Source organism: Balaenoptera physalus, assembly GCF_965194825.1.
Source record: "Balaenoptera physalus genome assembly, chromosome: 1".
In the NCBI taxonomy this organism is placed as follows: domain Eukaryota; kingdom Metazoa; phylum Chordata; class Mammalia; order Artiodactyla; family Balaenopteridae; genus Balaenoptera; species Balaenoptera physalus.
In genome coordinates this window covers 163,672,491-163,812,001 of record NC_138882.1, presented here as the reverse complement: position 1 = coordinate 163,812,001, position 139,511 = coordinate 163,672,491, and the positions used below count along the sequence as shown (strand labels likewise).

The 139,511-nt window shown below is 38.7% G+C and overlaps 2 protein-coding genes across 9 annotated transcripts; both read left to right on the top strand.

Annotated features, from left to right (window-relative positions):
• The first annotated feature begins 37,750 nt into the window (after positions 1-37,750).
• RLF (RLF zinc finger) lies at positions 37,751-116,515 on the top strand. Of its 8 annotated transcripts, none has more exons than XR_014257002.1 (8): positions 37,751-38,036; positions 66,914-67,068; positions 68,001-68,082; positions 72,152-72,284; positions 78,918-79,120; positions 90,979-96,011; positions 101,177-101,313; positions 111,637-111,773. XR_014257002.1 is itself a non-coding variant. In XM_082439193.1 (8 exons), the coding sequence occupies exons 1-8, from the start codon at positions 37,800-37,802 to the stop codon at positions 116,284-116,286; spliced, it is 5,739 nt and encodes a 1,912-aa protein (XP_082295319.1). In that variant the 5' UTR covers positions 37,759-37,799; the 3' UTR covers positions 116,287-116,515. The 8 variants fall into 8 exon arrangements, 4 of the variants coding, with proteins under 4 accessions (XP_082295320.1, XP_082295321.1, XP_082295322.1 ...); XR_014257004.1 differs by lacking the exon at positions 90,979-96,011 and adding an exon at positions 78,293-78,381 and having other exon boundaries at positions 37,756-38,036; positions 101,159-101,313; XM_082439193.1 differs by lacking the exon at positions 90,979-96,011 and adding an exon at positions 106,881-107,022 and having other exon boundaries at positions 37,759-38,036; positions 111,637-116,515.
• A 130-nt stretch (positions 116,516-116,645) lies between these two features.
• Positions 116,646-130,283, top strand: TMCO2 (transmembrane and coiled-coil domains 2). Its single transcript, XM_082448216.1, has 2 exons — positions 116,646-123,221; positions 125,220-130,283. Exons 1-2 carry the CDS (start codon positions 122,988-122,990, stop codon positions 125,532-125,534), a joined length of 549 nt encoding a protein of 182 aa, XP_082304342.1. The 5' UTR covers positions 116,646-122,987; the 3' UTR covers positions 125,535-130,283.
• Positions 130,284-139,511: the final 9,228 nt, after the last annotated feature.

The window sequence follows — 139,511 nt, the reverse complement described above, 5'->3', positions numbered from 1 at the left end:
AGGACTCAGCTCTCTATCAGAAATTGAAGGGGAGGGATAATTTCCAGGGCTAATCATGGCAGTGTGGTATTCTCTATCATGAAGGAAAGAAAGGACTTCAACAGGCAAAGATGAAATGCGGGAGAAGGACTGTTATGAGCTAAGGTAGACAGGAAAGCTACCTGTTTTTTAGAAATGGCAGAGCTTCCAGACTGACAAGAGCATCTGATGGATGCAAGAGTGATGGAAAAAGCCACTGCCACTTCCTGGTCTAATCTTAGAGCTGGGTTATTGCAGGAAACTCTCATCCACCATTTTACCCTTTTTCATTTGCCTCCAGATTCATGATCTCAATCCACTTTCACCATTTTAGTTCCCTGCTCAAAAATTTTTTTTTCAGAAAAACATTGAAATTGTTTAAATGGAGAATACGTTAAGTGAATTAAAGTGTATCCACTATACAGTGGAATATTGTGAAGCAGATTTTATAAAGGATAAGGTAAATTTGTATATAGTGACACGAAAAATGTTTTCGATATATTGTAAAGGAAGAGCTAGTAACTGTATTTTTGCAAGAAGTACATGTGTTGTGGTGATGGTTGTACCGCTCTATAGTTACCAAAAATCATTGGGTTGTATACGTGAAAGCAGTGAATTTTTATGGTATGTAAAACCTACAATAAAACAGCTGTTTTTTAATCTATATGTTCACGTGTTTCTAGTGATTTTGACTGAAAGGCCTAAGAACTGACAAGCAAAAAGAAAGAAAATAAATATACAAAAAGATCAGGGAACTGTTAAGAGTGATATTCTTGGCGCTGTATTATGTTGACTGAAAAAAAATGCACAACATGAGAGTTGTGAGTTAAGTTTTATTTGGGGCAAAGTGAGCCCTATAGCCCCGGATGCAGCCTCTCAGATAGCTCTGAGGAACTGCCCCAAAGAGGTAAGGGAGAGGTCAGTATATATGTGATTTAGGTGAAGGGGGATGCATGCAGTCAAACACACATTTTGGTAGAGGGTTGCTGCTAGTGACAAGAAGGTAGCTGCTAGTCAGGAGGAGCAGATGTTTCTGTTAATGATTTCAGTGCTTTCCTGGATATGAGAAGATGCAAGAAATTGGGCTCCTAAAATCTTCTCCTGAAAATATCTAACTATCTGGAGGCCTGTTCTGCCAGTTTTTTCAAGCGGAGAGTGCCTCATTCCTGATCTCCACCCTGAACTCCTTTCAGGGGGTGTTGAAGGTCAAAGACTGCAGTGGTTAGTGACTTCATTCTTGTAGTGTGACATGATGAGCAACAATTTTTAGCTGACAATTATAAGGAACTTTCATTTTTTACTTTATATGCTTCTGTATAGTTTGAATTTTTATAGGAAGGATACATAACTTTTATTTTTCCCAGGTTTTCCCCCCAGTTTTATTGAGATATAATTAAAACATTGTATTAGTTTAAGGTATACAACATGATGAATGATATATGTACTGATACATAAATTTTATAATCAGAAAAAAGGGTATATATATACATTAAAAATTATTGTATTTCTCAGTTAAGATAATGGAATAAAGCTTTCTCATAGACTCTGTTTCCACCAATACCCAAGAAAGTTTTAAAAGTTAAAATTTCATCCACAGCAAGCAAAGGGTTACAGCTCAGTATCTTAAATGTCAATAAGTGGCAGTCAAGGAAAGAAATAGAAGATTCTGGTCTGGAGCAAGCATGTCACAGCTTCCAATCTTGCCTCCATTGCATCAAAACTCATACTGTTAGGTCCACAAAATCCTGGAAAATAACACATACATATGAGCATATATTCCAAGAGAGAAGAAAATTAAGTGGTTTCCTTATCTTTTATCTCTTCTCTCTGGAAAAGTGAAAATAGCTACTGGGGAGATGAAGGTGGAGTGAGAAGTGAAGAATAGACTAAGTCTTTAGTGAAGACTCCAGGAAAGCATACTGAATCGGAGGAGGCTCTTTCCCATAGGAGAGTGAATTCTGGAATAGACACTTAAAACCTCAGAAGTGATTGCAGAAGTTTGTATTCTAACAAAGACTGCACCTCACCTTCCCTGAGTTCTTCCCCCTCCCCTCCTTCAGACAAGCTTATAAGTCATAGAAAAAGTGCATACAGCATAAAATAACAGCCTCAAGTTGCTGTTCATTAGGAAACCCAAATCAGTTTCAGATCAAGTGGGAAGGAATTCAGGAGGCAAGTAGAGAAACAGAAAAAAATTCACCCCAAGTGCTTTGAGCACTAGAATAACCTAAAAAGAAAATGAGCTCAGTAGATGAAATTCAAAAATGAGATAATAAAACAACTGAAAGAGATGAATAGGGAAATTGCACATCTGACAAAGCGAAGACCAAAACAATGTCATTAAAGAACTAAAAAATACATCAAAACAGCAAGGAACAGAATAGACATGGCTGGAGGTTGAATTTTTTTTTTTTAATTTTTAATTTATTATTTATTTATTATTTTAATTTTTGGCTGTGTTGGTTCTTTGTTTCTGTGTGAGGGCTTTGTCCAGTTGCGGCGAGTGGGGGCCACTCTTCATCGCGGTGCGCGGGCCTCTCACTATCGCGGCCTCTCTTGTTGCGGAGCACAGGCTCCAGACGCTCAGGCTCAGCAGTTGTGGCTCACGGGCCCAGCCGCTCTGCAGCATGTGGGATCTTCCCAGACCAGGGCTCGAACCCGTGTCCCCTGCATCGGCAGGCAGACTCCCAACCACTGCGCCACCAGGGAAGCCCGAGGTTGAATTATTGATTTGGAAAAAGGCTTGAAATAATCACAATAAAGGGAAGTGAAAAACACTAAGAGATTAAAACAATCAGAGAGAAGCTACTAGATATGGAAGACAGAGGTTGTTGGTGTCCCTGGAGTTGAGAACTCTTAAATGGAACAGAAAAAGCATTCAAAAATGTAAGTACAGGGCTTCCCTGGTGGCGCAGTGGTTAAGAATCCGCCTGCCAATGCAGGGGACATGGGTTCAAGCCCTGGTCCAGGAAGATCCCACATGCTGCGGAGTAACTAAGCCCGCGAGCCACAACTACTGAGCCCACATGCTACAACTATTGAAGCCCATGTGCCTAGAGCCCATGCTCCACAACAAGAGAAGCCACCGCAATGAGAAGCCTGTGCACCGCAATGAAGAGTGGCCCCCACTGGCCGCAACTAGAGAAAGCCCGTGCACAGCAACAAAGACCCAACACAGCCAAAAATAAATAAATAAAATAAATACATTTACTTAAAATATATATATATATATATATATATATATATATATATATAAGTACAGAAGTTCCTCTAAAATGATGAGTTAATCTGTAGCTTGAAAGGTCAAATATTTCATACAAAATATTTAACCCTGAGACATATTTTAGTTAATTAATTGAAATTCAGACATCCAGGCAGAAAAAGAATCAAATTGCCTACAAGAAAAAAAGTCAGGCTGTTCTCAGATATCTCAACAGCAACATTCAGAGACAGAAGACGTGGAGCATTGTCTACAGAGTTCTGAAAGGACAAAAGTGTGATCCAAGAATAGTATACCCAGCCAAGATGTCATTCAAAAATAAAGGTACTGGACAGTTCCCACAAATATAAAAGAACTCCTAGAAAAGAGAAATACTTGAAAGTGAAATTCAGCCAATTAAGAAATAGGGCAAAATTAAGATTTTAAGAATTGAGAAGTCTTGGTAAAAGGATGTGTGATGATCATTGAATCCATTTAAATACAGAATTAATAATGAACACTTGCATGAGTTATTGTTTTGGAGCATATACATGTTATACAGATTAACAATGTAAAATAGTATGACTAAGAAATATTGACCCCATGGGAAGGGGTTATGAAAGATAGGATGAGTACGCCAATGTCCTGATCTTCCACATCAAGGTCAATTGATTTTAATTTAAAACATGTTTTTTGAAAACAAAAATAAGAATAACATAATAGGGCTTCCCTGGTGGCGCAGTGGTTGAGAATCTGCCTGCCAATGCAGGGGACACGAGTTTGAGCCCTGGTCTGGGAAGATCCCACATGCCGCGGAGCAACTAGGCCCGTGAGCCACAACTACTGAGCCTGCGCGTCTGGAGCCTGTGCTCTGCAACAAGAGAGGCCGCGATAGTGAGAGGCCCGCGCACCGCGATGAAGAGTGGCCCCCGCTTGCCGCAACTAGAGAAAGCCCTCGCACAGAAACGAAGACCCAACACAGCCAAAGATAAAAATAAATTAATTAATTAAAAAAAAAAGAATAACATAATATCAAAACCATTTTTTCTAACCTTAACTTGATATTTTAAAAAATGATAACTCGGGCTTCCCTGGTGGCGCAGTGGTTGAGAATCTGCCTGCCAATGCAGGGGACACGGGTTCGAGCCCTGGTCTGGGAAGATCCCACATGCCACGGAGCAACTGGGCCCGTGAGCCACAATTACTGAGCCTGCGCGTCTGGAGCCTGTGCTCCGCAACAAGAGAGGCCACAACAGTGAGAGGCCCGCGCACCATGATGAAGAGTGGCCCCCGCTTGTCGCAACTAGAGAAAGCCCTCGCACAGAAACGAAGACTCAACACAGTCATAAATAAATAAATAAAAGAACGTGAATTTCTTTAAAAAATAAATAAATAAATAAAAAATGATAACTCTTGTAGTGAATAAACCCTTATTTGATGTCCAGCTTTTCTTTCAGTTTTTTAAAATTCTGTTAAATTTGACTAAGCTTGAATGCAATACTTTTTAACTTTTAAATAACACATATATTATGATACTATTTTTAAAAATTAGGTATATCCATTAACATACCTATTTATCTATCATTCTATCTGTGTAAAAGCATGGAAAGATTTAGAATGATGTTAACCAAATATTAATAATTTTTATTTTAGATGGTGGGTTTTAAGGGGTTTAAAATGTTTTCCGTGTGTGTGTGTGTGTGTGTGTGTGTGTGTGTGTGTTGCATTGCTTAAATTCTTTACAATGAAAATGTTATTTTTTATAAGAACAACAACCAGATTTTTCTTAAAGCAAAACAAATTGAAAAACAAAATTTCCACACTTCTCTCTAGTCTTCAGGATGTGGTTGATGCTTTTGTTTTAAAAAAAAAAACAAACTATCTTTCCAAACCTATCTCCCTTTAGTCTCAAATTAACGGGGCTGATCTATAAGAGATACTCCCTGAAAATCCCTGCTCTGCTCCTTTTCCCAAATAATTTATACCATCTTGAATGGGGTCACCATCCTTATTCCTGGCAAATACAGTCCATCGCACAAAGCTCAACCTCTGGTCTGCCTCTTCCATTGACCTCTTCAGAATTCACCCCCTGCCCAAGCATTTTTTAATCAAATAGTTAAAGGTATCCACGTAGAGAAGTAGCAGTAGAGTTCTTACTTCCTCTGGAATTGGTTTTAAGAGGAACCATTTAGAATGAGACAAAGTTCTTTCAATTTAAGTCAATTTCAGGTTGTTATTTTAATAAGTAGCTTCTGACGCTTATTAATATTATAATAGGAAGTGAGAGCTTGCAAAGTCCAAATTTCAATGTAACTTCAAAGAGTACTGAAAGTTCATAAGATAAGTATACATTCCCTGAGTAGGCAGGGAACAATGAGAACTTAGAGGAGTATCCGAACACTCATAGGTTTCAGTTTTCTTTTTTGCAGAGAAGAAATGAAAATGCTTTTTTGTTGTTGTTGTTAAAATACCCAATTTTTAAAATATAAATTTATTATTTATTTTATTTTTGGCTGCATTGGGTCTTCGTTGCTGTGCGTGGGCTTCTCATTGCAGTGGCTTCTCTTGTTGTGGAGCATGGGCTCTAGGCACACGGGCTTCAGTACTTGTGGTGTGTGGGCTCAGTAGTTGTGGCTCGCGGGCTCTAGAGCACAGGTTCAGTAGTTGTGGTTCACAGGCTTAGTTGCTCCGCAGCATGTGGGACCTTCCCGGACCAGGGCTCGAACACATATCCTCTGCATTGGCAGATGGATTCTTAACCACTGCGCCACCAGGGAAGCCCAAAAATGCTTTTTACAGATTAAAAAAATTTAATAAAGTTGCTTGTTATTTAAAAACCTGATTATTGATAACCAGGATCTAGACACCCACTGACTTTTCAATAAAGTAAACAGAGGTTTCACCAAGTGACAACATATTATAATTCTATAAATATTAACTGTAGAACCAAGTAACGTGATTAGATCCTTAGTGATGGAAATATACTCCTATATCATTAAAACTTTGTAACTCAAAAGGGAGCCTTCCATGTATTAGGATCTTATGGATCTTTAATTTTTTCCAAGCTTTTTTCACTTTGTTTAGTCTTATACCTCTATTATTTATATTCCATATGGTCCTCTTTGTTAGATTCCATTTTCATTTTGCTGAAGTATATCTATGAGTAATTTTTCCACATAGACTATATGGTGTTAAGCATTTTAAATTCTACATGTTTCTTATTTTGCCCTCACATTCAGTTGGCAGTTTGGCTATGTATAGAATTCTGACAAAGACTCTCTTCTTGACCAAACTTTAGACAGGCTACTCTGAGCCCTCTTTTTGACTATTCCTCACCCTTGGGCTCTGTACTCAACTTGCCTAGCCCAGTTTTAGCAAGAATCCTGCTAAGTTAGCTTAGCAAGAATTCCCCCATTCTTAATATCTGATCACCATTGATATCTGATGAAGTTATTCATTCCCCACCCTTGATGTCTAAGTCCTTGTCCTGCCCTTAGCAAGAATCCTGTTAGGCAAGTTTAACAAGAATCCCCCTACCCTTCAGGTCTCTCCTCTTAGTAGTTTCCATCCACTGACTCCCTCACTCTGCTCTTTGCCAGCTGTCTTTGCTATATTTGGAGTTGAGCTCAGTTTTACTGAAGCCTCTCTCCCTTGTTGCAATGGTACTAAATAAAATCTGTCTTTATAGCCTTTAACTAGTGTCTGGCTCTATTTCTTTTTAACAATTCTAGGTTCAAATAATTATTTCCTCACAACTTTGAAGACATTCATTGCTAATGATGACAAGTCTCATTCCTTTATAAGAGAACCTGTTTTGTTTGTTTGCTTTTCTTCCTCTTTGGATGCTTGGTTGTCCACTCATATTCCTACATAGGGAGTTAGCTTGAATTTCCTCTGCATCTGAGATTTTCCAATAGACCTATCCCTTAACTTTGAGCTCTATGTGAGCAGGAGGTGAATATCATATCATCAGGCAGTCTTCATTGTAGCGTGCATGGGGAGTAGGCAGGTAGGCTGGTGACCTCTATAACTGACTCCATCATGATGGTGGAGTGCATTATGTGAATCATTCCTGAGTGAAGCTGCTGTCCCACCCACCCACCCCTTCCTTTTATACAAAATCTACCTTTTGTCAGACGAAATATTCTCTCTAGGAGCCTGCTCCAGTCAAGTCCCCACTGTCTTCAAAGAGCAGGTATGATGTGATTAGCAGACAACCCCTTAAAAGAAAATAGTTAGGTTCTTCCTTTGATGAATGGCTGTGTCAGATTGTCTGTTGGAAATTCACCAGTGGAGTTCAGGTTACTGCCAGTCAATGAAAGGCATTCAGATGAGATTTGGAAAGCAAACAAGAAGCGGAAGCTATATATTATTGCTTCTTGGCCAGCAGCAGGAAGACAAGAGGTTTTACAGTAGCCTCCAAGTAGTTCCCCACAGATTACCCACCTTGGTGCTGCATGCAGGACTAATCATTGCAGTTCCTAAAACTTCTGACTCTTTGAAAGCTAGTGACAAGTCTGAGAGCAAAGGATGACTTACTCTGACCTTCAATCCTCCAGCTCTTCTAATGGTTTGATTAAAAGACTATTTCCCTGAAATAAATTCCTTCCTGCTTGAAATATCTAAAATAGTTTCTGTTTCCCTGACTGATCTCCAACTGACACAGTGACAAAGACAAGGAGAGCTTGGAAGATAAACATGCTTTAAGACAAAATTAGGGGAATTCCCTGGCGGTCCGGTGGTTAGGACTCAGTGCTCTCATTGCCGAGGGCCCAGGTTCAATCCCTGGTTGGGGAACTAAGATCCCACAAGTGACATGGTGCAGCCAAAAAAACAAACAAATTTTTAAAAAAGACGAAATTGGCTAGAGAAGATCCCATGTGGTAAAGGCAGGAGGTGACAGCTCTGAGAAGAGAGAAGATTGAATCCCTGGGGCTCACACAAAGAGTAAATAACTCAAAAGCCCTTCAAGAAGAAAGTGCCTGGGGGGTTGCTTTTAGACTGTGAGGACACATCCTTGTTTACTACTATATCCCTGGAGCATAGCACATGCTTGACACAGAACTGGTGTATGATAAACATGTTTAACAAATGCATACCCCAGTAGAGAACTGTGCCTTTCTTTGTGCTTCAGTTAGGATGCTTTTGGTTGCAATTAATAGAAAGTCCAACTCAAACTGGCTTAAGCAATAAAGGGGATTTATTATTCCACATAACTGAAAAATTTTCAGAACTATGCTGAAACTTACTATCAGAACTTCAGGCAATACTTAGTCCAACAGCTCAACAAGGACGTAATTTATTTTCATCCCTTAACTCTGCCTTCTAAAATGTTGGCTTCATCATAAGACTGACTTCTTTTGTTGATTGATTGATGCCCAGACCTCCAGAATTATGCACTTCCTCTTTTTTTTTTAAAGTAAAATCACTCATTTTATTCATTCATTCCATCAGCTGAGAATTGCTCTGTTGTACAAATACAGTATTGTACAAAAAAATCACAAAACATTACAAAATTAAAAAGTACAAACTGCCTTACTTAATAAATACGACTAAAAGTAGTTAAAGTGGAAATGAGATAGACTTTAGGTTGGAACCATTGTTTGACCCAGCAAACCTTACAAGCTCTGTATAGACATTTTTATTTGTACATAATACAGGGCAATCCTATTTTGCCTTGTGAAAGAATTTAAAAGGAATAGACTATGAAGACAGTATTCTCCTGCTAGAAAATAACTGCAAAGGTTGGTTGGGGGCATTTATGCCATTAGTTTTTAAATCTCTCAGTTGAATCCAAGAAGCTATATATAAAGCAGGAGGCTTATCTTGTCACAAAGTCTTCTATCTCGTTAAAATTTTTTTTCCAGAAAACAACGGATATAAATAAAAACAGTTGAGAGCCCCAGTCAATCTACTCTAAACATCAACCAGAGTACAGAATAATCACTCTGCCATCAGCAAATATCAGACTTTCATGTAAGTAAGAGCTGGTATTATTCTCGCACTTTCTCTTTTATATTTTATAGAAAACAGGGAATCTTTAGCCTAGCATTCCTAAAAAAGATATGATTGGATTGGATTAGATCACATGTCCACCCCTGGATCTATGACTGTGGTCAAGTGTGCACTGATCTGCTCCACCCCTGAATTAGAGTCAGCTTCCTTGGACAAAATGAATACTATGAGGAGAGACACACACAAAAAAGTTTTCTATTCTTAATATCTGACCTACTCAATTTTATTGCTAATTCTTGGGGGGACCCCCATCTCTGTATGGCTGGGACTGGGCTTGCTGTGGGAGTCACTAGATAGATGCAGATTCGACAATGGGTAAGACACATCCAAATGACTCCACTTAGTGAGAGAGGATCCCATCTATCTCAGTGACCAGCCCCAACCATGCTTTGGGCAAAGATACTCATTCCCTGGAACCAGTGCTGATAAAGAAGGGGGTCTGCCTCTACCCTAGGACCTGACCCACAAGAGGCAAGGCCTGCGTCTTCAGAATTTCCTGTAGCTACTGAAATGAGTGATCTACAACCCTAGATCCCACTTCCTCTTAACTACTCCAGGAATTAGCTCACTAATTTATTTCCTCTCACTTCTACAGCATCAGAATTTCCCTCTCTATTTGATTGTTTCCATGAGCATACAAACATGCTGTAATTTCTCCTATCTTAAAAAGTGTACCTCCCTTGAACCTCACACCTTCCTCTGGCAATTACCACATTTCCCAGCTTCTCTTAACAGAAAAAAAGGTCCCTTTTAAAGTTGTATGTATTAGAAGTCTATTGCCTGTCCTCTCATTTTCTCTCTTTTTAAAAAATACTCCAATTTTTATCTTGATTTTTATTTATTTATTTTTTATTTTTGGCTGTGTTGGGTCTTTGTTGCTGCGCGTGGGCTTTCTCTAGTTGCGGCGAGCGGGGGCTACTCTTCGTTGCGGTGCGCGGGCTTCTCATTGCGGTGGCTTCTCTTGTTGCGGAGCACGGGCTCTAGGCACGCGGGCTTCAGTAGTTGTGCTGCGTGGGCTCAGTAGTTGTGGCTCGCGGGCTCTAGGGCTCAGGCTCAGTAGTTGCGGCGCACGGGCTTAGTTGCTCCGCAGCACGTGAGATCTTCTCGGACCAGCGCTTGAACCCATGTCCCCTGCACTGGCAGGCGGATTCTTAACCACTGCGCCACCAGGGAAGCCCTCATTTTCTCTTAAACCCATTTTAATTAAGCTCTTATACTTATAACTCCACTAAACTGCTCTCAGCAAGGTCACCAGTGATTACCACTTTGCTAAATCCAAGGGTTATTTTTCAGCCCTCGCCTTTCTCCAGCTTCTCAACAGCATTTGGCACAAGTGATCATTCCCTCCTTCTTGAAACCCATTTTTCATTTGGCTTCCGAGACCCTACACCCGACACTTTCCCTCCTATCTCACTTGCTGCTCCTCTCAGCCCCCTTAGCTGGTTCCTCCTCCTAGTCCTAACCTCTAAAGGCAGAGTCACAAATCAGTTCTCTGACCTCTTCTCTATTTATACACACTCCCTGGGTAATGTCATTTGTTTAAAAACAATCTACTACATACTGAAGTATTTATGCGGAAAACAATAAATATCCAGAGTTTGCTTTAAAATACTCCAACCCAGGGAGCAGCAGGGGAGGATGGGACAAGACTAACAAAATACTAATAATTGATGAAGCTAGGTGATGGGTACATAGGTGATGGGTATATTATTCTCTCTACTTTTGTATGTGCTTAAAATTTTTTTCCATAATCCGAGCAAATAAATACTATCTATATACTGAACTCTTCTGTATTTATGCTTCAAGCCCTGACTTTTTTTCCCCTAAACTTCAGACGAGAATTTTCAACTGCCTATTCAACATTTCTGCTTGATTGTTTAACAGTCATCTCAAACTCAACATGTCTAAAATGAACGCTGGACCATCCCCCCTCTCTACCGCAACCCTCCCAACCCCTGCAAAACCCTCTTCCTCTCCCAGGGTTTCCTGTCTCTGTAAATGACATTACATGCATCCAGCTGCTCATACCAAAACCTTTTTTTTTGATTTGTGTTTTGAATTTTATTTTATTTATTTTTTTATACAGCAGGTTCTTATTAGTTATCTGTTTTATACATATTAATGTATATATGTCAATCCCAATCTCCCAATTCATCCCACCACCACCCCCCCGCCACTTTCCCCCCTTGGTGTCCATACGTTTGTTCTCTACATCTGTGTCTCTATTTCTGCCCTGCAAACCGGTTCGTCTGTACCATTTTTCTAGGTTCCACATATATGCGTTAATATACGATATTTGTTCTTCTCTTTCTGACTTACTTCACTCTGTATGACAGTCTCTAGGTCCATCCACGTCTCTACAAATGACCCAGTTTCGTTCCTTTTTATGGCTGTGTGATATTCCATTGTATATATGTACCACATCTTCTTTATCCATTCATCTGTCGATGGGCATTTAGGTTGCTTCCATGTCCTGGCTATTGTAAATAGTGCTGCAATGAACACTGAGGTGCATGTGTCTTTTCGAATTATGGTTTTCTCTGGGTATATGCCCAGTAGTGGGATTGCTGGGTCATATGGTAATTCTATTTTTAGCTTTTTAAGGAACCTCCATACTGTTCTCCATAGTGGCTGTATCAATTTACATATCCCTTTACATTCCCAAGAGGGTTCCCTTTTCTCCACACCCTCTCCAGCACTTGTTGTCTGTAGATTTTCTGATGATGCCCGTTCTAACTGGTGTAAGGTGATACCTCATTGTAGTTTTGATTTGCATTTCTCTAATAATTAGTGATGTTGAGCAGCTTTTCATGTGCTTCTTAGCCCTCTGTATGTCTTCTTTGGAGAAATGTCTATTTAGGTCTTCTGCCCATTTTTGGATTTGGTTGTTTGTTTTTATAATATTGAGCTGCTCATACCAAAACCTTCGGAGTCATCCTTCAGTCTTCCCTTTCTCTTATAATCCACATCCAATCCCATCAGCAAAATATATTCAAAACCTGACAACTCCTTACCACCTCCACTGCTACCATCCTTGCCTGTCATTTCTCCCCTGAGCTACTGCAGAGGTCTTGTAACGAGTCCCCTTGCTTCCACTTTGGTCCCTACAGTTTGTTTTCCACAAGCAGCCAGAGTGATTCTTTGAAAATGTGAATCAGATCATGTTAATCCTTCCTCTCAACTTTCCAGTAAGGTCCCATCACACTTAGAATAAAGCCCAACATCCTTACGATGGCCTGCAAGGCCCTACATTATCTGTACCCAGCCTCCAGTCTCATGTCCCTGGCTGCATCTCTCACGGCTCTCACTTTATTCCCTGAGCTCCAGCACACTGGCCTTCTGCTACTCCATGAGCCCACCAAACCTACTCCCACCTCAAGATACCTGCTATTGGGAGTTCCTTGGTGGCTTAGTGGTTCAGATTCCGGGCTTTCACTGCTATGGCCCAGGTTCAGTCCCTGGTCAGAGGACTAATACCCTACAAGCTGCCCAGCGCAGCCAAAAAAAAAAAAAGAGAGCGATACTTGCTATTCCTTCTGCCTGAAATGCTCTTTCCCCCAAGTATTTGCATGGCTGACAACCTCACTTCATTCTCATCTCTGTCCAATGGTCACCTATGTAAAGCTTTCAGCAAATAATACGTGTTGGGGCTTCCGTGGTGGTGCAGTGGTTAAGAATCCACCTGCCAATGCAGGGGACGAGGGCTCGAGCCCTGGTCCGGGAAGATCCCACATGCCACAGAGCAACTAATCCCATGCGCCACAACTACTGAGCCTGTGCTCTAGAGCGCTCAAGCCACAACTACTGAGCCCACGTGCCACAACTACTGAAGCCCGCACGCCTAGAGCCCCTGCTCCGCAACAAGAGAAGCCACCGCAATGAGAAGTCCACACACCACAAGGAAGAGTAGCCCCCGCTTGCCGCAAATAGAGAAAGCTCGCGGGCAGCAACAAAGACCCAACTCAGCCAAAAATAAATAAATAAATAATAAATAAAAATAATATTACGTGTTTATATATATACAATTATCTATCCCCTTTCCTGTTTAATTTCTACCTATTATACATACATTAGTTTATTACTTGCTTTGTAAGATACATAAGAGCAAGAATTTTCTCTTGTTTACTACTATATCCCTAACACCTAAAACAATTCATAGCATAAGTAGATAACCAATATTTGTTGAGGGAAAGGATGATTGAATGACTGGGTCTTAGGTAAGGGTGGAAGATAGCTCTGCTTTTGAACACTCTGGGGTGAGAGGATATAACTCTTCCCTTCCCCACTGCCAGCTTCTCCTGAACCATGGTGTGTCCCTTTAACATCTACAAGGTTTGTTCTTAGGGTAGAGCCAACTAAGTGGGTATAAGTTGGAGCCTTCATAAAGGAGTTGTGAAAGTTCTGCTTGTGATGGTCATGCCCCGAGAGATGAGAAAAGGAGTACAGGGGTTAGTCTGTTCATGTGGGAAAGTGGGAGATAGTTCAGTGGCAGAGAAGACTGGAAACCCTCTAAGAGGACTGAGTGCTCTGGGCGTAGGCCTCCTGCTGGGTGCATCCTGCTCGGTCAGATGATATCCTGAGACCACAGATGACTCAGTGGCTTTCTCCTTCTGAATACACAACTTATTGTTAGCCCAGGAATAGTCTTGGTTCAGGGGGGACCATGAGCAGCACTTCTAGTTACCTCCACCCCGAGGGAGAGCATTGTTGGGAGAAAGATGGGCACTTAGGGAGAATGAGGCCATTGGTGCCATGATTTTTCCTCTGTCTGCTGGTACCCAATAAACAAGCACCTTTCTCCCGTCTATTAATAGCCTCACATTAGGAGGGACCCTTTAAATTGCCTCTTGTGGATGGATTAGGAAGAACTGGAATTTCTTCTATTCTTAATTCTCCTGGCTCACTTGAGAACCATTCAGAACAAAAGAGATCTCAATTTATTAAAAAAATATTCTCTTTGAGGAGTTGCTCTTGTCTGCTGAGAAGCAAAATAAAAGGCAGCAGGTTAGCCCTGAAAAGCACTGGGATGCTTGAAGCTCAGCTTTATTGGATATTAGCCAGAAACACTAAGCCAGCAGGGCAGACGGAGTCTATTCAAGTGGACATGGTCATTTATTTGCTTAAAACAAGTAAAAACTCTTATCTAAATGAAATAATGCACACAAGATAATGCCATCATGGGGCTTCCCTGGTGGCGCAGTGGTTAAGAATCCGCCTGCCAATGCAGGGGACGTGATTTCGAGCCCTGGTCCGGGAAGACCCCACATGCCGCGGAGCAACTAAGCCCGTGCGCCACAACCACTGAGGCTGCGCTCTAGAGCCCGTGAGCCCCAACTACTGACTTCGTGCACCACAACTACTGAGCCCACGTGCTCAGTAGCATGTTAAGGGGGGATCTTAACACCATCTACGGGTCAGATAAAAACCACCTGAAGGCTATGTATTTGTTTGTTAGTATTTGTTAGTAGCCATAGCCTCCCTGGAGGCCCAGAGAAAAGACAAAGACCAGTCATTATCATTGTGAAAATTAATAAAGGGAAACCTCACTAACGTGAAGTCAGAAGGCCAGAAGGGGGAGCTCTCGCTGCAGTAGCACTACAGGACGATTACAAGAGGAGCTGTCAATTACAGACCCCAGGGGAAGAATCCACAGGAAAGAACCATCAATTAAGGGCCCTAACAGGAAAAGATGTGCACTGCATCTCCGGCAAGAAACTGACTACACCAGCAACTCAGTCAATGAGAAACCATCATCACCCTGAACTCTCACTTTTCTCCAATGGACTTTCATTCAGAACAACCCCTTCCAACTTCCTCCTTTTTCTCTGTAAAGTAACATTCCTCTCCTTTAGTTATTGGGTTTGCCTACGGCTTTTGCTATGGCTTGTTTGTCCCAATTGCAATTCCCCTGCTATTCCTGAATAAACCCATTTTTGCTGGTAAAAGAACCGACTGTTTTATTTTTAAGGTCAACAACACTAACATTTATGGAGCACTTGCTATGAGCCATGAACTTTGTAGGAGGTCATAAAGGAAAATCTACACTCCTCCTGTGTCTTTCTCCTTTACTCTCACACTACTATGACACTTTGCTTCTGACACCAGATGTGTGGGCTTTCCACACATCAAGCGATTCTCCAACAGCAGCTGGATGTCTTACAGTTTAATTCAGTTCTGACACTAACTTGTCAGATCCCACAAGTCAAGGGCTCAGCCTCACAAGACTGTCTGCCCCCTTCAGATGTTAATCACAAGTCTGGGTTGTCACTTGTACTTCTGACCAACCGGCTGTAAATCCAGGTTCCCATGACCCTTTCCTTAGGCACAATAATTTGCTAGAATGGTTCACAGAACTCAGGGGTACACTTTCATTTACAGGTTTATTATAAAGGTTTATTGTAAAGGTTATAATAAAGGATGTGAATGAACAGCGAGATGGAAAGATATGTAGGGTCAGGTCCATGGAGCTGGGCTGTGCCACATTCCTGGCATGTAAATGTGTTCACTAATCCAGAAGCTCTCCAAACCCTGTCCCTTTGGGATTCTTATGGAGGCTTCATTGTGTAGGCATGATTGATCTTAACTCAGTTTCCAGCTCCATTCCCCTTCCCACAGGATGGAGGTGGGTGGGGCTGACAGTTCTAAGCATCGAATCATGCCTTGTTCTTTCTGGTGACCAGACCCATCCAGGAGCCCACCAAGAGTTGCTTCATTAGAACAAAAAAACACTCCTATTGCCCGTCAAATTCCAAGGGACTTAGGAGCTCTGTGTCAGGAACCAGAGACAAAGACCAAATATTAGAACAAAAGATGCTCCTAAGTGTTCTTATCACTTGAGAAATTACAAAGGTTTTAGGAGCTGTGTGCCAAGAACTGGGGGGCAGAGAACAATACATATTTTTTCTATTATTTCACAGAAGTTTATGGAGATTATCTAATTAGGCCAACAACAACCTTATGAAGTGAGCCCAATCATCCTCAATTTTCAGATGAAGAACCCAAGATGTGAAGTTGTCAAGGTGAGAGAGCAGGTAAGAAACAGAATTTGAAGCCAACAGTTTTTACTCCAGAGAACCACTGCTACCTATGACTTGCAAGTTCTTATGAGACTTACGAACCCACAGGGCACAATGGCATCCTGGAGTCACAATTCTGAGGAATCAACTTTTATAAAGGATTTTATGTGGTCTAAGCCTGCACATGCTAAACCATTCCCCCCTGGTCCAGTCCCGCCTCGTCCATCCCAATCAAATCCTATATACTAGTAGCATTTAAACCCTGGTGGGTGGAACAGATTTTTAACCAGGACAGCTGGAAAGAGGAAACCATTAGGCCCAGATTAAGAGCTGTTTTTCTGGGGAGTTGTGGGGTTCTTGCTGCCTTATCTTCTTGTGGCATCATGGAGTGTTGTGATATATAGCACTTTCCTATGAACCTTTAAAAGCCCTCAGATGGCCCCCCAAGAAGGCCCGATACTTTCAAAACAAGGCTATTCCTTCCCCATATTATCTAGCAATACACCAAGAGAAGATAAATCCTAAGAACATTTTCCCAACTGTTCTCCACACTCCAAAGGAGATTGTAAAACATACTATTGAAAGAGAATCAAAGAAAAGGAAGAGATATGAGGTCAAGATGTCCAAGGACGGCAGGCCTTTGCACCCAAAGCTGGGTGGGTGCCTGGTTTTCTCACTGGATATGGTGCTCCATTTCAATTTCTAGTTTATTGCATGTGTTCTGGCTGTGAGTTGCTTCAAATATTTTTTATCTTGTATGAGTTTGAACACAAATAAATCTATTTAATAAGTCATATATTGTTGGTACGGAAACTCCTTTTTTACTTATGAGAGGTGGATGTGGTATAAAGAGATCAAGAGAAGGAGCCAGACGATTCTACAACATCTCTTACCAGAGTTTTTTCACTTATAAAACTGGGAGTGGGGTGCAATGGGCTAAGTTACTGTTTAATTCTTTCAGCTCCGAGATTCTGGGGTTCTATGGGGTCAGATTTATCAGTAGACCTTAATTTAGTAGTTTCCTACTTCATTTTTTAAAAAGAAGAGAGCAAAGAAAATTGTACCATATTTAAGAATTTAAAGTTGTAGGCAACAGCTCCATATTTAATATGAAAATAAAATACTCTTAAATTTCAGTTTAAGACAATACAAATTTAGCAAGCTAGTTTATTAACTATAAGACATGTACTGAGCAAAGCATAGAATAAAATAACGTTAAAATATATTAAAATACTCATGCTAGAGATCAACATTTAACACACCTTCTTGTTTTTTGAATCCCTTTCAGTGTAACCTCTACTCTAGTAAAACTTCTTTTAGTTTAGCATATTTCTAAATATGTTATTATTATAAAGTTCATTTTTAACACAGTTTTTAAATTATATTTATGACAGAGAGATAAGTTTAAACTTTTTCCAATTTGACAACTGACACACACTCTTTAACTTATTTCAACTTAATTATTTAAGAAAACTCATAATTTATCAACATATAAGTTTTAAAATGATATGTTTGTTGACCGAATATATTACAAAGTGAAAAATAAGCAAAAGCTGTCTTCCTGACCAATTTTTAAGTTATTATGGGTTAAAAATTAGGAATTATTTGATTCGATATGGTGGGGTTGTTGACTGCCAAATAAGAGCTGCCTGACTCATGGAAATAATTTGGGAGCTTTCCAAATTTTTATGAACAAAAAAAACTGTTGTTTTTAAGGAGAAACTTTTCCTGTAATTTGTGTGCATGTGCATGTATGTTTGTACAGGGGGAGTGTTTTCTGTGTCTGCAGCTATTTGGAAAATTTGGGGGCAAAACCAAAAATGAACAGAGTTTAACTTAATTAATTTTGTTAATATCTAAATGCAATGCATTATCAAAATGTAATAGACAGAGCTGGGATAAGCAGGCTGGCCCACTGCTTTACGAGAATGCAATTTTATCTTGAATCCTTAATATGGAAGCAGTGAGATTCTGGGAACCCAGTTAGAGTTTAACTGGCTGTGCAATTTATCTCCTGGAGACCAGCACAGATAGTCTGATCATTTCCTACTTCAATCCATGGACTTTCAAAAAAGTCTTGTCTGCAGGTGAGAGTGTATTGTTAGGTATAATTTGTAATATGTAATATGGATTTTTTGAAAATTCTTGATTTTTAAAAGTCTTCTGGAAATTTGGAATTGGTAGTGAATAGAGAATACCTATATATTTTTAAAATTTACTTTATTGAAGTATAGTTGATTTACAATGTTGTGTTAATTTCTGCTGTACAGCAAAGTGATTCAGTTATACATATATATATACATTCTTTTCCACATTCTTTTCCATTATGGTTTATCACAGGATACTGAATTCCCTGTGCTATACAGTAGGACCTTGTTGTTTATCCATTTTATATATAAGTTTGCATCTACTAATCCCAAACTCCCAATCCATCCGTTCCTCGCCCCCCTCCCCCTTGGCAACCACAAGTCTGTTCTCTATGTCTGTGAATCTGTTCCTCTTTCGTAGATAAGTTCATTTGTGTCATATTTTAGATTCCACATATAAGTGATCTCATATGGTATTTGTCTTTCTCTTTTGACTTACTTCACTTAGTATGATAATCTCTAGGTCCATCCATGTTGCTGCAAATGGCATTGACAATACCTATATGCTTTAAAAGGCTTTGAAAATGATCAAGTTCACTCATTGAATTCATGCAATTAATATTTATTGACAGCTGCTATATGCCAGGCACTGTTCCAGGCACCTGGGGTAGGTCAGTGAGGAAACTGGACAAAGTTCCTTGTGGTGCTTATCATAGGAAAGACAGACACCAGCAATAAATACAAAAAATAAGTAAATAATGTTAGTAGGCAATAAGTAAAATGAAATTAAAAAAATAATAGAACCGGACAAGGATTGCTAGTGCCTGCAAGGTGTTGTATTTTAAGTAACATGGTCAAGGTAGATCTCATTGAGAAGGGACATTTGTTCAAAACCTGTAGAAGGAGGGGGATTTAGCCATGTGGTTAGTGGGGGAAGAGGCTGCTAACTAAAGGAACTAACACATGCAAAGCCTCCAAGGCAGAAATGTCCCTGGTGAGAAAGAAGAATAGACTAGTGTGACTGAAGGACAGTGGAAGGAGCTGACAATAGAGGCAGCCAGCCCGGGGCAGGTAGAACTGTATCAGCCATGGTAAGGACCTTGCTTTTTACTCTAGATCAATATGGCACTACTGACATTTGGGGCTGGATATTTCTTTGTTATGGAGGACTGTCCTGTGCATTTTAAGATGCTAAGCAGCATCCTTGGCTTCTCCCCACTAGGTGGCAGTAGCACCCTGCCAGTGAGACAACCCAAAATGTCTCCAGCCAATGTCAAATGTCCCCTGGAACAAACCCTCCTCCCCTCTGACCCTTGTCATGAACCTCTACCCTTCAGCATCTTTCCCACTTTCACCCCCCGAACTTCTATCCTCTGTATTTTCCCTTTTACATGATCAAGATTGGAAATACTTACATCCGGTCTTCTGTGCTTTGTGTATAAGTTGATTCCAGAAGTGGAAATCAACGACATAATACTTCTGTTGTTTTGACTATGTAATTATTATTCAGAGCAAAGCCAAATCATAAATTCTAATGTATATAAATGTATATAAATTTCCTTTCTTGTGGGGTTTTTTTTTTTTTTTTTTTTGGCCTCGCCCCACGGCATGCAGGATCTTAGTTTCCTGACCAGGGATCAGACCCCGTGTCCCCTGTGTTGGAAGCGCAGAGTCTTAACCACTGGACCGCCAGGGAAGTTCCTTCTTTCTTGTGGTTTTCAGCCAGAAGGCAGGAGGAATAAAGCAGAGTTAAAGCTGTACTTGGGAAAGAAGCAGTAGTCACTCATATTATCCAGGAAAACGGAATACTTTATTGTGGTTTAGACAACACTCTGGTTTCCATCTGCTCAGCCATGGTTATGGAGTGGTCTTGTTTTGTCTGCCTCTGTCAAAATCAGAGTGGCCTTATCTGACGTTTGTGTTTATGTTCAACAGGAGAACGCTATGGCCAAGCTGTGAGTACCAGGCTAGCTCCTAGCTATGCTAAGGCCCAGATGTGAGTGCCAGGACAGTTCCAGAAAGCATTTAGGTACTGTTTTCACTTTCTCATGATATTAAGAATGTTTGTGATATGAATATACTATGTATTAAAAATTTTAAAGCTGACAATTTTAGGTAAGAAAAGAAATGAAAATTGAGAGAGGTCTGTTGGAAAATATAAGCACCATGGTAAAAATAGAGCAGGAGAGGAGGGATCAGGAAGGTTGGAGAGGGGGAATTGCACTGTTAAATGATTAGAATGAAAATTTTTATTTAGAATTGTTATTTATGTTAGACTAAGATAAAAGTAATGAGGTTGGGGTTAAATTGAACTCATGACTCTGAAAGGCTTCCACTGCCAGTGAAATGGTTAATGTTTATTTTTGGCCAGCTGACACCCAACAGTCACTGAGAATGATACAAATGCAGCCCTAGAGCCTAAATCCTTCTCACTAAAAGGAAACCGTGCTTCTTGGAAGGCAGCTAGTGCCAAATCTCCAGGCAGAGAAACTCCTGGTACATTTTGTTACCGATGGGAAGCAGAAGTTCTTTAGGGATTTCATGTATAGTGTTGGAGGAGGCAAACAGGCCAGTTTGAGAAGAAAGTTTTCACACCCAGGGACAGTCAAGCACGACAAGCTGAATATTGAAAATCAATGACTGTAATCAACTGGAACAAGTTGAAGCTATAAAATTGCCTTGAATCCAGGACAATATGGAAAAAAAGAGATCTTAACATGAAGTATGGTTAAAATATAATGGCATTGTAGAGGTAAATTATTGATAGATCTTTATAAACATTTGGAAATATTACTTATTGATTAAGCGAAATTATGAGAAGTCCAGTTTAAAGCTGTGGTCGTGACTTGAGTAAATGATCACAAATTGTTATCCTATGAGGCAGCACTGTGCAGTAGAAATGACATGTTAACCACATATGTAACTTTATTTTTATGAAAAAAAATTTTTAGTGGACTTTATTTTTTAGAGCAGTTTTAAGGTCATAGCAAAATTGAGGGAAGGTACAGTGATTTCCCATATACCCCCTGTCCCCACACAGGCACAGCCTCCTCCATTATTAACATCCCCCACCAGAGTGGCACATTTACTACAACTGATGACCCTACATTGACATATTATTATCACCCAAAGTTGATAGTTTACATTAAGGTTCACTCTAGGTGTTGTTCACTCTATGGGTTTTGGCAAGTGTATAATGACATGTATCCACCATTATAGTATCATATAAAATAATTTTACTGTCCTAAAAATCTTTCGTGCTCCACTTATCCATCCTTCCTTCTTCCCTCTCGCCTTGGCAACCACTGATCTTTTTACTCTTTTCACAATTTTGCCTTTTTGAGAATGTCATAGAGGAATCTCAGTACGTAGTCTTTTCAGATTGGTTTCTTTCACTTAGAAACATACATTTAAGTTTCCTCCATGTCTTTTCATGGCTTGATAGCTCATTTCTTTTTAGACTTGAATAATATTCTGTTGTCTGGTCATACCAGAGTTTATTTATCCATTCACCCACTGAAGTGCATCTTGGTAGCTTTCAAGTTTTGGCAATTATGAATAAAGCTGCTATCAATGTTCATACATGGGTTTTTTTGTGGACGTAACTTTTCAACTTCTTTGTGTAAATGGTAAATACCAAAGAGCACGTTGCTGGTTTGTATAAGAGTAGGTTTAGTTTTGTAAGAGGCTGCCAAATTGTCCTCTAAGTGGTTCAACCATTTTGTAGTCACAGCAACAATGAATGAGAGTTCCTGTTGCTCCACACCCTCACCAGCATTCAATGTTGTCAGTGTTCTGGATTTGGCCATACCAATAGGTGTATAGTGGTATCTTATAATTGTTTTAACTTGCATTTCTCTAATGACATATGTGGAGCATCTTTTTATATGCTTATTTGCCATCTGAAGTGTCTGTTAAGATGTTTGAGGTGTCTGTTAAGATGTTTGGCCTATTTTCTAATCAGGTTGTTTTTTTTCTTACTGTTGAGTCTGAGAGTTCTTTGTTTATTTTGCATAGCAGTCCTTTATCAGATATATCTTTTGCAAATATTTTCTCCCAGTCTGTGGTGTCTTTTTAATCTCTTGACATTGTCTTTCACAAAGCAAAAACTTTTAATTTTAATTAAGCTCAGCTTATTCTTTATTTCATGGATTGTGTCTTTGGTACTTTATCCAAAAAGACATCACCATACCTAACATCATCTAGGTTTTCTCCTGTTACCTTCTAGGAATTTTACAGTTTTGCATTTTACACTTAGGTCTATGATCCATTTCAAGTTAATTTTTGTGAAGGGTGTAAGGTCTGTGTCTGGATTCTTTTTTTTTTCATGTGGATGTCCAGTTGTTCCAGCACCATTTGTTTGAGACTATGTTTGCTCCATTGTGTTGCCTGTGTTCCTTTGTCAAAGATCAGCGGATTATACTCATGTGGCTCTATTTGTGGGTGTTCTATTCTGTTCCATTGATCTATTTGTTTATTCTTTCACAAATAACACACTGCCTCGATTATTGTAGCTTTATAGTAAGTCTTTATTTTTTTTAAACATCCTCATGACTTATTTTATACCTGGAAATTTGTGCCTTTTGACTCCTTTCACTCATTTTGTCAGTCCCCTCCCCCAACCCTCACGCCTGTCTCTGGCAACCACTAGTCTGTTCTCTCTATTCTCTATATCTATGAGCTCAGTTCATTTGTTATTTGTTTGTTTTAAGATTCCACATATAAGTGAGATCATACAATATTTGTCTTCTCTCTCTGACTTATTTCACTTAGGATAATGACTTCAAAGACCATCAATGTTGTTGCAAATGGCAGGATTGCATTCTTTTTAATGGCCAAGTAATATTCCATTATACATGTATATCACATTTTCTTTATCCTTTTGTCCATCAATGGACACTTAGGGCCACAACTTAGGTTGTTCCTGTGTCTTGACTATTTTAAATAATGCTGCAATGAACATGGAGGTACATATATCTTTTCGAATTAGTGCTTTCATTTTCTTCGGATAAATACCCAGAAGTGGAATTGTTGGATCCACTGGTAGTTCTGTTTCTAATTTTTTGAGGAAACTCTGTATTGTTTTCTATAGTGGTTTTGCCAATTTACATTCCCACCAACAGCGCATAGGGTTCCCTTTTCTCCACATTCTCATATATGTAACTTTATTTTTTAAATTTCTTTTTATAAATTTATTTATTTTATTTATTTATTTTTGGCTGCATTGGGTCTTCGTTGCCCCGCGGGCTTTCTCTAGTTGCGGCGAGCAGGGGCTACTCTTCATTGCGGCGTGCGGGCTGCTCATTGCAATGGCTTCTCTTGTTGTGGAGCACAGGCTCTAGGCGCGTGGGCTTCAGTAGTTGTGGCACGCAGGCTCAGTAGTTGTGGTGCATTGGCCCAGTTGCTCTGTGGCTTGTGGTATCTTCCTGGACCAGGGCTCGAACCCATGTCCCCTGCACTGGCAGGCGATTGTTAACGACTGCGCCACCAGGGAAGTCCCATATATGTAACTTTAAATTTTCTAGTAGTCACATTAAAAAAACAAGGTAAAATTAAAATTAATTTTAATAATATATTTATTTAATCCAATATATTCAAAATATAACAATTTGAACATGTGATCAATATAAAATTATTAATGAGATTTTTCAATTTTTTTTTTCATACTAAGACTTTAAAAACTGATGTGTATTTTACAATCATAGCTCATCTCATTTTGTACAAGCCGCATTTCAAGTGCTCAATTGACATATGTGGCCACAGGCTACCATGTTTGGAAATGCAGACGTAAGGTCTCAAAAATGAGTTGCTTGGCTGAAGAATAACTGTGAAAATAAAATATCAATGCTTACTATGATAACATATTCCTCATATGTCCAAGTTGTGAAGAAAGGCAAGATGTACCTAATAAAGTGGTGGGCTTCATAGGAAATCACAGAAATATCTATTTATAACAATAGCCAACACTTATTTAGCACTTTCTATGTGTCAGGCACTGTACCATGAGCTTCACAAGGGTTATCTCATTTCCTTTAATCTTCACAATACCTGATAAGGCAACAATAATGGTTGACATTTATATAATAATGTTCTAAAAATTTTGCATATATTAATGCATTTGATCCTCAGGCAATCCCATGATGCTATTTCTTTTTTTTTAAAATAAATTTATTTATTTTGTTTATTTATTTTTGGCTGCGTTGGGTCTTCGTTGTTGTGCGCGGGCTTTCTCTAGTTGCGGTGAGCGGGGGCTACTCTTCCTTGCGGTGCGCGGGCTTCTTATTGCGGTGGCTTCTCTTGTTGCAGAGCATGGGCTCTAGGCACGCGGGCTTCAGTAGTTGTGGCACACGGGCTCTAGAGCTTAGACTCAGTAGTTGTGGCGCACGGGCTTAGTTCCTTCGTGGCGTGTGGGATCTTCCCGGACCAGGGCCCGAACCCGTGTCCCTGCATTGGCAGGCGGATTCTTAACCACTGCACCACCACGGAAGCCCCCATGATGCTATTTCTATCATTATTCCATTTTAAAGGTCTGAGACACAAAGAAATTAAGAGCCATCTAAGTGCAGAGCCAGAATTTGTATGCATATTTTAAAAATATATATTACTTATTATTTTTCTTGTCTTAGAGAAGGGTCATGTTGAATGATTTGATTTCAAATGTATTGAGCAAATTAATCAAAGATCATTTTATACAGCTGAGTGATACTGGGTCGTTAAAGATGTTGTGACTGCATAGTATTTGTTGAATTATTTTTTCTCCATGAATAGGATAAAGCAATCCTATCAAGAACCACTAAACTCCTCATAGCTCTGAAAAGGTCTTTGGAACAAACACCAATGACAGATAAGCTCTCTTTTCCGATGTAATAGCCTTGGGGAAAGTGGACCTGGAGGGTTATTGAGCCTGATCTCTTATGGGTAGAAACAGGGATGGGAGATCTCATAAAATACTGTCTTGGGCTTTTCAACATTCTTTGTTACAGGAATCCAGTACCACTAAGGCATGTCTCAAAAGGGTCCCGAATTTCACGTCTGTGGCTAGTCACGAGCTTTCTAAGGAGACTCTTGAATTATAAGAAAGTGTACCAGAGAATACCCTGGCGGTCCAGTGGTTAGGGCTCGGTGCTTTCACTGCCATTGCCCGCCTGGGTTTGATCCCTTGTTGGGGAACTAAGGTCCTGCAAGCTGCGTGGCATGGCAAAAAAAAAAAAAAGGACTCCCCTGGTGGTCCTGTGGCTAAGACTCTGAGCTCCCAATGCAGGGGCCCCGGGTGTGATCCCTGGTCAGGGAACTAGATCCCACATGCCACAACTAAGAGTTTGTGTGCCTCAACTATAGATTCCCGCATGCTACAACTAAAGATCCTGCATGCTGCAGCTAAGACCCAGCACAGCCAAATAAATACATAAATAAATATTAAAAAAAAAAAAGAATGTGTACCATTTCTTTCCATAGAAAAATATTTTTTTGATTTTTTTTTTATGTAAAAAAATCATCCTGGGGACTTCCCTGGTGGCATTGGTTAAGAATCCACCTGCCAGTGCAGGGGACACAGGTTCAAGCCCTGGTCCGGGAAGATCCCAGATGCCGTGAAGCATGCCGCAAAGCAACTAAGCCCGTGTGCCACAACTACTGAGCCTGCAAGCCACAACTACTGAAGCCCATGCACCTAGAGCCCATGCTCCACAACAAGAGAAGCCACCACAATGAGAAGCCTGTGCACTGCAATGAAGAGTAGCCCCAGCTCGCCACAACTAGAGAAAGCCCGTGTGCAGCAACAAAGACCCAACGCAGCCAAAAAAATTTTTTAAAATAATAATTAATTAATTAATTTAAAAAATCATCCTGAAATTCATATAGAATCTCAAGGGATCCCCAATAGCTAAAACAATCTTGAAAAAGAAGAACAAAATTGTAGGTCTCACAGTTCCTGATTTCAAAGCTAATCCAAAGCTACAGTAATCAAAAGAGTGTGGTACTGGCATAAAGACAGACATATGGGCCAATGGACAAGAATAGAGTGCCCAGAAAAAAACCCTTGCATATATGGTCAAATGATTTTTGATAAGAATGGCAAGTCCACTGGATGGGGAGAGGTCATGCTGGAGGCTCTAGGGGAGAATCTGTTCCTTACCTCTTCCAGCTTCTGGTGGCTGCTGATATTCCTTGCCTTGTGGTTACACCCCTCCAGTCTCTCCCTCCTGCCTCGTCATCTTCTTCCATGTTATCCTTCTCCACCTCTTTCTTAAAAGGACACTTGTGATTGCAGTTACAGTCCACCTAGATAACCCAGGATAATCTCCCTATCTCAAGATCCATAACTTAATCACATCTGCAAAGATCTTTTTTCCATATACAGTAACATTTACAGGTTCCAAAGATTAGAACCTGATATCTGTGGGGGCCATTATTTAGCTTACTACCTCCTCATTCTTTGACCACTTCCTTTCTTTAATGAGGAACCAGTAACATGCTTTACTGCCCCAGTCACGGGATCAGCTGTTTCTCCAGAAGTTTTTGTTCCTTTTTAGTGAAGAATGATATTTGAAAGTCAAAATGTAGATGCTAGGTGGGCTTATTGCTACTAGGGTGTCATTCTTGTGCGTCCTTTCACGAGGACTAGGAAATAGGACACCAACTAGGAAATAACGTATGGGTACACACACACACATGCACAAACATACACACATACATATTGTGTGCATTCTGAAGTGTTGGGCTGGAGTCAGCTTGTATAGCCAAAAACCAATAGTTAAATATTCAGGAATTCTGTGAGTGACTGTTAAACTAACGGCAGTTTGAATAAGCTATGGTGGGAATATTTATACCATGGAAATCAGCAAACACTACAAATCAGTGGGTTTTTTTCTTTTTTCTTTAAAATCAATGTTTTTTTTAAATGAGAAAGCCACTTTACCAGCACACTACTACATATGTATCACACACACATACCCTCTCTCTCTCTTTATACATAATATTTGATATTATATATGTAAGTATACACACACACACAGATACACACACACACATACATACACCCATTGGGCTCACACCTCTACCTCTAATTCTAGTCCAACATCACACAGTTTGTTCTAGTCTTTCCTGTTTCTATATTTGTAACTATCTTCTCCAGTAGTGAGAAACCTGACTCCCATTATTTTCAATATATTGACTGACTTACTCACTTTCCTGACTGCACGAACCATCTCCTTGGCCCTGTCTCCGCTGACCCTGACCAAGACAACTGCCTCCTTTGCCCTGAGCATGAGGGCCATTTATCTGGCCCTGGACCTACTGGTCCTGACAGACCTTTCAAGCTATACCTAAGCCCCAGCCCTGCCAGCTCAGACCATCGGAATTGCCTCCTTGGCCTGGGCCCCACCTGCCCTAAACTCACCAGCCAAATCTTGACCTTAGCTCCTCATATTTCCTTCTTTGTCTACTCTTCCCATTAAAAATGTTTATTTCCCTATTGTTTTTAAGTGCATGGTGACAAGCCATCAATTTGACTCAGTCATGTGGGTTGCCATCTGGGACATGCTTATAAATAATAAAACATTATTTATTATTTATCTGAACTGGAAATCTAACTGATGTCCTGCATTGTTATTTGCCAAAATCTGGCAATCCTAGTTAGAGAGAACTACAAATAAGCTTCCTTTAATCCTGAAACACCATCTATAACTCAAGACTTCCCTGCCCACGCTGGGCTCCTGGCTCTTCCTGTACTGAGTTCTTTCCACCTCACACTTCTGCTTCAAAGGCACAAGGTGTGCCCCTTTCTACACTTACTTTCTGTACCACACCTTTTCTCTACGCTTGACCTGCACATATTGCTTTTTCTCCCCTCCAAAGAGCTGTCAGAGTTACAGACAGTTGCACACAGTTTAGTCTACAACTAGAGAGTTTAGTTTACTAATTAGTTCATGTGTTTTTATCTCGGAATACTCATAAAGGAGATGCCATCCTCCAGAAAGCTTTACATAGTTAGCCAGTAATTTGTACACCCACGGCATTCTTTTCATTCCTCTACCAGTATTTTTATCTTCTGTTAACCAAAATTTTAGAAACAAAGACCTGATTGAAATGAAAAGGTGTTTGTTTGTGGTTTGTTAGGACTGCAGCCCAGGAGACACAGATTCAAGAAGCACTTGAATTGTGTTCCACCGAACTACAAAATGAGGGAGGCTTATAAAGGCCAAAACTGCAAGGTTACAGTTAGTTACATGAGTTGTTTATCAAGAATTATAATTGGAGCTGGCAAGCAGTAAGGGTACTTTGTTAAGTAAGGATTGGTTGGGATCAGAAATGGTTGCATAGTTACAAGGGAGACCTTGAGACCATAAGGTTGCAGCTGGCAGGTGTTGTTCCGAATACAGCTGGTAGTGTTCTTGGGTCTAGTATGGTTCAGAGAAAGTTCAAGTTCTCAGTGGTGCAGAGAGGTGTCTGAGACCAGATCCTCAATGGCCACCTGACTTCATTTTTGTATGCCTGAACTGTGATTACCCCCATTATAATTTCAATTTGTCATCACTTCTTATATTGAAGACTATCTATTTTATATGTTTGTTGTGGAATTATCTCCAGAGTAGACTGTTCAGTGAAAAAATAAAATAAAATAAGGAGAAGAACTAGAATAAAGGGAATAAAGCTACTGTATGCAAAGCTGTGAATAAAGTATCTCTGAAGGGATAAAAATAAACTGTTTTGCAGTGGTGACTTTCAAGGAGGGAAACTATGAGACTGAGAGACAGGGATGTGAGGGAGACACTTTTACTATCTATTCTTTTGTACTAATTTTAAAAACTAAGTGCATATTTTAATTATTCAAAAATATTTAATTTGGTGGGGTGGCGGCGGGGGGGATTCCCTGGCCATCCAGTAGTTGGGACTCCTCACTTCCACTGCAGGGGACATGGGTTTGATCCCTGGTTAGGGAACTAAGTTTGCGCATGCCGCGTGGTGAGGCCAAAAAAAAAGAGAAAAATATAATTTTTTAAAGGCGAAATTATCTGCTTATGTAGGTATGCCCCTCCTTAGACAGTAAGCTACTGCTTGAGGTCAGGGACCACGTCCATTTCAATTTGTACTCCCAGAGCCCAGCACTGTGTCTAGGTCAGAGTCATAATTTTGGCTCTTTATACGTATATAAAAATAGCCAAACCCCCACTGATTCATTTCCATTGCTATTACTGATATTACCTCAGTTAAATTAAACTGTATTAAATTATTTAATGTCAAACATAAAAATTAATGAATAATAAAAATGATAAATTTCAAATTCAATTATTAAACTAATTTAAATGACATAACTGTTAAAATATAAAGCCTATAAAAACACTGGAATTTAAAAAAAATTAGCTCTATTGAGGAATAGTACACAAACAATAAAACACCCATTTAAGTGGGTTTGATGAATTCTGACAAAGGTATGTACACATGTAATAACCACAATCAAGAGATAAAAAATTTCTGTTACCCCAAAAAGTTCTGGGTCCCCCTTCTCAATCAATTTTAACCTCCCACCCTTGGCCACTGGCAACCACTGAATAATCACATTACCATCTATTAATAGATTTCAAATATATTTAACTAAACACATTTAATTTATTAACAGGAAGTCTGTATTTTGCTATTAAATCAAAAAGCAAATACTGGCCCCCACACACAAAAAAATGCATAGTTTGACCATGTTCTTGTTTCAATTCATTTTTTTTTCTCATTCTTTATGAGAGAGTAAATTTGTCACGTGGCGTAAGAAGGAAAAGTGGAAAGGCTGCTGTATCTTCAAGAGCAATAATAACAATTGCCGTTTATTGAGCATCTAATATGCACCAGGCACCATACTGACACTTTACATGAATCCATTTTCTCATTCCATCCTCACAGCCACCCTAACAGCTGGGTATTCATCATTAAAATCATTTTGCGTGTGGCTTAGAAGTACTGCTGACCTAAACTAAGTATGGTTAACACAAATGTATCACACATTTAATAATACCCCAAATCTCCAAGCTCTAAACAACCCAACACATACTTAAGTAGCAGTAAATCCAGTTAAACCAGGTGCCCTCCTTAGTTCTCAGAAATAACCAGAACTACCACTGTCACTCTGTGGCTCAAGGATTGCTGATCTTGTCCAAGTCTGTGCTGCCCTTTCCTTGACCAGTGAACGTTTCACCTCTGGCCCACTGTCTACGCTGGAGCCAACTCCCACAGGGCTGTGCTGGAGCCCTCCTACCTCTCCAGGGTGTGAGGGTTGCTCACAAAGATTCTCCAGTAGTCCTGGGATTCTGAATCCACTATCCCAGAAACACAGATCTTCTAGGGGGCAGTGTAGATTTACTCTTTGGGCTGACCTAAGGAGGTAGCTCTGCACAAGTTGAAATTCAAGTTCACATAAAAGATGAAGCTTGAGGCTCAGAGAAGTTAAAAATCTTGGTCAAGATCACCAGCTGGTCAGCAACAGAACTAGGATTCAATCTCAATCTGCCTGACTTTCAGACAATGACTGCTTTTCACTCTGTTGGGCTATCTTCCTGACCATTCTTTAGACTAAAGGGAAAAGGACATAGCAGGTAAGGAGTAATTAAATAAATATATGCGGAGCAACTGCTCTGTGCCAGGCCCCAATCTATGATGTGAACAAAAGAGAAAAGACAGAACTTGTGAGGAGAAATGTTCTTTGGGGAGAACCAGGTCTCAGTTAAAGCAGAGAGGAGACTGATGCGCTAGGGGATTTTGCTGATGAAAAATTACAAGTTCCATGCATTGTGACCCATTCAATCACTCATGAAATATTCAAGCTCACAATGGCCTGGGGCTGTGTTAGGTGCTGAGATGGAGTGGGGAACAAACAGATATGAACACTGTCTGCAAGTTTACAATCTCGTGGAGGGGGAGGGATAAACAAATAAATGAACACTCACATGTATAATTACAGATTGTGGTATGTGCTATGAAGGGAAAAGAACAGGTTGCTAGAAGAGAGAAAAGAAAGGAACCTACTTTAAAAGAAGAACCCCAAAGATTGAGAAGGCACTGGACAGGTGAAGAATGTTTCAGAGAGAACAACAAGTACAAAGGCCCTGAGGTAACAAAAAATGAGGAATTGAGGAGTTGAAGGAAGGCCAGTGTAGCTGGGGCCGCTCAACCATCACTGGATGATACTGTGTCTCAATTCCATTTAGTGCAAGTGGGAGGGAGTTCCAGGAAGAGGTGACAGATTGAGCAAAGACACAAAGGCAGGAAAACTATAAAGTGCGGTGGAGTGGTGACATGTTTGGGGAGCTAACAAGCAACTCCGTGCTCTTAGGAGTAGCAAGCGGTTGAACTTAAAAGCCAGGTTGAGTATTTTTATTCTATTTGAAGCAAGAAGGGGCTAACATGTTTAAGCAATGGAGGTAAATTTAGGAAGATGGTCAGGGAGTAAGTGGATGACCTGGAAACAGCGATATCCCTTGGAGCGCTCTTGCAATAGCCCAAGCAAGAGGAAAGTAAGACTTGCCTAAGGGTAGGTGGTACAATGAAGGAACTGCGCCTTCCTTATATCCAACAGATATAAAATTCCCCAAAAGGAAGAGCAAAGAAGAGTTCTCCAGGGGAAATCTCTGGCAGGAGGGAAAAGGTTGAAACAGTGTCTGTGAGGTTTTCAGAGTTTCCACCTCCTTTGGAGGTTCTCTACCTTTGAGGCCCCTGACTCTTCATCAAAACACAGCAACAAAGCCTCCTAGCAAGGAATACCTAAGTTCCTGGGGTTCCTGTGAGCTGATGAGAGCAAGTCCAAAGGAGAGGGCCTGGGAAGGAGTGGTGACAGGCATGGGGGATAATGACTCAAAAGGAGGTTCTAAGGTATAAATACTGCTACCTCACGTGGCAGCTACTCCCTCCCACCAAGCTCTTAGACCTTTAGAAGATATGTTCTCCTTCCCTGGGCATGGCTAAGTGGAAATAGGTCAGACATGGGTGGAAGAAAATTTCCTATGGACAAATTGGTAGGATTTGGCATCTAACCTGATTAGATTTTGAGGAAAGGAAAGAGAGAATAGAAAATAATTATGAGAGAAGCCTGGGTGTTAGAACAGGGGTGATTTAAGATCTTCTAGCTGCCTTTACACTGATTCTTACCCTCCGTAAGCAACCTTCTGATGCTAATATTTTTCCCAAGCCAACTTTTCTATAAGTATGCCATTATATTTCTTAGGATAAATTAGTAAATTGGGCTCTTGTGATTTAATCACCACCTAGGTGAAATGACAGAATCAAGTTCTTGAATTTGCAAGTCAGAAATTCTAGCCTGGGACTTCCCTGGTGGCACAGTGGTTAAGAGTTCGCCTGCCGGTGTGGGGAACGCGGGTTTGATCCCTGGTCCAGGAAGATCCCACATGCCATGGAGCAACTAAGCCCGTCCGCCACAACTACTGAGCCCGTGCGTCACAACTACTGAAGCCCGCGCACCTAGAGCCTGTGCTCTGCAGCAAGAGAAGCCACCACAATGAGAAGCCTGCGCGCTGCAACGAAGAGTAGCCCCCGCTCGCCGTAACTAGAGAAAGCACACGTGCAGCAACCTCACATCCCCTTATAGCACAACCCCATTTTTATGCCCTTTTTCACAGAAAAATCTTCTCAAAGGGGTTAATTCTCCCCACCCTATCCCTTTGCTTTTCACTTCTTCTTGAATTAATTCTTCAACCCTCTCTAGTCAGGGTCCATACCAGACAGCCACAGAAACTTCTGTAGTCAAGGTTATCAATAATACTCATGATGTCGTATCAAATGATCACTTTCTGTCCTCATCTTACCCAAACTCTTGTTAACGGTCTACACCGCTGACTATTCTCTTCCTGCTACTTTATTCTTTTGTCCTCAGAAATATCACATTCCTCTGGTTTTCCCTCCACCTCTTTGGTTGCTTCTTCTCAACATTCTTTGCTGGCTGGATCCTATTCTTCTGACATGTCAATCTTGGAGTGGTCCAGGACTCTCTTTTTTCTGTTTGAAGTCACAAACTGTCAACTCATCACCCAAACTGAACTCACAGGTGGGTATTATATGTCCTGCAGTTTTTAAAATGAGGAACTGTGTTTTAAAAAAAACAAAACAAGCCCATATTTCCAATTTCTCTTGGAGAATTAGAAGATCTAGCAAAATAGGGTTTGCATTCTCACACTGCTGTAATTTGCTGGAGCTGAGTACCTTCTGCCTGGGTCATTTCTTTTTGTGTGTGTGGTTTAAACAGCAGAAATTTATTTTCTCACAGTTATAGAGTCTTTAAACCCAAGATCAAGATGTCAGCAGGATTGGTTTCTTCTGAGGCCTCTCTCCTTGGCTTCCAGATGGTCACCTTCTCACTGTGTCCTCACATGGTCTTTCATCTGTGCACATGGATCCCTGGTGCCTGTGCATCCAAATTTCCTCTTCTTATAAAGACACTGGTCAGATTGGGTTAATATCATGCTTTGTAACAGTCAGATTGAATTAGTACCCTAACAACCTCACTTTAACTTAATTGTCTCTTTAAAGGCTCTGTCTTCAAAAACAGTAACATTCTGAATTACTGGGGGTTAGGGTTTCAACATTATCAATTTTAGGGGTCAAAATTCAGCCCATCACATCTTTATGATCTTTGTTGATTATAAAAGTAATCCATGCTTTTTTAAAATCAAATTATACAGAAATGTGTAAGTAGAAAGTCAAAGTCTCCTGTCATCTCACTTCTCATGACAATATCTCCCAACAGTTAGGCATAATCAGTGTTTCTTGAAAGAATGAGTGAGTGAGCATGGGGTGGGCTTCATATTACACCTGAAAAAAATGAGGCACCAAAGAGGCTAAGCAACTTTTTCTAGGTTATAAAACTTGTTAATGAAAAGAGAACCAGGACTTCCCTGGTGGTGCAGTGGTTAAGAATCCACCTGCCAATTCAGGGGACAGAGTTCGAGCCCTGGTCCGGGACATCCCACATGCCGCAGAGCAACTAAGCCCGTTCGCCACAACTACTGAGCCTGCGCGCCACAACTACTGAAGGCTGTGCACCTAGAACCCATGCTCCGCAACAAGAGAAGCCACCACAATGAGAAGCTCGCGCACTGCAACAAAGAGTAGCCCTCTCTCGCCACAACTAGAGGAAGCCCACGCACAGCAATGAAGACCCAACGTAGCCAAAAAATAACTAAATAAAATAAATTAAAAAAAAAAGCGAACCATACCCAGTTCTACTAATTTCTCATCCAACGTTCTTTCTACTATCTTATGCTACTCCTTTTTTATATTTGTTGTAATTTTTGAATAAAGACGTGTTCCTCATTTTTAATGTTAAAGTGGGTAAGTTGAAGATTTTATATTTCTCTTTAAAAGTTACCAAACTTGGGAATTCCCTGGCGTGCCTGGGTCATTCCTTAACCAGTTCACTACTTCCAAACATCTGATATCCAGACAGCTTTACTCATTTAGGTCACCTGTCTAAGTCATGTAGGAATATGAGCTTATGATGCCTGATTTACTTTTCCCCAGGTAATCTCATCTAGTCCCACTTAAATACCATAAAATTTTACATTTTCTTCTTTTGTTTAACAAATATTGATTGCCCACATGCCAGGAACTACCTTACCAGACACTAGGGATATAGCATTGAGTAAAATAAGTCATCCTACTTTCAAAGAACTTACCTTCTAGCAGGTGAGGCACACAAAATAGTGATAATGTAAAGCCAATTAATATGAACAAAATGAAAAGAGAGCAAGGGATAGAGAAGGCTATTTTAGACAGGGTCATCTGCCCCTGTGAGGTCATACTTGAACCTGAACGAAATGAAAAAAAGGAAGGATTCCCCAGAGAGAGGAAACAGTAGGTACAAAAGTCATGAAGCTTGTCTGTCTTGTTTAAGAATGGCAAGGTCAGTGTGTGGCTGGAGCCCAATGAGTGAGATGAAGTGGTGGGAAGAGCATTTGGAGAGGTAACAGGGAAAATACAGATAGGACTTTGTAGGCTCTGGTAAGGATGATGGGGAGCCACTAGAATGTTCTGAGCAGGGGGGAGTGATGTGATCTGAACTATGTTTTGTTTTGTTTTTAATTTATTTTGGTTGCACCAGGTCTTAGTTGTGTCCGGCGGGCTCCTTAGTTGTGGTTTACCAGCTCCTTTAGTTGCGGCATGTGTACTCCTTAGTTGCGGCTCATGGGTTCCTTAGTTGTGGCATGCGAACTCTTAGTTGCAGCATGCATATGGGATCTAGTTCCCTGACCGGGGATCGAACCCGTGTCCCGTGTATTGGAAGGTGGATTCTTCACCACTGCACCACCAGGGAAGTCCCTGAACTATGTTTTAAAAGGAGTTATGTGGCTATCCTGTGGAGAACTGACTGGAGGAAGGCAAGAATAGAAATAGCTAGTTCACTGAAAAGGTTATTACCTAAGTTTAGATGGGAGGTATTAGTGGAGGGGTCTAGGGTGCTATATCTTGAGGAGGTGAGAAAGGGTCAGATTTGAGAATATATTTTCAATTTAGAGCTGCGATTAGCTATGGAGTGTGAGAAAATGGAGTTGAGCACGAATCCAATGTCTTTGGCTTAAGCACCTGAATGAATAGAGGGGTCACTTACTGAGAGAGGAGCAGTTTTGACATGTTTTCTTGTGAGATGACTACTAGATTGCCAAAGGAGATAGTTAGGGGGCAGAGGCTGGATTTCAGGGCAGTGGTGATAGCATGTCCACCTTTATTATTTGTAGGGCCCGGAAGCATGAGCATAAATGGAGGCACACACACCATATGTCTAACTATTTAGAGTTAAAACCAAGCTTACAACACACTCTTAGATAAAACACGTTCTATCCCTCTAACTTAATAAATGCACCGTTACAACCATGAAATTATAAAAGATACATTACAAAACTGTAATATTTTTGTGTGTGTGACTGAAAATTGGCAAAATATCAAAGATGACTGAATTTAATTTTTATACATTTCTGGGTGCTCTATTGATGGGCCAGGGATATTTTTTAATATAAATTTATTTATTTTATTTATTTATTTTTGGCTGCATTGGCTTGCTGCAAGCGGGCTTTCTCTAGTTGCAGCGAGCAGGGGCTACTCTTGGTTGTGGTGCGCGGGCTTCGCATTGCGGTGGCTTCTCTTGTTGCGGAGCACGGGCTCTAGGCGCGCGGGCTTCAGTAGTTGTGGCACGTGGGCTCAGTAGTTGTGGCTCACAGACTCTAGAGCACAGGCTCAGTAGTTGTGGCGCACGGGCTTAGCTGCTCCGTGGCATGTGGGATCTTCCCGGACCAGGGCTCGAACCTGTGTCCCCTGCATTGGCAGGTGGATTCTTAACCATGGCGCCACCAGGGAAGTCCATGTGCATCTTTAATTTTACTAAATATTACACATTCTTCTCCTAAATGATGTACCAATTTATACTTCCACCAGCAGTACATAAGTTCCATTTTCCTAACTCCTAACACATGGTACTAATTTAAAATTTCTGCCAATCTGATGGGTATGAAATTATATCTCACTGTTGTTTTAATTTGTACTTTGATAGTTACAGTAAAGTTAAATATCTTGTCATGGGTTTATTGGCCATTTGGGTTTCTTTTTTTGGTGATCTACCTCAATATCCTTTCTCTACTTTTCTATTGGATTGTTTGCTTTTTTCCTTTTGATTTTGGGAACTTCTTGGGATACTAATCCTTTGATGGCTATATATATGGTGAATATTGTCTAGTCTTTGGCTTGTCGTTGTGTGCCATCTTTTAAAACTTCTGTTATTACAGAATTAACAAATTTTAATGCAGTAAAACTAACAATATTTTGCCTTATGGTGTGTGCTTTTTGGATCTTATTTAAGAAATTCTTCTCTATTTTGATATCATAAAGATATTTATATTTTCTTTACTCCATCCAGCATTTATTTTTTGGATATGCTTTGAGGTAAAAATCCAATTTAATTTTTTTTTTTCCCTTTTGGAAAAAAATGTTCCAGCGCCATTTATTGAAAAGTTCACCCTTTACCTACTGACTTGTAATGCCCTCTCTATTATAAACCCATGGGCTAGTCTTCATTTCGGCCTCACAACCTCCACAGGCTTGCTTATTTTTCCTCTACTGGGGATGCTTCCCTTTAACGCTCTTCTCAGGGCTGCATCTCTCTCGTTCTTCAGATCGCAGCTCAAATGTCATTCCCCCATAACTAGATTATATCTACAAGTATGTCCGTCTCGGTGACCCCACGAATCCAAAAGGTCTGGAAGGACTGCAGTGGGCAGGAGCCCCTGGTCAGCTGTTGCCAGGCTGTTGCCCAGGCGGCTGTCGCGGAGGCCGCGGAGGGGAGGAGCACCCCGAGTTCCAGTGACGGAATCCAACGGGCGCCGGCGGCGCCCAGGGGTGCGTCACAGAGCGCGGTCGACCGGGGGCGGGTCCAGGTCTGAGTCACGTGGCTTGGTTGCCTACGCGCTGCTGGGCCGTGGGAAGATGGCGGACGGAAAGGGAGACGCCGCCGCCGCCGCCGGGGCTGGGGCTGAGGCTCCGGCGGGAGTCGGAGCCGGAGACGGAACCGAGACAGAGTCCATGGCTCGGGGTCATAGCCCTGCATCTCCGGCGCCGGGAGTCTCAGGGCTGCGACCGTGTCTGTGGCAGCTGGAGACAGAGCTGCGGGAGCAGGAGGTGTCGGAGGTCTCATCTTTGAACTACTGCCGGAGCTTCTGCCAGGTGAGGGGCGGACTGGCTGGCTGAGGGCGGCGGGGCGGGGAGGCCAGGGGAAGAGGCCCCGGACCCGTTGCTGCAGCCGGGGCCGGACTGAAAGGCGCCACCTCCATGTCTTGCCGCGCCCCCGGGCCGGGAAGGCCCAGTTCGGAAGCCCGACCGCTGGCCCCCCTCAGCCACTGCCCGACTTCGGCCACCGCCAGGGCGGGTTGCGCTGGGTTAGACTGAGAGCCCGAAGGGCGCCGGCAGCTCCCTGGAAGGGCCGTGCCCTGTCGTCGTTGCCTGTCCCCCCGGCTGGTGGTTGGAGCGCCATTGCCTCCTGAGGGATTGATTGCTCGTTCCTTCCCGGAGATGCTTTTTTGAGTAGAGTGCAGATCTCCAGATTGGAAAACCTGGGTTTTCCTAAATAATCCGGAGATATGTGTTGGGGCCAGAGACTTATGTTTGGAGTCAACGTCTTCTGGGCCCCTAAAAGGTATGACAGTTGGCTTTGAAAGGCATCTAGGGCTTTCTGCTTAAGGATTGTGGAGCTGGTTGGTTGTTTGGTTTTTGCTGCCTTTTTTGGGGGGGGGCATCAAAGCTGTTTTATCGCCTCTTCTATATTCCTTTGAGAATTGTGCTGCCAGAAATGAGGCTCGTGATCCTTGTAGTGGTTATTAGGCGCTTTGAGTAGAAGAGGATTGGGAAAGATGAGGAGTGTGGTCTCTTTTGGCAGTTCTGTCACCATTTCTGTGCCGTAGTAGGTCCTAAACCTATGATTACGTATTTCTTGGTATGCTTAGTTTCGTTTCCAGGATCACGCTGAGATTTTTCTTTATAAATTTAAAGATGTGCCATTATTATTTCTACGTCTGCTTGTTTGTTCTAATCAGGTTTTGGAGCCGCCCCTCTGCTTCTCACCTGGTGCACCTTAGAAAATGCAAAATAATCGTTGGCACTTGGGCTCTTAATGAGTAGTTGAGTGTGCTGAATAAATTGCGGTGTTCCAAAGTTATAATTTTGTGGGACAATTTGCTCTGTTGGTCCGGAGAGGAATCAGAAATTGACTTGATTGAATGTTTTTCTCCCTCCTCTCTGCTGAGCCAGAAGCACTTCATCTCTGAATGGATTTTGTCCTTGCTAATCTTTTCCATACATTGTATCACTCCAGTTTTTATGTCTATAATCCTCAGCCGTTCCCTGAACTCTTAAGTACTAAGGTGTTCTTTGCTTCTTCACTAGCAGGGAACATTCTTAGTACACATATTTACTCTACAAACTTTTACTGACTCCATAGGATGGTGCCAAACACTTTACCAAGTGCTGAGGAAACATAAATAAGACTGCACTTACCCTTGATGAGCTTACGGTTGGGAGGCAGTAGTGGAAATAACAGTATTGCCAATGCAGTTTTGGTAATGATGGAAGAGGAGGCGTTGTAGAAATACTGGGAGAGGCCAATTTAGATGGGGTGGCCTGGGAAGGCCCTATGGCTGAAGGGATGAAAATGAGTCTTGAATATCGGGGAAGGGGGTGGTATTCCAGTGTCAAAGGTAGAGATGAGAAGGAAAACAGTGCTGTGGGAGAAGAGGGAGCTAATTGGACCCGGATTAGTGAGGAGGAGAGCAGAAAAACTGTTGGTTTTGGGTAAGCCTCCTAAGCTTGCGTTGTCTTCCTAGAAGAATAGCAAGAATGGATATAACCCATCAAATTGAAGCTTGTCAGAGGATAACATATATATATATTCTGCTTTATGCCTACTGCTGGCAGCTCTGATTTTATTTTAACTGAATTTTAATGTATTGAGTCTTAGTGATACTTAGATATGTGAGGGCACAGAAGAATGTTAAAAAGAAAGTACTTTTGTAATTTGTCTTTTTTATGAAGTTCTTTTTTTTGGCCTGAAATTTTCCCAAAACAATTTTTTGCACTAATAAAATAAAAGGAGTATCTGTGACGGTATGTTGTAATAGAAAGCACATTGGATTGCAAGTTAGTTGGGTCTTAATTGTGACTCTGCCACTTACTAGCTAATAACCTGGGACAAACTATGACTGTGAGATTATGTTTTGTTTTCTGACCTTTATATTGTAGTGCTTTATACAAACAGTAGACAGAAAGTTTATATTCAACTCTTCACAGTATTTATCACAATATTTTTGTCACATTTTCCCCATAGCCCAGATAAAATCAATAGGGTATTCTTTCTTACCAGATACAGAAAAGTTTTTAAAAATTTTATGATGAAGTAGGAATAATTTCACTATCCAAATTTGGTTGAATAGCTTTTGGTTTCACATTTGAAAGGCAGAATAAAATTTATTCATCTACTGATTGTGTGTGTGTGCCTGACATTGCATTAAGTGCTGGAGATAGGAGCCTGTCCTGCAGGAGCACCTAATGAATGTGTAGAGAGATGTAGTTGTATTACATTATCATAAAGGCCTGACCTGTACTCTCTGGGATGCTTAACTGCCACAAAATTATTTCCATCATGTGTTTAGTATAGAGATATTGTCTTAAGGACTTATACTGTGCCAAGTAGATCCCTCCTGCAACAGGCTGGGACCGTATTCTCTCTAGCTCTTGCAGCACTTAAAAGAAATGGCTCTGTCTTTGGAATTGCACCAAATCAAGAAATAAACTAACATATGAAAGGATAGAGAAGCTTGTTTCATTCTGGGCATGTTTTCAATTTTCAGAAGTTTGTGAAGATGATCAAAATGAAACTTCAGAAATAATAGTTACTAAGAAAATGATATTTAGATGAAGTTGTAGTCAGTGAAAATTTGTATTCAGTGATTATGGGATGTGTGTGTGTGTGTGTGTGTGTGTGTGTTTTCTTCCCCTTCCCTCAGTTCCTTTTCTGAAAACATTGTCTGCCAGACAGACAGTGTGGATAAGATTAACTCCAGAAAACAGTCTTTCTTTGTTTTGCTGAAAAATTGATGATATCCTCTCAAATTCTTGCTATATTTTGGGAACCCAGATTCCTGAAGTTTTCCAACTGGTTGTTGTATTTGTAACACAAATTTTGAACACTTTTAAAGCAGACTTCATTAACAACTTGAAATTATACTTTGAGACTATCAAGCAGAGTAGTTTTATGAGTAAACCTTGTTTATGAGACACTTTGAGTTCTGGAACTAACAGTGACTTTGTAGATTTTTAAATGTTAAATTAGGTAAGTACTGAATGTATTTCATTTTTCCCTAGATTAGTGATTGAGTTCAAAGGGCCTAAATCAGATGGGCATACTGGCTTTACATTTAAACTAGCTGTGTGACCTTGGCGCATGTTATTTTCTTTAAACCTTAGTTTTCTCATTTGCAAATGGAATAATAGCAGTACTTACTGTTCTCTATGTAAATACACTGTTGTGTGGACTAAATAAAACAACCTCTGTAAAAAACAGTGACCTCAGAATTATCTGAGTTATCCAGATTTCTTGGAATAAAAAGTCTTAACAGCCTTGCCCCCAGCTTACTTTTCAGCTCTTACCTAGCCTATCCCATCACCCCAGTTCTACTGTTACTTATTCAGGAGTACTTTACTTGGAGTTCATGGATCAAAGTGGGATCTCAGTTACTCCTATGATTAAATTTTGCCTGTGAATTTCCAGGTGCATTATTTTGGAAAAGATAATCTTAATTTTCATTGGATTCTTCAAGATCCAAGACACATGTTAGGTTTTCAGTAAATATTTCCCAAGTGACTGATCTACAAAAGGATGGAATTACTACTTTAACAAAAGCTCAGCTCATTAAGCATTTTTATGTCTTTCCCTTTCGTTGTGCTGTTCTATCCTTTTCTCTCATTTTCTGCATGGCAAGTTTTCCTTCTCTAGGGCCCAGTGCAAATGTCACCTTGTCTGTGAAGCTTTCTTTGATTTTACTAGATAGATTTCCTCTTAGTTGTTTGTGTTCTTTTGACACTTTGCACATACCTATGGTTTTAACTCCTTTCCTTGCTGTCACCGTCTTAGTTCAGGCTTCAAAATGTCTTTTTGCAGCAACTCGTCACTGATCTTTCTTGCCTTCTTACTGGCCTTATCAGCAATGCATTTTGGTGTTCCTTTTAAATTATAAACATAATCTTGTTAGTCACTTTATTCCCTAAAATTCTTCAATGGTTTTTTCCCCAAAGGCAAGATAAAATTCACACTTATCAGCCTGGCATGCAAAGCCTTTTAGGATCTGGACTTGCTCTACCCCTTACACCCAACTTTTTTTTTTTTTGTCTACCTTCATCCCAGTGTTCATCTCTCAGTCCACTTGATTAACCCGAGTCACCCCTTCCTCATCTGCTTATTTATCCTTTAAGACCTGGCTCAAATAATACGTTTTTTAGAGCATTTTCTGATTTCAGCAGACAGAATGAGGTGATTCTTTCACTTAGAATATGTACTCCAGTAGCATCTTGTACATCGGCATGGTACCTGAATGTTTTTGTCCATGTTTATCTCTTGTATTGACTAGTAAGCCAACGAGTCTTTGTTGTATACCTGGTACCTAGCAATTAATACAATGCCTGGCCCACAAAACTAATCTGTTGAATGAATTACATTGTAGGAACTTCATAATATACTCAAGAGATGAGTACTTCAAAAGAAACACCTAATGTAAAATCTAGTATGTTAAAAGGCAGTTTTACCATAAGAAATTCCTGTAAAGGAACAGGATAGGAGATTTTGGTCATTTCTTCGAGACAATACTTGTCAACTTAGCTTACATTCATATAATAAATATAATAAAATACACATTTACATGTGTGGGTTGAGGGCTAGTGTTGATGGAGGGAGAAAATAGGAGGCATTATATAGTATTGAGGAAGAGTTACCAGTCTAATAGGACAACAGTTTGGAGATGTTGAGATAGGGAGGATCAGTCTTCCTAACTCCTTGAGGTTGTTGGCCATGAAGACTCTTGAGCATTACCTCTTTCATTTATTTTTACCTTTTTCAATTATTTATTTTAAAGGGCTTTTATTAAATGCATTAGCTTTTCTTCTTGTGCTGCCTTCTCCTGGGAGAGGTCTAAATAGGAACTAAATGACAGTTATAACAGCAAAAGCCAGCTTTTCAGTGTGTGTAACCAAAACATATTATAAATGTGACCTGTGAAGCAGAACTTTGGGTGCTGTTATTTACTGTGGTACCACCCAGTCTCTTGTACTGCGGCCCCTAGTGACTTCTGTGTCTACCTGTGGATCATGCTCTTCTGAACAATGTTAGTTAAAAAATCTAGATAGAACACACCACTTATTTCAAGACTGCAAAGGCATTGGCAAACTAAAATGTGCTTTGTTTTCATTCAGTTCTAGACATCTGTCATCTCTCCCAGAGGTCTTCTTTGACTATCGTATCTAAAACAGCACTTCCCCATCTTCTTTCGACTCCTTAACACTGCTTTATATTTCTTTTAATCACTGACTCTGTCTGATACGTGTATTTGTCTGTATCCCCACCTGGAATGTAAGCATCACGAGGGTGTTTATTGTTTTGTTTACCCAGTGCCTAGACTAGTCCCTGGCACTTAATGGCTACTCAATCAGTATTTATTGATCTTTCATCTCCTTCCTTCCATAAATCCCTGACTAGACTTCTTAAGAGTAATAAGCAAGACTTTAGCTTATCTTTATCAAGAAATAGGAACGTTTCTTGTCAACAGGTTTATGCTGCTTCCTAGTAGGGATCAGGTCTTATTGTTCTTTGTATCTTGATTAACTAAGAGTAGAACCTCATTTTAATTTTATTTATATTTTCTAAGAACTTCTCCTGGTTGCTTATATTCCACAAATATTTAAAGTAATGAATTTTTCAGCAAGCTTTCTTAGCCAGATTGAAGCATTTATTTTGGATATGATTGACATCATACTCTAAAACCCAAACATAGATTGCAAGATGGTATAAAAAATAGATTCCTCAAACTTTCATTGCTGACATAAGCCAACATAGAAACCATATGAAAAAATAGAAGGATATTTAATTTATTGAGCATCTTTTGTGTGCCAGGCACTTGGGTAGGTGGTGGTATTTTCCTTTTACAGGTAGAAAACTGAGACCCAGGGAAATTACGAAACTTTCCCAGGATTACACAGCTGTGGCGAAGTCTTTGACTCCAGAGCCCATGCTGTTTTTCTTATATCAGCATTTCCTAAATTATGTTTTGTTCCATGAAATATATGTATTCGTAAGCATTTCTTGAAATAAGGATTATTTGTTCATGTAAGTTGGGAAAATGTTGGGATAAACGTTTTTTGTTGTTGTTGTTTTTTAATTTATTTTTGACTGCGTTGGATCCTCGTTGCTGCACACGGTCCCCCTCTAGCTGCGGTGTCTTTGCCGCAGTGCGTGGGCCCCTCAGTGTGGTGGCTTCTCCCGTTACGGAGCACGGGCTCCAGGCAAGCGGGCTCAGTAGTCGTGGCTCGCGGGCTCTGGAGCACAGGCTCAGTAGTTGTGGTGCACGGGCCCAGCTGCTCCACGGCATGTGGGATCTTCCCGGACCAGGGACCGAACCCATGTCCCCTGCATTAGCAGGCGGACTCTCAACCACTGCGCCACCAGGGCAGTCCCTAAAGGTTTTTTTAATATGACACATTGTGACTCTTCTAGAGAGACATTTAAATATTGTACAACATTTGCCAAAATTAAGGTGTCTAAAACATTTAACATTTGGGAGATTGGGATTGACACATATACACTATTTATACCATGTATAAAATAGATAACTAATGAGAACATACTGTATAGCCCAGGGAACTCTACTTAATGCACTGTGGTGACCTAAATGGGAAGGAAATCCAAAAAAGAGGGGATATGTGTATATGTATAGCTGATTCATTTTGCTCTACAGTGGAAACTAACACAACATTGTAAAGCAACTATACTCTAATAAAAATTAATTAAAAAAAATAAATGAAACATTTTGCCATGTTCTAACCCTTATATCAGCCGCCAAATCACATGCTTTACTTTCATTATAGTAAAGCAAATTACTGTGGTGAAGAGTTGATGGCTTTATGTTTCTGCACACCACTGAGTTTTGATTTCCTGGTTTTAGCCTAAACATGACTGAGGTGTTTTTTTTTTTTCCTTTTTGGCTGCATTGGGTCTTTGATGCTGTGCATGGGCTTTCTCTAGTTGTGGCGAGCAGAGGCTACTCTTTGTTGCAGTGTGCGAGCTTCTCATTGCGGTGGCTTCTCTTGTTGTGGAGCACGGGCTCTAGGCGCATGGGCTTCAGTAGTTGTGGCATGTGGGCTCAGTAGTTGTGGCATGCGGGCTCAGTAGTTGCGGCTCGTGGGCTCTAGAGTGCAGGCTCAGTAGTTGTGGCACACGGGCTTAGTTGCTCCATGGCATGTGGGATCTTCCCGGACCAGGGATCAAACCCGTGTCTCCTGCATTGGCAGGCGGATTCTTAACCACTGTGCCACCAGGGAAGTCCTGACTGTGAGCTTTTTATAAAAAAAATTTCCCTCCGAAGTTTTCGCAGGTGTAAGATTATACTTATTGTCCCAAATGAAAAATATTTTAATGTATTATAATTTTTTGGAAGTTGAGAATGAATTACATTTCAGACATATTTTGAGTTCAAGTTTATTAATCTAGGTTTACCTATATTTCTGCACATAGCAAGCTTGGGAACTACTGATGTATTTGTTTCTCCTCACTTTTGTGCTGTGCCTGATTTCTCTAATGTGTTTTTTAGAGGACTTTTCGTATCCTTTTTGGGGGGATATAGTAGCTTATTGTGCTGACATTTATCTCATAGTATTTTTACTACCAAAGAAATAACCTGAGTGTGTCACATTAGCCAGCACAGTAATGCCTTTTAATATGGACACTTATAAGAATTATTACCAGATATGATAGAATGAATGACTTAGCTTGGGAATTGTATTTTTATGATATGCGGTTGTATAAAATAGGCATATTTTAATTTGGGATTTCATTTTCTTTTTTCCATATGTATGTTTAAAATATATAAGGTATCTTAAAGAAATAAAACTAATTATATATATTTTTTGTTTTTTGTGACTCCAAACTGATACATGCTCATTCTAGAAGCTTAAGGCAAGATGTGTAAATGCGTAAAGTAAAAAGTGAAAGTACCATGTAGTCTCACTGTTAATAAATTGATGTATTATTCTGATTTTTGGAAAAGCACATATAGTATATGTGTGTATATAAATATTAAAAATTTTAGTTGCCCAAGCAACTCATGAACACATTCTAATTGTAAAAACTTAGAAGAACGTAAAAGAAGAGAAAGTAAAGATGAAAACTACCATATACTCCCTATACTTCAGTACTACGTTTTCTTAGGCTAACAGTTTGGGAATGTATACTTACAGAATTTTTCCATATGATATGTATTATTTTTAGAAAAATAGTGTCAAGTTTATATACTAAAACTTGCTTATTTTATTTAATATATTGTAGATATCTTTTCATATGGAACACACACATATTAACTATGTTAAAAAAAACTGCATAGTATTCCATTGAAAACTGCATTGATTTTATTTTTATTTTTTAATTAATTTATTTATTTTTGGCTGCGTTGGGTCTTCATTGCTGTGCACGGGTCTTTCTCTAGTTGCGGGCTCTAGTTTCTCTAGAGCGGGGGCTGAGCGGGGGCTACTCTTCATCGCTGTGCGTGGGCTTCTCATTGCGGTAGCTTCTCTTGTTGTGGAGCGCGGGCTCTAGGTGCGTGGGCTTCAGTAGTTGTGGCTCGCGGGCTCTAGAGCGCAGGCTCAGTAGTTGTGGCGCACGAGCTTAGTTTCTCCACGGCATGTGGGATCTTCCTGGATCAGGGCTTGAACCCGTGTCCCCTGCATTGGCAGACGGATTCTTAACCACTGTGCCATCAGGGAAGTCCAAAACTGCATTGATTTTAAATTATGCAGGTAGCAAAACCTTCAACACTCTTTTTTTTTTTTTCTAATATTTATTTATTTATTTATTTGGCTGCGTTGGGTCTTCGCTGCTGCGTGCAGGCTTTCTCTAGTTGCAGCGACCGGGGGCTACTCTTCATTGCGGTGCGCGGGCTTCTCATTGTGGTGGCTTCTCTTGTTGTGGAGCATGGGCTCTAGGTGTGCAAGCTTCAGTAGTTGTGGCTCATGGGCTCTAGGGAGCAGGCTCAGTAGTTGTGGCACACGTGCTTAGTTGTTCCGCGGCATGTGGGATCTTCCCGGACCAGGGCTCGAACCTATGTCCTGGGCACTGGCAGGCGGATTCTTAACCAGGGGGCCATCAGGGAAGTCCCAAAACCTTCAACACTCGTAATTTAAAAATTTTTTAAACTGTAAAGCTATGCTCAAAGCAGAGTATATGAAGCTACAGAAAGGTTTAAGGGAAAAGTAGAAGCCCTTTTTTGCCTTCAGTTTCTCCAGGCACTCCCCAGAGCAGTTAATGGTGTCTTGTGTGTTCTTAAAAATTAAAATGCGGGGCTTCCTTGGTGGTGCAGTGGTTGAGAATCTGCCTGCCAATTCAGGGGACACGGGTTCGAGCCCTGGTCTGGGAAGATCCCACATGCCACGGAGCAACTAGGCCCGTGAGCCACAATTACTGAGCCTGCGCGTCTGGAGCCTGTGCTCCGCAACAAGAGAGGCCGCGATGGTGAGAGGCCTGCGCACCGCGATGAAGAGTGGCCCCCGCTTGCCGCAACTAGGGAAAGCCCTCGCACAGAAACGAAGACCCAACACAGCCATAAATAAATAAATAAATAATTTAAAAAAAAAAATTAAAATGCACACTCTTCCGCAATTTACATTTTAATTAATTTTTGAAAAGATTTATTTATTGTTTTTTTATTTAATTTATTTTTGGCTGCGTCGGGTCATAGTTGTAGCACTTGGGATCTTCCTTGAGGCATGCAGGGGCTTTTGTTGTGGCACGTGGGCTCTTCGTTGTGGTGCACAAGCTTCTCTCTAGTTGTGGTGTGCGGGTTTTGTCTTCTCTCGTTGTGGCACGCAGTCTCCAGGGCGCATGGGCTCTGTAGTTTGCAGCACGCAGGCTCTAGTTGAGGCCCACGAGCTCGGTAGTTGTGGCGCACAGGCTTAGTTGCCCCATGGCATGTGGGATCTTAGCTCCCTGACTAGGGATAGAATTCGCATTCCCTGCATTGATTGTAAGGTGGATTCTTTATCACTGGACCACCAGGGAAGTCCCTACATTTTGATTTAATATACCGAGGGCAACTTTCTGTATCAGTACATGTTGAACATTACCATAGTTAAATAATTTGTATTTTTTGTTGTTACCACAAATAATGTTGAAGTGAACAACCTTAAACATTAAGCATTATTTATATCCATAGCATAAATTCCTGGCATTGACATTACAGTACTGGACTAAAGAGAGTGTTTTTTTAAAATTTTGATAGATACTGGCCTACGAGAAGTTGAGTATGTACTTCCACCAATAGTGTTATGGAGTCCCTGTTTCACTATATCCTTGCCAACCCTGGTATTACTAAACTTTTAAATATTTGCCCATCTGATAGTGGCAGATAATTGCTATCACACTATTAATTTGTATTTTAACAGCATTTAAAAAAAATTTATATATTTATTTATTTTGGCTGCGCCAGGTCTTAGTTGTGGCACACAGGATCTTCGTTGTGGCATGTGGGATCTTTAGTTGTGGCACGTTGGCTTCGTAGTTGTGGCATACGTGCTTTTTAGTTGGCGGCATGTGAACACTTAGTTGCGGCATGCATGCGGGATCTAGTTCCCCAACCAGGGATTGAACCTGGACCCCTGCATTGGGAGCACAGAGTCTTACCCACTGGACCACGAGGGAAGTCCCTGTTACTTTTTCATGTGTATTAGATTTTTACTTTTTTTTTCCTGTGAGGTTTGTCTTTCCCTTTTTTTTTTTTAACATACTTCTGTTTTAAAATGTTATTATTTAAAAGTCATTAAAATTTGGTTGTGTCTAATCATCCAGTGTGACCTTGTAATCTTAAGATTCCATGCTGCTTTGAGGTTCTCAAGAAGCAGAACATACTACAGAGAGTTAGTTGCAGCCTAACCTGAGGCCATCAGAATGTATGATACAATTTAGTGATTGATTGTTGCTGTGAGAGATTTGTCAGTGTACTCATTTCCAACAAACATTTATTGATCGTTACTGCTTTGGGGAGATTTGGGAATCTTTGGGAAGACTGAGTCATAGCTGAATAAATGGAAAGACCCTAGTGCTTTACATTAGCTAACTTTTTCTTATGTTGTTATCTTTATATGTTTTCAAATAAAGTGTCACTGAATGGATGTATTACCTTGCACCAAATCAGTTTGTTATGGGGCCTCAAATTACTGCTTAAATGAGATGACCTTTTAGGTGTGATTCTCCTCCAAAACTACATAAGTCTATTGGGAAACATTTGCTAAGGATTATTTTCTAAGTCATCTCCAAACATTTGCCTTGTGTATCCTTATTGAAATAAATAAATTTTAAATGTTTTATTTATGCAGTACCAGTATATAAATTACAAGCAAACACAGAAGTATAAAAGGGATGAGACTTTTAAAACTAATTTAAATAAAAGTTTCAATATTATATTTCTGCCCCTTGGTGGGTTATCATTTACACCTTTAGGGTAAATGCCCATCCCAGTGGAAACCACTCTACTAATTTGAGCTGAAATTATTTGTTTACATTAGTTGTTATGCTCACTATCCTTATTTGGCTCTTTCCTTCATAATGAAAGCTTGATTTTGGTAAATGAAAATGTTAAACCTAGAGCAAATTATCCCATGAAGTTCTAACAGTAAATGTGGGTAAAACATCATGTTTCGCCAGTATTATGTTTTATTGTCTTATGAAATGGAGAACATATACAATAGAAAGTACATTTGAAGTCAAGAGGTTTCACTTTAAATCCTCATTCCAACACTTCTGTGATCTTAAACCTTGCCGTGGGTCTATATTCTTGTCTATAAAATTGGGGGTAATAGAAAGCTACCCCGTAGGTGGTTGTGAGGATCAAATGGGACAATATTACAGTACCCTTAGCATAGTTTTTGGTAGCAGCAGATAGGTACCCAGCGTGTCCATTTCTTTATTTCCTTTCTATACTGAATATTGTTTTAAAGAAGTATTTCATGTAGCGTGGTTTTCCTCCATTTTCCTGTCAATGTAGAGCTCACTGAAAGAAAAAAGTTTCCTAAATGCTTTCAGAGCATTTGCTAACATAGTTTTAGATTCAGAGAGCCTATGATGAGTTTTGTAGACTGGAAGTGTAATTTACAGAAAATTTCTATTACATTGAAGCAATATGGATGCCTTTTGGGGTTTATAGTAGGTATAATGCGTTTGACCTGTTGCAACTAATAGATCATTCTATATGAAATATTTTTTATTCATTTGGCTGTTGGCTTTAACTTGGTTTATTGTTTGGCATTTAAATTACGTGTTTCATTTTATTGAAATGTGCATATATCAAAAGTGATTTGAATTTGTAACATGTTGGATTTGAGTTCTTGGGAAAAAGTTGGCCATGTTTTCATGAAATTGTAGAATCTTATGTTTGGGGGAAGAACTTTGGAGGTTATCTGCCCCATTCCCTTTCCAGCTTAAAACTTGTAAGTTAGAAACTCCCTCTCAGTCGAGGATGTTAGCTGAGGATCAGAATAATTATATCAATATTGTGTGATATTATATGACAGTTGTAATATTAATAAAGTTCTGAACTTTGACATATCTACTTACTATCAAGCAAAATTTAGGATTATCATTGTAATCGGATGTGAGCACCTTTCTAAAAAATACTGTGATCTTAAGCATTTTCTTTTTAAAATTCCCACAAGTGCAGTTTGGTCAACATTATGCTGCTTTCCTCCTTTACAAGGTTTGAAGGAAGCAGTGAGAATTTGGAGTGCAATCTACTTAGTTGAATTTGTCTTAGTATACAGGCATATTTCATGCTAATCGAAGATATGTATCAGAAAAATTGTCTTAATGAAACTTCAAAAATAAGTTAGCATATCCTTTAATAATTGGGCAAAGAATTAAAAGCAAATAATTACAGAATACCTGTTATGTGCTACTTGGGGTTCTGGTCTGCAGTGAGCCTATTGTCTAGTGGAGAAGATAAATATTAAGCAGTTTTTCCTGTTATATATGCTTATTGGTACAATAGAGCAGTAGTCAGTGTTTGACGGTTATATGTATTTATCTGCCTTCCAACTAGTTTGTCCTTAGGTAACACGAACATAAGTAAAACAGTTCCCTTGACTAACTATTGCATAATAATTTTGAGGTCTAACATAAATGGTTTTGAGTAAGCAACATTATTGCTCTTTCCAATTGTTATAGATTATAAAGAAATGATTTTCCATGCCACTTTTCTATAATCAGCTTCATTAGTGTTTGTTGCCAAACTGAAAATTTGAAGCAAGTGTATGGTTAAGAAGGGAAGACCCTACTAATTTAAGGGAGAGAAGGAATGCCAGGAATCCGTCTTGGACTAGATGAGGGCTTTTATAAGATATTTTAGATTTGGAAATGCCAAAAAATAAGTACCCTTTGAACATCCCAGAGCCATAAAACATTTGAGCCCAGGAGATTATTACAAAGAATTAGAAAGCTTCTGTTTATGTATATAAGGCATATGTACCAAATTGTATTTATTGGGGTTATTTGGCGATAGAGAGTAGGGGTAGAATTAGATGGAACACAGGTGTGATCTTTCACTTCTTTGTTGCATAGAAAATTTTAAAGTGGTAGAATTATGAGTGGATTTTCCCTTTTCGGTGTTTTTCAGTATTTTTTCAGATAAAATTTAAACAGGCAAAAAGGTAGTACTATATGTATTGGTATGAAAGGATATCCAAGATCTGTTGTTTTAGAAACAGTTAGAAAACTATATAGTATCCCATTTTATAAAGCAATGATGTATAGAAAAAGTTTTGAAAGACAGTTACTAAAGTGTTATCATTTGTTGCATTTCAGTGAAGAATAAGTGGGACATTCACTTTATGTTTCTTGTGTTTTTGTACGGTTTGTACTTATATATTACCCTTTTAAATTAATTTTCATTTTATCAACTATTGTTTCAGTACTTGTCTTTGCTTCTTTCCTTTGTTAGATACTATTTCCTGGTCCTCCTGTCTTTGTCTTGTTTTACTCCCCTACTTGGGGTGTGAGGAGTTACCCTCCAGTAGCTTCCTGAGGAGGTTTCCCCTCTCTTTTGTGTTAGTTAGGCTGGGTATAGGAATCTAGGTTGAAAATCCGTTTTGCTCAGAACTTTGAAGGGTATGTTACTTTTCAAAAAAATCAAATATTTCCAACATACAGGTAGTAAAGTGCACGCTAAAATGAACACAACCTAAAAAACAAAATAATTGAAGCTACCTGTGTACCCTGTTACAGACATCATCTACCTCCCACCATCATCCTGATTTTGATATTTAATCTCTCCTCCATCTCTTTACTTTGTATTTGTGTATTTTAATATAATGTATAATATTATTTCTTATGTTTTCCAGCTTTGCTTAAATGATGTACTGTATGTATTCTTCTGAAGCTTTTTGAATTCAACATAATGTTTCTAAGGTGTATCTAGTATGTATGTATACTTTTTGATATGTATAGTCTTTTTTTTTTAAAGTATTTATTTATTTATTTATGGCTGTGTTGGGTCTTCATTTCTGTGCGAGGGCTTTCTCTAGCTGTGGCAAGTGGGGGCCACTCTTCATCACGGTGCGCGGGCCTCTCACCATCGTGGCCTCCCTTGTTGTGGAGCACAGGCTCCAGACGTGCAGGCTCAGTAATTGTGGCTCATGGGCCCAGCTGCTCTGCGGCACGTGGGATCTTCCCAGACCAGGGCTCGAACCCGTGTCCCCTGCATTGGCAGGCAGATTCTCAACCACTGTGCCACCAGGGAAGCCCCGGTATGTATAGTCTTGATACATTCATTTTTCACTGGTGTGTAGTATTTCATTATGTAAATATATCACAGTTCATTTGTCCATTCTTTTACTGATCGATTTAGAGGCATTTACATTAACTGCTGGGGTAGATATCTTTTCCTTATATGTTTATACATGGGTGCAAGAATTTCTTTTAGGGTATATGCTTACAGTGGAATTGCTAGCTTCATATATAAGCCTATCTTCAACTATAATACTGCCAAGTTACTCTCCAAAGTGTGTGTAGCAGTTTCTGCAGTTATCAGTGTATGAAAGTTACCATTGCCCTTCATTCTTGCCAATACTTGGTATAGTCGACAGTTTAATTGTAGCTGTTCTGGCGGATAGACTGTGGTATCTCATTGTGGTTTTAATTTTTTTTTCTGGTTACTTGTGAGGAGTTGCTTATCTTTTTGGTTATATTTATTGCTATTCAGATTTCCTCTTTTCTGAATTACTTTTTCCCAGTGTTTGCTCATTTTTCATTTGGGTTTTCTTTTTCTTAACAGTTTTTATGAAATTATATTCTAGACATGAATTCTTTGTTGGTCATTACTTTGGAATTATCTTTTCTTCTGTTTATCTTTTCATTTTTTATATTGTTATTTTTAATGTAATTTTTAAACTATTTTTAAAATTTTATTTATTTTTGGCTGCACGGGTCTTCGTTGCTGCACGCGGGCTTTCTCTGGTTGCGGCGAGCGGGGGCTATTCGTTGTGATGCAGTGGCTTCCCTTGTTGTGGAGCACGGGCTCTAGGCATGCGGGCTTCAGTTGTTGTGGCACGCAGGCTCAGTAGTTGTGGCTCGCGGGCTTAGTTGCTCCGCAGCATGTGGGATCCTCCCAGACCAGGGCTTGAACCCGTGTCCCCTGCATTGGCAGGAGGATTCTTAACCACTGTGCCACCAGGGAAGTCCCTTATGTTATTTTTATGCACAGAATTTTTACACTTTATTGCAGTAAAAATAGTAAATCTGACAATTGAAATGTAAAATTTATTTTAATTCCTTTTATGATTTTGTGCATTTTGTGGAGCATTGTGTTTTTTTAAAAAAAGCTTTATTGAGGTATAATTGACATACAGTAAACTGCTCATATTTAAAATGAACAATTTGATAAGCTTTGGCATATCTGTGTACCCATGAAACCATAATCAAGATAACAAATACATCCATCACTCCTAGAACTTTCTTTCTACTCCCATTGTATTTCCTCTTTCTTACTTTCCTCCCGTACATAACCTTCCATCCTCACTCAGCTATGCTGCTTTCTTTCTATATAGATTATATTGCATTTTTAGAATTTTACATAAATAAATCTATAAGTCTCTTTTTGGTTTCTTTCAGTATAATTGTTTTGAAATTCTTCTGTGTTGTTGTATATATTAATAATTAATTTCTTTCATTGCTGAGTATCCATTGTATGGCTTTATCATGATTTGTTTATTCACCTGTTGGTATATTTGGCTTGTTTCCAGTTTTTAGCTAATACAGACAAAGCTGCTATGAACATCCATGTGTAAGTCTTTGTGAGAACAAACGCCTTCTCTTTCTCTTGGGTAAATATCTGGAATGGCTGGGTCACATGTCAGGTTTTTGAGAGTAGTTGTATCATTTTACATTCCTACCAACAATGTATGAGAGTTCTAGTTTTCCACCTCCTGATCAACACTTGGTGTGGCCAGTCTTTTTAGTTTTAGCCATTCTAAAATTAGTGGCAGCTCATTGTGGTTCTCATTTGCCTTTCCCTAATGACTTCTGTTGAGTATCTTTTCATGTGCGTAGTTACCAACCATATATCTTTTTTGAGAATGTATCTTTTCAACTCTTGCTCATTTGAAAAAATTGGATTGTTTGTTTTCTTACTGTTGAGTTTTGAGGGGTGTGTATGTGTGTGTTTCTGGACCCAAGTCCTTTATGCAATATATTCTTCTTCTTTTTTTCCTTTTTTACATGTTGTGACTTAGATGGCAAAGGGTAGACAGATTGGGGATGGTGATTTGTATCACTTTTAAGTTACACACATTCTGCCTCTGGTTCACTTGGGATCTCTGGAGGGAACACCCTTGGCTGTGACACAGATTCCATTGTGTTGATGTGGGCATGGAGAAAGCCTGAGGTGCTCTCCACCAGCTTAGAAGGAGCAGATCATGACAAGGATGAACTGAGGCAGAACAACATGGTGGCAGACACACATGTGGACAGAACTGTTCTAAACTCATGAGAGACACTATCAAGAACTTCAAGGAAAAACTGGGTGAGACATTAACAGGAACAAAAAGTCCTGCATTACTAGATGGGCATAAGAGCAGCCAAGCCATGGCTTGTTGGCATGTATTCTCCTAGGCTGTGGTTTGTCTTTTTATTCTCTTAACAGTGTCTTTTGAAGGACACAAGTCCTTAATTTTGATAAAGTTCAGTTTATTAGCTTGTTCTTTTTTTTTTTATTAATTAATTAATTTTATTTATTTCTAACTGTGTTGGGTCTTCATTGCTGCGCGCGGGCTTTCTCTAGTTGTGGTGAGCAGGGGCTACTCTTTGTTGTGGTGCACAGGCTTCTCATTGAGGTGGCTTCTCTTGTTGCAGAGCACGGGCTCTAGGGCGCGCGGGCTTCAGTAGTTGTGGCACACAGGCTCAGTAGTTGTGGCTCGCGGGCCCTAGCGCACTGGCTCAGTAGTTGTGGCGCACGGACTTAGTTGCTCTGCGGCATGTGGGATCTTCCCGGACCAGGGCTCGAACCCGTGTCTCCTGCATCGGCAGGTGGATTCTTAACCACTGAGCTACCAGGGAAGCCCAACTTGTTCTTTTATTGATTGTATTTTTCATGTTATATCTGGGAAATCTGCCTAACCCAAGAGCACAAAGGCTATGTTCTCTTCTATAAATGTTACTGTTTTAGGTTTTACATTTAGATCTGTGATCCATTTGGAGTTAATTTTTGTGTATTGTGTGAGTGATGGGTGGAAGTTCTTTTTCTAAAAATATGAACATCTGAATGTTCCAGAATCATTTGTTGAAAAGACTGCTTTCCCATTGAATTGAGAAATTGCCTTTGCGCTTTGCTGAAAATCAGTTAGCCATATGTATGTAGGTCTGTTTCTGGACTTTATTCTGTTCTGTTGATCTATTTGTATACCCTGATGCCATTACCACACTCTTGTGTTGCTTTTTTCAAACAGAAAATACAATGTTATGAAAGCTATATTACACATAGAGACAGGAAGTAGAATGGTGGTTGCCAGGGGCTGGAGGGAAGGGGAAATGGGGAGTTATTGTTTAATGGGTCAGTTTCAGTTTTGCAAGATGAAACAAGTTCTGCGGATGGATGTTGGTGATGGTAGCACGGCAGTGTAAATATACTTAATGTCACAGAACTGTACATTTAAAAAAACGGTTAAGATAGTAAGTTTTGTTACGTGTATTTTGCCACAGTTTAAGGTATATTGCACAATGTCTGGTGCAAAATAAGTACTCAGTCATTTCAGTTAAGTGATTTTTAAAAATCAAGACCCAGAGAGGTTAGCTGGCAAATGATGGGGGTAGAGGTTTGAATCCACAGCCGAAAGGTATGTTATTTCACTCTGTTTATTACACAGCCGCCTCAGAATTGTGATCCTTTTCCCCAGTGTGATAAAGCTTGGATTTAAAAATCTCAAGACTTAAGAGGTATTCTAGATCAATCTCTTTAGTACTAGTGACTTACTAAAACAGAAATGTGGGGTATTTGAATTTATCCTCCTCTTTCCCCAGTCTTCCTAATCATGCTCACGCACTTCTGTTTCTTGAAAATTGCTCTTCTTAAATCTCAAGACATAAAGTTAACTTTTTTGGGTATTTTTTTATATTGTGGTAAAGTATGCATAATATAAAATTTGCCACTTCAGCTGTTTTTAAGCATACAGTTCAGTGGCATTAAGTATATTATGTTGTTATGCAACTGTCACCACCATTCATCCTCAGAACATTTTCATCTTACCACACTGAACCTCTGAACTCATCAGACATTAATCCCCCATTCGTCCCTCTCCCCTGCCTCTGGTAACCACCATTCTGCTTTCTGCCTCTGTGAGTTTGACTATGGTGCATTCTTATAAGTGGAAACATATGTCTCTTTGTGACTTGCTTATTTCACTTAGCATAATGGCTTTAAGATTCATCGAGGTTGTAGCATGTGTCAAATTTCCTTTCTTTTTAAGGTTGAATAATATTCCACTGTGTTTATACACCACAGTTTGTTCATCCATCCCTTGATGGATTCTTGGATTACGTCCACCTATTGTAAATAATGCTGCTATGAACATGGGAACAAATAGCTCTTCAGGTCCCTGCTTTCAGTTCTTTTGGGTGTATATCCAGAAGTGAAATTACTAGATCATATGGTAATTCTGTTTAATTTTTGGAGAAACCATCAAACATTTTGCACAGTGGCTGAACCATTTTACATTCCCACCAACAATGCACAGGGGTTCCAAATTCTCCACATTTTTGCAAACAATTGTTATTTTCTGTTTGTTTGTTTTTGATAATAACTATCCTAATGAGTGTGAAATGGTATCTCATTGTGATTTTGATTTGCATTTCCTACTTACTGATGTTGAACATCTTTTCATGTGCTTATTGGCCATTTGTGTATCTTCTTTGGAGAAATGTCTGTTTAAGTCCTTTGCCCATTATTAATTGGGTTTTGTTGTTGCGTTTTAAAGCTTTATATATTTTGGATATTAATCCATTAACAGATAGATGACTTGCAGATATTTCATCTGTTTTGCCGGTTTTCTTTTTACCACATGGATAGTATCCAAATTTCGGGGTACAAAAGTTTTTAATTTTGATATAGCTCAGTTTATCTGTTTTTACTTTTGTTACTTGTACTCTCAGTATCGTGACTAAGAAATCATTTCCAAGTCCAATATCATGAAGCTTTTCCACTGTTTTCTTCCAAGAGTTTTATGATTTTAGCTCTTAGATCTATTTTTTTCTTTTTTCTTTTCTTTTTTTAATTGAAGTGTAGTTGATTTACAATCTTGGGTTAGTTTTAGGTGTACAGCAAAATTATTGTTATATATATATTTTTCAGATTATTTTCCATTATAGGTTATTACAAGATATTGCATATAGTTTCCTGTGATATACAGTAAATCCTTGTTGCTTATCTGTTTTTTTGGTTTTGTTTTGTTTTTTAATTAATTTATTTATTTTTGGCTGCGTTGGGTCTTCGTTGCGGTGTGCAGGCTTCTCATTGCAGTGGCTTCTCTTGTTGCGGAGCCTGGGCTCTAAGCCCATGGGCTTCAGTAGTTGTGGCGCACGGGCTTACTTGCTTCGCGGCATGTGGGATCTTACCGGACCAGGGCTCGAACCAGTGTCCCCTGCATTGGCAGGCGGATTCTTAACCACTGCGCCACCAGGGAAGCCCTGCTTATCTGTTTTATATGTAGCAGTTTGTATCTGTTAATCCCATAGTACTCCTAATTTATCCCCCCCTTCCACTTTGGTAACCATAAGTTTGTTTTCTATGTCTGAGTCTGTTTCTGTTTCGTATATAGATTCATTTTTATTATTTTTTAGATTCCCCATATAAGTGACATCATGTGATATTTGTCTTTCTCTGTCTGACTGACTTCATTTAGTATGATATTCTCTAGGTCCATCCATGTTGCTGCAAATGGCAATATTTCATTCTATTTTATGACTATGTAATATTCCATTGTGTGTGGTGTGTGTGTGTGTGTGTGTGTGTGTGTGTGTGTATACACACACACACACATACCACATCTTCTTAAGCCAATTGTCTCTTGGTGGGCGCTTGGGTTGTTTCCATCTTGGGTATTGTGAATAATGCTGTTATGAACATTGGGGTACATGTATCTTTTCAAATCAGAGTTTTTGTCTGTTCAGGATATATGCCCAGAGGTGGAATTGCTGGATGATATGGTAGCTTTATTTTTAGTTTTTAAAGGAATCTTCATGCTTTTTTCCATAGTGGCTGCACCAGTTTATGTTCCCACCAACAGTGTAGGAGGGTTCCTTTTTCTCCACGTTCTGTCCAGCATTTGTTATTTGTAGACTTTTTGATGATAGCCATTCTGACTGATGTGAGGTGATATCTCATTGTGGTTTTGATTTGCGTTTTTCTGATAATTAGTGATGTTGAGTATCTTTTCATGTGCCTGTTGGTCATCTGTGTGTCTTTTTGGAGAGATGTCTGTTTAGATCTTCTGCCCATTTTTTATTGGATTGTTTGGTTCTTTGATACTGAGTTGTAGGTATATTTTGGATATTAACCCCTTGTCAGTCACATCATTTGCAAATATTTTCTCCCATTCCATAGGTTGTCTTTTCGTTTTGTTGGTGGTTTTGTTTGCTGTGCAAAAGTTTTTAAGTTTCATTAGGTCCCATTTGTTTATTTTTGCTTTTATTTCTTTTGCCTTTGCAGTCTGATGTTAGATCTGTTTTGAGCTAATTTATGGTATAAGGTAAGAGTCTAATTCTTTTGCATATGGATATTCAATTTTCCCAACACCGTTTGTTGAAAAGACTGTCCTTTCCCCCACTGAAAGGTCTTGGCACCCTGGAAAATCATTTGACCATATATGCGAGGGTTTATTTCTGGACTCTGTTTTATTTCATTGGTCTGTGTGTCCCTCTTTACTCGAGTACACACTGCTTTGATTACTGTAGCTTTGTAGTAAATTTTGAAATCAGAAAGTATCAGATCTACGACTTCATTCTTCTTTTTCAAGTTTGTTTTGGCAGTTCAAGGTCCCTTGAGATCCTCTGTTAATTTTAGGATGGATTTTTCTATTTCTGCCCCCCAAAAAAGTCATTGGGATTTTGATAGGGATTGCATTGAATCTGTGGGTTGCTTTGTATAGTATTGACATCTTAACAATATTGTCTTCCAATTCGTGGACATTTTCATGACATGTCTTGCCATTTATTTGTGTCTTCTTTAACATCTCTCATCAAGTTTTTTTAATATATACATTTATTGATTGATGGCTTGCTACTGCACTGGGTCTTCGTGGCTGTGTGCGGGCTTTCTCTAGTTGCTGCGAGTGGGGGCTACTCTTCATTGTGGTGTGCTGGCTTCTCCTTGCAGTGGCTTCTGTTGTTGCGGAGCACACGCTCTAGGCGCGTGGGCTTCAGTAGTTGTGGCACTCGGGCTCAGTAGTTGTGGCTCGCGGACTCTAGAGCACAGGCTCAGTAGTTGTGGCGCACGGGCTTAGTTGCTCCGCAGCATGTGGGATCTTCCCAGACCAGGGCTCGAACCCGTGTCCCCTGCATTGGCAGGTGGATTCTTAACCACTGTGCCACCAGGGAAGCCCTCTCATCAAGTTTTAATAGTTTTCAGTGTGCAAGTCTTTCACTTCCTTGGTTTATTCCTGTTTTTTTGATGCGATTGTAAATGGAATAGTTAACTTCCTTTTCAGATTATTTATTGTTAGTGTGTAAAACCACAACTGAGGGAATTCCCTGGCAGTCCAGTGGTTAGGACTCTGTGCTTTCATTGCTGTGGGCCCGGGTTTGATCCCTGGTTGTGGAACTAAGATCCTGCAAGCTGTGCGGCGTGGCCAAAAACAAAAAACAAAAAACACAACTGGTTTTTGTATGTTGATTTTGTATCCTGCAACTTTGCTGAACTTGTTTATATGAATAGTTTTTTGGGTGTGGAATATTTAATATTTTATATATGTAAAATCATGTCATCTGCAAACAGTGATACTTGTACTTTTCTTTCCAATTTGGATGCCTTTTATTTCTTTTTCTTGCCTAATTGCTCTCACTAGGACTTCCAGTACTGTATTGAATAGAAGTGGTGAATGTGGATATCCTTCTTCCTGACCTTAAAGGAAAAGCTTTTAGTCTTTCACCATTGAGTATAATGTTACGGTTTTTCATTCATGGTCTATATTATGTGGAGGTAATTTTCTTCTACTCCTAGTTTGTTGAGTGTTTGGTTTTTGTTTTTTTTTTTAATCATGCATGAAAGGTTGTTGAATTTTTCAAACACTCTTTCTGCATCAGTGGAGGTGATCATGTGAGGTTTTTTCCCTTCATGCTCTTAATGTGGTATAGTACACTAATTGATTTTTATATGCTTTACCATCCTTGCATTCCAGGAATAAATCCCACTTGGTCATAGTGTATAATCCATTTTAATATGCCATTGAATTCAGTTTGCTAGTATTTTGTTGATGATTTTTGTATCAGTCTTCATAAGGCATATGGATCTGTAGTTTTCTTTACTTGTAGTCTTTGTCTGGCTTTTGTATCAAGGTAATGCTGGCGTCATAGAATGAGTTAGGATGTATTCCCTCTTCAGTTTTTTGGGAAGATTAACTGTTGATGCTGTTGTCATCCAAGCTCTCTTCCTTACTGTTATTGATAACTGAAATGAAGATACCATATGGGTGCTGTAAAAGAAACATGAAAATTTTTATTCAACCACAGTAGTAATGAAAGGATTATAAATTGAATAAACAAAATAATGTATTTCCCTTATCCAGTTGACCCTCAAAAAGTTGTATTTAGGTTGTAATGTACAATAATTATGACAGTTCCTCAATCTGTCACTATCTTACATAAATAATAGGAATGTAAATTGGAACAAATTTTCTGGTGCAGAATTTGGTACTATGTAAAGTCTTAAGAATTATGCATCCTTTGACCCAGCAATTCCATTTATAGAACATTGTCCTAAATATTATATATAATAATGCAGAGTTAGAAACCATCATGCCCAGAAACAGGGACTTGAGTAATAAACTGTGATACACACATGAACTATAAAAATACTGATGTTGAAGAAAATTTTACAAAACAATGTATAGTTTGAGTCCATTAAAATACTGCTATTTACGCATTAAAAACCTCTCTAACTTAATATTACCTGTTAACAGTGGTCTACTTTTGGGTAGTGATAGTGTAGATTGTGGACATTTTAATTTTTACTTCTCTATTGATCTGTATTTTTTAAACAATAAAGGATATTAATTTTATGAAAAAACAGCAAAAGATATTTTTGAAAATGAAATGAAGTTAGAAAGCATAGTTAAATCCCATGACAGAATCACTATCTAAAAATAATCTTGGTAGGCTGGGATGATGAACTGAATCCAGGATAGATGAATAGGTAGGTAGATAGAGTAATAAGTAAGTCATATTTCTGGATTTTAAAAAAACAACTGTAACCAATATAGAAAGTGTGAGGTGGGGCCTAATAGCAACATATGTAAAAGACTTAAAAGTTGTAATTTACTCCAGCCACTTTCTGAATGTAAGCAGCCAGCTGTTCTCTTTCCATTCCATCTCACACCCAGCTTAGTCTCTTCTAGGGAAACCTCCCGTGCTTCCTCACCAACGGATGTAAAGTATCGTCACTGTTTGCCCTATCTGTTCTATTGGTCTTTTCTGACTTTGTTCAGGTTACTGTCTACTTGGAGTCCTGTTCCCCTCACTTTTGCATTTTCAAACTTGACACGTACCTCAGAAATCCAGCTCAAGTGCTACCCCCTGCTGGAAGTCTATCTGTCATAGTGCAATCACATTTTACTCAAATTTATGTAGTTCTGGGAATTTCACGAGTTGAGAAATTAAAATCAATAAGATTTCTCGCTTTATGTGCAAAATTTGAAATAATGAAAATCCTCCTCTATTAAAAGTCATATAATTTCCTGTTGCCATAGGACGTGCAGCTTTAACAGGTACCAGATATTTTTTGTCATTTCTTTGTGAACCACCGGCATTCTGAACTGTGGAGTGTCAATCAGCACTATTGCTGGAAAACTTTCCCCAGAAGCAGTCACTTTAAATGGAAATTAAATGTTGTAAACTCTCAGGAAGAAGGCCAGATGATGACCATGATGCTACTTGCTGTAAAAGATTAAAGTTAACACCTGGTGGGGGAAGTAGAGGTTTTTTTTTTTTAATTATTTAATTATTTATTTATTTATTTATTTATGGCTGTGTTGGGTCTTCGTTTCTGTGCGAGGGCTTTCTCTAGTTGCGGCAAGCGGGGGGCCACTCTTCATCACGGTGCGCGGCCCTCTCACTGTCGCGGCCTCTCTTGTTGCGGAGTACAGGCTCCAGACGCGCAGGCTCAGCAATTGTGGCTCACGGGCCTAGTTGCTCCGCAGCATGTGGGATCTTCCCAGACCAGGGCTCGAACCCGTGTCCCCTGCATCGGCAGGCAGACTCTCAACCACTGCGCCACCAGGGAAGCCCGGAAGTAGAGTTTTAAAACACACCTAAAACAGTTGTGAAATTGTGCATTCTGAAAAGTCTTGTAGCAAAGTAATTAAGTGTGGGCTCTGGAGTCAGATGACCCTAGTTCAAATCCTAACATTTACTACCAGGTGTCTTTTGGAAAATAACTTAATCTCTCTGTGCTTTGGTTTCCCCATTTAAAAAATGAGCTGATGATAAATCACCTAGCTCATCAGGTTGTTGTATTAAATGTTCATAGCATGTAAAGCTCTTAGGAAGATACCTAGTGCATACTGTGTGCTCAAAAATATTAACTGTGGTTATTCCACTGGAAAAATTAGTCTTGAACCATTTGAGTTTTAAATGGGAATGCATCCCTGCATAAAATATGACCATCATGAAGAAAAAAATTCTCCTTCCTTGATAGTTTCAGAGAATAGTCAGGATGCTACCAACCTCTTTGAAACCATGTAGTAAGGAATGTATGAAACCATGTAGTGAGGAATATAGATAGAATTGGGATAGGGAAGAGATTCTTTCCTTCAATGTAAACATAATAATACTTATTAAAGAAAATTTGGGAAGAATTTCAGAAAATTATAAAAATGGTAGAAGATTGTTTATAATCCTACTACTACTCCAGTGCTAATAACCTTTTTTCCCTGTGCATTAATTTTTTGTGTGTACAAATATGTTATGACTACAACACATGCACAGAACTGGAGGATATTTAGCCTAGAGAAGTAAACTGTTGTAGCATTCCAGGTGAGGGATGTTGGGGGCCTGGTCTAGGTCGCTGGCTGTAGAAATCAAAGCATAAGATCACAGACAAAGGTATTTCTGCAGTTGAATCAGCAAACTTCGGTGTGGTGGTTTCAAAGACAGGTTTTTTTAGCTCTGGCTCCTGAAAAGAAGCAGATGGAACATAGGAGGAAGAACATATTTGCTGGGGAAGATGTTTGTTTTCAACATGTTGAGTTTTAGATTTGACTAGGACATCCAGATGGAAATGTCTAACAGGCATTTGAGGTATACAGCAAGGACTTGAGAGATAATCTGCCTGGGATATGAATGAGAGCACCCCAGTAAGAATGTTTAAAATAATCAAAAATGGTACCTGATTGGGCTGATGTATCTGACCTCTCAGTGTATTTAGTTCTTTAAGGACAGGATAAGAGTCTTCATCTCTAGTACCCAGCACAGTATTGCCACATAGTAAGCTTTTGTAGCGTAAATGAATTTACTGAAACAAAGAGAAGAGGCCATTAATTTGGTCTCTGAAGAATGCCAGTGAACTTGAGGGAGTCATAGTTATCATTTATTGCCCCTTTCTTATTCAATTTTGTTGGTGTCTAAAATTTAAATGTCTAAAAAAAATAAGAGACTTCCACTTTACTTTTCTGCTTCTGATGGAATTTTGTTTACATGAGGTACTTAAAATGTCATTTGGATGGCTATAAGTCATTCATTTTAATCTTGCATTTTTTAAAAAGATGATAATGAAGATTGTTCCAGTGATTCTTCCAATGTCCAGAGTATGCTCATAGTGGACATGTTAAGGACACCTTAATGTGATTAACATGTAAGGGGGAAAAGATTTAGGAATATAAAAAATATATAAATCAGTATAGGGAAAAATGTAAACATAAATAGTCATGGGGTATTGAATCTTTGAAATTGTGTAACTTGTTGGGAGTCTTAATGGAATGTCTGTGTCAGAAGATACTAGATTGGTGGCAGGAGCTTCTGAGTGGGAAGGTGGACTGTGGAAAGAATAACCTCATCTGTATGTACTGTGCCCTTCTCTTTGCATACTTTAGCCAGTAGTGGGTTAATTTGCATGTGTGGTTTCAACTATCATGCTGTGTTGACTCATTCTGAAAGCTCCACGAGGATAGGCCCCCATCTCTTTCCCCACAGTACCTAGCTCCTTACTAGAGTAGGCTATCAAAAAATATTTGTCAAGTGAATAGAATGATGAGTTTATTCAGTAAAATGGTAAATTTATTCAGTAAACATTTGATGAGACTTGAATGTCCTATCAAGATGGAAGGGGGTAGAAGAGTGTTAGGCCTGTAAAGATTGATAAGATAAATCTGACCTCAGGAGCATAAAATCTGGTACTGAATATAAATTTGTAAAGCCCTCTGGTTTTCAGATTAGCCAATGCAGACTGTAAGTAATTTGCTGACCTAAAACAATTTCTTTCTGACATAGATTTTAATAAATTTCTTAAGAGAGATTATGTGAAATGTTATTGACGTAACTGATAAGTACACGATTCTGTGTTCCTTCTCTTCACTGTTTTAGCTAGAAAGGATTGGTGTGGGGTCAGTTTTATGATCCTCTGTTATTATTGTTTTTTTCTTATTTTACTAAAATTTGGGATTTGATTAGATGGGGATATAATGCTTTTCTGAAAATAACAGAAAGAGCCCACTTCTCTAGAGTGACTGTGATAAAGCAGCAAGATACTGAATTGAAATGGGTGTACTAATATAGCTTAACTGGCTTGATCATTCAAGTATGCAAAGATCAGATAATCCAATGTGTTAGTTAAGAGAGCTTTTACTGTATATGGTATAATGGTTGATCATATATTTCCCTGTTAAGTTTGTTTGTTTGTTTGTTTTAAATAATCAAGACCAGTCAGTTCTTAATTATCAGAACAGATATAGGGACTGTTATTGTGAAAACTGCAGAAAAAACTGCAGAAGATCAGTGGACTCCTGCAGTGCCGCCACAGCTATTTGTAGTTTGCTAAGCAGAAAAATCAGAAGACAGGAAGTTAGAAGAAATTATTATTGAAGTAGCCTTAACTCCCTAGCCCAGTTAGAATGTGTGTTCTAGGGGGGAAAAGTTGCACAATTCAAGTCTTAACCTAATGACATATATCAGTTAAGCATAAGCAAAACCTATTCAGTTGTTAGAGGAAAGAAATATATTAATAGTAGGGAGAGCAACTTTGTGGAACCTAGAAAGAGAGACCCCAAACAAGAATTTGGCAGATTTTCCACACTGTCCAGAGAGAACAGAAGCCAGCTTTCTGTCGTCATTTGAACACATGTAATTTATCAGGCTTTATTGTGGTTGTGTTTTCCTTTGTTTTAGATTTTAAACTCACCAGATAACCTCTTATATCAAAGTATGGGGAATGGGACCTCTTACATCGAAGTATGGGGAATGGGGACCCTAGGTGGTAATATGACTGTCCCCCATTGTAAACAAATAAACTGGCATTTGGCATGTATATTAGTTTTTGAAATAAACTTCATTAAAAATAAAAACCTCAACCTTTTATAAATTGGTAAGTATAAATTAAGCCTAATAAGTTCTATGTGTGTAGAAAAAAGAGCTGAGAGGGCTACACTCAGCAATAAGTCTCTTGTGTAAGTCAGGGATCATATTCTTATCCTTGTATACCCAGTGTATTGGCACATGGTTGGTGTTCAATTTAATGTTGTATTAATGAAACGTTACTGAATTTCAGAGATGGTAACTCCAGACCTCTAGTGAGAACAACTATAGGCGTTTTATGGCTTTATTCTTAGATTTATTCTCATGTCAAAAGAGCAGTTCTGCCTTTTCTTTAACTCAGCAGAAACAGTTCATTAAGTGATGAAAATAGAATCCTCTAAACAAACCAGAGCCTAAAAAGGCAAATAAAAGGTGTATGCATCTGTTAGACAAAAAGGAAGGGGTAGTGCATTTGAGAACAAAAATAGTCTTGTTTCATTGTCTTTATTTTTTTTAAAATAATTAAAACTCTAACTTTATTTTTTAGACCTTATTGCAATATGCAAGCAGCAAGAATGCATCAGAACATATTGTGTATCTTCTGGAGGTATATCGACTTGCCATCCAAAGCTTTGCCAGTGCTCGCCCGTATTTAACTACTGAATGCGAAGATGTCCTCTTAGTGCTTGGCAGATTAGTACTGTAAGTTTAAGAACTTAAATCCCTCTTAAAATTGAGTATTTTTGGTTGTAGTGTTTGCCTGACTTCTCTTTACTATGGCATCACACTGTTCAAAGCAACATCAGGGTCATACCTTTTAATGAAATTTCCTTTGCTCTGAGCACTTTATATTCACATTTTCAGGAGATAAAGTATAAGTGAAGCTCCAGCCAAGCAACATAATCTTTAATTGCCTTGAGTCTCTTTTCCTACTCAGGCTTAGAATGATGCATTTTCTCTCTGTCCTTAGGAATAGATCAAGTGAAGTGACAAGAGTATCTGGAAGCTGTGGTGGTCTTTGAGGAACACTTTGGGGGGAAACACTGTGAAATTCTTCAATACAATTATATTATTTGAACTAAGAATTATACTAGCAGAAAATATCAGGGTACAGTATAAGAGTACCACCCCAAGGGTCCATGATAATCTAGCTGCTATTTTAGTATTTGGCTGCCTAATAGCAGAGTTACACCTTTAATGTATTTATTTGCAAATTGAAAAAATACAACAGCTGTTAGTTTTCAGTTGTGGAATCACCTTGATTCAGTTTGCAGATTGTTTGGTGGGATAAATTCTAGTCTGGGTGGTCCATTTTATTTTTCTCTGGTCTTACATGTTTTCCTTCCTATTTTCCCAAACCCCAAACCTCTAACTTTATACTTTTTTTTTGCAACATAAACATTCCTGGTTTTATAATCCCATTATTCCTCCTCTGAAGCCTCATAGTTTTTCTTTTTTCTCTTTTTTAAAGTTGAAAAGTTAATATAACAATGTTGAATGACACTTTGAAGAGTGAAAAACAAATTTAAAATGGTCTAAATAAATGTAAAATGTATATTCAGTATCACTGTCATACTGTACTTGATTATGACTATAACCACCGTTATATACTGACTTAGTTATTCATATTCTAGGAGTTGTTTTGAATTACTGCTTTCAGTGTCTGAAAGTGAACTGCCATGTGAAGCCTGGGTACTCTTCCTTCAGTCTTTACAGGTGAGTTGATGTGGCCTCAAAAAAGGTCTCTGTTTAGGTATTCAAGACACGTAGTTAATTTCTCCCAGCAAACTAAAATTGGAAACTTAGAACAAAAACAAATTCATTATATATTGGTAGTAAGTTCATGAAATGAGAAGGAGGCCTTCCAGATGAAGGGAGTGTGCTAAAAGTTGTTGTTTTTTCCCCTATCATTTCGTTTTGTTAGCCTTTACATAGCTTAGAAATCAACAAAAAAAGTTTTCATTCTTCAGAAACCAAGTTTTAGGCAGAATAAAGCTATTAAAAATGTAAAATTGTATATGTTTATAAGGTAGCAGTATTTGCTTCATTGATAGTACACTTATCTAGTAATTTCCCCCTAACACTTCAGGGACTTAAAATGCTAAGTCTCTTAAACCATCAAAATAGTCATCAGAGATTCTGTGCATGCATTTTTCTTACAGGAGAGCTACGTTGGCTCCTATATTGGCTTGATTATCAGAATTCTTAGATGAGCAGATCAGAGAGTAGCAAGTTGGGGAGGGGAGGGTAAGGTAGGAGGAAAAACAATAGGAAGCAAATTTGCCTGTTACCAGTAGAGGTAGAAAAACTATTTAAAGAAAATAGACATAATTAAATAGCTACCATTCATTTATTATCATTAATTATGTACCAAACAGTACTCTACATTGTTTTTACATTTTGTATCTTTTAATCAAATTGCAAACCTTATACCGTAGAGATCATTTGAATCTCCATTTATAAATGGGGAGACAGGCATAGAGAGGTGAATTAGCTTGCCCAAAGTTACACCTAGATTTATACCTAGAGCTTGCTTTGTTTAACTGCTTCCTCGAGGACACAAACTCCATAGTAGCCTGCACCTGTTTCATGAAGGCATACGTAAAGATTTGCATGTTAACAGACACACCTCGTTATCTGGAAATTTCTTTCCTCTAGGATAAAAAATCCAAAATGAAATGATATAATGTTAATCTTTAGATTTTCTGTTTGAGGAGAAGAATTCTTTGTCATGTTCTTGGCCTGATTTAATCCCTATAATGTCCTAACTCTTCACATATTCATACAGCTGCTGTTAAAATCATCTTTCATGCAGAGCATATTGATTTTGTCATTCGGCCTGCCAGTAGTTTTGTCCTGGCATACGACATTCTAGAAGGGCAAGTGTACTTATTCTTATTAAGGCTGTTACTATTATTATTAGTAGTATCCTTTGAAGAGAGAATACTCTCATATTTCTTCATTCTTTTCTTAGATCGTATGCCTGAATAAAATATTTGCCTTCCCTCCGACCTGTGTAACTTTGCCCGGTATTTATCAGACATTTAGGATATATATATTCACATTTCTGAATATGTGTTTAATAAATGCAGTAGAGGTACAGATAAATACAAGACATGGTCCCTGTAGAAATCTGAAACATAAAACCTTGAGGTTTTCTTATTTTAGGTGATAAATGGATAAGGCAGCAGGTAGTTTTGAAGATACTTTTGGTAAGAGAATAGTTTTACAAGAGCAGGCCACAGAGAGCATTCTCAACCACTGTTTACAGCTTGTGTAACCCTTCCAGACCTTTTCTTTATGGATATAAAAATACGTTCTGAAATGAAATTTTAAATAAAGAAAAATGAGATCCTGTTTTTTTGCAACTTTTTTTAACTTAATGATTTTAACATGGACATGTATCTAGGATTGCATATGTAGCTCTCCCTTGATGACTGCCTGGGATTCTGTTATGTGGTTGCACCATAAATTATTTGGCCAGATCTCTTTGCTGTTTATTGTAAACAGTGCTAGAGTGAACATCTTGCGCTAGTATTTCTGTATTGTAGATTTCAAGATAGTTTTACCTTAAAAAAGAAACAAATCTAAGTTTTTAAATTACTTTTAAAATTCCATCATAGTTTTTAAGGACTATTTAATGTTATTTTTTATTTTTTTAAAGTGCCTTCCTCCCTGCCTCCCTCCCTCCCTTCCTTCCTTCCTTCCTTCTTCTCTCTTCATTCATTCATTCATTTATTCATTCATTGGCTGCACTGTGAGGCTTGTGGGATCTTACTTCCCTGACCAGGGATTGAACCCATGCCCCCTGCAGTGGAAATGCAGAGTCCTAACCACTGGACCACCAGAGATTCCCTAATGTTTTTAAAAGTAACTTTGCTATAATATATATATGTATATGTGTATGTGTATATATATGTAATAAAGGATTACACATCATTCTTACTCAGAATAAACTGTATTTTGAACAGATGAAAAATTAGAAAATTGTTTTTGTTTTTAACCCAAACAGTGGCTTTTTATTTTAGTTGCTATGTATCATGGGGGTGATGGTGTTCTGCTAAAGTGTAATGGTATAGGTCTGTTAGGTATTACAAATATGGTAACCAGACACAGCACATTCTGACATAGAATCTTCATCTTCACTGCAAAGTAAATGCCTGTTGTCCTAAGTTAAGTAAAAAGAAGCCTGAGGACAGGTCAAGCCATTTCAAGCCATTAAAGGAAAATTATAGCATTTAAATATTGCTGTTAGTTAACTGTTAATTGGAAATATCACTTTCTGTGTCAGTTTTATATTTTAAACCCTTTCTTAGCAGAAGATAACTCAGTATATGGTGGGTGTGTGTGTGTGTGTGTGTGTGTGTGTGTGTGTGTGTGTATTAAAACCCTGTCATTCTGACATGAAAATTAAGGGGACAAAAGCGAACTTTATGTTTTATATTTCACTTAGGTGAATATAAGATTATAGTCTTAGGTCTGTGAACATTTTAACCTATATTTTATTTTCCAAAGAAATACTGCAACCAGTGAAAGCTTATGTTCCTTGAGAATTTCAGCAGTCTAAACTAAGGGAAAACAAGTTAAAATTTTAGAATATGGAAACAACCAATAATCCTCACTAGTAATAAAGGACAGTGAGATATATGCTTAATCATTTATGTCAAGTTAAACTTCTGACCCCTTACCTCCCCGCCCTTTGTGTTTATAAGTATTTTAAAGAATAAACTATTGGCAATTATATTTTGTTTGTTTTCTGAGGAGATAGAATGACAGCTAATAACTTACATTTCCATGACTTTAGGTAGAGCCATCTATCATTTTTTTGTGTACTTTTTTTTTTTTTTTAATTTTTTGGCTGCGCAGCATGTGAGATCACAGTTCCCCCACCAGGGAGTGAACCTGCGCCCCCTGCATTGGAAGCACAGAGTCCCAATTGCTGGACCACCAGGGAAGTCCCTGGAGCCATCTGTCATTTTAAAAGTCCTTTTTTTTAAAAAAGCGATCTTTCTCTGTTTCTTCCCAAGAGTTACCACTTTTTTTTTTTAATTAATAGCTACTTTATTTATTTATTTATTTATTTATTTATTTTTAGCTGTGTTGGGTCTTTGTTTCGTGCGAGGACTTTCTCTAGTTGAGGCAAGCAGGGGCCACTCTTCATCGCGGTGCGTGGGCCTCTCACTATCGCGGCCCCTCCCGTTGCGGGGCATAGGCTCCAGACGCGCAGGCTCAGTAGTTGTGGCTCACGGGCCCAGTTGCTCCGTGGCACGTGGGATCCTCCCAGACCAGGGCTCGAACCCGTGTCCCCTGCATTAGCAGGCAGATTCTCAACCACTGCGCCACCAGGGAAGCCCAAAAGTCCTTTGATAGGAGAATTTAAACAATTAAAAAGATATATAACAATAGATGTCATTAAGTCATACTTCTTTTAGAAGGAATAGGTTGCCTGTGTGAATACTGCAGAATCTTTTTAAAAGAAATCTGTGCCAGTGGCCTTAAAATGATTGAGTAATTCAAGGATGTAAATTAAATTGTGATAATTTTACCTAGGAGAATTCAGGAAAACATTTTAAAGGTACTCTTTAACTTAGTGAAAATGCCCTAGTTTCATTTTTTAAAAAGCAGCAACAGAATTTCACAAAACTTTGAGGATAGTTTTTTTTCTGCTTATTTATTTTTAGGAAATCCAAGATATAGGTCTTTTCATAGACATTCAGATATATTGAAAGGGCAAAATGACTTTTTATATTGCCTGTTTTCTGGATATGCTTTTTTTTTTTTTAAGGAGTCACATGATGCATTATTGGAATTTGGGAATAATAACCTACAAATACTGGTTCATGTTACCAAGGAGGGGGTGTGGAAAAACCCTGTTCTTCTTAAAATTCTGTCTCAACAGCCAGTAGAAACAGAAGAAGGTAAGCTTAAAACTATACTGACTATTGAAGGAGGATTTAGTTCTAAGAGAATTAAAATTTTTTTCTGGGTTAAAATTTTGTGAATTTCACCTGTGTATCTATAGCCAGTCATTCTCTTATCCTTTGAATAGTAAAAACTAACCATTAGCACTTAATGTTTTGCTTAAGGATTCTTAAATATTTATGTAGTGTTTTAAAAGTATCCCTTTATACTTGTTTTTAAATGTTGCATTGACTGACAATGTTTATACAGAGTTCCTGAGATAGAAATCAATAATCTGCTTCCAGTCCTTGGTATTTAGTAGAGCTTTGCTTATAATGATATTTTGTTTACTGGTTACTACAGCTGAGGATTATGAAAAAAAATTACTTCTTATTTTAAATTTATGAAACATTGGAATTTAGCATTTTTATAGAGATATACAAAGAAAGAAAATTCTTAAAAAGTTGTCAGTTTAAGTCCAGAAGATTTATGGATTTGAGTTGACATAGTTGACATTTGCATTTTAGACACACAAAATATCTCATTTTATATGTCCAACAATTATGATTTCATTTGCTTTAAGTTAGTGGAAAGTTAAAAAGGATCACGTTCTGTTAAGTATGTTTCTGGAATAAGAATGAGTTTCAGAACAGTTTTTATTTACACTTTAGATAGATCTTTTTTAAATTTTTATTTTATTTAAAAAAATTTTTTAAATTTATTTTTGGCTGCATTGGATCTTTGTTGCTGCACGCGGGCTTTCTCTAGTTACAGCGAGCAGGGGCTACTCTTCGTTACGGTGCGTGGGCTTCTCATTGTGGTGGCTTCTCTTGTTGCAGAGCACGGGCTCTAGGCGTGTGGGCTTCAGTAGTTGTGGCACGGAGGCTCAGCAGTTGTGGCTCGCGGGCTCTAGAGCGCAGGCTCAGTAGTTGTGGTGCACGGGCTTAGTTGCTCCACGGCATGTGGGATCTTCCCGGACCAGGGCTCAAACTCGTGTCCCCTGCATTGGCAGGTGGATTCTTAACCACTGCGCCACCAGGGAAGTCCCATTTTTGATAGATCTTTAGTTCAGGTCTCAGGACAGGCCTTTTGAATGTTGATATCTTAAAGTATTCCAGTTAGCTTATTCATTCACCAAGTTTGATAACCTATTGTATACATGCTGTTTGGGTTTTTCTGTATAGTCAGAAGATTGATAATAAGAGTGTTTAGATTTTCTCTTGGTCCCTTTCCTCTGGTAATTCTACTGCTTATCAGTTATACTGACAAGAAAAAAAAATGAATAAGGAGAATAGCTGTTAAATAGAAAATAGATTGATATTTATTGTTTTCTGTTGAGGTTCCCAGTAAATGGCATCCTTTTGTAAATATAGGCAGGTGGAGGCTAAATTATTGCCTTTATTATTATTAAAAGTTGTTAGAGGACAGAGCCAAATAGTTGCAAAAGGATCCCAGAATTAGGCAGATCCCAGTCCAGATAAGGCTTCAGGAGTGAAGAATGCATGACCTTTGTAGATAGGCCCAAACCCCAGAGGGAAAAGATGGAGTTGCATTAAATGTCCCCAATTTATTTTCCCCAATGTACTAATCAAATATATCCCCCCCACCCCAGGAGTTAATGGTACTCAATTTCTTTTCACATAGAAAAAATCAAGAAATGGGGAGAAGCACTGTTTACCTAATATCCCATGGTATCCTATATATTCAATAAAGATTAAGTAAGTACCCACTATCTATAAACTCTGAATGGGTATAGGTTACCTACATATGTAAGGAATTTTTCTGAGAACCACAGTATAAGTGGTGAGCAGCCTGTTGCCTGCTTACTTCTGCAACTGGCCCTTACTAATTTCAGGTCAACAGATTTAGAAAGCCTCCCTTATAGCTCCATTGTCCTTGCAGCCCAGATATCAACATATTTGATGCTAGAAAGCAGTGACTATCATTTCATTAATTGCCTTTTTTCAATAACATAGTAATCAGAAGCATAAAAGTACAAAGTGTTTAGCCTCCAAGTAACTCAGTAAATGCTTTTTGGTTTAGTTTTTTGAATTAAAAAAAAAAAAAGTGTATAAGATTTTTATTTTTCCTGCCATGAATTCTTGAATTTTGTAACCCCGTCCCCACCAAAAACCAGTTATTACTGAAGTATGTAATAAGTACCAGCTGTTGACACTTCTGCCTGGCATGATCAGCAGGGAAATGAGCAGGTCCTCCCACCCAGGTATCAAATGCCTTTCTACCCCAGGTCACCCCGGCAGCCTACCACAAAACGTAGGGCTGGCAGGACCAAACCCAGCCCCACTGATGGTTCCTGACTTGAGCCCCAGTGCCCACAAACCACCCCTGGTTCCAATGGTGATGGCAGCAGCCCACAGCCCTAAAGACCTCAGGCCCATCAACCTTGGAGACCCCCCTTCCACTGTACTAGAGTGGTTCCAACTAGAGGAAACCCAGAGCTACCATCTGGTATCTGCCAGTTTTTCCAGCTGACCTGTGCCCTACCCAGCACCCTCCCCCCCCCCTTAATTCATGACATCAAAGCACTGGCTTTTCCCCATTTTCCTTGAGACTCAGGAGAGCCAAAGCAGCAGCCTTTTGTTCTTTTTTTTCTCTCCCCTACCAAGGGTTGAAGGAGAGATCCATCCTAATTGTTCAGAGGTACTAACTTCCTCCCCTAAATCAAGCTGAGAAGGAACCAGTCAGCTCTTAATTCTTCCTGGTTGTTTTTCTTTCCCACCCCAGTTCATTTTTTCCCTTCTACCACCTACCTCTGAAGCCATTTTATGAATTGTCATGTGCCACCTGAGCCTTCAGTAAAAACAAAAACACTCTTTTCTGTTAAAAAAGAAAAAAACAAAAATTTTAGCTGGACCTTAAATGTTACCATTTTTTACATGTTGAAGTATATATGAGGTAAACTGTCATGATGTTTGCACCTTACTTTTAAGTGGCTGAGAAAAAGAAAAGCTAGATAAAGAAATATGGCAAAACAGTTCAGTTGTTGAATCTAGATGGGGGAGAGGGTATATGATTAAACATTTTTTTTGTATTAAAATGTTTAGAAAAAATAATACACAGAAGGGATCACAGTTGGGAGTGAGACATCTTAGTGTACACTTCATTATGTCATTTTAAATATTGAAATGGATGGATGGATTTCCTTTTTAAAAATACAGTTAAGTATTGATTTTAACATAACTTAAAATGATTTTTAAAATGCAAGTTTGATCTGTGTGTTAAAAATTGATATAGTGGTTTAACTGTGGCTGTAATATGTTGAGTAAAATAGTTTTACCTCATAGAAATAATAGCTACGATTTATAGAGTGCCTACTCTGTGATGGGCACAGTATTAGTGCTTTCTATCTCCTGTAATCCATTAAGCAGGCAAGAGATTACACATGCCCAAGGCCGTGTAGTTAAAACTGTGGAGGCAGGATCTGAGCCCAGATGAGGAGATATCTAAAAGTTTTTGTTTGTTTGTTTGTTTTTTAAAGTCATGTTCCTTGCTTTATTTATTTATTTATTTATTTTGGCTGTGTTGGGTCTTCGTTTCTGTGTGAGGACTTTCTCCAGTTGCGGCAAGCGGGGGCCACTCTTCATCGCGGTGCGCGGGTCTCTCACTGTCGCGGCCTCTCTTGTTGCGGAGCACAGGCTCCAGACGCGCAGACTCAGTAATTGTGGCTCACGGGCCTAGTTGCGCCGTGGCATGTGGGATCTTCCCAGACCAGGGCTCGAACCTGTGTCCCCTGCATTGGCAGGCAGATTCTCAACCACTGCGCCACCAAGGAAGCCCTAAAAGGTTTTGATTGATTAAAGTGATAACCATTGGTTGCTAAATACATGGTTTTATTAAACATCTGTAATATATAAAGCATTGTGCTTAGTGCTGTAGGGAATACAAAAGTTAACAAGGCATGGTATTTGTACACAAATTGCTGACAGTGTAATAAGGGGGATATCAGGGACAAATAATAGCAAGTAGTATTGAGCATTTACTCTGCCTGGCCCTGTGCTCAGTGTCTTACTTGCATTCTGGTATTTCATTTATGATTCTTTCATCTCTTTGGGGTAGATATTACTAACCTTTTCATAGATGAAGAAACTTGAGGCTCAGACAGGTCTACTAATTTGTCCAAGGGCCTCACAGCTACTATATGTGAGAGTCATGATTCAACCTCAGTTTTGTGATTCCACAACCTGAGATCTTAACCTTCATACACTCTAATCATTTATTATTGCACTTAAAGAGAAAACTAAGTGTGGTAAAAGAAGTAAAATGCTGTGGGAATTTAGAAGGGGGTGGGTTGTATAGATAACATGCCTGTTTTCAGGTGTGAGATTTGTGAAAATGCACACAACTTGATAGAGCAGATAAATAGAGCATAATCTGATATTAGCCAGTTTAGGATGTAGGGGACAGATGTGGCAGGAAATAATGTGGAGGAACTAGGTTGGAGAGAATTTAAAAAATAATTGCTAGGACACAGTAACTAAGTTGATTTCCTTAGGAAAGGAGTTGGCAAGGAAGGATAATGCCAAAATTTCATTTCTTTATGATTGAGAGAATACCATTACTGAAAATAGAAGTAAGGAACGAGGAGCTATTTGAGATATGATTGTGAGTTCATTTTGTGGAATTTAGTGCTTGTGGGACTAAAATAGGGAAAAGTCCAAATGCAAATGATCTATTTTCTGTCCATGCCTTTTGACCTTGACTGTGTATTAGAGTATCTATGGAATTTAAAACCAAAACACACACACACACACCCAAGGTCCAGGCTCTACCTGCTAAATCAACATCTCCAGGGTTGGAGCTCTGGAATACAGACCTTTTTGAAGTGCCACAGGAAACGGGCACCTTCCACCTATAAGTGCTGGGAGTGTAAATTGGTACAATCTCTGGAGATTAATTTGGCAGTAATTTCATTTATAGGAATTTTTGCTATAGATACAGTCGTGCATGTGTGAAATGGCCTCTGTACAGGACTGTAAATTGTAGCATTATTGACAGTTGTCAAAGATTGGAAACAACTTGCAAGTGTATCAGGAGGGGATTGGTTAAATTAATTATATCCCTACAGTGGAACAATACTTATTTGTTAAAAGTATTGAGGTAGCTCTCAATGTACAGTGATGTGATAGAATGACCTGTATGATATAGTAAGTGGGAAAAGAAATATGTCTTCTGTACTAAGAATGTTTCTGGAAGGATAAACAAAAAATTGGAAATGATTATTGTTTCTTGGGGAGAGAGACTAAGGGACTGGAGTCAGAGTAGAACGGAGACAACTTTTAACTGTATACCTTTTGGTGTGCCTTTTGAATTTTGTGTCGTTTGCATATATGGTGTTACCTATTTTTTTAGAAAGAGAATTTTAAAATCTCTACAGTTGATTCTGGTATGTAGTTAAGATTGGGCCAGTGGTCTCTCCCTCCCCTCCCCACCATCCCGGTGGTTTATCATTAATATTAATGATTTCTATTCCACATGTGGCCTGTAGACCTAGTAGCATGGCTCTTACCTGAGAGGCTTATTAGAAAAGCACAGTCTCAGGTCCCATCCCAGACCTACTGAATTAGCATCTGCATTTTACTACAATTCCCCCAGTGGTTCAGAAGGCACTTTCAAGTTTAAGAAACACTGTTTTAGGTGAACCACCTAAAGCAGTTTGTTTGCTTGCCACTCATCTTGACATGTATATTCCCACCTCTGTTTTTTAAATAATACTGTGTAACGATGCCACACACTTGGTAAGTATTTACTATTTATAAATCGAGGGCTTGTCCAGAACACTGTACAAATCGGTGTTCAGGTGCTTAATATTGAGTACTGCTCAGAGCAGCATTTTCCAAAGTGTGTACTGAACCAGGAACGTAGATTTTACGTTGTGCTAATGATATGTGTAAAAGGGTTCTCTGGTCAAATCAGTTTGGGAAACATTGGGTTAAATAAAAGTGAACAGTTTTCTTCATTGCAGGACTGTTCAGAGATTTGACCAAGGAATCCTTTTTTTTTCTAGGACTATCTCTCAGGTCTTTTGGTCGGTGGAACACACTTTGAGAAATGCCTGGTTTAGAGGAAAGACCACCACTGGCTTTGGAATCCTTGGCAAGTTACCTAATTTCTCTGAGTATTAATTTTCCTAACCTTAAACTGGGGATAACAATACTTGCCTTGGTGGTGGTGTGAAGAATAAATGAGAGGTATATAAAAACAGTCAGCTTAAAGCTTGGTACCTCATAAGTGTACAAGTGGTAGTTGTTAATATTACACAGGATACTTGCCTTTTTGCCTTGTACTTATGTTTATAGTTCATTTCATTCTTCCTTACTATCCTTATCAGAAAGTGAGGGAGGAGAAGGTGAAAGAATGAATTTTGATGAAATGTTAGTAGTAGCTTTATTAAAAGGTATGGTATTCAAAATAAAACTACTAAGTAATGTGGGAATAATTAGCAACATTAATTTATTTTGCTCTTTGCTCTGTTAGATGAGTACTGAGATCAGAATAAACTTCCAGTTATATCAGCTGACTTTTTGTCCACTAAAAACAAGCAACAACAAAAGATATCAAACTTTCATCTTTACAACCTTGACATGTTATGTGGTATGTTATCAAACTGTTTTATTTTTCCTTTCTTCTAGTCAATAAATTGATTGCACAAGAAGGACCTTTCTTTCTGCAAATGCGAATAAAACATTTGTTGAAATCTAACTGCATCCCCCAGGCTACTGCTTTATCAAAACTATGTGCAGAATCTAAAGAAATTTCAAATGTGTCATCTTTTCAGCAAGCCTATATCACGTGCTTATGTTCCATTCTTCCTAATGAAGATGCTATTAAGGAGGTAAGTAAAGCAAATAACTGCTGTTGTCATTCACACTAACTATGAATTTAATAGATTTTAATAATTGTATGCCAGGCTGAAACCCAAGACTAATTTTTTTTCAGGCTATGAAAAGTACCATTTTAATTGTATATTTAACTGTTCAACAGATTGGATATAAAGTTATGTCTTGTAGGTGGGTTTGAAAAGTAGATAATTAAAGAATATGCAGATGAATGTTTGTGTATTTGGGTGATGGTTTGCTTTGAAATCTTTAAATATGAAAGTTGCTTTTTCTTCTTAAACTAATGATTTCTCTCTGGGAAATGTGGAAATTATTAATACTGGTGTCAAGAGATAAACTAAAGAGAATGTCAGTTAACTTTATTTAAGTTAGTTTATATATTTAACTCTGTAAGCAGAGAGGTGTAGGACTTTAGAAACCATGAATACATTTTGAACAATGATTAAGCAGACAAACAGCGTTTTTTTTTTTTAACCTGAATCATTGTTTTCCTTAGAAAAGTTGGAATTAGTTTTCTCTAAGAGTTTTTGATAAATTATACAGAGAAAATGAGGAATTCCAAGGCTATATTCCATCATCTACCTTTAATTCTCTTATCTGCCATTCAGGTCTTACACATGGATTCTCATTTTACCTCTACACTGAACTTTCTTATTAAATGTAGGAATCCCAAGGATGTGGTTCTATGCTGTAGTAATTCTTAACCTTTTATGACAATTTCAGCTGTAAATATCTTACTCTCCAAATGAAACTCTCCACCTTTACACTTCACTCCCTTTAATATTCAGACTCCACCAGGACCAACAGTCTATCAGTCTGATCAGCTTTTCACTCTCCTTACTCTGCTTTTCCATAGTCAATCATTATTAGCACTCCTTTGCATACACCCTCAATTCCTCTGCTGGTCTCTCCCTTAATTGTACTTATTTGACTAACCTGTATCCTCATTATCCCTACATCTCCACCTGTTTTGTATCTTTACCTGCGCCAGTGGGGCCAAACTTAGGTGGAGAATAACCTGGCAACTGATTTTACTTTAATTCAGTCACACTGTTTCTTTAGTTCATTCACTCTCCCACTCTCTTAGATTACTATTTCATACTTTTTCCTTTTTCTTTAAACCTGTGCTACAATACCTTCTGTCCCATCTCTGTCTCCACTGATGAACTTTCTTCCTATTTCTCTGAGGAAACTGGGACAGTTGGAAGAGAATTTCCATCACATCTATTCACCTACCTGCATTTATGCATTTACACCTTTTCTTCTGTTACTAAGGATAAACTATATCTGTTTTCCCCTGCTAAGGCCAACAATCCCCTTGACTTTAGTATCAGATCCCATCTGCGCTTGCCCCCTCAAGTATAATGCTGCAGCAGTTTTCCCTTTCTCTACTGCATTTATCAATTTCCCCCTCTGCTATAACTATCTCATCAGCATTTATGCTGTTATTTCTTCCATTTTTAAAAGAGAAAGACTTCTTCCAGCTACCACCCCATTTCTCTCCTGCCCTTTCAGTGTAATTTCTTGAATCATTGTCTGAATTTACTGTTTAACATTTTTCTCCTTGAACGTATTCTAATATGGCATTGACTTGTGCCAGTCCACCACATCACTAAATCCACCTGCAAAAGCAGTTCTAAGAGGGAGGTTTATGACATCCTCAGGAAACAAGAAAAATCTCAAATAAACAACCTAACCTTACACCTAAAGGAACTAAAACAAAAACAAAAACCAACAAAACCCAAAGTTAGTAGTAGGGAAGAAATCGTAAAGAATCAGAGGAGAAGTAAATGAGGGACTTCCCTGGTGGCATAGTGGTTAAGAATCTGCATTCCAGTGCAGGGGACGCAGGTTTGATCCCTGGTCAGGGATCTAGATCCCACATGCATGCCACAACTAAGAGTTCATGTGCTGCAGCTAAGAAGCCCACAAGCTGAAACTAAGGAGCCCACCTGCAGCAACTAAGACCTGGCACAACCAAAATAAAAATAAATAAATGAAATGAAGATTAAAAAAACAATAGAAAAGATCAGTGAAACTTTCAATGAGCTGGTTCTTTGAAAAAATAAACAAAATTGATAACTTTTAGCCAGACTCATCAAGAAAAAAAGAGGGCCCAAATCAATAAATTCAGATATGGAAAAGAAGTCACAACTGACACCAGAGAAATACAAAAGATCATAAAAAATTACTACAGACAGCTATATGCCAATAAAATGGACAACCTGGAAGAAATGGACAGATTCCTAGAAATTTACCATCTCCCAAGACTGAACCAGGAAGAAATAGAAAATATGAACAGACCAATTACCAGTAATGAAGTTGAATCAGTAATTTAAAAAACTCCTAACAAACAAAAGTCCAGGACCAGATGGCTTCACAGTTGAATTTACCAAACATTTAGAGAAGAGTTAACACCTATCCTTCTCAAACTGTTCCAAAAGCTTGTAGAGGAAAGAATACTTCAAACTCATTACATGAGGCCAACATCACCCTGATACTAAAACCAGATAAAGACACCACGAAAAAAGAAAATTACAGGCTAATACCACTGATGAACATACATGTAAAAATTCCCAAAAAAACATTAGCAAACTGAATTCAACAATACATTAAAAGGATCATGCACCAAGATCAACTGGGATTTATCCCAGGGATGCACGTATGGTTCAGTATTCACAAATCAATCAGTGTGACACACCACATTAAATTGAAGAATAAAAATTATATGTTTATCTCAATAGATGCAGAAAAGGCTTTTGACATAATTCAACATCCATGTATGATAAAAACTCTCAAAAAGTGTGTATAGAGGGAACATACCTCAACATAACAAGGGCCATATCTGACAAGCCTACAGCTAGCATCATACTCGGTGGTGGAAAGCTGAAAGCATTTCCTCTAAGATCACGAACAAGACAAGGATGTTCACTCTCACCACTTTTATTCACCATAGTATTGGAAGTCTTAGCCAAGGCAGTCAGACAAGAAAAAGAAATAAAAAGAATCCAGATTGGAAAGGAAGAAGTAAAACTGTCACTGTTTGCAGATGACATGATATTATATGTAGAAAATCCTAAAGACACCACCAAAAAACTAGAAGAGTTCACCAATGAGTTTGGTAAAGTTGCAGGATACAAAATCTGTTGCACTTCTATACACTAACGTGAACTATCAGAGAAATTAAGAAAACAATCCCATTTACAATTGCATCAAAAAGAGTAAAGTACCTAGGAATAAATCTAACTATGGAAGAAAATACCTGTACTTCAAAAACTGTAAGACACCAATGAAAGAAATTGAAGATGACACAAACAGGTGGAAAGATATACTGTGTTCATGGATTGGAAGAATTAATATTGTTAAAATGACCATACCCAAGGCAATCTACAGATAAAGTGCAAACCCTATCAAATGCCAGTGGCACTTTTCATAGAACTAGAACAAAGAATTCTAAAATTTGTATGGAAACATGAAAGATCCCGAGTAGCCAAACCAATCTTGAGAAAGAAGAACAAAGCTGGAGGTATCATGTTCCCTGACTTCAGACTACACTACAAAGCCACAGTAATCGAAACAGTGTGGTACTGGCAAAAAAAAAGACACCTAAATCAATGGAGCAGAATAGAGAGCCCAGAAATTAACCCACACTTATATGGTCAATTAATCTATGACAAAGGAGGCAAGAATATACAGTGGGGAAAAGACAGCCTCTTCAGTAAATGATGTTGTGGCGCATGGGCTTAGTTGTTCCGCGGCATGTGGGATCTTCCCAGACCAGGGCTCGAACCCATGTCCCCTGCATTGGCAGGTGGATTCTTAACCACTGCGCCACCAGGGAAGCCCCATCAGGGAACTTTGAATCAAAACTACAATGAGGTATAACCTCACACCTGTCAGAATGGCTGTCATCAAAAAGACAACAAATAACAAGTGTTGACGAGGATGTGGAGAAAAGGGAACCCTCATGCACCTGTGGTGGGAATGTAAATTGGCACAGCCACTATGGAGTCAGTATGGAGGTTCCTCAAAAAACTAAAAATAGAACTACCATACGATCCAGCAGTTCTACTCCTGGGTATTTATCTGAAGAAAACCAAAACAGTAATTAGAAAAGATATATGCACCCCTATGTTCATAGCAGCATTATTTACAATAGCCAAGATGTGAAGCAGCCTAAGTTGATGAATGGATAAAGAAGATGTGAGATATATATATATATATATATATATATATATATATATATCTCACATTGTGTGTGTATACATATATGTATACATATACATATATGCAATGGAATATTACTCAGCCATAAAAAGGAATGAAATCTTGCCTTTTGCAGCATGGATGGACCTAGAGGGTATTATGCTAAGTGAAATAAATCAGACAGAGAAAGACAAATGCTGTATGATTTCATTTATATGTGAAGTCTAAATAAACAAAACAAGGGAACAAACTTAAAATAGAAACAGAGTTCTAGATGCAGAGAACAAACAGGTGTTTGCCAGAGGAGAGTGGGCAGGGAGGAGGAAAGAAATAGATGGGTGAGATTAAGAGGTACAAACTTCCAGTTGCAAAATATATGAGTCATGTGTATGAAATATATAGTATGGGGAATACAGTCAATAACTATGTAATATCTTTGTATAGTGACATAGCATAACTAGACTTATTGTGGTGATCAGTTTGAAATGTATAGAAACATTGAATCACTGTGTTGTGAAACAGGAACTAACATACTGTTGTAGGTCAATTACACTTCAAAAGCAAACGATCTCATAGAAAAAGATCAGATTTGTGGTTACCAGAGGTGAGGAGTGGAGTGACGGGGAGTTGGATGAAAGCAGTCAGAAAGTACAAACTTCTAGTTAATAAGATAAGTAAGTACCGGGATTGTAATGTACAACATGATAAATATAGTTAACACTGCTCTATGTTACATATGAAAGTTGTTAAAAGAGTCAATCCTAAGAGTTCCCATCACAAGAAAAAAGTTTTTTTTCTATCTCTTTAATTTTGTGTCTGTACGAGATGATGGATGCTCACTAAACTTATTGTGATAATGGCCTCAAGATGTATGTAAGCCAAATCATTATGCTGTACACCTTAAACTTATACTGTGCTGTATGTCAATATTATCTCAGTACAACTGGAAGAAAAAAATCCAACGATGACTTCCCAGTTTTCACCTTACTCCATCTGACTTATTAACTCTGTCTTTTAAACTTTTAACAGATTTTTCCACTTGGCTTCTAGGGTACTGTACTCTCTTGGTTTTCTGTTTACCTGGCTGATTGATCTTTCTCATTTCTACTTGCTCTTCCTCCTCCTCTCTCTGATGATTGAATGTTATATTACTCTAGGACTCTTTTTGTGTCTTCTCTTTTCTATTTACACGTATTCCCTCGGTGATCTCATTTAGGCTCACGGTCTTAAATGCCAATTATGGCCTGAATCCCAGATGTTTTATCTGCAGCTCAGTCCTCTCCTCTGAGCTCCAGACTCATATATTCAACTGCCTAATCACTATCTCGACTTGCATGGCTAATGGCATCTTAAACTTAACATGTCCATAACTAAGCTCCTGATACTCCTGGTATTAGGGTTTTGTTTTGTTTTTATGAGCTTTCCTCTAAATGAAGTCAATTGTAAAACAACTATACTCCAATAAAACTTAATTTAAAAAAAAGACAATAGTTAAGAAATAAAAATTAATGAAAGAATAAGAATAAATATAAATGAAGTCAATTGCCTTCCAACTATATTCTCATTGTTGGAGGGGGAGGAGGCGGGTAGAGAATAACCAGCTACCACTTTTTTGAGCTTTTACCATGTATTAGGCACTATGCTAAATGCTATGTATACACTGTCACATTTAGTTCTCACAACTCTTAGGTAGCTCCATTTTGGTAAGGAAGTGAGGCTCAGATTAAGTAATATGTTCATGGTTATAAAACTTAAAGTAGATAAGCTGAGATTCAAACCTGAGTTTGGTGTACTACCGCTAATATTATATTAAAGATATAGGATGATAAATACTATTCTAGGTGGTGTATACCTAAGTGTCTATATGTCATATGCTGTCTTAGGCATTGGAGATACAAAGATGAATCTAGAAGCCTTTGAGCTGGTGTACTTGCTTTTACTCTTGCCTTCTACATTTTATTTTTCCCCAAAGTAGCCAGAATAATCTCTAAAACTTAAATCAGGCCATGTCACTTCCCTGATCAGAACCACTCAATAGCTTTCTGTCTTGCTCAGAATAAATCCAGAAGTTTTTATATTCTGTGTGCCATGGCCCCTGGCTACTTGTCTAACCATCTCCGACTATATCTTGTACAACTTAACGCTCACTCCTCTCCAGCCCTCTTGTCTTTGCTGTTGTTTGAACAAGCCAAACATATTCCTACCTTAGAGTTTTGCCTTAGATCACTCCCTGGAATGCCCTGCCACAAGATAGTTTGGATAGCTCATTCCCTTACATCATTCACATCTCTCCTTAATATTGCCATATCAGAAAGACCTTCCTCACTGTCCCACCTAAAATAATACCCTATCTCCCCATACTCAGTCTTGTTTTTCTTTAATAAATATCTCCTGTAAATTATTATAAATGTATACAAATCCATCTAAAATGGCCCCCATCACTCTCTGCCCCCTTACCTACCTGTTTTTTTATTTACAGTACATACCACTACTTCTGGACATAATGTTTGCTTATTCTCCGTTTCCTCCCACTAGATTGAAAACATTGTAAGGACAGGGACGTAAGTTTGTCCATTGCTGTATCTCTACATCCTAGACAGATACGTAGCCACATAGTAGGGATTAAATATAAGCCTGTAAATTTATTTGTTTGCAATGTTGGGAAGGGTAAGGAGATGGGAGACTGCTTACCTCTAATAACAGCTGCAATATCATGTGTTTGGGAAGCTTATTCAGAATAAGATGGAGTAATGGTTATTCTCAGCACTTAATATATGCCAAAAGAATTCAGAAGAAGCAAAAATGCTAGATCTTGGATTTGATTCCTCTTTCTCCTATAACAATAACAACTTTTTCTTTAATCTCTCAACCTTTGTTTATTTAAAACCTATTTTGTTTTTAGCATTGTATTAGGCATTGGCAAATACATAAGGGTGTACATGGCCTAGTTTGGTTGCCAGAAACAGTAATAGGAAGATAAGTACTAAGCCATATGATAGTGCCTCTAAATTCCGTAGAAGTGTAGAGGTAGAGAATATCTTTGTGGACTGGCGTAAAACGCTTTATAAAAATTGATCCTTGAGTTGGACCTTGAAATAATGGTGGGGTTTGGCTGGGTAGAAAGAATGGTTTGGGGATAACTGACTGTGGTAGTAAAGGCACAGAAATGAATATGCACTTTGTAGGGAACACCTTGCCTGGGTCAGAGAGTGGATGTTTAGATCTTATGAGAAATAAGACCTGTTGGGTGGGGAAAAGTAAGGCCTTGGAAACTTCAGTGCATTTGAACTTAGATTCAATGCAGTAGAAATTAGGAAGGTTTTGAAGATAGGAAGTGAAATGACTGAAACGGTGTTTTAGGAAGCATAGACAGAAAGAGTATACATTAGATTTAGGAGAAGAGATTGGAGTCAGCAAGAGGAGAAAGGATGGGACTTGCTGACAGGACAAAAATAAGGGCTAATGTGCAGAGATCCCTTCAAGAGACTCCTAAGACCTGGGAGACTGGAAGAATGGGGGTGCTCTGCTACTGACAAGAATGGCAAAGAAGAGGGGGGTATGGGAGAACAGGGAGGATATGGGATGCTTTGTACAGGATCTTTCTTGGTTTATTAATAACAAATCAAGAAAACAGGATTTCTTCCTGAAGTTACAGAATTAATTCCTTTCAACAAATTTGTGGAGAATGCAAGGAACCTGGGTTATTGGAAATGTGATCTGATTTACTATGGTCTGTGGATCAAATCCACCCGGCTACTTGTTTTTGTAAATAAAGTTTTACTGGAACACAGTCACGCCTATTTGTTTATTGTTTATGACTGGTCTTGCTCTACTATGGCAGAGCTGAATAGCTGTAACCAAGACCATCTGGCCCACACAGTTGAAAATATTTTCTGTCTGGGTGTTTACAAAAAATATTTGCTGACCTTTGCTATGCAAGATTCAGATTTCCTAGTATATTACAACCATTAAATATCATTTAGGGCTTCCCTGGTGGCGCAGTGGTTGAGAATCTGCCTGCTAATGCAGGGGACACGGGTTCGAGCCCTGGTCTGGGAAGATCCCACATGCTGCAAAGCAGGTAGGCCCGTGAGCCACAATTACTGAGCCTGCACGTCTGGAGCCTGTGCCCCGCAACAAGAGAGACCGCAATAGTGAGAGGCCCGCGCACCGCGATGAAGAGAGGCACCCGCTTGCCACAACTAGAGAAAGCCCTCGCACAGAAACGAAGACCCAACACAGCCATAAATAAATAAATAAATAAATAAAATTAAAAAAAAAAAAAAGCTTTAAAACAAACAAACAAAAAATATCATTTAGTCTAACCTTCCATGATTTACCAATGGTGAGACTGAGGCCAAGAGGTAATGTTTCCAAGGCCCTACCTTCATTAAGCTAATTATTAAGTCCAAGCCCAGGCTAGAACACAGATCTCCTGGCTCGCTGGCCAGCTCTCTTTACACTGTACAACTTACTTCTAGTTGGTAAACACTGATGAGTCATGTTCTAACAGGAAACATTTTGGTGGTATTTTCATTCCATTCATAGTTATACATTTATGTATAGGTGCAACTTAAAATATTTTTATAATGATTGGGATTCATTTGTTAAATATGTCAGTGTGACAACATTTGGCACACATCATAAAATTATTTTAAAAGGAACACTGGTACCATCATAATTAGTCTCTTATCCAGTGATGCTTTCTTTTGCAAGTGAGAGCAGAATTAAAGAAATCTTTAAAAATTTGCTTTGGGAAAGGACCAGTGAATCACTAGATGTTCATTAATTGGAGTTTAAAATCAGCACATGTTCTAAGGCAGCAAAGTTATACACAACATTTGCCATCTACTTCAGCTGAGTTCAGGAGAAGAGTCAAATTAACTTGAGTAACAACTGGGAATAAAAGTACTTATATTTTGGCACCTGCGGGTATCACAATAATGGGTGTGTGTAATAGGAAACCTCTGCTGGGGAAGATTTAGCCAGACACTTACAATTAAGATTAATTGATGGGGTCAGCTTGAAAGCCAGAATTCAGAACCCAAAATTTAGAACTCCATGGAATCCTCAAGTTCTAGGTTGTAAATACCTTATTTAGAATTGGATGAGATGACACTGTTATTAATTTTACATATGAAAGGATTTTTAAAAAAATATTTTTAAAATATTTATTTATTCATTCATTTGCCTGCACCAGGTCTTAGCCGCGGCACAGGCGATCTTTGTTGCCGCGCGAGGGATCTTCATTGTGGTGTGTGGGATCCCCAGCTGCAGCGTGCCAGCTCCTAGTTGTGGCATGCGGGATCTAGTTCCCCGACCAGGGATCGATCCTGGGCCCCCTGCATTGGGAGTGTGGAGTCTTTAACCACTGACCGCCAGGGAAGTCCCTACATATGAAAGGATTTTAAGGAAAGTTACAGACTTGACCATGGCCTAGTGTCGCAAGTGGATGTTTCCTATGTGTATATTTTTTATTACTGAAAGAGGAGATTCTTTGCAAAGGTCAAGTTTCCCACATATAGTATAAAGGATAACGACGTTTTAAACATGAAGCACTTCTATTATTATGAAGAGCAAGAAATCTGTCTGCAGAGTTCTTGGCACAGATAAAGAAGTGGTTCACTTCAGTCTTGATCCCTGAATGAACTGCATCTTCAGTGTCTAATGTGGTTACAAGGCTTGCTTCTTCTCTTGATGAGGAAAGGAAAAGACAAACAGGACCCAATTTACTCACCAGTCTAACACTGTTGGGAATTGACACAGTCACTAGGTATATAAATGATAAACAGAGCAAATACACTTAAACAGGACCCATTGGGAATCCAGTTTGGGAGTAGAAGAAACAGTAAACAACAGCATAGAGATTCGAGATGTACCTTTTTTTTTTAATTTTTATTTATTTATGTATTTCTTTTTGGCTGCGTTGGGTCTTCGTTGCTGCGCGCGGGCTTCCTCTAGTTGCGGCAAGAGGGGGCTACTCTTTGTTGCGGTGCACGGGCTTCTCATTGCGGTGGCTTCTCTTGTTGCAGAGCAAGGGCTCTAGGCCCGCAGGCTTCAGTAGTTGTGGCGCATGGGCTTAGTTGCTCCGCGGCATGCGGGATCTTCCCGGACCAGGGCTCGAACCTGTGTCCCCTGCATTGGCAGGCGGATTCTTAATCAATGCGCCACCGAGGAAGTCCCCTGATGTACCTTAAATAAGAAGATTAAGATGGATCCTGAACAAGGAATAATGAAGTGTATAATTAAAATTAAAATCGATAATATTACTTTATGTATCCTTATGGTCATATGGTGAATGAGATGTACTTTCAGAAAATACACTAAAGGTAGAAAGCCTGTATGAAGAAGTGGAAGATTTGCCTATTTAAGTATTTTATCTCCGAAAGCAGAGTTCTTTTAAATAGCTTTGAAGAGACATCTTCCTAAAACTTAGTATATATTTGGATCTCACCTCTGCTGTTACTTTCATGGGTTATGTGTGGGTATTTTGGTTGATATATGATTATATTGGAGAGGTCATCATGGAGAGTTAGACACAGTCATGTTCAAGAATTCAGTAGGACAATTCAGGCTTCTCTCAGATACTCAGAGTCATAGGATTTAACTAGAAGCATCAGTGACCATTTATTTCTTTAGGAAACATACAAGTGACCACTCGATAGCATAGTGTTGGTCTGTGGTATTGCTGCAGTTTAAAAGAAACCTGGTTTTTAGAAGCACAACCTTTTTTCCAGGTGATGTCTGTGAACCTAACGGGGATGATTCTCTCAAAAGTAGACCCAGGGTTACATGAAAGGGAGGCTTGCTAAGTGACTCCTCCCTTTCTCCTACTCAGGGATGCAAGTGAGAGAAATCTTATTATGTGGATAACTTCCACTTTGATTCCTTTTTGAAAAGACCGTTTACCAGCTTGTTTTTTAAAATCCATTATTAGGAATAAATTATTTGCATTATACCCCGGAACTGATCAGGAAAATACTAGATTGAAAACCATAGTCCTAGAGAAAGGTAAATGTTAAAATATTCCAGTAATGGCACTGGCCAGAATACTAGTTTACCTTGGTTAGCCTAAGCATGAAGATAACTTAAGACAAATAAGCCATCTCTACCCACCTTCTCTTATGCCAGTTGGCTACCTGTTGTACCATTGCTGTTTAATTTGCTGATTATTATGAAAGCCTTCTAATTGCATCTGTTCTTGTCCCCAAAATTCATTCTCTGCAATAGCCGAGGTGATCTTTTTTCTTTCTTAAATAAAATTAGGCATTTTATTTTGAGATAATATTAGATTCAGATGTTATTGTAAGAAATAATACAGGCATGCCTTCCAGTCATTTAATATATATTCAATGGAGACTGTGTTAGGCACTAGGAATACAGAGGTGAAAAGACACAAGGGAGAGCACAAGCAGACAGTATTCACACAATGTGAGGCTTGGGGAAAGGTCTGTGCTGGAAATTGAGTTCCAAGTTATCAGCATTTAAAACCAGAGAGTGGAGGGCATTAACTTTTTCAGAACTCTGGAAATTAACTAAAGGCTTACCATAATCCTAGGAAGTTTTATTCAAGAAAAATGCATGAATCTCAGAACAGTGAGCTTGGTGGCATTTTAACTTGCCCTACTTCTCATTTCCCTCTCCCTAGCTTCACAGTAACCTTGAAAACCAGCAGCCTAGCAGCCACCCAAGGAAGCAGAATGGTTTTGGAACTCTGCAAAAGCCCATCCCCACAGAATTGTCACTATTTGACCTACTTGGCAACTTTCTGAAAAGCTGTGTTCTCAGGATTTGTCTTTATTTGACTCAGAGCTCACTCCACCAAAAGTTCTGTCCCGGGGCATTTATCAAAAATAATGATTGGTACTTGTTTAACATGACAGTTGTCTGAGGAGGAATTACCAGTTGGGCTTAACAAAAGACTGACAAAAAAATTAAAAAGAAAAACTGAGATATAAGATGTCCATAGAGGACTTTGAAAACCTCTGATATATTCCTAGTACTCTAGAAGGTAACACAAATGTATAGTGCTGTATGTCTGCCAAGGAATGACCTGAGAAGGCTTTAATCCCTCACCTCTTGGTTACCTTGAGGCTTCGCACAAGTAGGAAATGAAGGGCAGGTTAGAGCTGTAAACTGCCTACTGAAATATTGAAAGGATTCCCCAACACACACACACAGCTGCTTGGCAAAAGCAGAGAGACTTGCTTGTTCAAGGCATTTAAGCAGCATATTCAACATCTTGAATTAAGCTAACCAAGCAGAGACTGTAGTGGCCACACATGACAAAGAATACAGGCTTTACAGAATTATTTCAAGAAAGTCACTAAACAAACAGTAACAATAATAAACCCCAAAGAGGTGAAAGATTCTGATTTCCAGAGTTGCCACAATATATTATTTAAAATATCCACTTATCATTATAAAGAAATATGGTAGTCCATACACACGGAAAAAGGCAGCCAACAGAAACTTAGGATGCCCAGGTGCTGGATTTACTAGAAAAGGAACTTTAAATCAGTTATTGCAAATACACTCAATTCGTGGTAGTTATGTTCTGTATAGTCACTGCAAACACTGAATTAGCTTATACTGAATCCATTGCTCCTAGGGGAAATACAAGGTTAGGTTCCTGCAAGCCTCTGGTCACATAATTTTTGTCAACTGATCAATACATAACCTTGATTTATGTGCGCTTCTGTTTAAAGATACCTTATTTAATTTATATTATTGATTTATTAACATTGAACTCATAGCCAACAGCAGTGTAACTCATGCCTGCATGAAACTTATTTAACACATGTATTTTCTCCATAAGGCACATCACAGTCTCTTGCACTTAGGAAATTAGGCAGCACTTTGGCACTACAACTAGGGGCTATTCTAAACAGTGAAATCACCAATGAAAAATACAAAAACATTAAAGAGTGGCACTAAATAGAACATGAAAAAGATACTTGTTACAGTATGAGAACTGAAACAAAAAGGCAGAGCAACACCTTGTTTGACCTTAGCTGGGAACATGCTCAAGAGAGGATTCAAATTTTTTGCCATTATATGCATGTTCATGAATGACTGTGATAGCACTGTGAGTATTGAATTTTGGGGTTAAAAATAAATTTCATCAAGTAGGCTAATTTATAAGTACAGAATCTGCAAATAATGAAGATTAACTGTATATTCAAAGAACTAAAGCAACTAAAGAAAAGTATGAGAAAAATGTCTCAAGACGTAGACAATAGCAGTAAAGAAATAGAAAAAAAGAACCAAATAGAGATTGTGGAGTGAAAAAGTACAATAATTGAAATTAATTCACTGAAGAGGCTCAACATCAGATTTGAATTAGCAGAAGGAAGAATTAGCAAACTTAAAAGAAAGAAGTCGATTGAGATTACTCAATCTGAGGAACAAAAGAGCCCCAAAATACATGAGCTGGTGTTGAAGGGGGAAATAGACAATTCAAATATAATAGTTGGAGACTTTAATACCCCACTTTCAATAGTGGATAAACCAACTAGACAACAAGGAAATGGAAGGCTTGAGCAGTACTATAAACCAACTAGACCTAGCAGACATTTATAGAATACTCTATCCAAGAGCAGCAGAATATACATTCTTCTCAAATGCACATGGAACATTCTCTAGGATAGACATATGTTAGGCCATAAAACAAACCTTGATAAATTTAAAAGGATTGAAATCATACAAAGTATGTTTTTTGGCCACAGTGGAATGAAATTAGAAATCAGTAGCAGAAGGAAATCTGGGAAAGTCACAGATATGTGGAGATCAAACAACACCTCAAAATAAGCAATTGAGCAAAGAAAAAAAACAGGAAGTTAGAAAACACATTGGGATGAATGATGAAAACACAACATATTGAAATTTATGGGATGCAACTAAAGCAGCACTTAGGGGAAATTTACAGTTGTAAAATGTCAGTCTTAAAAAGAGAAGGATCTTGGGAGTTCCCTGGTGGCCTAGTGGTTAAGATTCTGGGCTTTTACTGCTGTGGCCCAGGTTCAATCCCTGGTCGGAGAACTAAGATCCCCCTGCAAGCTGCCAGTGTGGCCAAAAAAAAAAAGATCTCAAATTAATAACCATCTGCCCTAAAAGACTAGAAAGAAGAGCAAACTAAACCCAAAGCTAGCAGAAAGAAGGAGATAATAATGATTAGAGTATAAATAAATGAAATAGAGAATACAAAATCAATAGCAAAAAGTAATAAAAGTTTGTTTTTAAAGATCAACAAAATTGATAAACTTTTAGTTAGACTGAACATGAAAAAAAGAATACTCAAATTACTAAAATCAGGAATGAAAGAGAGGACATGACTACTGATATTACAGGAATCAAAAGGATTATAAGAGCATACCATGAACAACTATACACCAAAATGTTAGATTTACTTAGATGAAATGGACAACTCTTAGAATGAAACAAACTACTGAAATTAACTCAGAAAGAAATAGAAAAACTGAATATACTACGACTAGTAAAGAGATCGAGTAGGTAATTTAGAAACTTCCCACAAAGAGAAGCCCACACCCACATGGCTTCACTGGTCAATTGTACAAAACATATACAGAAGAATTTACACCAGTCCCTCGCAAAGTCTTCCAGAAAATAAAAGAGGAGGGAATCCTTCCAAACTCATGCAGTGAGGCCATTATTATCCTGATAACCAAAACCAGACTAAGATATCAAGAGAAAGAGAGGTACAGACCAATATCTGTAACAAATATGGATGCAAAAATCCTCAGCAAAACCCAGCAAAACAAATCCAGCAATATAGAAAAAGGAGTACTGTCTGCACTCTGTATCCATGGGTTCCGCCTCCAACTGTGGATTGAAAATATTCAGGGGAAAAATTTCCAGAAAGTTCCAGAAAGCAAAACTTGAATTTGCACCCTCCAACAACTATTTACATAGCATTTACATTGTATTAGGTATTATAAGTATTCTTGAAGTGATTTAAAGTATACAGAAGGATGTGCGTAGGTTATATGTAAATACTGTGCCATAGAATAAAGGACAAAAGCTACATGTTTGTCACAAGAGACAGAAGAAGCATTTAACTAGATCCTACACCCTTTCGTGTTAAAAACACTGAGCAAACTAGGAATAAGCTGGAAACTTCCTCACCCTGATAAAGAGCATTTGTGAAAACCCATGGCTGACGTAATACTTAGTGATGAAAGATTGAGGGGTTTTCCCCAAAGATCAGGGACAAAACAAGAATGTCTGCTTTTGACACTTCTATTCAATATTGTGCTGGAAGTTTAGCCAGAGCAGTTAGGCAAGAAAATAGCTAAAAGGCATCTAGATTGGAAAGGAAGATGTGTAAGTATTTCTAATTGCATATATCACGATTTTGAATATAAATGATCCTAGTAAGATCAATATACAAAAATCATTTTTATTTATATACATCTAACAATGAACAGTACAAAAAAATGTAAGGAAACAATCCCATGTACAATAGCATCAAAAAGAATAAAATATTTAGAATAAATTTTTAAAAAGAAGTACAAAACTTGTTTGTATACTGAAGACTTTAAAACATTGTTGAAAGAAACTAAGTAAAGGGAACAACATCCATGTTGTTGGGCCAGAAGCCAGTGTTGTTAAGGTGGCAGTACTCCCCAAATTGATCCTCAGATTCAGTGCTATCTCTGTCAAAATTCTACCTTCCTCTCTTGCAGAAATTGATAAGATGATCCTAAAATTCATGTGGAAATTCAAGGGACCCTGGATAACCAAAACAGTCTTGTAAAAAGAACGAAGTAGGAGGACTCACTTCTTTATTTCAAAGCTCACTAAAAATTTTCAGTAATCAGGCCGGTGTTTTCCTGGCAAAAGGGTAGGCGAAAAGATCAATAGACTAAAATTGAAAGTCCAGAAATAGGACTTCCTTGGTGGTCCAGTGGTTAAGACTCTGCTTCCAATGCAGGGAGCATGGGTTTGATCCCTGGTTGGGGAAGTTCCGCGTACTGTGTGGCGCAGCCAAAGAAAAAAAGAGAGAGAGTCCAGAAATAAGCCCTCACACTTACAGCCAGTTGATTTTCTACATGGATGCCAAGATAATTCAATGGGGGAAAGAATAATCTTTTCAGTAGTTGGTTCTTTAACAAATGGATATCTACTTGTAGCAGAATGAAGTTTGACCCTTAATACCACATGTAGAGATTAACTCCAAATGAATCATAGACTTAAATGTAATAGCTAAAACTGTAACATGTTAGAAGAAAATATAGGAATAAATCTTAAGACCCTGGATTAGGCAGTTGTTTCTTATATGTGACACCAAAAACACAGGTGACAAAAGGAAAAGTAAATAGGACTTCATCCAGCTTTGTGTGTCAAAGTCAAGAAAGTGAAAAGTTGATCCACAGAAGGGGAGAAAATATTTGCAAACCATATATATGTAATATAATCTGATAAAGGACTTGAGCCCAGAATACATGTAGAACTCTTTAAAAATCAGTAATCAAAAGACAAATAATTTAATTTTTTAAATGATCAAAGGGTTTTTTTAATCATTAGATTTTTTTTTTTTTTGAGCAGTTTTAGGTTTACAGAAAAATTGAGTGGAAAGTACAGAGTTCCCGTATGTTCTCCCTCACCCCCAGAGTCACCTATTGACGTCTTGCGGTTGGTGTGTTAGATTCGTTACAGTAGGTGAGCCAGTACATTATTATTTACTAAAATCCGTAGTTTACATTAGGCTTCACTCTTGGTGGTGTACATTCTATGGCTTTTGACAAACGTATAATGACATGTATCTACCATCACAGTATCATATAGAATAGTGTCACTGCCCTAAAGATTTCCTATACTCTGCCTATTCATCCCTCACTCTCTCCTCTCATGCCCCTGGCAACCACTGATCTTTTTACTGCTTCCATAGTTTTACCTTTTCCGGAATATTACGTAGTTGGAATCATATAGTATGTAGCCTTTTCAGATTGGCTTCAGATTGGCATTAAAGGTTCTTCCATGTTTTTGTCTCTGTCTCTCTTTTTCCCGAGTTATTATCAAACTCATATTGCCCTTATTTAATTTTTTTAAACCAACCAAAGTCCATGGTTAGGGTTCAATCTTTGTGCTGTGCATTCTGTAATCTGCAATTCTCAGGAGTCTAATCCTGCTGTTTATTGTGTGTGCTGACATTTTCTGGAGTGGATTGTTTATTTGTGCTTTTTATAGTTTGGGATTGTGAGCCTCAGTTTTGGTGGGTTGAGTGGGGGTAGGGAATACTTTATGTCTGAGAATTCTCATAGGCCTTAGTTAGCATATATCTCTATAAATCATTTTTACATTTGCTTCTGCCAGGTGATTTAAAGATATTACCAGCCAGAATCTTCTTTTTATTTTATTTGTTTTTCTCAGTTTGGATTTTTTAGACAATAGAATAGTATTATATCAGACTCCAAGTTTGAATGAGGAAAGATTATAAATTCTCAAAATTTTTTTGATCCCACAAGAACCCAGGTTGAGATGGACAAATACATTTTCCTGTTATACCCCTGCCCCCCCACCCACCTTTTTATAGTCTACACTTTCTCTGAGTTTTTAGCTCTTCAGGGGTTCCAAATTTATGCCAGAGGGTTCAGTGCCAACTTCTCAGGTTCAGGCTTTATCATCTCCTAACACGACTTGTAAAACCCAAGCCTCTTAGTGAAATTATCTACAACCCAGCAAGTTAAGGCAGTTGTCCATTCACACTTAAACTTCTTTCTTGAGTTTTCAGCTATGTATTTAGGAAACATATTTGTTGTGTTTTATCCAGGATTTCTAAGTGCTTTGCCACAGGAGAATTTTAAGCCATTATTCTTGTTAAGTCCAACTCTTTGTTTTTATTCCTTATTCAGCACCAGGGCTGGCAGGAAAGTATGTAACCATTATATATAAAATTCATAGGGTAAGGTGGTATGTTTTCATCTTTGACCCCTGAGTTCCCAGCATTAGCCACTTCTTGTCTTTATCCTAAAAATTTTTGATTCTGGTAAATTCAAATGTCATTGATAGTGCTTATGCATGATTTATATTTTTGTATCATTAAGTTTATCAGACTTTCGTTATGAGGTAGACCTTGATAAGGAAAGATCTGAAGGGACTGGTGAGGATTTGAAAGAGGCTTAAGGTGAGAACATGGTGTGAAATGAATGAGCCTGAATAGTCTTTCACATGCTTCTGAGTTCTTGGCTGGTTCTGCTCACTATCCATTCATTTCAATTCAGTAAATGTTTATTGACTACCCTTGGACATAAAACAGTCACTGTTTTCCTAGCCTTCAAAGAGCACACAGTAATAAGGTATTATCATTTCCACTGTTAAAGCATCTCACTGTAGCATAGTGGCTAAGAGTATGGACTCTGGAGCCAGACCATCTGGGGTAGATCTGGGGATGTTTATGTAAATTTGTAGAACAGTACCTGATATATAGTAATGCTGTATAAGATTTAGAAGTATTATTATCATTAGTATTACTTTTTCACTGCCTTTTTTTTTCTTCTTCACATCTCCTTATTGCTCTCTCTGCCTGGACAGTCAGCTTACCCTCTCCTGTCTATCTTGTGGACTGATAAAAACTCTTGCTTAAGTCACACCCGAATATTAGGGTAAAAGAACAGATATACAATCAACACAATCCAACCTTTCTTTAAAATAGGTACATATTTGCAGTAGTCATGTATTGTTTGCTATACAGTTAGTGTGTATAGACAGAATACTGGAGTAAAACTCACATTGGTTATTATTGAGTTGTAAGATCTAAGGCTAATTTTTATTCTCTATATTTTTCAGGTTTTCTATTATAAACATTTTTATAATCAGGAGAAATCTAATAAATAGAAGTTAATCAAACTAAAAACTATACTGATTTCAAGTCATTCCTTTCAGATATATATCCAGAAAGCCTTGCCAGTCTTACAGATCTTACCATGTTGATAAAATGAGAAAATACAATAAAAGTTATTTGAAATGGATAAAAAATATTCTAGAAATATAAGTTGTGTGTTATTTCCATTCTGATTTATATGTCTGGCATAGAGAGCTTCTCATGCTATTTCTCAGCTTGGAGATGTTATATTGCTGCCAAAAGGGAATTTTAGAATTCTTGGTTTTCAGCAGGAGCTTTAACATGGTGTGGATGGTAGGTGGTGGTTGTTCTGGAACAGCTGGTTTTACTTGCTGTGGAATTCTCACTTTGGTCCTTCAGTCAGTACAATTTTAAGTGGTTCTGTGGTGAGCATTTCCTCTCTGGATGACCCTTCGGATTCATTCAGCTATGGGTGAGGATATGGTTGTTTAGGGCATCAGTAAAATTCCATCTTCATAATGTATGATTTTATTTTTTTCCCTGAAACCTGAGTTTAACTTTAATTATGTTTAGGCTTTAACAACTTAACTTTCCCTCCCAATACTCGTTAGATACAAATTTACATCGAGTGGTTTTGTATCTGAGAGTGATCTTTTGAACTACTTTCTAGTATTCTTAAGGTTCACTTTCTTTTTTATTTTTTCTTTTTAAAATTTATATATTTTGTGAAAACAGTTTTTTTGTCTAGCATTTTATTTATACTTTTAATGAAAACAATTTTTAACAGCACTTTTAAAGTGCTTCCTTTTTGCCAATCCCTTTTTATTCTTTTTATTAATTTAATTTTATTTATTTTTGGCTGTGCTGGGTCTTCGTTGCTGTGCGCGGGCTTTTTCTAGTTGTGGCGAGCGGGGGCTACTCTTCGTCGCGGTGCGCCAGCTTCTCATTGCGGTGGCTTCTCTTGTTGCGGAGCGTGGGCTCTAGGCGCGTGGGCTTCAGTAGTTGTGGCTCGCGGACTCTAGAGCGCAGGCTCAGTAGTTGTGGTGCACGGGCTTAGTTGCTCTGCGGGCATGTGGGATCTTCCCGGACCAGGGATCGAACCTGTGTCCCCTGCATTGGCAGGCAGATTCTTAACCACTGCACCACTAGGGAAGCCCCGCCAATCCCTTTTAAAACATATTTTTTTTAGACTTAGCTCTAATAGGTACACATAGCACATTTTTAGAAATTGAGGTATAATTGACATATATTAGTTTTAGTTGTGCATCGTGATTCAGTACTTGTATATATTGTGACATGATCATCACAATAAAGCTAGATAACATCTGTCACCATACATAGTTACAAAAACGTTTTTTCTTGTGATGAGAACTTTTAAGATAAACTCTCAGCAACTTTCAGATATGCAATATGGTATTATTAACTATAGTCACTGTGCTGTACTGAAACATGTTAAAAATTCTTATAACTATGAGGAAGGTTCTGTTATTCCCATTTTAAAGATGAGGAAACTGAGGCACTAAGTTACTGAGAAGTTATGTAACTTATCCAGGATCACACAGCTAGTAGCTATAGAGCTGGGAAGAGAATGTATACAGTCTGGTTCTACAATAATTGCTTTTAACCACTGCACTACACTGCTTATTATGTCATTGCATTATCTTTCCAAAGATTAGAAAACACAGTATTAAATAAGTTTCACTTTTTCAACACGAACTTTTTACCTTTAAATTAAACTTGATTCATTTATTCCATTTATCAGCACGTATTTACTGAGTGTCTTCTATGTTCCAGACACTGTGATAAGTGCTGAGTTTTGAACAAGATGTACATAATCCTGACCACATGGATTTTATATTCTAGCAGAGAAGACATGCTAATAAGTTGTTCAACTAATGATTGAATTGCAGTTGTGGTAAATGCTACAAAGGAGAATTTGAGAGTAGAGTTTTTGCCAGGGATTCTAACGTGCTTTTAGCAGTTAGGGAAGGATTCAGTGAGAAAATGGCATTTGAGCTAAGCTGAGAAAGAAGCCTTTCTGTGCCTACCTGAGGGTATAACTAAAATTAGAGACTTAGAACCACCAGAGTGGTTCTGCATAGCACTCTGGAAGGAGATGAGCTAAACTCTGTATGCCTCATTTGCCCTGATACACACTTCATTTGTCCTGAAAGTATCACTGTTTTGTATATTTGGTGCCTAGTATAATTGACATTTATAATGCTGACACAGTCATGAAATAGACCATGTTCTTCATATTCTGTTTATTAAGACAGGGAAATGATAAAATAGAGAGTGAGAAAGGGTCTTCAGAAGTCTTAATCTACTGTTTTACCACTATACAAAAAGAGCCCCGGAAAATTCTACTGATTTGCCCAGAGGTTGGTTGTTTTTGTTTTTTTTTTAAGATTCCTATAAATAGTGTAAATGAAAAAGATGTGTTTCTAAAAGTGTTTTAGTTGTGTGAAAAACTCAGTTATACAAAATAGTTTTTCCTTAATTACATGAGAAAATGATATGTTGATATAGTATTTATATTTAAAACAGTTTCTCAGCTGGCCTCCTTTAGCCCTACTGGGAGTAAGGGTAAGCTTGTTATTTTTCTGTCTATAACTAGAGTGACTTGAATTAAATTGAAAAAGAAAGAAAGAAACAAAAAACGGGAAAAAAAGTTGATGGTACTTCAGGTGAAAATAACCTGAAGTTATACATAAGTTGATTCTTTTACATAGTAACAATGTTCATGAGTAATTTTTTTAACTGTACAAAAATGTTTTATCTCTGTTGGGACTGCAGTGGAACTTCCTCATAGCATCTGTTCTCTTCTCTGTTTAGTAATTTCTTATATGAAATTTTTATTCCAGAAGACTCAGCTATTAGTAGAAGAAAATTATATATCCCTAATTCTTGCCTCATCAATTACCAAAGATAGAAAATGTTATAAAGAAGCTTCATGTTATATAACAAAGTTTACAGAAAAGTCACCATTTTCTTTTTGACTTAGTCATCTCATTTTTGATAGATTGCAAAGGTCGACTGCAAGGAGGTACTAGACATCATATGTAATCTGGAATCCGAGGGTCAGGATAACACAGCATTTGTTCTTTGTACGACTTATCTTACCCAGCAGCTCCAAACTGCAAGTGTATATTGTTCTTGGTAAGTATATTTAGTTTTTATTCCCTTTATTTGTTAGTACATAGTATATAGCATTTAGGGTTTATGTAAAATGTTGGTTTATTTCAAACTTAAAGACTAAGCAGATTAAATGATGACATGAGAATTAAATCTTTCTTAAAAGCTAAACCATTTAATTAAAAATATTATTGGTTTAATCTTTTCCAGGAGAGTCCAAAAATAAAGAAAGAGTAACAAGTCTGAGCTCCTCTTGATTATTCCATGGAGAGTTGTCTGTTAACTTCAATATATATCTTCTTCTTTGAAGATAAAATTATGGCAGTATAAACCAAATTGGTGTTAGGTTGTTTTCCTTTACATTTATTACATCTTCTGATAGTCACTTTTCCCCTCTTATTTGGAAACTCACTAATTATCTAGGTTTCTAGGTCAAACTTGCACTAGAGAAGGAAACCCATTTGAATTGTAATCTTTTTTTGCAACTTTGGTACTGTTTAGCACAATTGCATTGTTTGGTTTTAATTCAATTTATATCTTGTTTGCCTACAGAGTACTTAGTTGCTAAAAAGGACACAGTAAGTGTAACCCTTTGTTCTTTCATCCTAACTGTATGAAACTGTTCAGGACAGCAGGACAAATGTGGTACACAGGAAACCTCTAAAATGCAAGACTCTATCTAAAGTATCAGATTCGTGGTATGGAAAACACTGTAAGCGATTAGAGGAGGGTGCGCACTGTACACCAGTGTTTAAGGAAGGTGTCAGGGAGGAGGTAGACTTTGAGCTTTAATTCAAAGAATGGGTTGGATTTGCATAACCTTGATTAGAGGAGCTTCTAAGAATGACTTGAAGTTGGAAGTAAGCATTTTGTTTATAGGAAAACCTAATAAAACCTTTCATATACTTCAGCCCTTATTGATCTCCCTCTGGAGCATCTGTGTATATCTATAAAGTTTTATAGTTATTAGCACTTTTTATGTTGCTGTATTTCTTTTTATTTACTAATTTTTATAGAAATACTATTTGAGTTCCTTAAATTATCTCTCCCAATCCTCCTAATAATCATCGTACAGATAAGGCAGTGGAGGATCAACGGGATCTGAGAAGTCTTATAATTGCCCACAGTCTCAGAGCTAAAGGGGTAGAGGGTAAAGCCCAGGCATTTCGACCCCTAATACAGTGCTTTTCTTCTGTGCAGTTGTTTTCTTGGCACAGGGACAGAATTCACATCGCAGTCTTCTACCAAGTCCTCTGTGCCAGACTTATATCTCCTCTGAGAAAGGAGATACTAGGATAGGGGCTTAAATATCATTGTGGGCATTCTGTTAGCTAACCAAAAAAAAAGGTGCTAAAAGTAAAAAGAATTTTAGCAGAGCAGTGAGATTTTTGATCACTATCAAGTAGAAGAATTTGTTTTTCATGCATTAGAGATTAGAGATTTAACCTCAGTAAAGCAGATGTATTTACTTGTGGAATAACCCCCATTTTTTCTTTTTACAGTTGTTTTCTTTGCCTATAATGAAAAAATATCTGCTAGCTATAGCGAGGCTTTTAGGGCAAAGAATACATTAAATCACCTATGGGATGTGTTACAGATTATAAAGTGTTTTTCAAACTGTAGTCACACAGTTCTTTTAATATTCTTGATACAGCTTCCCTTTTTTTTAGTGAGTCTAGGATTAATGCTGTTCTCCTGCAGCAGGAAACGATTAAAAGGGATTTCCCTCTTATTGGCCTCCTGAGGAGCTATAATGAGTAAAGGAGAGGAAAGAAAATCTTAAATCACTTCACACTTTGTTAAAAGTAAGCTTCTTCCGAGCAATTCAGAGGGAAATAGAATATAAAATTTTAGAATTTTAAAACATTTTTTTCGCCCTTCTGTTGTTTTCAAAGGCTTTGGGGGTGGGTGGGTGGGGAGGCGGTGGTAGTGGGATATTGGAGTTAGCATAGCCATAACATAAAAACAGTGAATTTTACTAAGGAAAATGAGTCCCAGGAATTCTGTTCAAATAGGATAGATTCTTTTGTTGTGCTAGAGGTGTCCTCTGTTGAAGTTAGTAGGCTATATGGGAGTATTTGTCTAGAAAAGAAAAAAATTTTTTATTACTTGGTATTTTATTGATGACAATAAAGTTGGAATATGATAATAAAAGCAGTCACTTATTTTAAATACACATATTAGAATTTATTAAGTGTCATTCTCGAATTTGGTCACCAGTTAAGATATTTGAAAGGTAAACTATGTAACTATCACCCAAAACAGTTTTTTATTCTTTTAGAAATTTCCTTCAGAGACATTTACAGATTACAGTAAAATATATCTTATTACTTTATAGCAATTACCATATTACTGATCTCAAAAGGTATATCACTCAGCTTATTCATTAAGCTTAACCCCAAAAGATTTTTGGCTATTTGCAAAAATCAAAGAAGTGCTGGAGGAATGAGTTCCCTATATATGTCTAGCAATGGTAACATAATTAGAGTAGCCATGCACGTGAGAAAGATAACCCTTTTGAATGGGACAGTGTACATACAGATGTGTAATTGCTACTGCTTCTTTAAAAATAAAATGATACAGTTGAACCTTAAACCTCCACACTAAGCTTTCAGTGAGTATTTGATAGGTTGACCTTTGGTTTCTGTAACACCTCTGAGCTTTAAATCTTTTTTAAATTTTTTTATTTTTTTTATTTTTATTTTTTATTTTTTTGAGCTTTAAATCTTTTATGTTGTATATTTGTGTTTCTTCAGATGTAATTTCGTGTCGCTTCTCTCCCAACTAGACTGTGATATACCAGGGTCGTCATGTATGTTGTCTAATTTACAGTTCAGTCCCCAGCACCTGGCGAAGACCAGATCCAGATATCCATTCATGTTTTATTTAACTGAATTTTTTAGAGGAAAAATGAAGTCATGAGAATCATCTATATTTGCAGGAGCCCTCTTTAGGGAGTGGTCATTCCTTAATTCCACAAAGTTTTCTTTGCCTCATTTCTAAAATACCTAAATTCTGGATCACAGTGTGACATTGTGGGCCTCCTGCTTTGCACAAACAGTGCAGTTTAAGGTTCTTGCTTGGTAGCTAGATGTCTGCCAAAATGTGTTTCCTACTATTAATAGAACTAAATATCCTTTCTAATTTTTATGAATTTGTATATAATTTGTTGTCTTGAGGTAGGTGGTGGGCTAATTTGAGTGTGCAGTAAATCATCTGAACATTGGAAGCATCCATACAGTAGAATCATTTTCAGTATATTCTTCAATGGTTGTCCATTTTTTAAAAAATCACATCATTGTAGTGGTTGAAGAAGTATTGTCCTAGTGCATGTATGATCCAGGAGGCTATAAGTTGCTGTTGGTGGTTTCATTGTTCCAGTGTGCAGATTTGAATGGATGATTAAAGTGACATCTTGGCGTTCTCACTAGTAGTCCACCGGTTTTCATGGTGTCAGGCCTGTTTGTATGTTTGGGTGGGTAATAGTTTTAGTTTGTTTTGGTAATAGTTTTAAATCGCTCAATTGTAACTGTGGAAATAAGTGTACAAATATAAAATACATGATAGAAATGTTCTTTTTTGATCATGGTTATTTGGAGTTAAGTTAACTTAACTCTAGTTAACTAGAGTTTGAAATATTTAATTTGGAATAAATCAAGCCCTAGACATTCTGATTTTTTAAAAAAAATCATTTTGAGAGACTTTAATTCTCAACGTGCCTTTTATCACTTTATCAGATTTGCCTAACTTTAAACTTGTACCTAGTTGGTGAATTTTAGATAGTAGATATCCTTTACCCTTTATCTTCATAATCAGGTTTTACTAGCTTTGATAATTTTGTTCTTTTCAAATAGCATAGATTTCACATATATTTTGGTAGGTACTTCTTTTATCTCGGAGCATATGTAATTCTCCATTTCCTTTGTTATTCAGAATTTTGCATTATTCTCTAAAGTTTTATTAGTAACATGCTTACATGTGAATGAAGCAGTCTTCTAAGTTTAAAAGTGAACAGTCATCCCAATTACTTGCCTGCCTGGTAGCTATTTTCAAAGCTGGCCTATCTCAGTTTTTACTTTTTCTGGTTAGGTTAGTCACCAACACAAATATTTAAAGGCATTTTAAGTTAATTTTACTTGTTATATATAGCTCAAATTTTCCATCATTAAATATTATAAGCTTTAATCATATATGTCTTTTGAGACATATATTTATTTCAATCTTTGAAGCGAGTTTTATATCTACGTAAGAATTTTACCATATGGGAATCCCAGTTACCTCCTTAAAAGTATAAGAAAATACGTTCTGTTAAACATGTTTGTTTTTAAATCTATTATAAAAAGAGGTGTATTCGTTTCTTAAGCTTTGGATTTGTACCGTTTCCTGGAATAGTCTGTGTTAATAGCAATAATAGGATATTAGTGTTCTAAAACTGGCTCGTGAAAATAATATTATTTTTTAATGGAAATCATTTAACAAATACACAGTATCCATTGAGGTTGTACAGAAAAGAGTTACTTTAAAAAAATTTTTTTAATAAATTTATTTATTTTATTTTTGGCTGCGTTGGGTCTTCGTTGCTGCGCAAGGGCTTTCTCTAGTTGCAGCGAGCGGGGGCTACTCTTCATTGCAGTGCGCGGGCTTCTCGTTGCGGTGGCTTCTCTTGTTGCGGAGCACGGGCTCTAGGTGTGCAGGCTTCAGTAGTTGTGGCGCACAAGCTTGGTTGCTCTGAGGCATGTGGGATCTTCCCAGACGAGGGCTCAAACCCATGTCCCCTTCATTGGCAGGTGGATTCTTAACCACTGCCCCACCAGGGAAGTCCCCAGAGTCATGTTTTTTAAAGTGATAACATTCTCTTCTGTTTTGCTAAGGAACTTTCCTTGAATTCACATTTCATATTAACATTAGCATTTCTATTCTGGGCATTTGTTGAGTTTCTAGTGCTTTTGCTTTACAGTTTTCTCTTAGCCCATTCAGTACTTTTATTTAACTTATTCTTTTCAAGCTTTTCTTTGTTTTCATAATGAATATTTGTGGGATTCTTACATTTTAGCCATTTCCAAGAGTGCCATTTTAATAATTTTATTAGTAATATTTAAGATATTATCATTCCAAGATACAGGCCTAAGTAGCATCATGACATTTTAGAGATGGAAAGGGCCCATGAGGTTAACGTGGTGAAGTACTATACCATTAGAATATTTCATAGTTGTATACACTTTGTTGGCAGCATATTGATGTCTGATGATCCTTGCCCACTAGGACAGGGCTTAATTCAGTCAGTATAATTACCAATGTAAGGGGTAAAACCTTTTGGAACAAGATGGGATCTAAGTAAGTCTTTGAAAGTGTCAGCATAAAGGAAGTAGTCTTTTGTTGTTTTTATTTTTCCCAGGTACAAAGAAGAAAGAAGTGGGGGAATTTTCAAGGAGGATTCTTCTTAATAATTTTACTAGTTTGAGAGGAAGCAGAATATAGACATTTTTTTTCTTCTAGTTTTTATTTACTGTCACCTTTTTTTCACAAACCAAAAATTGGGGTAGCAAATACCAGTTGCTTTAAATGTTTTACCGTAATCTTTCTTTTTATAGGGAATTGACTCTCTTCTGGAGTAAACTGCAAAGAAGAATCGATCCTTCTATAGACACTTTTTTGGAGCGCTGTCGTCAGTTTGGTGTCATAGCTAAAACACAGCAGCATTTATTTTGCCTGATTAGAGTTATACAAACTGAAGTGAGTAATTTATGCTTTTTATGCTGATTGTTGTGGAGGGAAGAAATGAGTGGGGAGATAACTTCTCAGGCAACTCCTATTAAATAAGGGAAAATGAGAAATAATGGGGTTTAATAAGGTTATGGAATGGGACATATCTAGCTGTTTCTACAGACTTACTTCCTAGGAATCTACAATTTTTTTTCATGGGAAATAGTGATTGACTTGACAGACCACTGGAGGAAGGAAAGATTATGTTTCTTGGTTGTCACCTCAACCACCCTATATCTGCTTTTCCTAGAACAGTGTTCTATATTTTATACAGGCATGTTTGTTTGCAAATTAACATAATAATTATAAATAAAGAAAGTAAAATTGTATTTTTCAGCTCCTTGAGGATAGAGTGATAGATTCTCTAGGTTTTGGAGTAACAGAACAGTTCCAGAATCGACTGTACACAAATTATAAACTTCTGTGCAAATTAGGAAACAAGTTAGGTTTTTTTCATTTTTTGTTTTTCTTAAAGAAATAAATATTTCCTAAAATGAAATGAAGTGCCTTGTTTTTTTAGTTCAGTCCCATAAATGTATGCTAAGACTGCCAGCCTGGAGATTTGAGATGATTCTTATGCTATGTTCTGTTTCTGTTTTGTTTTTAATACCTACTCATGACTGAGGTCTCTATATACCCATATCTATAATGGTTTATGTGTATGTTTTATGGGTTACATCTTTGACAACATCCAGGGATTGTTTATACTAAAGTCAAGGCACAGTTGTATCTTTGATACCTCCCATTTCCTTTAATGTAACCTTCCATATCCTATACTTTATTTGAAATACGTGTATCTAGTCTTCTCCAGTGAAGAGAGGAAAAGGTAAAAGTTGTCAAGCAAATTCATGGTCAGATAAGCTAGGTGATAATTATTTCTAATCACTGCAAAAGAAGTTGTGTCTCCTATCTCAGAGAGAACATGTTCAAGTAATTACAAAACTTGCCTTGTTTAAAAAAAATTAGTGGTACAACTGGCCTTTAAAAAGTTGTGTTCTTTTTTTTTTCCAATCTTTAAGGGAAGTATGAGTTTTCTGTTGCTGCATAACAGATTACCACAACTTAGCACTTCAGTTAACACCCATTTATTAGCTCACAGTTTTGTAGGGCAGAAGTCCAGCACAGTGTGGCACGGTTCACTGCTCAGTATCACAAGGCTGAAATTGAGGAGTTGGCCAGGCTGAGTTTTTATCTGGAGGCTCTGTGGAAAATCCACTTTTAAGCTCATTTTTATTGTTGACAGAATTCAGTTCCTTTCAGTTGTAGGGCTGAAGTCCTCATTTTCTTGCTGGCTGTCAGCCACGGTCTGTTTTCAGCTCCTAGAAGCCACCCTCATGCCATGCCTTCATTTTCAATCCAGCAAAGGCACTAGGAATTCTTCAAATCTGACCTCCTCTACCTCTGACTTCCAGATCTAGATTTAAAGGGCTTGAGTGATTAGGTCAGGTCTAGGTAATCCACTTGTCTTAAAATCAGTGGATTTGAGGCTTTAATTACATCTGCAAAGTCCCTTTTGCCATGTAACGTAACGTAATTATAGGAATGATATTTATAGGTTCTGCTTATACTCAAAGCAAGGAGATTATACAAAAGTGAAGGTCAGTGGGGGTCATCTTAGATTTCTGTTTACCTCAGGGAACCACAAAAAATGGGAAAGCTGCTAGAGGATTAGGGAAGGTGGGCTTCTGACACAGACCAAGGAATTTGCTGTCCATTTGTATAACCAGAACCCATTTCTTTTTCATCTCAGTCTAGGACATTTTCCACTGTAATCCTTGTTTATATTTGTCCTGAAGGGTAGGAAAGATCTGGACTGGTAGGTGGAAGGGGAGTGAGTGTGGAATTCTTTTCAAATTGAGAGACTTACCTCTAGCTTTTTAAAAGAGAGGTGATCTAACCTGTATCAGTTGGGATCTAGTTCTACTGTGAATGGTAGATATCCCACAGTGATAGTGGTGTAAAGAAGATAGAAGTTTCTCCCTCTCCTATACAGGTAGATAACCCAGGTAGACAGGCCAGGGTTGCTCTCATGGCTCCACATATCAGAAACCCAGGTTCCTTTTATCTGCTGTTAACACTTAGCTTCCATCTCATATTCCAATCCCAGCTATAATGTCTCCATTCCAGATAGCAAGAAGTGGAGTGGAGAGCAAACCACACTACAACACACCTTTTCCCCCACTCCTTGCAACACACACACACACACACACACACACTCACATCTGGCTGCAGGGGAGAGCTAGGAGATAAGTTGATTATTTGATTATTCCAGGTGACTTTGTAACCAGATAAAACCAGGTGTTCTGTTTTTATAAAAGAAGAGGTGAAACGATATTAGCACAACTAGCAACCAGTCACATAGCCCTTGGGAAGGAAAAGGTTAATGATGCTGAAAAGCTTTTGTGGTCGTTGGGTCTCTTGTGGAAGGAGGGCCTTGTAATAGAACTTCCTTATTTTCTGGGCTTCAGTTTTCTATAAACAAAGAGCTTAAACCAAATGATCAATTAAAAGTGCTCAAGAGTTGTTAAATTTTGATTCTGTGACTTGAGAAAGTCATATTGGAAGGGATGACTTCAGAGAATCTAGGGTCTCTCTCAAGATTTTAAAAATAGTATGACAGAAGAAAGGATGTGGATGTGGTTATATTTGAAGTAGAAGGCATAGGAAGAGGGATAATCTTGAAGCCAGTTTATTTGGCCTTAGGGCCCTTCTTGGTGGAACATATAAGTAGTACTGTTTGGCAAAACATGACGTTGTTTAGTTTATCCCTTCTCTTTAGTAATAAAGAAGCTGAAAATTAGAGATGCGTGACTTTTAAGGATCTAGACCATGGGTATCTTGACAAATGGCATAATGTGATGTAAGGTTATCATTTGTAAGTTAGAGCACAGAGGACTTGGAGAAAGTCTGTTAAGTTTTAAAATCATAGGTTCTCAACAAGTTACTTAACCCCCTTGGAAGACTGTGAGATAAAGAGCAAAGAATGTCTGTTCTTTCTTAAACAGCCTAATCTAGTTGAAATGGTAAAATTTTGTGAAATCATTAAGAACACTTTTCAAAAAAAAAAAATAACTACCATTATACATTCTGAACAGATATGCCAAGAAGTTACTTGTTAAAGGAGTGATGAATAAATTAGAATTAGGATATGGAATGTGAAGCTGAATTTTGAAGAAACTGATAGATATGGATAATTTGATAAGTTTTAAACCAGGAAGCTGAAGAAGTGCCTTGGCATATTGTATCAAGGGCACATGGGATATAGCCAAGTCAATTAACTTTGGAGTTGGTATAGAGTGTAAAGTGGTTAAGACTCAGACACTGGGAAAACATGCTTTAAGTTTAAATTCTTGCTTCTCTGCTCACTAGCTGGTGACATTGGGCAACTAATTTTCTGAGCCTTGGTTTCTTCATCTATAAAATGAGGATGATGTATACAAAAAGTTTATTTAGAATAGTGCCTTCTTTGTGTTCTCAACATTTAGAATGGTGCCCAACGAGAATAATTGCTTAGCAAATTGATGTTTGAACAGTGGAATTTATCCTCAAATATTTTACATGGGGTTCTGTTGAATATTTACTATGTGCCAACATTGTAATACTCATTTTGTGTTACCTTATTTCATTTTTATAACAACATTAGGAGGAAAATCCAGTACTGCCAGTATAATTATCATTGTACAGATGAGGAAACTGAGGCTTAGAGGAGTTAAAAACTTCTCACTGTAGTGAAGCTGGGATTCAAAGTCAGTCAAAGTCATACTCAAAATTCTGTGCTCTTAAGTACCATATTTTAAGCCACTCTGCCATAAGATCCTGCTTTTCTTGGTTTATATTATTTTCACGCACCCTTTCAGCCTCTCACATGAAAGAATCATCTTAAATGCACTTGCCTTTTATCATATACGACCAGATCTTTTTTGTGATTTTTGACTGATTTCTGAGAACCTGCTGCTATAGAGAAATTTTCTGTTGTTTTTCCATGGGAAACTGAGATTTCAGTACACCTGTAACTATAGAGTATTAATTCTTTTAGGAGGAAATGGAAAGGATCATTTATTCTAAGCCTTGAGGTTTGAAAACACCCAATTGTTCATGACATATGAGTTTTTTAAATTGAATTCAATCTTAGACTCACTTTTATACATGTGTTTCCTCTTGCACCCATTTATTTAAGCCCTATCCTTCCTGCCCAGCTTGAGACAATTCTTTTTTGAATCCTTGAGTGACCTTATTTATCCTGAGCTCCTTTGAATTTATGTGCCTTTATACATTTTGCACACAGATAAATTCCTTGAGGGTTAAGGACTGCTTTAATATGCAGTGCCTTATAAAGTTGGATACTCTATAAATGTACATTGTTGTTGTTCATGGTTGTAACATCTAATCCAGTCCTTTGCATGTTGAAAGAAGGAGGATCTAAATGTAACTTGCAGGAAGAAAGATTTAAGATAAAATTTAAGAACTTTAAGTTTTAAGAAGTAAGTGTGTGTGTGTGTGTGTGTGTGTATCTTATCAGTGAAAGTTATGTAATGTTTCCAAACTGGGAAAAAAAAACCTTTTCTTCCCTATTTTTCTTAACAGGCACAAGATGCTGGTCTTGGGGTGTCGATTTTACTATGTGTCAGAGCTCTTCAACTCAGATCAAGTGAGGATGAAGAAATGAAGGCATCAGTTTGTAAAACAATTGCTTGTCTTTTACCAGAAGATTTAGAAGTCAGACGAGCCTGTCAGCTTACAGAATTCTTAATTGAACCCAGTTTGGATGGATTTAATATGTTGGAAGAACTGTATTCCCAGCCAGATCAAAAATTTGATGAAGAAAATGCACCAGTTCCGAATTCTCTCCGATGTGAGCTTTTACTAGCTTTAAAAGCCCACTGGCCTTTTGATCCTGAATTTTGGGACTGGAAAACTTTAAAACGACACTGCCACCAACTTCTAGGACAAGAAGCCTCAGATTCTGATGATGACCTAAGTGGCTATGAACTGTCTATTAATGACACAGATGTTTTAGAGTCATTTCTTAGTGATTACGAGGAAAGTAAAGAAGATAAACAATATAGAAGAAGAGATTTGACAGATCAGCATAAGGAGAAAAGAGACAAAAAACCCATTGGTTCTTCTGAAAGATACCAGAGATGGCTTCAGTATAAATTTTTCTGTTTGTTATGTAAGCGGGAATGTATAGAGGCCAGGATTCTTCATCATTCTAAGATGCATATGGAAGATGGAATTTACACCTGTCCGGTTTGTATTAAAAAATTCAAGAGAAAAGAAATATTTGTTCCTCATGTGATGGAACATGTTAAAATGCCACCAAGCAGAAGGGACCGCTCTAGAAAGAAATTACTGTTGAAAGGCTCTCAAAAGGGAGTTTGTCCCAAGAGCCCTTCTGCAGCCCTGGAGCAAGGTCAGTCATTGAATGAACAAGCCAAAGGAGAGTCACATGAATATGTTACATTCAGCAAATTAGAAGATTGCCACCTGCAAGACAGAGATTTGTACCCATGTCCTGGCACAGACTGTTCCCGTGTGTTTAAGCAGTTTAAATACTTAAGTGTGCATCTTAAAGCTGAACACCAAAATAACGATGAAAATGCCAAGCACTACTTAGATATGAAAAATAGAAGAGAGAAGTGTACTTACTGTCGACGACATTTCATGTCTGCTTTTCACCTGCGAGAGCATGAACAAGTGCATTGTGGTCCTCAGCCTTATATGTGTGTATCTATAGATTGCTATGCTAGGTTTGGATCAGTGAATGAACTGCTTAACCATAAACAAAAACATGATGATCTGCGTTATAAATGTGAATTAAATGGCTGTAATATTGTTTTCAGTGACTTGGGACAGCTTTACCACCATGAAGCACAACACTTTAGGGATGCATCTTACACATGCAACTTCGTTGGCTGTAAAAAGTTCTATTATTCCAAAATTGAATACCAGAATCACCTCTCAGTGCATAATGTTGAAAGTTCAAATGGAGCTGTGAAGAAATCAGTGAAACTTGAGCCTGCAGCAGGGGAAAAGCAAGATTGTATTGATCAGCCCCATCTACTTGACCAAGCTGATAAATCACATTTACCAGAGGATCTTCTTTTCTGTGCAGGATCAGCTAGTTCTCAAATAGAAACTGCAGAAAATCTGAAAGAAAACAGTGACAGTAATTCTAGTGATCAGTTAAGTCATAGCTCTTCAGCTTCCATGAATGAAGAGTTAATTGACTCACTGGATCACTCTGAAACCATGCAGGATATATTATTGTCTCACGAGAAAGTCTTTGTGCCCTCCGGTTTAAAAGAAAAATGTTCCAATGTGGCAGTTTGTTTTGATGGGACTAAGTTTACCTGTGGTTTTGATGGCTGTGGTTCCACGTACAAAAACGCAAGAGGCATGCAGAAGCATCTAAGGAAGGTTCATCCATACCATTTCAAACCCAAAAAGGTAAAGACAAAAGATCTCTTTCCCTGTTTGGGTAATGAACATAATCCAACAACTGAAAAGTTTGATACAGAACCTAAACCTAGCTCAGACACAAACAGTGACTCCCCAGATGAAGGTCTAGATCACAATATTCATACTAAATGTAAACGAGAACATCAGGGTTATTCCTCAGAAGCCTCCATTTGTGCTTCTAAAAGGCCGTGTACAGAGGATACCATGTTGGAACTTCTGTTACGCTTGAAGCATTTAAGCTTGAAAAACTCAATAACACATGGATCTTTCTCAGGGTCGTTGCAGGGGTACCCATCCAGTGGTGCTAAGTCTCTTCAAGCGGTGTCACCTACAATCTCAGACCTTAATTTTCAGAATCAAGATGAAAATATGCCAAGTCAGTACCTGGCACAGCTGGCAGCCAAGCCTTTTTTCTGTGAGCTTCAAGGATGCAAATATGAATTTGTGACCAGAGAGGCTTTGTTAATGCATTATCTTAAAAAACATAATTATTCAAAAGAAAAAGTCCTTCAGCTAACCATGTTTCAACATCGGTATTCCCCGTTCCAGTGTCATATCTGCCAAAGGTCATTTACGAGAAAAACACACCTTAGGATTCATTATAAAAATAAACATCAAATTGGCAGCGACAGAGTAACTCAAAAACTGTTAGATAATGAAAAATGTGATCATGAAGGCCCATGCTCAGTAGACAGGTTGAAAGGTGATTGTTCCGTGGAACTTGGAGGTGATCCCAACAGTAACTCTCAGAAGCCACACTGTCATTCTAAAAAGGATGAATGCAGTTCAGAAACAGATTTGGAGTCATCCTGCGAAGAAACAGAAAGTAAAACATCTGATATTTCATCACCAATAAGTAGCCATAGAGAAGAAGGAGAAGGAAGAGAGGGGAGAGGTAGCAGGAGAACTGTTGCTAAAGGAAATCTCTGCTATATTTTGAATAAATACCACAAACCATTCCATTGTATCCATAAAACTTGCAACTCTTCATTCACCAATCTAAAAGGCTTGATTCGCCATTACAGGACTGTACATCAATACAACAAAGAACAGTTATGTTTAGAGAAAGACAAAGCGAGAACCAAAAGGGAACTTGTCAAATGCAAAAAGATATTTGCTTGCAAATATAAGGAATGTAACAAACGTTTCCTGTGTTCCAAAGCTCTTGCTAAGCACTGTAGTGACTCTCATAACCTAGACCACATTGAAGAGCCGAAAGTGCTTTCTGAAGCTGAGTCAGTGGCCAGGTTTTCCTGTAACCAGCCTCAGTGCCCTGCTGTTTTTTATACATTCAGCAAGTTGAAGCACCACTTGATGGAACAGCATAATATTGAAGGAGAAATACATTCAGATTATGAAATTCATTGTGATCTTAATGGCTGTGGCCAGATTTTCACCCATCGCAGTAATTATTCCCAACATGTGTATTATCGACATAAGGACTATTATGATGATCTGTTTAGAAGCCAGAAAGTGGCAAATGAAAGGCTACTAAGGAGTGAAAAGGTGTGTCAAACAGCTCACACTCAGGGGCATGAACATCAGACTACCAGGAGATCGTTTAATGCTAAGGCTAAAAAATGTGGCTTAATCAAAGAAAAGAAAGCTCCGATTAGTTTTAAAACAAGAGCTGAAGCCCTCCATATGTGTGTGGAGCATTCTGAGCACACGCAGTACCCTTGCATGGTTCAAGGATGCTTATCTGTGGTAAAGTTGGAGAGCAGCATAGTGAGGCATTACAAACGTACCCATCAGATGAGTAGTGCCTATTTAGAGCAACAGATGGAAAATCTTGTCGTTTGTGTTAAGTACGGTACCAAAATTAAGGAGGAGCCCCCTTCTGAAGCAGAGCCCTGTATAAAGAAAGAAGAAGATAGAAGCTGTGAATCGGAGCTCACAAAGCACAGCCATTCCCCAGGGGACAGTAGCATACCTGTCCAGACCGCCGATTCCCTCTATCCAGGTGAAAGGGATGGAGGTCAGAAAGGATGTACAGAAAGCAACCCAGTTTTTGATGCAGATACTCTGCTCTACAGAGGAACTTTGAAATGTAACCATAGTCCAGAAACCACTTCTTTGGAACAGTGTAATACAGTTCAGCCTCCTCCTTGTAAAATAGAAAATTCCATTCCTAATCCTGATGGGACTGAAAGTGGGACTTATTTCACAAGTTTCCAGCTGCCTTTACCAAGGATCAAAGACTCAGAAACCGGGCAGCAAAGTTCAGGGCAAGAAAACACTGTAAAAAATTCAACCCATGTCCCAAAAGAGAATTTTAGGAAGCATCCACATCCCAGGTCATTTGATTTGAAGACTTACAAACCTATGGGATTTGAATCTTCATTTCTGAAATTTATTCAGGAAAGTGAAGAGAAAGAAGATGATTTTGATGATTGGGAGCCTTCAGAGCACTTACCATTAAGTAATTCTTCACAACCCAGTAATGACTTAACAGGGAGTGTTATGGCAAATAATATGGTGAATGACAATGACCCTGAAGTTGACATACCTCATTCTTCCAGTGACTCTGCAATTCATGAGAACCTGACTGCAATCCCACCTTTAATAGTAGCTGAGACGACAACAGTTCCTCCCTTGGAAAACCTGAGGGTTGTATTGGACAAAGCATTAACAGACTGTGGAGAACTTGCCTTAAAACAGCTTCATTATCTTCGGCCAGTGGTTGTCCTTGAAAGATCTAAGTTTTCCACACCAATTTTAGAGTTGTTTCCAACAAAAAAGACAGATGAGCTTTGTGTAGGAAGTTCCTAAATAGCAATTTTGTTTTAGAAACAGACTGGCTCCAACACTGCAACATGGGGACAATTGCCAACTCGAACAAAGGCTGAGAACCAGCCACACCATTGTTTAGGGTAGAATAGGCTGTGTATTTACATGAATGTATAATATCTATGTCAGCAGTATTGGCTGAGTCCATTAGCTCTCCAGTTGGTTTATTGATTGGGTTTTTTTTTGTTTATTAAAAAAAAATGGAACTGTATTCTTGTTTGGTGCTAATTAATACATCAAAATATATTGGGGCTTCCTTTTTCAAATTAAGTGTGCATGATTGTATATGGAACAAATACTAAGATCCCAGGGTGGGAGGGCTAGGGAAAGGGATATGTTCTTACTTGACTTGAATGTGCACCTGAGGGTGCTCTGTGTAATATATTGTACACTACAGCATCTTATATTTTTTGAGTTGAGTTTCAATAAATTACAATTTTTCACCCATTTTTTGTTTAGTCATAATGAGTTTTCATGCCACACATAAATTGGAATTGCACTTATATTTTCTGGAATGTGCACTTATATTTTACCCCAGTAGTTTTTTGTTTCTTATTAACCAAACCATTCAGATCAAGCTTCTTTTTGAATGACTATTGTCTTAAAATTTTTGTGGAAAGAAAATTCCGAGATAGAATAATTAGCTCTGGGAGTCAAGATAGCTCCCAGAAGAGGATGTCCAGGAGTTGTCCAGGTAGAAAGGAGAGCGTATGCCGAACATAATGTGAAGGGCACAGCAAATTCAGAGATGTAAAGTCATGTTTCCAGGCAACTACAAATAATTTGATAGGCTGGCAGTAAAAGGGGAGCACTGGAGCGGATGAGATTATTGTAGAGATAGGCAGGAACCAAACCATGAACACTAAGGACTTTGGACTTGAGTCCATAGGCAGCTGAGAGCCTTTGAAGAATTTTAAACAAAACAGTCATATTAATAATCTATAGATCACTTGAAATGAGTGTGATTTGAGGGGCTGAGAATGGAAACAGTAGACATTAAGACTATTGAAGTAATTGAGGCAAACTTGGTGAGAGTCTGTACTGACAACTGCAGTAGAGGGATGAGTAGATGAAATTGAAAAATTCAAGAGGATTATTGGATGTTGGAGGGTGAAGGAAACGTTTTGAGGAAAACTTAAGGTTCAGTAGTGATAAAGCCAATTGAGGTGGGACTACAAAAGGAAGAAATGGATTTGGGGGAAGAGGATGGAATGTATTCTTATAAATACAGAAGCTTTATTCTCTGTTCCTTTTAAAGTTTTCAGCCACTTTCATTAGCTAGCAATGAAACGACTCATACTCCTAATATCCCTCTCTTATGCCTCTGGTTAAGATTTTAAGATCTTTTCTCTGACCCTTAAACCTTGTTTTATCAGCTCTTCAGGGATTTCATTCTGCCACCTCCTCACCCTAAGAGTCTAAAGCACCCCCCAAGCCCAAGTCATTTCTTGGCTCAGATCCTAGTAGGTAACAGGATTCTCAAACAAGATTCTGTTGAAAGAAAAAGTGACAGAGTGGAACATCTTAGAGGTTGAGGTCACTACTGACTCCTTTGGGATCTTTGGCTAATTTCTTCTGTGGGCTTCAGTTTCCTCACTTACGAAGTGAGGAGGTGTAGGTGATCATTTTGAAAGGTCCTTATCTGTGATCTGAGCATGAGAAATAACCAGTGGCCTCATTTAAAGAATTCCTAATACTAGAGATTTTTAGATCAGACCAAGAGAAAGCTGCTAATTTGTTTAAGACAACTATATCCAGCCAAAAAAAAAATTGTAAAAATTTAAAAATAAAGGGGAGGGCTTCCCTGGTGGCGCAGTGGTTAAGAATCCGCCTGTCAGTGCAGGGGACACGGGTTTGAGCCCTGGTCCAGGAAGATCCCACATGCCGTGGAGCAACTAAGCCAGTGAGCCACAACTACAGAGCCTGCGCCCTAGAGCCTGCGAGCCACAACTACTGAGCCCATGCACCACAACTACTGAAGCCCGCACACCTGGAGCCCGTGCTCTGCAACGAGAAGCCACTGCAATGAGAAGCCCGCGCACCGCAACAAAGAGTAGCCTCGGCTCACTGCAACTAGAGAAAGCCTGCACACAGCAATGAAGACTCAACGCAGCCAAAAATAAATTTTTTAAATAAATAAATAAATAATAAAATGGAATTCCTTGGTTGTCCAGTGGGTAGGGCTCTGCACTCCAACTGCAGGGGGCAGTTTCGATCCCTGGTCAGGGAACTAAGATCCCGCATGCCGCCCAGTTCGGCCAAAATAAAATAGACTCAACTATATCCTTTCAACCACCTCTGACTCCTACCTCCTGAAAGGAACAAGTGAGTCCATTTGCAGTGGAGCCAAACCCTAATTTTCAGAACCCAATTGAAAGTTTGCTTTAAGATGACCCTAAGATCATTTTCTGTTCCAGTTGTAGCGGCTTGCTTCGTTTGATCTTTATTGAAGACAGTGTTCTGTTAAAAACCAGCATGTGTGTGATTATATGATAATATAGAAGATCAGAGGGTTATTTTTGAAGTTTTTAGTACTGTCATTTTTACTTGATGTCTCTTTGGGGTTTGTCCCCAACCCCTGACACAGACCTGGAAGCACTGAGTTTGTGCCTCCTAAAATGATAGGTGGAAGTCGAGAATGCCAGACACTTTGATTCTTGAATTTTACCCAGAATTCTCTTGCTTCCGTGTTTCCCCATGTTCATGAGCACATGTGTGAAAGAGAGTGAGTGGGGAATAATGGAGAAGAAAGGTTTTGATTAGCCTTCCTAGGGATTTCATCCCTAACCTATCCTCTCGGTCCCAGGTTACCTACTTTTGACCTGCACTGCGAAGGACAGTCACTGGAGAACAGAGTCATTAGCCAGATATTTAAAGATAATTCCAGATGTTTTGGGAGATAAAAATAACAAAGCAGATTGGTGACAGGATCTGCCATCATGGAGCTTTAATGTGAGAGCCGGGGTAGCTTACACATTCTAATCCAAGTGTGGCCATGGGTCAGCAGCATGGGCATCACCTAGGAGCTTGTGCAAAATGTAGAATGTCAAGTCCAGACCTCCTGGTCCAAAATCTGCATTTCAGTAAGATCTCCAGATGATTCATAGGCACAGAAAAGTTCTAGAAGCAGTGGCCCAGAATACGAAGTGGGAAGTGCTGTGAGAATGCAGGATAATTACACTTTTTTTTTTTAGCACTTTACATAAAATTATCTTGTTGAATTTTCATAACTGCATGAAGTCAGTACTGTTAGTATTCTTATTTGACAGATAAAAACTTAAGAGAGGGATGAAGTGTCTTGCCTAGCTGATAAAAGCTAGGAAGAGGTGGAGCCCAGTTTCCAATCTCATCTGACTGGAAAAATATCAGGGAGGGGAACTTAATGTGAAGGAAGAAGGGTGGAAAGTGGCAGGTGGTATTTAAAGTACCAAAAATACCACAGTTCTGTAATTAAGCTGTATTTTTTGTGAAAGTGAGTAGTGGGAGATAAAGTTTGAAGCATAGGTAAAAGCCAGGTCATGCAGATCCAACTCCAGTCATACGTCCAGTGTTGACAGTTACTCATTTGAGAAAGAGGTGGAAAGGAGAAACTATTGTTTCTGTGAATATCATGTGACCTGTGAAAAAGTCAGTTTTTCTTTGGGAAAGAAACTTCTGAAAGTCAGAAAAGTTGCTTGGTTCCCTCTTCACCCCCATGGTAGACTGTGAGGCCTCGCGGCTTTATACTCCAGATTCGGGACACAGCCTCCAATTATGTACAGCTGAGTCTGCAAAGAGTGGCCCACTGTGCTAGCAGGCCTGCCTTGTCTACACTTGCAGAAATATAGTCTGTGACGGCCTGCATTTGGAGGCCTGAACCTCTCTGAGGAAGTAACTGGGATAGTCAGGAGATTTAAAAACCTGTCAACCTGTATTTGGCAGGTTTCGCCTGGAAAAGAGAAGACAAGAGGCATAGGAAAGCTATAGCCAAATATTTACTAAGCACACACCTTCTGCCAGCTCCTGGGGAGAATGTTGAACATGACAGGGTAAGTTTCCTGCATCCTGGAGATTAGAGTCTAGTCAGGAAGACAGACATTAAACAAAACACTACAAATAATTAGTTAAATAAAAGTGCTACAAAAGATGCCCTGACTGAGGGAACCAAAAAAGAGGACAGGAAAATCTTCCTTAAAGGAAGCAGTGTTTAAACCTGAAGAAATAATAGGAGTTAGGATAATCCAATTATGTGCCAAGGCTTTGTGGTACAACAGCTTGGTGTGTTAGTGACATTGACAAATCTAGTAGAGCTATAGAGTTAAGAGAATAAAAGGGAAAGGGGTAGGAGAGAAGATTGGATAGGTCAGCAGGAGCCAGGTATTTTAGTGCCTGTAACCATGGTCTAGATTTTGGATTTTGTTTGAAAGACAATGAAGAACCTAGTGAAGGTTTGAAAGTAGGCACTGCATAAATCATAAGTTGCAGTGTAAGTCAAGAAGTCCTAATAGGGCACAATGTGGAAGTGACTGAGGGATGGATGGATGGATGACACTAAAGGTGGGCTGAGGTACCTTGCATGGTGATAAAGTCATCATTGGAGGCGTTCAGGTGTCCGAGAGGGGAGTCAAACAATAAATGGGTTTTCAGACTAGATTCTCTTTGAGGGACTTTATACTATTGAGATCCACAATACCTTGCATTTGGTCATAAACATCACTATAAATAATAGTTGCCCTCTTTTACACAAATTATCGAATTCTCATTATAGTAGCCCTACAAGGTAGGAATTACTCTCACTTTACCAATGAAGATATTGAGCCTCAAGTTAAGTAACCTGCCCAAGGTAACAAAGTTAGTGAATAGTACAGCCAAAATTTGAACCCAGATCCATTATACTCCCAAAGGCCTATCCTCTTAACAGCTACTCTATAAAGCTTCTATAGAAACGAGTACACAAATACGGTAATAGGCACTTGATGATTGAACAGTTTAGGCTATAAAGATATTTGGAATTCTTCTAGGGGACTTTGTATTTACTTAAAAATATTCGAATGCCTGCTAAGTACCAAGCACTAGGGATACAGTAGTCAATAAAATGGACATGTCCCTGTCTTCCTTGAGTTTACAATAGTCAGGGAAGATACATTAAACCCAAAATTGCACAAATAACCTTAATCGTGTTAAGTGCTTTGAAAGTAAAGTCTAAGGTGCCATGTAACAGGGGGATCTCATCTAGTATAGGAAGTCTTGGGTAATGACTCAGTTGTCACAACCATATTTTTCTCCAAAAAGTTTTTGGTTATCATTCTTTATGGTTTCTGACCTAGGTTTAACTTGTTATAGTAAAATCCCAAGTCTTATCTGAGTAATTTGTATTCCTTTCTAGAAAAGATTCTGGTTGTGGTCAGTCACTAGCTGACTATGGGTTTAACATCATTAGCAGTCACTCCTAAATCAGTAGGTCATTTCGCCCTGACATGGTACTATATATCCAACAACATTCTAGACTCCACTTTCTGTATGTGTCCCTGACATCTCAAGCAACTTGCCATACCTCTGCTTCCTGCAAGAACAAAACAGTTATTCTTTCTCCACCAGGCTTCCCTATTCATTTTCTTTCTTTCAGTCAACCAGATGAACAAATCAGAATAGTGTCAGACAATATTTTTCTAGAAGTTGTCATAACTGACCCTTTCTCTCCTTACTTACCATGCCCCTCCCCTCCTCTTGGTGCAAACCCTCTTTTGGATTCTTGCTGTCTTGGTAACTGATCTCACAATTTATATTATACGCTTGTGTGTGAACTACCTTTTTTCATGTAAGATTTTTGGGAATAGACCTTATATTTTATACTTTCATACCTCCTTGTTGAGTAGATAGGTACTAGTCAGTAAATAATGGATTTGATAACATGGCATATAGGTTATGGTACAGCATGCTACTGTTTACAAAGTGCTTAGGAAATTATACCATTTGTTCCTAATATAAATCTTATGAAGGAGATGTAAACAGATGAGCAAAATGAGGCTCAAATATGTCAAAAGCTTTTCCAAAGATCGCGATTTCTAAGCAGTAGTGACATATGAAAAAGGAAATGTTACAAAATGATCCAGTAATAACCTCCCTCCACATTTACCAAGTAAACTATTCGCTCTTTAGGAAAGCCCTTTTTAGATCCTGTCTCCTCTAATCTCCACTTAACCTCAGTTTTCTCAGTTGAATTGTGAAAATAATTGCTCTCCATCCCATGGATTGTTGGAAATGTTCTATACACTGTTTAAGAGGGTAACCGCTAGCCACATGTGGCTACTTAAATTTACATTTAATAAAATGTAAAATTCAGTTCCTCAGCCACACTGTCCACATTTCAAGTGACTAGTGGCTTCCATGTTGGACAGAGCAAATACAGAACATTTCCATCATTGCAGAAAGTTCTGTTGGACAGTGCTGTGTTAGAGCTAGGACTTGCCGAAGATTAGAGAGAGTGCTATGACTGAACTGAAAACTCAGGCCACTGTCTGCTTGGTTTTGAGTGAGAAGGTTCAGTGGGTGAGTGGGAAACAAGCTGAGCTTCAGAACAGTGATATCACAAAGCACAGCTCACAATGGCCTCAGAACTGGACTCCCAGACCACTCTTCCTAACTCGTATCTAGGTTCCTAAAGCCTCTGCACATGCAGTTCCTGGAGCTGCTGTTATATTAAAATGTCACCTTTGTCTTCTATCTGGGACATCATAATAGATTATCTCTCTCTGAGCTCGATATGGAATTATCTACAAGCAACTTTTCTGGGAGAGACTAGTGTGCCTCAGCAAACAAATTTGGGTCTACTAGATAATCTTGCTCCGGTTGTGCAAGTTATCCTGGGGATTTCCTTTTTGATTTTGTTGGGAATAGGAGTATATGCCTTATGGAAACGAAGTGTTCAGTCAATTCAGGTTATACTCTTTTGTTACAGAGAAATTTAAATAGTTTTACATTGAAATTTGGTCAGTTCTCTCCCATATGGCTGCCACCCAGTTTTAAGGCCATGCAGATAAACCAGAGTGAACCTTTGTCTCTGAAGTTGGTTGAAACTACGTTATCCTTAAAAACTTCCATCAGTTAGGTTTTTGGCATAAAAATGGTCTTTCTCACAATGATCTTCGGCTTGTCTTATAATAAAACACATTAAAGAAGTTCATAATCTGAGAAGGCAGCCTTACCTCCAAATTTATTTGATCATATATTTGTATTCATCTTTGAGTGTCTAACCGTGTGCCAGACACCGTGTGGAGTACCTCTTATAGAATAGCACTGCAAGTAGAAGTGGGATCTTGGGTTTCGCCTTTCTGTTCTTACTGTGCCTTTGCTCTGTAACTGATGAGGAAGCATGTATATTTATTTAGTCATCACAATGAATATACAGGGGCTCTTTTTGGGAATAGGAGTACAATTGGCTGGGATCATGAAAAACATTTAGGATTTTACATACTTCTGTTTAATTACCAATAATAGCTATATTGACAATATAGTTAAAATGCTTTGAGAATCCCAACAATTCCATGAAATAGAGGTTATTTTCACATGACGAACAAGGAAACTGAGGTGCATTGAGGTTCAGCCTAAATTTAAGGAGATGGGATTTAAAGAGGGCTTTGTTAAAGGGTGACTGGTTTACTTGGTAAATGCTGAGATAAGTTATTACTGGATTATTTTGTAGCATTCACTTATTTTCATGTCACTACTGTTGAGAAATCAGTCACATGCATTCTCTTAACCTCTCAAAACCTTGCATGGTAGGCAGGGCAGGGTTATTATCTCCATTTTGTAGGTGAGGGAACTTGGTTATCACTGACCCAAGGTGACATAGATTGTAAAAGCTGGCAAAGCTGAGATTTGAACCCAATTTTTAGGATTCTAAATTAAATTCTTCTCCAAAAATCTCATTTAATATAGTCCAAATGACCTAAATCCCCAACAGGGATTTGTGTGTCTACATATTCATATACATGTATTTCAATTAGAATATAGAAGAATAGAAGGCAAAACACCAAACTCTTATCTGTACTTCTGGGTTCTGCTCTTGTTTGGTTATTGTTTAATTCAATCAGAAAGATGAATTCGCAGCCCTCCAGACACCTCAGCCAAGAAAAAGAGGTAGTATAACAGAGTGATTAATAAGCTCTGGAGTCAGACTACAGGGGCTTCTTCATTCTGTCACTTGCTGTGTGATCTGAGAGCAATCACTTAGCCTGTAAACCCCACTTTCCTTATCTGTGAAATCGGCTTGCTAACAGTGCCTCCCTCAGGATTTTGGTGAGGATTAAAGGAGATCTTGTATGTATAAAGCCTAGCACACAGTAGTACTCAATAAGCAGTGCTAGTTATTATAAGGAAAAAAGATGATTTTTCTTTCTTTTCCTACCAGGACTCTGTCCTAGCACATTAAAAAATTTTTTTTTTCTATGACCAGGAAATCCAGTGTTTCAGACCACTGTGTCCTAAGAGAATATACATGGAAATCAGAATTCCTGGATTCCAGTCCTGGCTCTACCATTTCCAAGTATATGACCTTGGACAATGACAGAGGCCAAACTGGAAGGCATCTAAATGGTTATCCAGCTCTGTTTTTTTCTACATACGTAGCTCCTGCATAGGGAAGGAAACTCCTAGCATAGAGCCTTGCATGAGGCGGACTTTCAGCAAACAGTATCTACTATTATAATCTTTATTAATTATATTAATTATAATAATCCCTGACCTGCCTACCACTCCATTCTGTGGTAAAGATCAAAAGACAAAATAGGTGTGAAGATGTTTTGTTAGAAGGCTTGGCATAGGAATGAGGGATTATTATTACTTTTAGAGTCGTCTTTTGTTTTTGCATCTACAGTAAACTGTGGCATTTCACATGAATAAACAAGTAACGTTCAACTTCTGTTGTTTTATTTTAGAAAATATTGTTGTTTGCAATCACACTCTACAAACTTTACAAGAAAGGCTCAGATTTTTTTCAGGCTTTGCTGGTCCACCCAGAAGGGAATGGTCTCCCATTGCAAGACAGTAATATCTTCTTATCTTTGGGTCTGCAAGAGAAAATTCTGAAAAAACTTCAGACAGTGGAAAACAAAATGAAGAACCTGGAAGGGATGATCATTTCCCAAAAACCTGCCACAAAGAGCGATTGCTCCTCTGAGCGCTACTGCAGCTGCTCCGACTGCCAGAGTCCCTTGCTTACATCAGGGTTTACATCCACATCTGAAATGTGATGGACTCCAATGTCTTCTAGAAAAGCACTGTTTCCCTCATGTGTGCAGTGGTGTATCAATAAAGACAGAGAACTATATTGAAATTACCCAGCCAGGACTGGCTCTCTCTATTCAGCAGGGCCCAGCTCCCACTTGTGTGTGTGGTGGGGTTACGTGGGGGATCGTGGTGGTTAAAGGTGTCTGAGATTGTGGTGCCCACTTGGCAGGCTGGAGACCCTAAGCAGCCATATAGAAAAGGAATCATGGGAGTGGGAAAAGAAGGGAGAATGGTCAGGGATGTGGCCTTGAGCTCCATGCTGAAGAGGTTGGACTCGATATAATAAAAACAGCAAGACAGTGCTGTTAAGGGTGATGCTGCGGACTGTCCTATAGAGAGGGAGGCTGGCTCTTGTGCTGGTTTTTGGCCTAAAGGTAAATATGTGGCCTGGAGTCTCCCTGCATTAATTATTCAGAGGTGGGCAAGGGTGGGGCTGGACATAAAGGAGATTGTTTGATTTTATCCAACTTTTTTTTTTTAAACATTCTATTAACTAATTAATTTATTTATTTTTGGCTGTGTTGGGTCTTCATTTCTGTGCGAGGGCTTTCTCTAGTTGCGGCAGGCGGGGGCCACTCTTCATCGCGGTACGCGGGCCTCTCACTATCGTGGCCTCTCTTGTTGCGGAGCACAGGCTCCAGACGCGCAGGCTCAGTAGTTGTGGCTCACGGGCCTAGTTGCTCCGTGGCATGTGGGATCTTCTCAGACCAGGGCTCGAACCCGTGTCCCCTGCATCGGCAGGCAGATTCTCAACCACTGCACCACCAGGGAAGTCCTATCCAACTTTTACTAATTCTTATTCTGTGCTAAGAAAGCATTGTGATCATCCTTGGGAATCTATTCTGAGTGCTTCTGGAGCACTCAGTTTGGTTGGTTGGACAGGTCATTTCAGAACAAGGAATTATAAAAATAATACAGGGAATTCCCTGGCGGTCCAGTGGTTAGGACCCCGCACTTTCATTGCCGAGGTCGTGGGTTCAATCCCTGGTCAGGGAACTAAGATCCCGCAAGCCGTGCAGCCAAAAAAAAAAAAAGATAATACAGAACAAGGGTCATATCTTAACTTAGGTGAATTCTCCTCATGTGAATGCTAGCTTAGCAGGGAGGGAAGAAGGGAAGGAGGCACCTACCTGCCATTCCACTCAGTGAGTGTGTCCCCTGCTGAGAAAGATGGCGTACTGGGGAGATGGTGGTAGATGGTCATCTCAGTGGGTCTCAGATTCCACAAGCCTTATAGTGTGTGCATTTTGCCACAGTAAATGTGATTACAGTCATTGAAACAGTTTGTAACCATCTGACATCTAAATGAAATACTTTATAAACAGTGATTTGTTGCCATGCTGGAGGAAAACTGGCTGCCTTGTTCCACAGGAGACAACACAGCAGTCTCCCAAGTGATGCCGAGCAGAGCCCTGTGGGGTTCCCGGGCATGGAGGGTGTTTTGTCCCTCATTTCTTGTAGGCAAGATTCCAGCCTCCATGACCTTCCCTGAGTTCCAAACGGCAGATTCGAACAGTTGCTAATCTAGGGAGGAGCAGCCAGGAAACCACCTGAGGCAAGATTAAAGGGACCAGAGAAGCTCATCAAGATTAGCAGACCACCAGAGACCCTGCACACACGCTAATCCTGTCAGCAACCCCACCCTTTTGAAACTGTGCAGAAGAAAGAAGAATGCAAGACTTGTCGCTGCCTTGATCCTTACCACATACCTCTGACCACTACCCCGGACTGTATAACCTCTCCCTATTCCCCAGTGAGGGGGGCACAGTTCTTGAGGCACTAGCCTGCTGTGTTCCCTCTCTGCCTGGCAAAGAAATAAAGCCACTCTTTCTTTCTCCTCCATAGCTCTGTCTCTGTATTTCTGTTTGGCGTTGGTGTACAGAGAACCAAGGTTTTGGCATGACAAGTGACATCTTCCTAAGGGATTTCTGCAGGTAATTCTGATCATAATTTTTGTCCAGTGCATGGGAGTTAAAATGCGACTCCTGAATAAAGATGAGACTTCACTGTGTAGTGCAAAAACAGGCTGGTGAATACAGGGCGGGGCCAGGAAAGCCTTGGCAGAGGAGGTGACACTGAGTTGTCCCATTAGGGGTTACACAGGCAGACACTGAAATGGAAAGTATTCCTGCTGGTGGGCTTACCACAGAGCCATGTGAAAAAGAGGATGGCTTACTTGGAGGGCAAGGAGAGTTTCAGGGTGACTGAGAACTGCCTATTTCCAGAGCGACAATGAAGGATTTTGGCTTCAGGGAAGGACACACTAACCTCATCCTCAAATCAGCTTTAATTTATGATGTGAACAGAACAGACGGGAGTTATCAACAATGTGCATTATCTGACAGTGTAGGTGGGAAGGTTTTTAACTGTGCTGCTGAAGGAGTGCCATGCAATCTTTTAAAGTCAGTGTCTCGATTTTTTGTGCTAAATTTCAGTGCCTTCATGCATAGTTCCAGTCTTCTTGTCTTGGTTACCGCTCTGGGGTATATCAAAGGAAAGTGTCAGAAGAAGGCCTAGAAGAGTAGAGTGATGTCAGGTAATGAAGGGCCTTAAAGTTCATGCCATACTGTTGGGAATGGCCCAGTGAAGGTTTTTAAACAGGGGAGTAACATAGATTTGGTAGTCTGTGTGGGAGACAGAGGATAGAATGAGCTAGATGCAAAAGAAACTGATGGGGTTGAAACAGGAGGGAAGGGGGCAGGGCACAACCTTTAAAAGAATGACATAGCCCGAGGACACGACATAAACTGATTAGAAACAAATAGGTCCAAGATGGCAGACAAGTCGACTTCCACTAGACCTTGAGCTTCAGTATACACTCATTGTAATACAGCCTGCTAAATGACACACCCAGAGGTGCCATGACTGTTCCAAGGCCGACCATAAAGGTCAAAAAGTGCTCCACAACAAGAGAAGCCACCGCAAGGAGAAGCCCGCGCACCTCAACGAAGAGTAGCCCCCGCTCACCACAACCAGAGAAAGCCCACATGCAGCAATGAAGACCTAACGCAGCCAAAAATAAAAATTAATAAATAAATAAATTAATTAATTAATTAAAAAAACTACAATGAGGTATCACCTCACACCAGTTAGAATGGGCATCATCAGAAAATCTACAAACAACAAATGCTGGAGAGGGTGTGGAGAAAAGGGAACCCTCTTGCACTGTTGGTGGGAATGTAAATTGATACAGCCACTATGGAGAACACTATGGAGGTTCCTTAAAAAACTAAAAATAGAATTACCATATGATCCAGCAAGCCCACTACTGGGCATATACCCAGAGAAAACCGTAATTCAAAAAGACACATGCACCCCAATGTTCATTGCAGCACTATTTACAATAGCCAGGTCATGGAAGCAACCTAAATGCCCATCGACAGACGAATGGATAAAGAAGATGTGGTACATATATAAAATGGAATATTACTCAGCCATAAAAAGGAACGAAATTGGGTCATTTGTTGAGACGTGGATGGATCTAGAGACTGTCATACAGAGTGAAGTAAGTCAGAAAGAGAACAACAAATATATATTAATGCACATATGTGGAACCTAGAAAAATGGTACAGATGAACCAGTTTGCAGGGCAGAAATAGAGACACAGATGTAGAGAACAAACGTATGGACACCAAGGGGGGAAAGTGGTGTGGGTGGGTGGTGGTGGTGTGATGAATTGGGAGATTGGGATTGACATGTATACACTGATGTGTATAAAATGATGACTAATAAGAACCTGCTGTATAAAAAAATAAATAAAATAAAATACAAAAATTAAAAAAAAAAAGTGGGCAGTGGCCCAATTCCTGAAAATCCCCACCCCTTCCCCAAAATAGCTGGAATTCTCCTCCCACTCATTAGCCTATGAAATTACCCACCCCTATAACAACTGACAACCCCATACCCTGGGGCCACTCTCACCTTCTGAGATGGCCCACACTGTCTGTGGAGCCTGTTTCTCCCTAAATAAATCCACTTCTTACCTATCACTTTGTCTCTCACTGAATTCTTTCTGCGATGAGACATCAAGAAACTGAGCTTCATTAAGTCCTGAGATCAGGTGTGATCTCAGTTAAAAGACCGTGGGTTTGAGAGAGGAACCAAGATGGCAGAGTAGAAGGACGTGCTCTCACTCCCTCTTGCGAGAACACCAGAATCACAACTAGTGGCTGGACAATCATTGACAGGAAGACACTGGAACTCACCAAAAAAGATACCCCACATCAAAAGACAAAGGAGAAGCTACAATGAGACGGTAGGAGGGGCGCAATCACAGTAAAATCAAATCCCATAACTGGTGGGTGGGTGACTCACAGACTGGCGAACATTTATACCACAGAAGTCCACCCACTGGAGTGAAGGTTCTGAGGCCCACGTCAGGCTTCCCAACCTGGGGGTGTGGCAAGGGGAGGAGGAATTCATAGAGAATCAGACTTTGAAGCCTAGTGGGAACTGATTTCAGGGCTTCGACAGGACTGGGGGAAACAGAGACCCCACTCTTGGAGGGCACACACAAAGTAGTGTGCGCATTGGGACCCAGGGGAAGGAGCAGTGAACCCGGGGGAGACTGAACCAGACCTACCTGCTAGTGTTGGAAGGTCTCCTGCAGAGGCAGGGGGTGGCTCTGTTTCACCGTGGGGACAAGGACACTGGCAGCAGAAGTTCTGGGAAGTACTCCTTGGCGTGAGCACTCCCAGAGTCTGTCATTAGCCCCACCAAAGAGCCCAGGTAGGCTCCAGGGTTGCCTCAGGCCAAACAACCAACAGGGAGGGAACCCAGCCCCACCCATCAACAGTCAAGTGGATTAAAGTTTTACTGAGCTCTGACCACCACAGCAACAGTCACCTCTACCCACCACCAGAGCCTCCCATCAAGCCTCTTAGATAGCCTCAACCACCAGAGGGCAGACAGCAGAAGCAAGAAAAACTACAATTCTGCAGCCTGTGGAACAAAAACCACATTCACAGAAAGATAGACAAGATGAAAAGGCAGAGGGCTATATACCAGATGAAGGAACAAGATAAAACCCCAGAAAAACAACTAAATGAAGTGGAGATAGGCAACCTTCCAGAAAAAGAATTCAGAATAATGATAGTGAAGATGATCCAGGACCTTGGAATAAGAATGGAGGCAAAGATCAAGAAGATGCAAGAAATGTTTAACAAAGACCTAGAAGAATTAAAGAACAAACAGAGATGAACAATACAATAACTGAAATGAAAACTACACTAGAAGGAATCAATAGCAGAATAACTGAGGCAGAAGAACGGATAAGTGACCTGGAAGACAGAATGGTGTAACTCACTGCTGTGGAACAGACTAAAGAAAAAAGAATGAAAAGAAATGAAGACAGCCTAAGAGACCTCTGGGACAACATTAAACGCAACAACATTTGCATTATAGGGGTCCCAGAAGGAGAAGTGAGAGAGAAAGGACCTGAGAAAATATTTGAAGAGATTATAGTTGAAAACTTCCCTAACATGGGAAAGGAAATAGCCACCCAAGTCCAGGAAGCACAGAGAGTCCCATACAGGATAAACCCAAGGAGAAACACGCCGAGACACATAGTAATCAAATTGGAAAAAATTAAAGACCAAGAAAAATTATTGAAAGCAACCAGGGAAAAACGACAAATAACATACAAGGGAACTCCCATAAGGTTAACAGCTGATTTCTCAGCAGAAACTCTACAAGCCAGAAGGGAGTGGCATGATATACTTAAAGTGATGAAAGGGAAGAACCTACAACCAAGATTACTCTACCCGGCAAGGATCTCATTTAGATTCGATGGAGAAATCAAAAACTTTACAGACAAGCAAAAGCCAAGAGAATTCAGCACCACCAAACCAGCTCTACAACAGATGCTAAAGGAACTTCTCTACGTGGGAAACACAAGAGAAGAAAAGGACCTACAAAAACAAACCCAAAACAATTAAGAAAATGGTCATAGGAACATACATATCGATAATTACCTTAAACATGAATGGATTAAATGCTCCAACCAAAAGACACAGGCTTGCTGAATGGATACAAAAACAAGACCCATACATATGCTGTCTACAAGAGACCCACTTCAGACCTAGGGACACATACAGACTGAAAGTGAGGGGATGGAAAAAGATATTCCATGCAAATGGAAATCAAAAGAAAGCTGGAGTAGCTATACTCATATCAGATAAAATAGACTTTAAAATAAAGAATGTTACAAGGGACAAGGAAGGACACTAGACAATGATTAAGGGATCAATCCAAGAAGAAGATATAACAATTATAAATATATATGCACCCAACATAGGAGTACCTCAATACATAAGGCAACTGCTAACAGCTATAAAAGAGGAAATCGACAGTAACACAATAATAGTGGGGGACTTCAACACCTCACTTACACCAATGGACAGATCATCAAGACAGAAAATAAATAAGGAAACAGAAGCTTTAAATGACACAATAGACCAGATAGATTTAATTGATATTTATAGGACATTCCATCCAAAAACAGCAGATTACACTTTCTTCTTAAGTGCGCACGGAACATTCTCCAGGATAGATCACATCTTGGGTCACAAATCAAGCCTCAGTAAATTTAAGAAAATTGAAATCATATCAAGCATCTTTTCTGACCACAGCGCTATGAGATTAGAAATCAATTACAGGGAAAAAATGGAAAAAACACAAACATATGGAGGCTAAACAATACGTTACTAAATAACCAAGAGATCACTGAAGAAATCAAAGAGGAAATCAAACAATACCTAGAGACAAATGACAATGAAAACACGACGATCCAAAACCTATGGGATGCAGCAACAGCAGTTCTAAGAGGGAAGTTTATAGCTATACAAGCCTACCTAAAGAAACAAGAAAAATCTCAAGTAAACAATCTAACCTTACACCTAAAGGAACTAGAGAAAGAAGAACAAATAAAACCCAAAGTTGGCAGAAGGAAAGAAATCATAAAAATCAGAGCAGAAATAAATGAAATAGAAACAAAGACAACAATAGCAAAGATCAATAAAACTAAAAGCTGGTTCTTTGAGAAGATAAACAAAATTGATAAGCCATTAGCCAGACTCATCAAGAAAAAGAGGGGGAGGACTCAAATCAATAAAATTAGAAATGAAAAAGGAGAAGTTACAACAGACACCGCAGAAATACAAAGCATCCTAAGAGACTACTACAAGCAACTCTATGCCAATAAAATGGACAAGCTGGAAGAAATGGACAAATTCTTAGAAAGGTATAACCTTCCAAGACTGAACCAGGAAGAGACAGAAAATATGAACAGACCAATCACAAGTAATGAAATTGAAACTGTGATTAAAAATCTTCCAACAAACAAAAGTCCAGGACCAGATGGCTTCACAGGTGAATTCTATCAAACATATAGAGAAGAGCTAACACCCATCCTTCTCAAACTCTTCCAAAAAATTGCAGAGGAAGGAACACTCCCAAACTCATTCTATGAGGCCACCATCACCCTGATACCAAAACCAGACAAAGATACTACAAAAAAAGAAAATTACAGACCAATATCACTGATGAATATAGATGCAAAAATCCTCAACAAAACACTAGCAAACAGAATCCAACAACATATTAAAAGGATCATACACCACGATCAAGTGGGATTTATCCCACGGATGCAAGGATTCTTCAATATACGCAAATCAATCAATGTGATACACCATATTAACAAATTGAAGAATAAAAACCATATGATCATCTCAATAGATGCAGAAAAAGCTTTTGACAAAATTCAACACCCATTTATGATAAAAACTCTCCAGAAAGTGGGCATAGAGGGAACCTACCTCAACATAATAAAGGCCATATACGACAAACCCACAGCAAACATCATTCTCAACGGTGAGAGACTGAAAGCACTTCCTCTAAGATCAGGAATGAGACAAGGATGTCCACTCTCACCACTATTATTCAACATAGTTTTGGAAGTCCTAGCCATGGCAATCAGAGAAGAAAAAGAAATAAAAGGAATCCAAATTGGAAAAGAAGAAGTAAAACTGTCACTGTTTGCAGATGACATGATACTATACATAGAGAATCCTAAGGATGCCACCAGAAAACTACTAGAGCTAATCAATGAATTTGGTAAATTTGCAGGATACAAAATTAATGCACAGAAATCTCTTGCATTCCTATACACTAATGATGAAAAATCTGAAAGAGAAATTATGGAAACACTCCCATTTACCATTGCAACAAAAAGAATAAAATACCTAGGAATAAACCTACCTAGGGAGACAAAAGACCTGTATGCAGAAAACTATAAGACACTGATGAAAGAAATTAAAGATGATACCAACATATGGAGAGATATACCATGTTCTTGGATTGGAAGAATCAATTTTGTGAAAATGACTATACTACCCAAAACAATCTACAGATTCAATGCAATCCCTATCAAATTACCAATGGAATTTTTTACAGAACTAGAACAAAAAATCTTAAAATTTGTATGGAGACAAAAAAGACCCCAAATAGCCAAAGCAGTCTTGACGGAAAAAAATGGAGCTGGAGGAATCAGACTCCCTGACTTCAGACTATACTACAAAGCCACAGTAATCAAGACAATATGGTATTGGCACAAAAACAGAAACACAGATCAATGGAACAAGATAGAAAGCCCAGATATAAACCCACACACCTATGGTCAACTAATGTATGACAAAGGAGGCAAGGATATACAATGGAGAAAAGACAGTCTCTTCAATAAGTGGTGCTGGGAAAACTGGACAGCTACATGTAAATGAATGAAATTAGAACATTCCCTAATACCACACACAAAAATAAACTCACAATGGATTAGAGACCTAAATGTAAGATCAGACACTATAAAACTCTTATAGGAAAACATAGGAAGAACACTCTTTGACATAAATCACAGCAAGATCTTTTTTGATCCACCTCCTTGAGTAATGAAAATAAGAACAAAAATAAACAAATGGGGCCTAATGAAACTTCAAAGCTTTTGCAGAACAAAGGAAACCATAAACAAGATGAAAAGACAACCCTCAGATAGGAGAAAATATTTGCAAATGAATCAACGGACAAAGAATTAATCTCCAAAATATATAAACAGCTCATTCCACTCAATATTAAAGAAACAAACAACCCAATCCAAAAATGGGCAGAAGACCTAAATACACATTTCTCCAAAGAAGACATACAGATGGCCAAGAAGCACATGAAAAGCTGCTCAACATCAGTAATTATTAGAGAAATGCAAATCAAAACTACAATGAGGTATCTCCTCACACCAGTTAGAATGGGCATCATCAGAAAATCTACAAACAACAAATGCTGGAGAGGGTGTGGAGAAAAGGGAACCCTCTTGCACTGTTGGTGGGAATGTAAATTGATACAGCCACTATGGAGAACACTATGGAGGTTCCTTAAAAAACTAAAAATAGAATTACCATATGATCCAGCAAGCCCACTACTGGGCATATACCCAGAGAAAACCGTAATTCAAAAAGACACATGCACCCCAATGTTCATTGCAGCACTATTTACAATAGCCAGGTCATGGAAGCAACCTAAATGCCCATCGACAGACGAATGGATAAAGAAGATGTGGTACATATATAAAATGGAATATTACTCAGCCATAAAAAGGAACGAAATTGGGTCATTTGTTGAGACGTGGATGGATCTAGAGACTGTCATACAGAGTGAAGTAAGTCAGAAAGAGAAAAACAAATATCGTATATTAACGCATGTATGTGGAACCTAGAAAAATGGTACAGATGAACCGGTTTGCAGGGCAGAAGTTGAAACACAGATGTAGAGAACAAACGTATGGACACCAAAAGGGAAAACCGCGGTGGGGTGGGGATGGTGGTGTGCTGAATTGGGCGATTGGGATTGACATGTATACACTGATGTGTATAAAATTGATGACTGATAAGAACCTGCAGTACAAACAAACAAAAAAACAACTAATACTAAACTTTCTTTGGGTTATTTGTATGGAAATATGTTAATATAAATGTTTCAGACATTACATGAAATTTCTAAAAATCTTATATGTTCTGGTATAATGTTGTAAGTCATAATTCTAGTTATTACTTTAAAATGTGTATCTCAGAAATTAAAAAAAAAAAAAAAAAGACCGTGGGTTCAAGTCCCAATCTGAGTTACACGGTTTTGGGGTCACCTTGTTCCTGGCCCTCAGTTCCCCAGAAAATATATGTGATTCTCACCACAATCATAAGAGATTGATACCAAGTATTCATTCCTAGTGGGGGGTCATTCTTTTCTTGAGATCAGATCACTTATGTCCAAGGCATCAATTAAGAGATCTTGGATGCTTGGCAAACAGAGAATCAAGGCAAAATAGGGAAAGGGTTTGAGAGCCATTTTATCATTCAGGTTAGATGGGGTAGATGAACTACCTTTCACCAGTGGCCACCACTCTAGGGAGGAGCATCCTTATCCTCTTCTTTGGCAAAACCCTGACAACAGCCTGTTTTGAGGCTCCCATGTCAGTCTCCACACGGACCAGCCCATCTATTAACACTCTCTTTCTGCAAAGGGAAACAAGTTATTACTCACTTTCCATGATTCCCTTCTCCCTCCACCCCTACCACCCTAATCCAAGCCACCAGCATGTCTCACCTGGATTTATGAATTGGCCTCCTAACTGGACTCCCTGCTTCCATCTGTGTCCCCTTTCAATTTATTCTCTACAGAGTAGCTGAAAAGATCATATTACTTCTCTGTTCAAAACCTTTCAATGGCTTATTATTTCCCTCTGAGTAAAGGTCAAGTTCTTAACTAAAAGACTATGCATTACGGCATGATCTGCATACCCCTCCTTATTTTTTCCACTCTTTCCCCACTCTCTTACTACTCCTCAAATATGCTAAGCATTGTCACACCTCAGGGCCTTTGCTCTTGCTGTTCACTGTGCATAGCACACTTTTCCCAGACCCACACGCCTTGGCTTCTTCTCTTACTTTCTTTGGGTCTGTACTCAAATGTCAGCTAACCTTGTAAGCAGATAGGGTAGGGGTCCCCAGAGAAAAAGAACCAGGCATGGCTTTCTTGATATAAGAGAAGCCATTTTAGGCCTAAGCCATTTTGTGATCTAAGCCTGGCCACAATGCTTGCCCTTGAACAGGTCTCAGTAATTAATGAGCTTAAGGGAACAAAAGAAGGCAGGAACAAAGGAAAAGCAGTCAAGAAACAATAGTCCAAAATATCGTATATTAACGCATATTTGTGGAATCTAGAAAAATGGTACAGATGAACTGGTTTGCAAGGCAGAAATAGAGACACAGACGTAGAGAACAAACGTATGGACACCACGGGGGTTAAAGAGAGGTGGGATGAATTGGGAGATTGGGATTGACATATATACACTAATATGTATAAAACAGATAATTAATGAGAACCTGCTGTATAGCACAGGGAACTCCACTTCGCTGTCCAGTAGAAACTAACACAACATTGTAAAACAACTATACACCAGTGAAAAAAAAAAAAAGAAAGAAAAGAAACAATAGTTCAGCGCTAAAACACAGTCCTATAACAATCTGGTACATATCTTTGAGCTGTTCTTCAGGAACTTAAGTCCCCACCCAGGTGAAGGATGGTAACTACATGCAAAGATCCCAAACTGGGTGGAACCTAAAGAATGATGATGTTGACCTTTTCTGACCCTCATGACTTCAGTCAACTAGAGCTTGGGCTCTGGCAACCTTTGCCCCAATTCTATGCTGAATTCTCCTCTGTTCAAGCTCCTTCATGAATATGCTTAAACTTCCCCAATTTTGCTGTTCGGGGAGACACTGTTTTGGGAAAGATCCTTGGTGTTCTCCTTACTTGCTGCAAGTAGTAAATCCTTCCTCCTCCCACTCTTTGGCTAGGTTGTGTCTTTTGTTTTGTTTTTGTTTTTGTTTTTGGCTGTCCCACGCGGCTTGCAATATCTTAGTTCCCTGACTAGGGACTGAACCCAGGCCCTCGGCAGTGAAAGCACGGAGTCCTAACCACTGGACCGCCAGGGAATTCCCATTGGTTGTGTTTTTTGGCTCGATACCAACCAAGAGGTGACCCAGTCTTTGAGTAACAACCTGAGAGGTCTTCCTTGACCATCTTACAGTGCCCCTGCCAACACACTGCATCCCTCTTTCCCTGCTTTTTCTTCATAGCACTTATCACCTCCTCTGCTTTTACTGTTAACATATATGCTTCTTATCTGTCAACTCCTCATCCACCCCAGCCCACTAAGAATATTAAGTTTCAGGAGAGGAAGGGGCTTTGGTTCACTGCTATATCCCCAGCAGTGACAGCACCCTGTCACAGTGAAGTACCCTGTCTGGTACTTAACAGACATACAGTATTTGTTGAATAAATGAGTGAATTCCAGTTTTGACTTTTAGAAAACTCATACCAGCTTCCTGATCCCTTATCTCCTCAGACACATGGTGACAGATCAACTATGGTGCAATTCTCCCACTTATGGTGAGCTAGTAGCTAATCTTTACTGGGCACTTATTCAGAGCCAGACACATGACTAAGAGTTTTATGTGATTTTTCTCATTTGATCCTCACAGTGTGAGGGGGTAAATACTATTATTCTCATTTTACTGATGAGGAAGTGATGCACAGAGGGGTTAAGCTGTTAATATTTGGTGCAGCTGTGACTAGAACGTAAACAATGACTCTAAACCTGTGCCCTTAGCCACACAGTTTGGGTGGCAGGGGCTTTGTGAGGATTTGGACTACCTGCAGCAGGCTGGATGGACCCAGACAGGAGAAGACAAGACTGAAGAGGACATAGCAGTGATAGTCCAAGTGAGCATTCTGAAAAAATGTTTATCCCCTCATATTTCTAAGTTGCTATCTAAAAGTTTTCATCATAAATTGAAATAGTTGCAATGGATGTAAATTCTGGCAAATTGTAAATAATGACAATTTAAGATAAAACTGTTAAATCATTCTTCATAGTGTGTCCAACAGAATCTACATAACAATTGAATAACCATCACCCATTTAAAAGTACATGAATGAGCTCTTTAACATTCGATAATTCTACACTGTTCCTTTATATTTATGTTCCACTTCCCCATAAAATGTTATCCAAATGTAACACTTTTTATGTTTGAAAAACATTTTATTGATTACATCTTTGCAATAAAAATATGTATGTATTAAAGTAAAATTTTTTCCTGTAATTGTATGGCTCTACATATTAGAAAGAATTCTTCTTAACTGAGTAATTTTGCAATTACCTTTAACATGTAGCTGCTCTTTTGACACGATTACAAATTCGATAATACATAAACGTAAAAGGTAAAATTCTACTGGAAATGCATCTCTCAGTGAGATAGATGGGGCTTCTCCACCTATTAATTCATGTATCTGAATGACTATTTCTTACTGTTAGATAAGCAGGTTCACTTTCATTTCTTTTTTGTTTTAGTAGATATGGTGCCGAGAAATATTACTCACATTAATGTATGATAATACTGGTAGCTTTGTTAGAATATTAATCAATTCTTTGGTTTTGTGGACAAAAAAAAAAAAAAATGCTGCCTGCCATTTCAGTAAACAAAAAATGTTGCCCATGGGACTTCCCTGGCGGTCCAGTGGTTAGGACTCTGGGCTTTCACTACCGTGGCCCCGGGTTCAATCCCTGGTGGGGGAACTAAGACCTGCAAGCTGCACGAGGGGTTCAAAACAAAACCAAAACTCATTACCCACTCTCTAATATGCCTGAATTCAGAACAGCCCAATATAGGCCAAAACACACTTATAATGCCTAGTCCCGCTCTTAACTTTAGTCCTAAGGTATCCCAGGGATGAACACACCACAGTCTGAGTAGCACCAGTTCAGAGGAATGATTTCTAGAGCCTGGGAAGCCGGCTCCTCTGCTGTTCCTCCCAGCTACCTCAGGGCCGGAGCGGCGGCC

What these genes read in the sequence shown, in the direction of transcription:
- RLF (XM_082439193.1), top strand. Translation starts at nt 37,800, where the DNA reads ATGGCGGACGGAAAGGGAGACGCCGCCGCCGCCGCCGGGGCTGGGGCT. An exon ending in ACTGCCGGAGCTTCTGCCAG is followed by an intron (nt 38,037 to 66,913) that starts GTGAGGGGCGGA and finishes TTTATTTTTTAG; the next exon opens with ACCTTATTGCAATATGCAAG. An exon ending in GTGCTTGGCAGATTAGTACT is followed by an intron (nt 67,069 to 68,000) that starts GTAAGTTTAAGA and finishes TTCATATTCTAG; the next exon opens with GAGTTGTTTTGAATTACTGC.
- TMCO2 (XM_082448216.1), top strand. Translation starts at nt 122,988, where the DNA reads ATGTCACCTTTGTCTTCTATCTGGGACATCATAATAGATTATCTCTCT. An exon ending in GAAGTGTTCAGTCAATTCAG is followed by an intron (nt 123,222 to 125,219) that starts GTTATACTCTTT and finishes GTTTTATTTTAG; the next exon opens with AAAATATTGTTGTTTGCAAT.